Genomic DNA, 144,179 nt, shown 5'->3' on the forward strand with positions numbered 1-144,179 from the left:
TGGCTACTTTACCGGTATCCCTTTGGTCCTGGTAGGATGTTTGGTTTTTGGTTGGATTAGTTCATGATGATCTGGTATGTTTTGGCTTATCGAATTGGCTTAGATATGCTATTCATGCTACTTAGATTCATGTTCAGGCAGTTGGTTTTGATTTGGTGATCCGATGCTATCCTGCATGCTCGTAAGTTTGGTTTGTTGATCCGATGAGGGTTTCACCAACAAAGCTTTGAAGAAGATCTTTTGATATTATGCATAAGAGGTGTTGGTGTGGCTTCTATTAGAGATTCAGGATGCTGATGGTGATCATGTTCAAGACTTGGTTGATTCAGATCATTACACTTGGTACCAGATCCTTTCCGTATTATCTAGGTTATGGATTGGCTTAACGGAACATGTTGATTGGACTTCTCGATGTGTTTCCAGGATGTCTTATGGGTTGGATATTATTTTTTTGGTCTAAGGCTGACATGTTTTGTAATTATGTAATTGGTTTATTGTGAAGTGGCCAACCTTATTGTTTGTGGTTGAGGGTTTGTATATATATCATGTAAGATCTCATTGTAGATCATATGTAAGCGATGTAAGGATGTATATGAGTGAATAATGTAATAATCATTCATGCAGAGGATTTGGTCGATCATTAGTGAATGAATTGGTTTATGTAAGAGGATTTATTCCTTTGGTATTGACCTTAACCGAAATTGTACTCAGGCATAGGAGATGCTATCATTTTATTTCATCCTCTCTTTTGGATTATAGTTTGGATTTTTATGTAGTCAATGAGACTCCTTTTCTAATTAGTAATGCGCTCTAGCCAGTTCGCCTTCCTACAAGTGCAGGCCCCTCATTTGTAATCACATACTTAGTGTAGAAGTATTATTTGACTGTGGGTAGGCTTCCCACAATGGTTTTTCCCTTTACTGGGTTATCCACGTACAAATCTTGGTGTCATGTGGATAGTATTTATTCTCTAATTGATGTTTATGCTTAATTGGTATATCTACTCTTTCGATAATTGGTTTATGCATTCTGGTATTGATCTTTTGGGTTTCGGTATTAAATTTTTAATTGCTTAAGGTTCTGGTAATTTGGTGACAATTGATTCACCCTCCCCCTCCACTCTTTATTGTCTTCTGGTTATTTGAACTGACTAAGAGTTTGTGCAACAAATGACTTAATTGAATGGATGATAACTTAAAATCTAGTAAGTATTGACTTACAAGGACTCAATCATAACTAAAATGAAAGCCTTGAGTTGAAAAGATAATCAAATTTTAGCAGATTAGTCATACTATAGACAAATTATAATGATAGCCATATATGATAGATACAAACTATAAAAGAATATGAGAAAAGGGATAAGGACAGAGATATATAGATGAGATTATAAAAACCATTGAGAAATGATAAAATAAGGATGATTATATATGGAAGACAAGGATAATTTAAGTTTATAAGTCATAAAAGTATGCATTGAATGTTTATGGGATACAAAAATTATAGGAGAACATCCTAAAATCTAAATAGAAAGATCATATTACCATTTACATTAATAAGTCTCATCATAAAGATCGATTATCTATAATTGTAAGATCTATACATGATAAGAAGCATGCCTATAAAAACATGATATGCAATCATTGTGACTAATTAAAGATAATATAAGCTATATGCATGATATGATATATTTAAGAGCATGATAAGTCAGTTTAAGTAGAAAGGTGATCATAAAATGTATACAATAGTGTTGAATAAAATGATCAAAGATCACATAATTTAAAGGAACATACACATAAGGTGATCAATGTGACATCTAATAATGATATCATATAAAAAGGTGAAAAAATAAACCAAGAGATAAAACTTGCAATACAAATTCTATGTACTAGAAAATATTGAAGCTAAGCAACATATATAATATAACTAACAATAATAAAGATAAGAAATAAATGCTAAATAATAAATAACAAGTGCCACGTAGTGGTGAGTACTTGTCATCATAGTATTGTACTAAAAATATTTGTTTTAATTTTGAATCATTGTTAATTTAAAATTATATTAGAATAATTATATTTATGTAATATTAACTACAACTCTTATTTTAATAAAACAACATAAATTAGCAATTTCACTTTGGTGTGCAATGGGTATGGTGAAGAGGGCTGGAAGGTCAATTGGGGAAAAATTGGTCTATTTTTTGGATATATTTATGTAGTTCATGATGTCAATTTACGGCCATGATGTTGTTTGTACAACAAAGGACTTAATTGAAGGGTGATAGCTTAAAATCTACTACGTATCCACTTAGAAGGACTCAATCATAACCGAAATGAAACCTTTGAATTGAGAAGATAATCAAATTTTATTAGAAACAGTCTCATGTTATGTTTGAAATATGGTGAGCATGTGAGAGTGGAGATTAAAAGAGGAGGAGGGGAAAAGAGATGGAGAAAGGGAGAGGGGGATATAAAGATAGAAAGAGAGGAGATGGAGAGGAAGAGACAAAAGAGGAAGAGATAGAGAGATATATAAAGGAAGAGGCAGAGTATATATATATATATATATATATATATATATATGGTGATATAGATCTAGAGAGTTAGATATATAGAGAGAGGGGAAGAGGGAGAGAGATAGATAAATGAACAAATAAAGATTAATCTTTAAATAATTCTATTTTTAAATACTAAAAATATTTGTTTTAATTTTTAATCATTATAGTTTTGAATCATTGTTGATTTAAAATTATATTAGAATACTTATATTTATGTAATGTTAACTACAACTCTTATTTTAATAAAACAACGTAAATTAGCAATTGCACTTTGGTGTGCAATGGGTATACTGAAGAGGTGTGGAATGTCAATTGGGGAAAATTTGGTCTACTTTTTGGATATAATTATGTAGTTCATGAGGTCAATTTGTGGCCATGATATTGCTTGTGTTGGCCATTTAGAGGAATTGATTATGTGTTGCTTTAATGTTTTGTCATTGATGTCAACACTAGTTGTTTTGGCTACTTTACCGGTATCCCTCTTCTCCTTGTAGGATGTTTGGTTTTTGGTTGGATTAGATCATAATGATCTAGTATGATTGGGTATGTTTTGGTTTATGGAATTGGCTTAGATATGCTATTAATGCTACTCAGATTCATGTTCATGCAATTGGTTTTGATTTGGTGATCCGATGCTATCCTGCATGCTGGTAAGTTTGGTTTGTTGATCCGGTGAGGGTTTCACCGACAAAGCTTTGATGAAGATCTTTTGATATTATCCATAAGTGGTGTTGGTGCAGCTTCTATTAGAGATTCAAGATGCTGATGGTGATCATGTTCAAGACTTGGTTGATTTGAATAATTGCATTTGGTATCGGATCCTTTCTGTATTATCTAGGTTATGGACCGTCTTAATGTAACATGTTGATTGGACTTCTTGATGTGTTTCTAGGCTGTCTTATGGGTTGGATATTACTTTTTTGGTCTCAGGCAGACATGTTTTGTAATTATATAATTGGTTTATTGTCTAGTGGCCAACCTTATTGTTTGTGGTCGAGGGTTTGTATATATATCATGTAAGATCTCATTGTAGATCATATGTTAGTGATGTAAGGATGTATATGAGTGAATAATGTAATCATCATTCATGCAAAGGATTTGGTCGATCATTAGTGAATGAATTGGTTTATGTAAGAGGATTTATTCCTCTAGTATTGAGCTTAACCGAAATCATACTCAAGCATAGGAGATGCTATCATTTTAGTTCATCCTCTCTTTCAGATTGGAGTCTGGATTTTTATGTAGTCGATGAGACTCCTTTTGTAATGAGTAACGCACTCTAGCCAGTTCACCTTCCTGCAAGTGCAGGCCCCTCATTTGTAATCACATACTTAGTGTAGAAGTATTATTTAACTATGGGTAGGCTTCCCTCCATGGTTTTGCCCTTTACTGGGTTTTCCACATACAAATCTTTGTGTCATGTGGATTGTATTTATTTTCTAATTGATGTTTATGCTTAATTTGTATATCTCCTATTTTGGTAATTGGTTTATACATTTTGGTATTGATCTTTTGGGTTCTGATATTAAATTTTTAATTGCTTAAGGTTCTGGTAATTTGGTGACAACTAATTCACCCCCCCCTCTCTATTGTCTTCCAGTTATTTGAACTGACTAAGAGTTTTTGCAACAAATGAATTAATTGAAGGGATGATATCTTAAAATCTAGTAAGTATTGACTTACAAGGACTCAATCATAACTAAAATGAAAGCTTTGAGTTGAAAGGATAATCAAATTTTATTAGAAACATGCTCATGTTATGTTTGCAATATGGTGAACATGTGAGAGAGGAGATTAAAAGAGGAGGAGGGAAAAAAAGATGGAGCAAGGGAGAGGGGGAGATAAAGATAGAAAGAGGGGAGATGGAGAGGAAGAGTCAAAAGAGGAAGAGATAGAAAGATATATAAAGGAAGAGGGAGAGTGTATATATATATATATATATGGTGAGATAGAGCTAGATAGTTAGAGATATAGAGAGATGAGAAGAGGGAGAGAGATAGATAAATGAACAAATAAAGATTAATTTTTAAATCATTCTATTTTTTAATACTATTTTGAAAATCATATTTAATCATTTTAATATATATTAAAAAAATTTAATAAATTTTAATCATAAATTAATTTTTTCCTTATTTAGTAGATAAAACTTCACTCTAATATTTATATTATGAAATTTAATAATTATTAAATTGTTATTTTATTAAGTTAGAATTATACTTAATATTAGATAAGTATAAGTAAAATAATATAATTTCAAAATGCTTGAAGGCTTATGTAACATTTTTGGCATGTCTCAAGGTAATCTGTTTGAGCATTGGGGGCATGTGGCTTTTGCGGATCCACCTCCACCTGTGGATCCTTTTGGGTTGAAAGTTGATCATACTTTGCAATGGGTCTTTCACCATGGGAAATGGGTGGATATGGCAATTTTGGGTCAATACAATCTTTGACCGTATCATCTACAACATAGATTGAGGCTAAGTTCCAAGTACTTTCAAGGCTTTTTTTGTGACCAAAGAAGAAATATGCAGTATACAAGTTAGCTTAATAACAATGGTAACCGTTTGACTATGTGGAATAGACGGGAGCTAGGGAATGGGAGGAACGAAAAGAATATAGATAGATCTTGGAAGGATGTGGTACAAAACTCTAACCCTAAGAAGTTGATTGTGTCAGATATGGCTAATACATCATTTGTGGGTGTGGTTTCTTCACATGTGGGCCAACCTAGTTTGGGTTGTCTTTGTTCAAATAAGGATGTTCTGCCTTTAAAGAATGACAATCCTTTAAACCCTAGTATAAAGGGGGAAAAGGTATGGTTTCTAGTCCCATTAATTGACATTGTTGAGAGCCCTTTGGCTAAGAAAGCTCATGATTTACATTCACTTGCAATTATTATCCAAGTATGGGGTGATACTATTAATCTTTCGAAACTGCATCGTAAATTTCATAATAAATATCTTGGGGTCCTTTAATTTCAACTGATATCTACTAGATCTTTCATTATTGTATATGATTATGTTGATGCGAGAGCTAGGACTTTAGAGAATTCTTTTTTCTAGATTGGGAAGAACCTGATTTTTGTTGAAATATAGAAACCTTTATTTGTGCCCTCTTCACCTAACCCTAAAAAGATCCCAATGTGCTTTAAATTTCCCATACTACCTTTTGAGTTTGTGGAATCTAATGTTTTAAAATTAGTTGAGGATTCTTTTGGCACTTTTCTCCTTTCTTATTCATTCTATAAGGATGACAATTTTCTTGTTAAAATTTATGTTTTGGTTAACGCAAATGATAATTTTCCCAGGATTTGTAACATTAAATCTATTAATGGTATCTAGAATCGGGACATTGTTGAGGATTCCAATGGTTTTGAGAGAGCATCTGTTGTTATGGATTCTCCTTTATTTTCAAACCTCAAGAATATTTTTCTTCAAAAACACATTAGGGATCAACTAGCTGAACATAAGATCTCGGCCAAGGGAGGTGTGAATCTTGAATCCCTCTCTTGTCATGAGATGTAGGACATCCTTATACAAAATGGTCACAAAAAATAAATCAAGAGATAAAACTTGCAATACAAATTCTATGTACTAGAAAATATTGAATCTAAACAACATAGATAATATAACTAACAATAATAAAGATAATAAATAAATTCCTAACAATAAATAACAAGTGCCACATAGTGGTGAGTACTTCCCATTGCAGTATTGTACTAAAAATATTTATTTTAAGTTTTAACCATTATAGTTTTAAATCATTGTAGATTTAAAATTATATTAGAATAATTAAATTTATGTAATATTAACTACAACTCTTATTTTAAAAAAACAACATAAATTAGCAATTGCACTTTGGTGTGCAATGGGTATGTTGAAAAGGCATGGAAGATCAATTGGGGAAAATTTAGTCTATTTTTTGGATATATTTATGTAGTTCATGAGCTCAATTTGTGGCCATTTGTTTGTATAACAAAGGACTTAATTGAAGGGTGATAGCTTAAAATCTACTACACATCCATTTACAAGGACTCAATCATGACTGAAATGAAACCTTTGAATTGAGAAGATAATCAAATTTTATTAGAAACAGGTTCATGTTATGTTTTCAATATGGTGAGCATGCGAGAGAGGAGATTAAAAGAGGAGGAGGGGAAAAGAGATGGAGCAAGGGAGAGGGGGAGATAAAGATAGAAAGAGAGGAGATGGAGGGGAAGAGACCAAAGTGTAAAAGATAGAGAGATATATAAAGGAAGAGGGAGAATATATATATATGGTGATATAGAGCTAGAGAGATAGAGATATAGAGAGAGGGGAAGAGGGAGAGAGATATATAAATGAACAAATAAAGATTGATTTTTAAATCATTCTATTTTTTAATACGATTTTGAAAATCATAATTTTCTATTTAATCATTTTAATATATAAAAAAAAATTTACTAATTTTTTATCATAAATTAATTTTTTTATTATTTAATAGATAAAAATTTACTCTTATATTCTAGGTATAGAGCCAATGCTGATATTCCAGCCTTTTTTCTTGCAATATTAATTTACATGGGGACTAGTAAGCAACAAGCAATGCTGCTAACCTAGATGATGTTTAAGCACCGCTTGTTGGGAGAAATAGATGCTGTATTGGACAATATTGATGCCAATCTGAGAATTCCACTTCCCCAAAACCACTATATGTCACTTAGCAATGGAGTGGAGGTAAAAAAGCTCATGATTGTTAATTCTCTAGATTTTGTATCTGTCCAAGCAACTTGGCCCATCATCTCTAGGAACATTGAGCTCCTTTTGAAAGCGGTTGGTATACAAAGTGGTTTCACATCGAATTCGAGGGAAATTTTTCTCTATGGTGAAGATTTAGCAGTGACTGATGACCTTGGGATCCTTGAGAATGGTGATCTGGTGAATGGAAATGATTGGGGATTTGGGCTGGGTGAAGAGTGGTATCCAAACGACTATCGACTCCCTAAAGAGAACGCTGAATTAACAGCTCATTTGAATTGTGTCCTTGAATGTCCCATTGTCTTAGATACAACCAATGCACTCATGGAAGATGCTTCTGATGGCTCTCTGTGACTCCGGTTGAGTCTAAGAACTCCGATCTCTCTACCTTTTGAGATTGTTTATTTTTGTCTTATGACCTCTGCGACTTCAAGAGGTCTTTAAGATGTCGGCATTTTGTTGACCACATACAGTCCTGTGTCGATTTCTCTTTTTCATGGATTAGGGCTATGGTAGGGGGTTTTCTTCCTGATTCTTTCCCCCTACCGCACTTATTGAATCAGGCCTTGTATTCTCTTTCTTTTTTAATACAAGGGTGTTGCCCCTCTGTAGCTATTTACTTATTGAAAAAAACAAAAAAAATTTACTCTAATATTTATATTATAAAATTTTATAATTATTAAATTGTTATTTTATTAAGTTATAATTATAGTTAATATTACATAAGTATAGTTAAAGTAATATAATTTCAAAATAACATTAATTTAAAATTATAGTAATTAAGATTTTTTTAAATTATAATACTATAGTACTTGCCATAATCCCACTATTTGCACTTGTAGACACCTAAAAATGTCACATTTCTCATCATACTAATTATTCCTCTTGTTGATTAAATAGTTCTTTAATTATTGAATTGACTTAATTATCATTCTTCCCAATTAACCTAGTCCACATTTTCACATTCATTACTAATTATTCTTCCTTAATTATCCATCAATTAATTACTCCCCTTTAACATTAATTGAATAATCTTTATTATTTAATTAATTGTAATCTCCATGTTTTAATTAAATAATCTTTTATTATTTAATTAAATTGTTCAATTTCAACTTTCTGATAATTGAATATTTTATTCAATTGGCTAATTATGACTTTGAAATGTAAATGGATATCCTTTATTTAATTTTCTAATTCATTAATTCCTCCACACTTTAGAAAATGGCAACTTTCCAGTCATAAATATCTTTCACTTTTAAAATTTTTAATATATAAATAATCTTAATTATAAATTCAAAATTGAGATATTAATCCTCAAAATATTGCTTTTAATAATTTCCTCTTTCTTCTTCACTCTTCCCCGAATGTCAACTTTGTTGTGCATGTAATATCAACCGTCTTATCAGTCAAAAATATTTCGAATCTCGACCGTTCATACTCCTCTTCCTGAATATATAAATTGACCATCCAATCCTCACGAATTTAGAATCAATATTCTTCAAAATAATCATGTCACACTTATGCCAGATTCCCAACGTAATACTACGACGAATTCCCAATGTGATACTAAGGCCACACAACATGACTGTGCAAAAGAAGCAATGGAATTCATGAATGATATTAATGAATGATATTAATGATATTAATGATAGTAATGTATGTTATACAATTTGGAACTAGCATCAACTTCAACTTGATTGAGGAGGAACTGTTTTGAGAAAGTAAAATCAACTATAAAGAAACTAAGATAAGATTTTTTTCATTATGAAAAAATGATAGAAAGTCTCAATCATCATAAAATGTGGAAGGGTTCTATAAATATTTTTTAAGTGGGACTTACTATGTATCTATCATTGTAGAAGATAACTATTAAGAAATGTTCATTAGTGATACATATGACCCCTTTAAATACACTCTATATTAAGGACCCAAGGAGTCAAAGGAAAGGAAAATTTTGTAAGCATGATAACATATTCTATTATAGAAAAATACAATATGATAAGCTAGAGATAGTCATCAAATTATGTTAAAGGACTCACCCTACAATAGACATACAATAAGGATAGTCATATATTCTAGATATAAAATTAAGAATAATATGAAAAAAATATAAGAATAGAGGTATATGGATAAGATTACAAAAAACATGTAGAAAAAATAAACAAGGATGATTAAATAGGGAAGATAGGATAATTTAAGTTTATAAACCATAAATGTATGTATTGAATGTTGTTTATGGGGTACACAAATTATAGGAGAACCTTCCTAAAATGTAAAAGGAAAGATCATATTACCATGTACACAAATAAGTTTCATCATAAGGATCGTAATATGTAATCTTAAGATCTATACATAATGAGAAACTTGCCTATAAAACAAGGATATCTACTCACTATAGCCAGTTAAAGATCATGTAAGATATATACATGATGTGATATATTTAAGAGAATGATAAGTTAATTTAAGTAGAAAGGTGATCATAAAATGTAAATAATTTTGTTGAGGAAAATGATGAATCGAAACTATAATAAAATCACATAACATAGAGAAACATACACATAAGGTGTTAAATGTGACATATGATAATAGTATCATATAAAAAGGGGAAAAGTTAAACCAAGAGATAAAACACGCAATACAAATTTTATGTAGTAGAAAATATTGAAGCTAAAAAACACAAATAATATAACCATAAATAGTAAAAATAAAATAGATATATAATGTAATAAATAGTAAGATCTTCTATGTACGAAAAAAGGATAAAAAGACACAACAAGCATGATATGAGAAATATAATTTTGACATGTAGGAACAAATATAAGTGAAAAATCATATGAATAAACTATCCCATTCTTCAATCTATCATGGAAAATAATAGAGATCATAAATATCCAGAAAGGTAACATCATCCATTTCAATCACATTATTTTCATTTTCAATCACATTAGTTGCTTCTTGATTGAAATTTATTCTTTTTGAATAATTCATTCCATTAAGTAGAACTACAAGAATTTTCCTACAAACCCAAATTTTAATCTTTGGCAGTTGTTGGATATGTTGATTTCACATCTAATGAACCATCAAATTTTTCTTTGGAATCAACGATGGATGTCCTTAAACATGAAAGACTTGTTATTTAGAAAAATATCATTTTTTTTATTGGGTAGAAGAAATGATGATATTTAATAGCTTGATTGCTTCACATATTTAATTTTATAATTCCTTTTGTTCTTCTAGTATCCTTGATGAATTTAGTATGAATATATTTCTGACACTTGTATGGTAGATCCTTAAGATCTGGGCTATAAGAACCTAATGCATAGTGAATAAGTTACTCTATAATAGGATTATATGAATCTCATGAATTTTTTACAGAGTAAAAGTTGACTTTGAAATAATATTATGCTTATTTACAAAGAGTTATTCTCAAGTACAAAACATCAATTGTGGAAGAGCTACACCTATAATTTCTTCTTTACCCATGTATCTTGTACCCTTACTAGGCACATGACCTGATCAATTCTCAAAGCAAGATTACTAACATTTTTTAATTTCAACCAGTATATTATCTCACCAAAAAATAATTTTAAATTATAGAAAACCTTCTAAGAACTATACCATGAAGAAATTTTTCAAATAATTTAAAAAAAAGTCATACCAAGTGCAAATAATATTATAAGGATCAATTGATGCTTCAATATTTATGAATCATTTATTGTTATGATTTGACCTCATTTATTCATTAATTATATGTGGATAGTAAAATAAAATATATATAAGAACAAGGAATTATATGGCATAGATATGTAGTTCCTTAAATGTGTAACTTGCATATGTAACATAAAAAACCATTAAATTTGAATCAATAATCCATTAGTTATATGAGTCCTAATGTATAAAAATTTACCTTTAATTACTTAAGAGATAAGAGTTACCACTACCTCTATTGTATTTGATACATGGTACCTATAAAGATAAAATAAATAATATGATCATGATTTAACCCACAACATGAAATAGACCTTAATGATAATCTAATTCAAATATCTTCATCACAAAATATCATCATAAGGGTAGGAGATTAAGAAGATGAAACTCTTGATTAAATATTATGCACACAAGCCTCTATATTTTATGTGTATGAGAATCATAATATTAATAATCTATAATATATTCATCAACAACTATTTTATCAATAGGAATCTTGTTATAAGATGTGGAAGAATAATATGATGGTCTACATTTATGTGCATTAAAGATCAAAGAAACTTGACCTCAATATTCTTTAAGTGAATTCACATTCCTTTAATAGAAGATAAACTATTAATGTGAGTACTCATTATTTTAGATAAGATAGGTTGTTTGTAATATCTACTATGAATAGATTTATAAGTTTTTCTTTCATGCATGGGGTTGTATTCTTATATCCTAGATAGCAGTTTCTATTCTAGATGGCCCATCATCTTTCTATATGTTTTTGCACCTTTCAAATGTGTGGAAAAGTGGCCGTTATGCTAGAATAAATGTAAAATAAGGTAAGAATTCCAATCATAATATTCTAACACAAATAATCTTAGCTACTATTTGCAAAGGAGAGATAGGCACAATGATTTTACTCTTTTTCTATGAAATATTGTGATAGTTGGTAGGTTCCTTAGTCCTTAGGCTTTCATGAGTTTAAAATATTAGATTGTTTGTTGATTTCTACTTTTCTTTTCTATAAAATCATTTATTTGAATTGTATCCCTATACACACATAAAACATGAAAAAACATGATTGTTTTATATAGGGGATACCTAACTCAAACCTCATGTAGTTTTCACAAATTTGTGACTACAATAATGAGATAGGATGTGTGCCCTGACAGTGAAAGAGGTTTAACAAATGGAAAATACTAAAATACCAATATATTACCCTACATATGAAATCCTCTCATATAATCTCACATAAAGGCTTGATATCATAATAATGAAGTCCTACAACATGTTACTGCGTACACATAACTTGACATAATTGATTATAACTATTTTAGTAGATTTAAACTCTTGAATTCTTGAATCATGAACTTGGAATTTACTTGTTTATTTGTTTTTTGAATGTCTATATGCTTGTTCACCCTTTGAATATGCTAGATTATATTTCTAGAACATGGGAAAGGGAGTTGTATTTATATGTAACTTACAGCTTTTTCAAAATAACTTTTTGGTATGATGTAATAAAGAAAGGTTGTATCATGAAAATTGCACTTGGATTACAAGTTCATCCCACAAAATCTGAGTCCATATTGATGGGATGTGCCCTATTATAACAAAAAGGCCTAATAATAGAGGAAATAACATAGCTTTCCATTATGGTCATGAAATCGAGCACATACACATATAATCAGTCACACATAAATAATGATATGTAAACCTAGAGTGAAATTGTTACTCCTCCCCATCTCTATCTGAATTTATCTCTCACACTTTCACACAAACTCCTTGTTTCTCCCTCTATATCTCTATCTCTATCTCTCCTTCCTCTCTCTTCTTCTCTTTATTACATCCTTTATCTCTTTCTTGATCCCTTTAGCTCTATCTTACCATCTCTTCCTCTCCCTCTCTATCTCTATCTTATTATCTCTATCTTTTGTTTTTAACTCATGTTTGGATCCCTATAACTATATGTGTAGTTCATTTTAAGCTATCACTTCTTGATTGAGACCTTAGTTGCACAAACAACATCAATTTTTAAATGGCCTATCAATCGAACTTCACTAAACAAATGTTTGCAAAATGCACCAAATTTTTCCCTAATTGGCCTTTCACAACTTTTCGGCATACCTATTGCATACCAAAGTGCGATTGCTAGTAATTAATTATGATAAATATCCAAATCTCAAATTTGATCTATTATGACAAGTTTTTAATAGTGTTTTAGAGTTTGCTTTATAAATATTTTTCTCATAAGTTCATAGGTAGTATAGCATAACAAAAAAATACATGGCTAATGTTAGAGGATTTCTTTGAGGGTTTAAATCAAATATCCCCTATATTATTTTACACAATGCAACTTGTAGAAGGAAATTCTATAATCTTACCCCTCTTTCACTTATGAGATTTGTGATCTTGGCTACAATCATTCTTATCTACTTTTTTGTTACAACTCAACTTATTTGTAATTTTGAGATTGAGTGTAAGTATTATAATTAAAGTTATAGGTAATAAAAAAAGTGTATGTGGTTCAAGAAAATTGTAGGATAGTTATAATAAGTAAATAAATACAAACATTATAGCTAATTTTGTGTATCCACAAATTCAAAATGGTATATTTGATTTTGACAATATTTTTTTAGTTGTCGTTGTATGCAATTTATCTGATTTTGATTTTTTTTTTTTGTTGTTGTCCTTGTATGCGACTTAACTACTTATAGCTATTGTTCTAGCTCCTAGGTAGTAACGACACATGTTATGGGATCAATTATGTCCGCAAACATAAAAAAGGTGGTCATTTCAAAGTGTTGCTTGATACCTACTTAAATATGCCCCAATAACTAGGCACTATAAACACCTAAAAAATGCCAATACCTATGCACAAATCCCTAGTAGTTGTGCGTTATTGGTACAAATAAAGCTGCATGACTCTTCCAATTAAAGTCCAAAATTCTAACTATTGTGGGTAAAGTAGGCGGCTATTCGTACATACAAAAATTATTAATGGCTTTTTAGTTATCATTTTTTTGGTTTCATTAAAATTAGTAATTGGCCTGTTGGGTGAGCAAGGAGTGAACAATAATTGGAACGTTGGTGATAATTGGTGCTCTTCCCCTAAATATGTATGCCTTGTTTTTTAATAATTTAGTGATGGTAGAATATTATTTTAAAAGATATTAATTATTTTCCTTTATTTTTTTCTCTCTATGTTTTATTTTTATTTTATGGAGAGAGGGAGGGAGACGGAAATGGAGAGGGGCGGATAGAGGGATGGAAGGAGAGTGATAATTACTTGAAAAATAATGACTAATTGCACTCGACAAGTAAATTAGATTTTCAGTAACATATAATAACCTCTTAAGATAGATATTATAGGTAAAGAAATAAAGACACATAGAAGACTCGTTTCAAATTTAGAGTGTTCATTGTAGTCAAGCAAATTAGAGAATACTCCAAGAGTAATATTTACATTGCATAGTTGTAAAAATATACTAACAGCAAATTAGAGAATTTTATGCATGTAGAAAGCAATAAAAATAAAATCTGTTAAAAACCTCATGGTTAAGTTGTATATGGCCTATTGACAGCTATTTAGTGTGGAGTTTAATCATTTAAAAAAACTAGTAATTCTATAAATGTACAATTTAATGATTTAAAAAACTAATAGTTTAACTTCTAGCTCAACCTCACAATAAGATAGAAAAAACTATTATGGACTAGATGAATATAAAGAAAATTATGTTGAAGGATATCTCTAATGCCAATCAATTATTTTAGAATTGTATGTTTTTATCAACAAAGAAGTACACATCAAGCTATCTCTTTAGCATTCTTTTTCTTATTCAAGCATGGACTGTAAAGGAAAAGCAAAATAACAAAAAAAATTAAAAAACAATATTAAAAAACAGCGCATGAACTGGTTTTAGAATCTGTTTTATACAAAGACAGAATTAGAAAAAACAATCTACAGAGAAAACAATGCATGAACTGTTTTTGAACCAAACAGATCAACATGCTAATTATTGCTTAAAACAGAAAACTCAAGCAAAGGCTTATCATCTAATGTAATCTCCATCCCATAATTGATCATTCTACTCAAATCTCACATGCATGGATCATAGTTTTATTTAATATTCTCAAGGCCGTAACCTCTCGCATACAGTATGATGGTTTACTAGTCATTAGACACATTTCACAGAGGAGACTGCAATGGGATATTTATAAGTTTGTGCATAAACGAAGGATACGGAGCCTCCGGCTTTTATGGGACGCCCATTGTTGACAAGGCAGTCGTTGTAGCTCAAACGCTTGAATAATTTTGGATCTATCTCTACTGCAGAGCTGAACCATCCGCAGGTGACGTGTACTTGTGCTATCGAGCAGCCTGTGCTGCACAAATTCTGAATTTCTACACTGTATGATGGAACTCCGTTTGGCATGGGGGATTCGGGGCTCTGATTCACTACTATGTCTTCTTTTGTACAACCTTGCCCTATTCTCTCCGGAATACCTGCAAATATATAAATCATAACCATCATATTCCTAACCATGAAATTCTTGATAAGGCGTTCCAAAGATTCAACTTACGCAAACCCAACAGCCTAGGGGTTTTATAGCTTGAATTCACACTGTCATTCGTCAGATTGGATAGTGAATCTTCCATTGCTAACAACCCTGCAAATGCGTTATAATGTTAATATGCTTTCCTAGATACAACTGTTTTCTAATAATGTTAATATGAACTTGAAACTGCAAATTGATTCATAAAATGGATACCTGAAACACACATGAAGAGGACAAAGAAGGCGGAGGAACTCATTGTTGCTGCAAACGATTTGCAAGTACATAACACCTTGCCTTCAACTGGTATATATAGTTTTGAATATAATTAAGAGGATCAAATTAGTAAAGATCACTTTAAAAACTGTGCTGATTTGCTGATTTTGTGTTTTAAATCAGATACTGTTTTATATGGAAAAAACGGTCTGTCTATACCACTTTACACTTTAACATCATTATTTTCATTGTTAAAGTTGTGTCCTTTGCCAACTAATAACATAAAATTTATAGTAATTTATGTTATTCAATTTTGAACCTGCATTAGCTTCAACTTGATTGAGGAGGAGCTATTTTTTTCCGAAAGTAAAAGCAATATTATAAAGAAAATAAGATAAGATTTTCTTCATTATGAAAAAATTGTAGAAACTTTCAATTATATTAAAATGTGGAAGGGTTCTAGAACATTTTTTTGATAAATATTATTATGGGAGTGGGAATTATATATATGTATCATTTCACAACATAACTATTAATAAACATTAGTGATACATATGATCCCTTATACTAGGTTTTATATTAAGGACCTGAGGATTCAAAGAAAAGGAGAATTTTCTAAGCATGATGATGTATTGTATTATAGAAAAAAACAACATGATAAGTTAAAGATAGTTATCAAAGCATGTTAGCGGATTCATGCTACCATACACAAATGATAATGATAGCCATATATGCTAGATACGAACTATAAAAGAATATGTAAAAAGGGATAAGGACATAGATATATGGATGAGATTATAAAAAGCATTGAGAAATGATAAAATAAGGATGATTATATATGGAAGACAAGGATAATTTAAGTTTATAAGTCATAAAAGTGTGCATTGGATGTTCTTTATGGGATACAAAAATTATAGGAGAACATCCTTAAATCTAGAAAAAAGGATCATATTACCATTTACATGAATAAGTCTCATCATAAAGATCGATTATATGTAATCGTAAGATCTATACATGATAAGAAACATGCCTATAAAAAAAGGACATGCAATCACTGTGACTAATTAAAGATCATATAAGCTATATACATGATATGATATATTTAAGAGGATGATAAGTCAGTTTATGTAGAAAGGTGATCATAAAATGTATACAACGTTGTGAATAAAATGATCAAAGATCACACAATTTAAAGGAACATACACATAAGGTGATCAATGTGACATATGATAATGATATCATATAAAAAGGTGAAAAAATAAACCAAGAGATAAGACTTGCAATACAAATTCTATGTACTAGAAAATATTGAAGCTAAACAACTTAGATAATATAACTAACAATAATAAAGATAAGAAATAAAGGATTAACAAGAAATAACAAGTGCCACGTAGTGGCGAGTACTTGTCATCGTAGTATTGTACTAAATTTTTTTTTTTTAATTTTTAATCATTATAGTTTTTTATCATTGTTGATTTAAAATTATATTAGAATAATTATATTTATGTAATATTAACTACAACTGGTCTTTGGACATGTAGTGTCACGGTTAAAACATTTCATTGGTGAAGCAACCACCAAGGTTCAAATCCCTGCTGGGCCATTGTGCTCGCAAGGCCTTGTGACTTCACTGGGTCGTTGTGCTCATGGATTTGAACAAATGAAGTGTGAGAATGAATGAAGGAGAAAACATAACACAATATAGTACAAGGTTGAAAGAGATTGTCAATCAAATTAAAGGAGAAGGTGGAACTATTGAAGAAAAGGATGTAACAAGTAAGTTATTGAGAACCCTTCTACCAGCTTATGCCATTCGAGTCTCTGCAATCAATGAATTAAGGTCTATACCAAACATGCCAGTTTATTTGGATGCTACTATCGGTAAGATACATGCATTTGAGTTAAGTAATTTTGATAACAGTGGGTCTTTGGTAAACAAAGTTGAATCTTCATTCAGTTCCTTTCATCTTGGTGAATCTAATGATTATAATGATAGAACGAACAAGTACTCTGAAGGAAATCATAGTGGAGCAAGTGAAAGATTTCATAAAAATATGGAAGTACACAAACTATATGAGGAAATCAGAAAGCAAGAAGAGTTTGAAGCATTATTAGCCAGGAGGTTACCGAGAGGCAAAGGTAACTATAAAGGGAAGCTGCCTTTGAAATGCTTGAATTGTGATAAAATAGGACATATAGTTTTTGATAGAGAATCTAGTGAAAAGAGAGATTACCAAGAATACAAATAGAAAGACAATCACTATAGAGGACATCAAGACTTCAGAAGGAGAGATAGAAAGACATGCCTAGTTCCTGATGAGGAATCCAATGATGATAAATCTGATGAAACTGAAACAAAGAAAGTTGTTTATGTGGCTATTAAAGATGGATCAAATGAAGAAAGGTATGAAGAAAAATACCTAATATCTCACATAAATAATAATGATTCTTGGATCATAGACAATGGATGCTCTCATCACATGACAGGTGATAAACACAAGTTTGTTAAACTAGAAGATTATGATGGAGGTTATATAAGATTTGGTAATGATGCCCCATGTTTGTTGAAAGGCAAAGGTTCTATCACACTTCTTGACAATGCTAAATGTAATGATGTATATTGGGTTGAAGGATTGAAATACAATTTGTTGAGTGTAGCACAGCTAAACAATATAGGATACCAAATACAATTTTAGAAAGGAATTGTCAAAGTTCATGACAAACATGGAAAACTAGCTGCTACCGGGACTGAAACAAGAGGTAATACATTTCATCTTGACTCAACTCAGAACAAATGTCTTTATGCTAAAATAGAAGAAACCTAGCTATGGCATAAAAGGTTTTGTCATGTTAATTTTGATAATTTGATTAAAATAAGTAAGAAGCATCATATAAGAGGTCTACCGAGCTTGGAAAAACTTGAGAATGCTATGTTTTAAGGATGCTAGATGGGTAAGATGACAAGGTCAAGCCTTACAAGTAAGTCCTACACCTCTAAAGGAATTTTAGATCTTGTACACACTAATCTTTGTGGTCCCATGAAAGTTCAGAGTTATTATAGTGATAAATATTTCATATTAATTGTGGATGATTACTCAAGGATGATGTCAGTAATGTTTTTAAAAGAAAAATCAGAAGCTTTTCAAATGTTTAAATGGTACAAGACAAGAGTTGAAAATGAAATAGGAAGACAGTTGAAATGTCTTAGATCTGATAGAGGAGGAGAGTTCACATCTAATGAATTTAACTTATACTGCAATGATCATGGAATAAAAAGACAAGTATCTACACAGAGAACTCCACAACAAAATGGGATAGCTGAGAGAAGAAATAGATCTATTTTAGATTGTGCCAGAACCCTAATGATTGAAAAGAAGGTACCTCAAACATTTTGGAGAGAAGCAATAAGCATTGCAGTCTACACCCTGAACCAAGTACAACTGAAGAAAGGAACTATGAAGACACCATATGAAATCTTGTATGACAAGAAACCTAATGTAAGTTACTTTAAAATCTTTGGAAGTAGATGCTATGTTCATAAAGATGACAGAAATGGGAAGTTTGATCAAAAAAGCGAGGAAGGAACATTTCTTGGTTACTCTTCTAGAAGTAAAGTATTCAAATGTCCGATCAAATCATCTAACAAAATAGTGGAAAGTGCAAATGTGAAAATTGATGAATTTGCAGAAAGAAATGATGAAGGAAATTCCAAAGAACTACAAAATTATGAGGAATTTGTGTATGTTCAACTGAGAAGTCCTACCAAGAAAGTTGTTGAAGAACCTGAAGATTGTATTTAGTTACTAGGTGATAAAGAAGATCATACAGAGCCTACTGAGCCTATATTAGCCAAATATGTCAGAAGAAATCATGCATCAAGTCAAATTATAGGAGATAAGGATGATCTAGTAATGACAAGGAATAAACTAAGATAGAACACATGTCTGATATTTGAATTTGAATCGAGAATAGTAAAAGTGGCATTTAATAATGAAGATTGGGCAAATGCTATGACAGAAGAAATTGATCAAATCAAGAAGAATGAAACATGGACATTGGTTCCAAGACCAAACGACAAAAATATAATCAGTACAAAATGGATTTTCACAAACAAGCTAAATGAAAAAGGTGAGGTCATTCGGAACAAAGCAAGACTAGTATGCAAAGGTTATGCTCAAGAAGAAGGAATAGATTATGGTGAGACTTTTGCACCTATGGCTATACTTGAGGGAGTAAGAACATTGTTAGCATATGCTGCTTTCAGGAATTTCAAGGTATATCAAATGGATGTTAAATTTGCATTTTTGAATGGTATACTAGAAGAAGAAGTTTACATTGAACAACCTGAAGGATTTGTTGAAGACAAGAATAAAGATCAAGTATGTAAGGTAAACAAAGTTTTATATGGTCTAAAGCAAGCAACCAGAGCATGGTATGAAAGACTACACTCTTACTTAATCAAGATTGGTTTTATAAGAACAAGTGAGAACAACAACATGTATAAGAAGAATGATGAGAACAATGGTATATTGCTTTTAGCCATATTTATTGATGATATTATTTTTTGTGGAAATGATTCTCTATGCAAGAACTTTAGAAATGAAATGTGCAAAGAATTTGAGATGTCATTAATCGGTGAAATAAAATATTTCATAGGTCTACAAATACTGCAAATGAAAAATGAGATTTTCATTACTCAATCCAAGTATATAAAGGAAATCCTGAAGAAATTTGGAATGGAGGATTCTAAACCGGTAAGTACTCCTATGACTACTAACTGTAAGTTGTCAAAGAATGATGAATCCGCATCTATTGATGAGACACTTTACCAATCTATGATTGGAAAGTTGCAATATGTTGTTCATAGCAGACCGGATATAGCACATGCAGTAGGTATAGTTGCAAGATTTTCTGCAAATCCTAAAGAAACCCATATGATAGCAATCAAGATAATTTTTAGATACCTGAGAGGCATTGAAGATTATGGCTTAGTATATGAAAAGAGGAAAGATTTTGATCTAAAAATTTATACTGATGCTGATTGGGTAGGAAACATTGATGACCAGAAAATCACAAGTTGTGGAGCTTTCTTCTTAGGAAAGAGACTAGTGAGTTGGCTTAGCAAGAAACAAGGATGCATTTCTCAGTCAACAGTTGAAGCTGAATATGTCATTGCAGCATTGAATTGTACCAACATAGCATGGATCAAACAACTGTTGGAAGGTATAAATGAAAATTTTACCAAGCCAGTAACTATATCTTGTGACAACACCAGTGCCATTAACATTTCAAAGAATCCGGTAATGCACTCTAAGACAAAGCATATCTCTATAAAGTATCATTATCTCAAAGAAGAAGTTCAAGAGAAGAATGTTGTGCTGGACTATATCAGTTCAAAGGAGCAAATTGCAGGAATCTTCACCAAGCCACTACCAAAAGACACTTTTGAGTATCTTAGAAGCAAGTTAGGGGTCCTACCCCTATCTTCTACTCACTGACAGAGTTAGTTGACAACATCAATTAACTTACTCTATAGAATATTATTTGTTGATTGATGTTGATTTATGCACTTTAGGAGATTTTCTAAATGTGTGCAGGGAATTATGAATAAAGACAAGCTACTCTGATAGAGTCCTAAATGATACATGTGTAAAACAGTGAGCCAATCACTTCATAGGAGAAGGAACCCTGAATTAGTTTTCTTTTTGGCATTGTTGTCAAAGGGGGAGAAGACTAAAGGGAGAAAATGGAGAAGATAATAGAAGACTAATGACTAGGGGAGAAGATTTCAGAATGAAGAAGTTGACACAGTAATCCAAATCAATTGAATCAAATCAAGGTGGTTTTGCCATCAATGTCAAAGGGGGAGATTGTTGGCATTTCAATAAGGATATTGAGAAGGTTGGTGAAGACTATTGATATAACTGAAGAAGGATGATAACTATCTTAATCATATTATTTTGTCATTGATGTCAAGAAATTGATTTTCTGATCTAGTATGATGTTTACATATCTCAAGAAGTATGTTTTGATGAGTATTAAGAAGTTGGTAAGCGACACCGAAAGAATGTGATAATAAAGGGGAGAAATGAGTTATTCAATGGGCAACTATTACTGAGTTAGACAATGATGAGATCATGTTGTTTTGATTGTTTTGATATTCTAAATATGGTGTTTAAAACTGTACTATGTCATCGAGAAATGAAACTAGTCGGTAAACCCTAAGGAACCTAGTTGGTAAACCCTAAGGTTATCAATATCGGTTAATGAAGGCAGAATGTCTACCGAGTGAAGTTCAATGTTAACCTAGTAACAACCAAGTTATAGCAGAATGTACTGGATGAATACAAGCATTATTTAATGAAGGATACTGATGAGCTAGAGTTGATTAAATGATTGGTATGCCGCAGATGAAGTTTGTTAAGGATCTATGGCAATGGAAGATCAACAAGAAGATCTACAGCTTAGATTGAACCACAATAGCCTTGTGCAAGTTCCAAGAAAGGAATGCAAGTCCCTAGGAAAGGTAAAACATTTTCAAATTGAAGGATACATTGAACCTGGTCAAGTATGAAGATCTGATGGCTAAGATTGATCATGGGAAATGTGATCAAGGAGATTAAGCGGTTAGAATTGTTTATAAATAAGGAATTGTTGATAAATGATGTATGCGGGCAATTGTAAGCACAATGATGCTATAGTAATATTTACCAAGCACAAAAGCTTGGAGATCTGATTGAAGAACATATTGGGAAGCCTAGCAAGCCCTACAAGGGACAAGATAAGTCTTATGACAAGATTGTTTTGAGCAAATAAGAATCTACTTTAGCATTTAAGATGTGAAGTTGCAAATATGTTTTATTACCGATGTTTATTTTGTAAGTGACAGAAAATCTCTTTACCGAGTGGACTTAACAGTCTTATTTGTAAATCCTCGAGCAAGGTAACATTCTAAATGAGTGTTTGAAATCCTTTAACAAGGCCACTTCTAACAAAGTGCAAGATCCTAACAGATCTAACGGAAATCCCTTAATCGGGTCACATCTAGCAATGTATTTGTAATCTTTAATAGGATTTGCTTTTAACCGAGCATACTCTAGAAGAGTTTATTTCTTAGTGGGCCCAAAATCCCACAATGGTTTTTCCCTATTTGGGTTTCCATGTTAAATTTGGTGTTATATGTGTTGTGATGTTATATGTTCATGAGTTTCAATGTTTTACAGTTTTCTATAGTATATGCTACTGAGGTTGAATCTATTGGATATATTGAAGGTTATGTTTGTATGATTCACCCCCCCTCTCATCTTATTGTCTATTGACTTAGAGCTTTACTATTGGCATTTGTACTTAACAAATTGAAGGTATTGTCATTGATGACAACCTTACAATCATATGATAGCGGCAGGCACCAGCACCGACAGACTCTACACCGGCATATAGTTTACTGGCACCTAAAAGATTCATTACAAGCACCATGGCCGACAAAATTTTTGTTTAATTGTATATTGTATTTAATTGTAGAATCTTTTTGTAAGCTGACATGGGAGTTTGTAATAAGACTCATATAAGGATGAGATCTTGTAGATCATTTAGGTAGTGGATATGGAAGGATTATTGTAGACCTAATGTGTGAATTGTAAGGCAGATTTTGGATACAGGTTTATGATTATTGCAGAGCTTAAATCGGTATGAACCTAGCATAGTCGATGCTGATTTGAAGTGGTACATGACATTGGATTTATATAATCCATTTTTGTAAGTCAGTGAGACTTTATTTGTAACTGAGCAGTGAGCTCTAGGCACTTGGCCTTCCTGCATGTGCAAGCCCCTATTGTAACAGTAATATTCTCTTATTGGCCAGTAAGCGAATACTATGGGTTACAAATCCCACTGAGGTTTTTCCCACATCGGGTTTCCTCATTAAAAATACTGTGTTATGGTGTGTCGTTCATGTTATGCTTATTGTTCTTATTTACTACATTAATTTTAGTTTATCGACACACAGTTTTGGAATGCTTTTCATGTTATAAGTAAAGAAAATTCTTTAACTGGTCAGATACTAATTCACCCCCCCTCTCAGTATCTTTCGGAATCCTAACAATTGGTATCAGAGCCTAACAACCTAAGGAAGATTTTGACATTGGTAGAGATGGAAAATCTAAGAAAGCAATTGGAAATAACTCTTTCAGACTATGATGCATAAAAGGTGAAGAATATCAAACTTGAAGATGATCTGAAGGTTGCACATGATATCATTCAAGGACTTTAAGAGAATCTCACTATTGCAAGGAATAAGAGAAGAGAACTTTGTGAAAAGATACAAAATGATGATGATGAAAAGGAAACACTTAATGATCTGTTAAACAAACTGAGAAAAGAAAACAGTACAATGAAGAATGAGATGCAGGATATGACTATGAGATTTTGTAAAGAGACTAAAAATAGAAAGAAGAATGAAGATGACTTGGTTAGAAGACTAAATGATGCTGGAAATGAAAACACAGGACTAAGTCATGAAAATGATATGATGAAGACAGACTTGATGCATACACAAAATGACATAACTAAACTCATGAGACAGAAAGGAATCTTAGAAAATGAATTGGCTACTGCAAATCAACACAAGGAGAAATTCAAGAAAAGTTCAAAGGAACTTGATGACATGTTGAAGAATCAGAAAACTAATGGTGATACAAATGGCCTTGGCTTTGAAATTGGTGAAAGCTTCGGTACAACAAACAATCATTATCACAAGAAACCGGTAAGACAACCTAATGCTTACAAATTTAATAGGAAATGGTTTAACTGTAACAAGTATGGTCATAAAGCAAATCAGTGTAGATCTAGAAATTATCAGAACACTAATCCACCCACTGGTCAATGTTCTAAATGTAACAAAGTTGGTCATAATTTAGAAAGTTGCAGAATGAATGTAAGATTTTATATTTGTGGAAGATTTGGACACTTATCTAATCAATGCAGAACACATACCAGCATAGGATATGGAAAAGCTATTCAGAATAACAATGTGACTTGTTATGCTTGTAACAAGATTGGACATATTGCAAAATTTTGTAGAAGTAAGACATCACAAGCAAACAACTAAGGACCTACCCTGAAAGGTAAAGAAAAAGTTGAAGAGGTAAAGCAAGAATTCTCAAAGCAATGGATTAGAAAGTTAGATCAGAATGTTGATGGGAATACTCCTCCACTGGCAGGAGAGTCTTCTTCTAACTGAAGAAAAATCCTTTGGGGGTTTGGCAACAAATTGAAAACATGCTAATTTACCCTCGGTTGATGGTGAGAAGTTGAATTACTTCTTTACCGATAGATGAGTTAAGTTTTGACTTAATCAGTGTGTATTAAATGTGGTAGTTGAAGGAAATAACATTATAAAGCAAGTGTTTTGGCTCCTTTTTCATTCACTGAGCATTCAAATCTTTAGAGAAGTGCAAAAATTCTAAGCGAAGGCATCCTTAGCAAAAAGTGAAGCAGTTCATCCAAGCACTCATCCTAAAGGTAGATTGAGGTATTTATAACTATGGCTTCTTCATCTCCACCTGAATTTATTGCAAACCCTACTATGATTAATGTTATTAAGCACCCTAGGCTTGTGTTCAAAATTATTCCCGAAATTGTGAAGAAAGATGACACCCTAGGAGCATTTTCAAAAATACCTAAGGGAGTAGTTTATGTAGATGATAATAGAATCTACATTCATTGTCATATTGAGGAACTAGGAAATGATGAAATCAAGAACATGTATAGGACTATAATATGTGATGAAAATGGTAATATTAAACTAGAACACAAGGTAGTGGAAACCCTAGGTTTTGTGGACATTCTTAGTATCCCTAATTTTCCAAAAGATGTGCTAAGGATAGTCTTAAGCAGAGTCCATGGTGAATTCTTTTGGTTGGATTCCATCCATAAGATCACTAAAGAAGTAGTTAGGGCAGTAATAGGCTTACCTTCCACTAGTAGCAAGCCTGACAGAACTAAGAAAGTTTCAAATGACACTGTGATGACCTTAACTAATGCAACATTTGACAAAAGATATCTGAGAGTCAATGATGTGAAGGACATCAATGTTAGATTTGTCAGTATGATTCTTGGTTATAAGGCTACACATGCAAATAGATTAAACTGAGTATCCAGCTCATGTATTAAAAGTGCACATGACATGGTGAATAACAATGCAAGAATTGATGTGTGTGAATGGCTTAAAGATGAATTGATAGAAAACCTAAAGAAAATCAAAGGTGATAAGAAGAGAACTTTCAGATTTGGAAGTTTGCTTGTATGCTTAATGCTATACATTACCAAGGAAGCACCCAATATTGGTAGGAAAGACTTTTGTTTTGATATACCTAAAGGAACGCAACTGTTAGACATATTAAACAACATGGGAGAAGATAGAGAGAAAAATATAAATGAACTCTTTCAAGCACTGAAGGCTAGAATGAAGACAAGAATAAGGCTATCTCAAGCAATTATTGATAAATATCAAAAAGAGATATTCTTTATAATCAAGAAAGATGAAATCTGGATGGAGGCAGTTGTCCCTAGGACTATTTGGATCACTGAGATGGGATATGAGATAGATGATAACATAATTGAGACTTATGCAAAATCCCTCCTTGAAGCACCCAAGGAACCATCTGAGAAAGTGTTTGGCAATGCTGAAACAATTGAAAGTGGCATTCAATCTTAGAAAAGATTCAAGAAAACAGAACAGATAGTGAAGAAGGGTACTAGATAGGCTAAAGCAATAAAAGAAGATGTATTAAAGAAAACTGGTATTAAGGAAAGTGAATTGGAAGGACTTCAACTGGAAGCACTTCTTTCACTGGTTGCAACTTCTTCTGATAGTGAGATACTGTTTGTATTGAAAAGGGTAGAAAGGAAAAGAAAACCCTCACTGGCACCCTCTCTTACACCCAGAAAGACAAGGCAAAAACAACAGGCACTGAGGCGTCTAGCAAAAAAGATGATACATAGAAAGAAAAAGAAAAAACAGGTTATTCCTCCACTTGACAACCTATTGAATGAAATAACAGATGATGAAAACTTATCAAATGTAAGTAAATTGTACGATACTTTTACAAATAAGGAGAAAGAAAGCATAGAAAATAGTATCATCTTACACCTAGATATTTATAAGAAAGTTTTGATAGAGGTTGTAGATGATTTTCCTAGTGATCTATATAGGCAGCTTGATGCTAAAAGGTTAGCCAGTATGGAACTAGACAACAAAATCAAGATTGAGAAATTGTTAGTTGTTCATCTAGTGAAATCAGTTGAGGAAATTGATGAACTGATCAGTGAAGCAAATAGGACAGTCTTTTCTAGTGGTCACTGACATGTAAGTCTAATGGCAGTCAAAGTGAATGAAATCTCCGAAGAAACAACTGATAAATAGGATATCTTCTTTGTGGAGAAAGATAAACAAGAAGAACTAAAAAGACCAAAATCCTTTAAGGTATACCAAAAGGATAAGGACAAGGACAAGGGAAAAGGCAAAGTAGGTGGACCACCAAATATAAAAGTGATGGACAATTTTCCACCACCTTCAGTTACTCCACCAATACTAACTGATAATTCACTAGCTACTGAGAATGTGAAGACTCCACATGAGGATACAAATCTAGAGTCTGAAATTTTGTATACCATGAACATTGACACTCAAGAAGTCAATATTGTGGTAGATAAGGAATCAACTAAGAAGACAGATGTGGCAATAGAGCCACCAGCAAGAAATGTTGGAATTGAAAACACTGGAATTAGGGAACAACAAACTGAAGAATCAAATGATCCCCCTAACACTGAAAAGGCGGATGTGCATACTGATGCATCTACTGAGCCATTGACTACAAATCTTGAGATTGGGGTTAGTGATACTGTCTATGCAAGCACTAAAAAACCAACACAAGTAGAGAAACTGATAGTGGATACCACTGGTAAACCATCAGAAGCACCGGTAGATAACACTAAGAAACAATCAAAAAAACTGGCAGTAGACACTACAGTGAAATCATCTGAAGTGCACACAAAAAAACCATCTGAGCAATAGGCTCTTGCTGAGGAAAACACAGAGAAATAGGTAGAGCAAAGAGCTTCTTCTCAGGTACCTACTCAGTCTATACCACCGATTTCATCTGAAAAGCCCAAACCTTTGGTAGTGGAAATGCAAACTCAAACAGGTCCTTCAGAGAAAGAGGAAAGCAAAGCTATCACTACAATCGGTGGACTATAGATTGTAAGGACAGTTGGACAGTCATCTGGTACTTCAATGACTGAATTGAGGCCAACAAATGTAACAGAGGTACTCTTGGATTCAATAAAGAAAATAACGGAGTGTAATGCACAAGCTTAGAAGGCTATAGATGACACTTTACCAATTTTGAAAATGATAGCTCCAAAGTGTAACATAGATAATAAAGATTCTTTGAGCCAATTAGACACATTGTCTAAGTATATAAATGGCAACCTAATTACATTGGACCAGATAAATGAAGATACATTCAAAGAGAAAATGAATATGGAGAAAGAAAAATTCTTTGAGGAAATAGTGAAGAAGAATAAGGAACAAATGGAAACCTTATTACCAACATTAGAAGAAACAATTTTGGATTTCAAGAAACTGTACAAAGATACCTGCAAAAATGATATTTTGACAGAGGACATAGATTCAGAGATCATCAAAGCACAAAAAGAAATCAACAATATTGTTGACAACTTAATAGGAACATTAGATTCATGTTTGGAAGTTGAAAAGAATATTGCAATTCTTGAGGAGAAAATTGAAAAGTTAGAAAAAGATAAAGAAAAGATAAAGTTGAAGGTAAAGGATTTAAAATGTCAACTGGGACCTAAACTAGATTACCACATTTCCTCGAGAAAAGATATTTTTGAGGCTCTGGTTCTAGGACTTAAGACACTACAAGAGAAAATGCACATACTCACCGGTACAATTCAAATAATAGAAGTGGCATTAAAGGACAGTGAGAGGTTCAACGATAGTCAAAATTTTGCATTGGCAGACATCTGTCAGGTTGTAACCCACTGATTACAAGGATCTAGGTAGGAACCACACTCCACTAACAGTGAATGACAACCTTTGTCATTGATGCTGAAGGGGAGTATTGGAGATGAGAAAAATGATCAGAAGAAAGACATCATCAGCTCAGGGGGAGCGCACATTTTTGATAACATAGTTTTGGTAAGACATTTTGGCAGATACTTTTTGGACAACATTTTTGGACACTTTTTGGATTTTTCTCATGAGTGTTGACATCAATTCCAAAGGGGGAGATTGTTGGAAAATGCACACTCCAATGAGAAATTGTAGGTGATTGAAGGTATTGTCATTGATGGCAACCTTACAATCATATGATATCGGCAGGCACCAGCACAAGAAGACTCTACACTAGCATATAGTTTACAAGCACCTAAAAGATTGATTACCAGCACCATGGTCGACAAAACTTTTGTTTAATTGTATTTTGTATTTAATTGTAAAATATTTTTGTAACCCAACATGGTAGATTGTAATAAGACTCATATAAGTATGAGATCTTGTAGATCATTTAGGTAGTGGATATGGAAGGATTATTGCAGACCTAATGTGTGAATTGTAAGATAGATTTTGGATAAGGGTTTATGATTATTGCAAAGCTTAAACCGGTACTAAACCTGGCATAGCAGATGTTGATCTAAAGCAGTACATGACATTGGATTTGTATAATCCATTTTTGTAAGTCAGTGAGACTTGATTTGTAACCAAGCAGTGAGCTCTAGGCACTTGGCCTTCCTGCATGTGGAGTCCCCTATTGTAACAGTAATATTTTCTTATTGGTGAATAAGTGAATATTGTGGGTCACAAATCCCACTGAGGTTTTTCCCACACCGGGTTTCCTTGTTAAAAATATTGTGTTATGGTGTGTCTTTCATGTTCTGCTTATTGTTATTATTTACTGCATTAATTTTATTTTATTGGCACAAAGTTTTGGAATGCTTTTCATGTTATAAGTTAAGAAAATTCTTTAACCAGTTAGATACTGATTCACCCCCCTCTCAGTATCTTGGTCAATGAAATCACTCAAGATGGTAATCTTAGTAATGTTAATAAATTTATCATTCTTTCAAGGATTTAGATAAGGATACTATACAAGAAAGTATTATTTTGTATCTAGATATATAGAAAAAGGTCCTTATTGAGGTTTTAGATGTTCTACGTAATGATTTATACTTAAGACTTGAAGCAAAGAGAATGTTTGTTATGGAGTTAGACAAGAAATTGAAGGTAGAAGCTCTTTTAGCTATGCATCTTGTTAATTCCAAGCAGGAAATTGATGACCTTATATCTGAAGCCAATAGAACTGATTTTGTGAGTGGTCACCTACAAGTTAGTCTTATGGCCAATAGAGTGAAAGAAATTGTAGATGAAACAACTGATAAATGGGATATATTTTTTGTTGAGAAGGAGAAGAAAGAAAAGAAAGATAGATAGAAAATTGATAAATCATTAAATAAAGTGTATGAAAAGATAGATAAAGGTAAAGGTAAGATTGGTAGTGTACCTAATATCATGATAAGGACAACTTACCGCCACCAACACAAGACACCCCTCCAATAATTTTAGAGGCATCGACACAAATAGATAGTCAGCTTGATGAAGAGAAGGTAGAGGATGTAACCAAAGATGACATTAATCCGGAGTCAGATATTCTTTTTACCATGAATGTGGACACTCAAGATTTTAATATTCTATTGGATAAGGAAACTACAGAGGTAAAGAAAGATGAAGCTACAAATGTTGAGGGCTCTGAGTCACTAGTCAAGACTATTGACTCAGCTTAACATTGAAATATCGGCAGAAGCAGAAACTAGAAAAGAAATAGGGCATGAACAGAATATATCTGAACAGACAAAAAGTAAGACAGAAAGTAAGGTTGAAAATAAGAATAAGGATAAGAGTGAAGATAAGAAGGAAGAAAAAGTGGACAAGGAAGAAGTGGTTAAGGCAATTGTACAGGTATCTAGAGAAGAAAAAAAAGTTATTGCAAATCCTAGCACTTCTACTATGGATTATAGACCAATGAATGTTACAGATGTACTTTTAGATTCAATAAAGAGGATTACAGAATGCAATGCCTTGGCATTTATGGCCATTGATGATAATTTACCAATTTTGCAAATCAATGCATTGGTATGTAAAGTTGATCATATTGATGGATCTATAGGTAAATTGGACACTTTGTCCAAATTCATTGCTTCTAATATTCAAACTGTGGATAAAATAAGTGAAGAGATCGTTAAGGAAAGAGTGAATAAGGAGAAGATGAATTCTTTGATAGGACAATAAGAGACTGTACAAGATAGATTGATTCTTTGTTACCATCACCAAATTCCACCATTTTATAATACAAAGAGTTGTACAGGGAAGCATGTAAGCCTCACCATCTAACTGATGATATTGATAAGGAAATAAAGAAAACACAGGAGGAAATTTATGATATAGCTGATAATATGATTGGTTCTTTGGAACTTACTTTAGTTTTGGATCAGGAAATGGCAACCTATGAAGAAAAGATTGAGAAATTGGAAAGAGAGAAAGAAAGGCTAAGAATGAAAACCCAGGTGTTAAAGAACAAGCTTGGTCCTAGATTGGACAATGTATTAACACACCAGAATGAGTTGTCTAAAGCAACTATTCAAGGAGAATGATCACCAGAGAAACAAATGCATTATCTCACTAGCATGATCTAACAAACTGAGACCATAATTTCTAATAGTAATAAGTTTTTGCAAAGTCTTAACTCAGTTTTGGAAGACATTTTCCAGATTGTACATAATCAGCTACATGTTTCTAGGTAAATTTTGAGTATTTTGTATTCTTTTCACATCCTTTGTCATTGGTGTCAAAGGGGGAGTAGTGGTATATGAGAAAAATGTACAGAAAGAGATCATTTTCTTAGGGGGAGCACACTCAGTTTTATTTGGACTTCAAATTTTGGATATTAGTTTTTGGATTTTTTCTCATGTGTGGCCATCAATGCCAAAGGCAGAGATTGTTTGTATTATACACTCAGATGAGAATAGTTGATTTTTCATTGGTGGCAACCAACTAGTAGACAAGGTTCATAGGTTATACTGGTAGTAGACTTCACCTACCGACACCGACAGTTACTACAAAGGTTATTCATACTGGCAACAGATTATACTGGCATCCAAAGATGACATGAAATTAATATTATTTATATGAAATGTTTTGTAATGTAATATTATATTTGTATAGTCAACATGATGCATTGTAAGGACTCATATATGTATGAGATCTTGTAGGTTATTTTGGAATGTAAGAATGTAATTAGGTAATGAATGTAAATGGTATATATTAGCGAATAATTGTATATGCATTTTTATGTAATTATGTTATAAGATAATAAGCAGCAGAGAAGAGCGAAGCAAGGTTTATGGTAGAGGTATCTGACAGAACTTAAACCGGTACTGAATCCAACATTGCAGATGCTACTTTGAGTAGTACATTGTCATTGGATTTATCCATCCAATTGTAATCAATGGGACTCTATTTTTGTGTTGAGCAGTGAGCTCTAGTCTGATGGCCTTCCTGCATGTGCAAGCACCTATTGTACAAGTAATATTTATTCATATTGGCCAGTGAGTAAATATTGTGGATCACAAATCCTACTGAGGTTTTTCCCCTACCAGGTTTCCTCATTAAAATATATGTGTTATGGGGTGCATTGATTCTTATTCTTTTGTTTCTCTTTACTACATTATTATTTTTTTACCAATATATTAATTTGGGTTATAAAGTTGCAAACAAGTTTAAATCTTTCATCAACCAGTTAGACACTGATTCACCCCCCCCTCTTAGTGTCTTTGGGACTATCCTAGCTTCTAACACATCCAATCCTCATGAATTTAGAATCAATATTCTTCTAAATAATCATGTCACACTTTTGCAAGATTCGTAACGTGATACAAGGGCCAATTCCCAATGTGATACTAGGGCCACACAACATGACTATGCAAAAGAAGTAATGTAAGTCATGAATGATATTAATGAAGGGAGTTTAGATAAGATTGCTTATTCATTTTGTTGATTTGCTTCCTCTTTATTTCATTGTCATTACAAAATTACTTAGCTAGATTAGAGAATTTGGTGATTTAATCATTTTAAATCTAGCTAATATGTGTAACTTGCCTGTGAAACAACAAATGTTTATAATAACACATAACACATTCCCCCCTCACTTTTACATAACAAAATAGATGCAAACAAATATCAAATAATTAGCCTAAATTCTTATAAATTAAAAAAACAAAAAAAAAAAAAATAGTAATGTATTTTATACAATTTGGAACTAGCATTAACTTCAACTTGATTGAGGAGTAACTATTTTGAGAAAGTAAAATCAATTATAAAGAAACTAAGATAAGATTTTGTTCATTATGAAAATATCATAGAAAGTTTCAATCATAATAAAATGTGCAAGGGTTCTATAAATATTTTCTAAATGGGACTTACTATGTATCTATCATTGTACAAGATAGCTATTAAGAAATGTTCATTAGTGATACATATGACCCCTTTAAATACATTCTATATTAAGGACCCAAGGAGTCAAAGGAAAGGAAAATTTTGTAAGCATGATAACATATTGTATTATAGAAAAATACAATATGATAAGCTAGAGATAGTCATCAAATCATGATAAAGGACTCACCCTACAATAGACAAACAATAAGGATAATCATATATGTTAGATATAAAATATAGAAGAATATGAAAAAAGGATAAGAATAGAGGTATATGGATAAGATTACCAAAAACATTTAGAAAAAATAAACAAGGATGAGTATATAGGGAAGCTAGGATAATTTAAGTTTATAAACCATAAATGTATGTATTGAATGTTGTTTGTGGGGTACACAAATTATAGGAGAACATCCTAAAATGTAAAATGAAAGATCATATTACCATGTACATAGATAAGTTTCATCATAAATATTGTAATTTGTAATCTTAAGATCTATACATAATGAGAAACTTGCCTATAAAACAAGGATATCTAGTCACTATAACTAGTTAAAGATCATATAAGACATATACATGATGTGATATATTTAAGAGAATGATAAGCTAATTTAAGTAGAAATGTGATCATAAAATGTAAATAATTTTTTTGAGGAAAAAGATCAATCAAAATTATAATAAGATCACATAACCTAGAGAAACATACACATAAGGTGATCAATGTGACATTTGATAATAGTATCATATAAAAAGGTTAAAAGTTAAACGAAGATATGAAACACACAAAACAAATTTTATTTAGTAGAAAATATTGAATCTAAAAAACATAAATAATATAACCATAAAGAGTAAAAATAATAGAGATATATAATGTAATAAATAATAAGATCCTCTATGTACGAAAAAAGGATAAAAGGACACAACAAGCATGACATGAGAAATACAATTTTGACATGTAAGAACAAATATAAGTTAAAAAGCATATGAATAAATTATCCCATTCTTAAATCTATCATGGAAAATAATAGAGATCATATATATCCAGAAAGGTAACATCATCCTTTTCAATGACATTATTTTCATTTCCAATAACATTAGTTGCTTCTTGATTGAAATTTAATCTTTTTGAATAGTTAATTCCATTAAGTAGAACTACAAGAATTTTCCTACAAACCCAAATTTTAATGTTTGGTAGTTGTTGGATATGTTGATTTCACATCTTATGAACCATCAAATTTTTCTTTGGAATCAATGATGGATGTCCTTAAACATGAAAGACTTGTTTTTTAGAAAAATATCATTTTTTTTATTTGGTAGAAGAAATGATGATATTTAATAGCTTGATTGTTTCACATATTTCATTTTATAATTCCTTTTGTTCTTCTAATATCCTTGATGAATCTAGTATGAATATATTTCTCGCACTTTTATGGTAGATCCTTAAGAGTTGGGATATAAGAACCTAATGCATAGTGAATAAGTTACTCTATAATAGGATTATATGAATCTCATGAATTTTACAAAGTATAAGTTGACTTTGAAATAATATTATGTTTATTTATAAAGAGTTATTCTCAAGTGCAAAACATCAATTGTGGAAGAGCTACATCTATAATTTCTTCTTTACCCATGTATCTTGTACCCTTACTAGACACATGACCTGATCAATTCTCAAAGCAAGAACATTATCATTTTTTTATTCCAACCAATATATTATCTCACCAAAAAATAATTTTAAATTATTAAAAACCTTCTAAGAACTATACAGTGAAGAATTTATTCAAATAATTTTTAAAAAGGTCACACCAAGTGCAAATAATATTATAAGGAGCAATTGATGTTTCAATATTTAAGAATCATTTATTGTTATGATTTGACCTGATTTATTCATGAATTAAGTTTTTTACTTAACAATTCTTTTTTTATTTCATTATTTTTCTACATCTATATTGACATATATAAATCTCAAGTTAATGAACCAACATGTGGATAGTACAACGAAATATATATAAGAACAAGGAATTATATGACACATATATGTAGTTCCTTAAATGTGTAACTTGCATATGTAACATAGAAAACCATTATATTTGAATCAATCATCCATTAGTTATATGTGTCCTAATGTATAAAAGTTCACCTTTAATTACTTAAGAGCTAAGAGTTACCACTACCTATATTGTATTTGATACACGGTTCCTTTAAGGATAGAATAAATAATATGATCATGATTTATCCCACAACATGAAATAGACCTTAATGATAATTTAATTCAAATATATTCATCTCAAAATATCATCATAGGGGTAGGAGATTACAAAGATTAAACTCTTGATTAAATATTATGCACACAAGCCTCCATATTTTATGTGTATGAGAATCATAATATTAATAATTCATAATATATTCATCAACAACTATTTTATCAATAGGAATCTTGTTATAAGATGTAGAAGAATATTATGATGGTCTATATTTATGCGCATTAAAGGTCAAAGCAACTTGACCTAAATATTCTTTAAGTGAATTCAAATTATTTTAATAGAAGATAAACTATTAATGTGAATACTCATTATTTTAGATAAGATAGGTTGTTTGTAATATCTACTATGAAAAACATTTCTAAGTTTTTCTTTCATGCATGGGGTTGCATGCTTATATCCTAGATAGCAGTTTCTATTCTAGATGGCCAATCATCTTTCTATATGTTTGTGCATCTTTGAAATGTGGGGATAAGTGGCCATTATGATAGAATAAACGTAAAATAAGGGATCAATTCCTATCATAACATTTTAACACAAATAATCTTAGATACTATTTGCAAAGGAAAGATACGCACTCTGATTTTACTCCTTTCCTATGAAATATTGTGATAGTGAGGTGTGGGTAGGTAAAATACTTTACTATTGATAAAATGAACAAATTTAATATAATATATTAAAAGTAGAGCACAAGAAACATAAATAGCATGGCATATTTGGAATGAGGACATAGGGAAGAACCTAACAGTGAACTCTAAAACTGACTATACTAGACAAGAGTGTTGGGTGTGCATGTTTGGAGGTTATAAAGAATCAAAAGATAGACAAAAACAGAATGAATAATTTCTATAAATCTATCTCTTAAACAAAGGAGTCAAAATAGTATGATATAGTTGGTAGGTTCCTTAGTCCTAAGGTTTTCATTAGTCTAAAATGTGAGATTGTTTATTGATTTCTACTTTGCTTTTCTATAAAATTATTTCTTTGAATTATATCCCTATACGCACATAAAACATGAAAAATGATTGTTTTATATAGGGTCTTACCTAACTCAAACCTCATGTAGTTTTCACAATTCTGCGACTACAATAATGAGATAGGATGTGCGTCCTGACAACAATAGAGGTTTAACAAATGGAAAATGCTAAAATGCCAATATATTACCCTAGGTATGAAATCCTTTAATATAATCTCACATAAATTCTCGATATCATAATCATGAAGTCCTACAACATGTTACTACATACACATAACTTGACATAATTGATCATGATTGTTTTAGTAGATTTAAACTCTTGAATTCTTGAATCATGAACTTAAAATTTACTTGTTTATTTGTTGTTTGAATGTCTATATGCGTGTTAACCCTTTGAATATGATAGATTATATTTCTAGAACATGGGAAAAGGAGTTGTAATTATATCTAACTTACAGCTTTTTCAAAATAACTTTTTAGTATGATCTAACAAAGAAAGGTTGTATTGTGAAAATTGCACTTGGATTACAAGTTCATCCCTAAAAATTTGAGTCCATATTGATGGGATGTGCCCTATTCTAACAAAAAGGCCTAAGAATAGAGGAAATAACCTAGCTTTCCATTATGGTCATGAAATCGAGCACATACACATATAATCAATCACACATAGAAAATGAGAAGTAAAGCTAGAGTGAAATTGTTAAGTTTAACAAGCTATGATGCTACATTTCTCCCCCACAATAGAGAAGTTTAAAACTTACATACATACACATGATAAATTATAAAGAAGCTAAATATCATTTCATTTGAACATTGAAGATACAAGATGACTCTAAACTTAGAATAGAAATAGTACCCAAAAGATTAAAAAAAATGGACCACAACAAAAACATAATTATGAAAAAGGCCAATTTACAATAAATAGAAGAAGGAATCTATACATATTGAAGAATGTCATAACAAGGTTGGTCCCTTTACACATTGTTATGACAACAAAGTGCTGAAGTGTCATCCAAATAAAACTATATAAATAAAATACACACCAAGTAGAACACCGTAGGAGAAAACATTACATGCAAGCAAACACAAAAAGGCAAAAGGTATTGCAGATATGGGCTAGTCTATAGTAAATTGTCTACCTCCAATCTTACTCATCATGAACAGATGGAAAGAAATACTCTAAGGAGCTCCAATAACAAATATTCTAACGAAAGTAAACAATAACAAATGAATTGTGTACTTGACTAAGAAAACTTATTCCAAGAAATTAAGCAAACATTAATCCAATGATATTAACAGTTATTTTTGAAGAAACAAAAGGTGGACCTAGCCTTCCCGTCATGTCTGCAACGGCTTTTCCTTCCCATACGGTGGTTTCAAAAACTGATGATGGTGCCTCTCGAGATAAACCTCAGCCTCTGTCACTCCTATTGCGGATCTTGGTGGCAATGCCACTGGTGTGGGAAGCCTGTGTTTCTCCTCCCATGTGGGTGAAGCTGCGAATAATGTTTCATCCTGCCCCTGTGCCCTTATCGTTGGAAAACCACAAGGTGTGCGGCTTCTTGGAAAGTTGCCAAATGTCGTCGTTGGTACTGTTGTTGGGCTAAGACAGATTGGTGAGGCTCTGAGGTCACAATATATGAGTCGGTCGTTGGTGGTTGGCCCATTCCCGTTGCAAATGCCATTTCCATTAATCTTAAAGAAGACACGGAAGACGAAATTGATCAGAATGTTTATGTTTTGTCCAAACATGGTGTGACATGTCGGTTTAGGGTTTTTTGGCCCAACCTCACTCAACTACTTGTCTGCATCTCTGAACATTATGAGCCTCTTATTACTGGTAAATTTTCATATTTTCCCATGGCTGAGGGGTTCTTATTGCAAAGTTTGATTATGCTCAGGATAGAAATAAAGTCTTCTATGATCATTATTTTAGTTGGGAGGACAATTTTTTGTCGATAATTAAGCCTTGGCACTTCAATTTCAACCCTTCTTCTGAAATGTTTAATAAGATCCTGATTTGGGTTCAGATTCCTAATCTCCCCCTTCATTTCTGGGTTGAACCTCTTTTAGAAGAAGTGGGTGAAGCCCTTGGGGCTTTTTTGATGGTGGATGATGAATCATTTGGTATTTTTCACTCCACTTTTGCCCACATTATGGTTGAAATGGATGTTTCAAAGGGGCTACTTGCTGAGATTTTACTCAAATCTTCTAATTGTTGTTGGGTTCAATCTTTGGACTATGAAGGAATTCCCTTCCGGTATAAAAGATATTTTAAAATAAGTCATGTGGAAGCACAATGCCGATTTGAGAAAAAGGATATGCAAGCTACGTGGTAGAAAGGTGCTTTTCAACAACATTATATGGTTGAGAAGAAATCTAATCAACATAGAAGTTTTTCTTAGGTGGATGAAATGGACTCATAGGGTCTTGGGGAATCCTCTCTAAAGGTCACAATTAGTGGGGTTGCTAAAGTTGTGAAATATTATCATGTTGAAACCCCTAAAGAGAGAGAGATTGGGCATTAGGATAAAATTTCTAGTGACAGCATCTCGACCATAAAATGTTGTGGCTTTTCTTATAATGCTATGCCTATTTGGAGGAAAATAAATGAATCTATGATTGTAGAGAATCTTTTTGCAAGCAAGCATTCCCAATATAATGGTGGTCTTTTGCTAGCATGGCATGGTATGGCAGTGCAAGTGGATGAGGGTTGGTTTTAGGCTGGGTTTTGGCTATTCTTTTTGTAGCTTTTATTTTAGGTTGTGGGAGCCTCGTTTTAAAACCCATGTTTTTGGCTATGGGAGACATTTTTACCCATGTTTTTTTGGTGCTTTCAATTTATTTTTGTTAAGACAATGTTTTAGCTAAGGGTTCTAGATCTATTTAAAATCTAGTTGTAAAGGGTTTCAGGTCCCTTCAAAACCTATTTTTGTCTTAATCAAAAACTATAGCAGTGTTGCATGTCAAGTGAGTCCCCTTGGGTGCATAGTCAATCACAAATTCACAAAATTAAGTTCAACTCAGAAATGAATCATTCTTCATTGGTGATGATCTTCATAAAAGGAAACACAACTAACAACACGAGGATAAAAAAATCGCTAACCATCTTAGGTGAAACGGTTTCCTTATTTATATAAATTCCCTATGACTACTACATCTCGATCATAATATCTAAGGAGAGATTAATTAATAAAAAAAGGAGCACAAACTGACTAAGAGTCGTATTAGGAATGCAACTTCTAACACCTATCCTATCGCATAAATATCCATTACATGGGATTCAATAAACAATTTTGTTGGTGTAAATAATTATTAATCTTGGATATTATTACACTTTACTTAAGTTTACTTAGGTACATGCATTTCATTGTAGTTTGGGTATGAGACACTTGGGTGTTTGTGCCACATTAGGATAGTGTGTGTAGGAGAATTTCCACCTTTTGTGGACTTATCTTGTTGTTACACTCCACATTCAGTGGGTGATCCACCTCATGTGGAATATTATATTGTTTCTCCTACTTACCCAAACCTATTTCCTAACTACCCTTGTTTCTTATTGAGCCACATGTCATGTTTGTGTGCTCACATATCCCTAGTCTTTCCTATATAAGTAGGCTCATCTACATTGTTTGTATGGGCAATCAATCTATATCTTGTAATGATCCAGTTGATCATATTTTGCATCTTGATAGAATACAGTTTATTCCTATCATCTATTTTATCTCTCTTATTTGTGCTTTCCATTGCCTCTTGATCTTGGCAAAATCTCACAAATTTATTGATACATGTTTAGGTAGTTAAATTCACAATGAAAGAGTTCCATGTGTAAGTGCTTCCTCTGAATAGTGCAATTTATTTTAGCTACCATCTGACCAAATCAATACTTATTTTGTAATGGCTGCAAGAATTGGAACATTGAATGGTAACAAGAAAAATCAACTCAAGTCCGAAGGAAAGGCTACAAAATTTGTTAGCATATATAGCACCAAATGATCATAGCAACTAACCATGTTTATCACATCATGCAAATATATATTATATTAATTTTATCATCACCACACAAAATAATTCTTAAATAAAGTCTTAAGATAACAACATTTCGATATGTCTCGATTTGCAATGGGTGAAAATTCTTCTCAAGGAGGGGTTTTAAGACCTTAAAAAGTAAATGGATGCCTTGCTAAGAGTGATGACAGACCTATTCTTATGATCCAACTAAAAGTCGTTTAGGAAGACATCAACTACTCATATAATCATGCCTTAATATTTAAGTTCATGGGGCTCTGACTATCTCTTCCCTTTTTGGAATTATTGACTCGACATACTTGGAACCTAAAAGGAGAAATGGAGGTGTTGTTAGCAACTGATAGCTATTTTATGATGATCTTTTCATTAATGTTAGACAAAAATAGGGCATTTGAAGGGGGCCACTATCTCTATAATCAACTAGGTCTTTTTATTAAGCCATTGCATGCTAGATTTAATCCTTCCAAGGAGCTTCCATCAAAGCTTCTGGTGTGGGTAAGGCTTTCTTAGTTCCCCTGGAATTTTGGAGAAATGATATTTTTAATTTAGTCGCGACACAACTTGGCAAGCATGTTGGCCATTTGAGACAAACCATGGACAAAAAGGTAATCACCTATGCCCACGTATGTGTTGAACTTGATTTAAAAAAGCCTTTGTATAATTCTATGGAAATCCATCTAGGTTTCTACTCATGGATCCAACAATTAGATTATGAAACCCTTCCTTTCCATTGTCTAATTTGGCATGAATATGGGCATTTGTAGTGAATGTGTCCAAAAACTAACAATGTAGGGATTACAAACAATGAATCCTCATTACCATTACCTAAGTAGGATAAAAGTAAAATAATAGTTACAAAAGATAAAGAAGGTTTTATTTCAGCCAAAGCAAGAATTAGAGGAAGAGGTCAAAATAGAACCCTTAAGGATAGATAAAGTGATGAGGTTTTTAATAGATTTGATGCTTTAGAAGACCTAGAAAATTTTGATAATGCACTTGTAGGTATGCTGACTGATTCAAATATTTAGGTTATTGTAAAGCGGAAAAATCGTGATCGAACCCTAGTTGGTCTCCCCTCTTCCAACTCCGAGGAGAGAGAAGGGAGGTTCACTAGGATTCGATGGTTTTTCACTTAGGGGAGAGACTTTACATTCAAACGAGGGGTTGAAACTCATAAGATCCAATCCCACACAATGTAAGATTGGATGCTAAATGAATTTCAAGGGTTAGGAAAGCAAGGCTACCCTCTTTTGTAAAGAATGTTGTTAAGGAAATTAAGCTAGGAATGCATAGAAAGTCATAAAGATTCGCTTATAAACTGAGTTTGGGTTATAGGATGAAGCTGCGGACCTGGAATTAGCAGTAAAATATCGATACGGCGCTGTCCTTCAAATTTGAGCAAAAGTTGTCGGGACGATGGCGCCCGGCGCCATGGTCCTCTGAAAAATCTACGAAACGAAGTGGGATCTGTTCGTCTCTACACAAGGATTCCAGATCTTCAATTTCAGCCGCGTACCTGCAACCTACACACAGAAAAGTGAAGATGATTGGGGGGTTAGGGATTAGGGGTTTGCCTTTAGGTCAAACCCCAGTTTTGGAATTAACCAAGAAATGAGCAAGTGCTGTAAATGTAAATGACTGTAATGTAAAACAAGTACTAATACCTTGTTCTAAGGATGTTTGTATCCTTATGTGCGAAGGTTTAGATGTTGTTGTTTGTTGTATGTTGTAGTAGCATGTAATAAGTGATCTCCTCTTCAATGGTTGAATCCTTGACTTGAATGCAACACTTAGCCTTGAATGGAGACTTGAAATGATCAATTGCTTGAATGCTTGAATGCTTGAGTATAGTTTGCACGCTTTTTCTATCATGTATGTGTTCCCCAAATGAGAGAGGAAAATGTAGTTTATATACTTGTCAATTAGGGTTACAAGACTGATTTTCCCAACCTTAGGCCGACCAGGGAATGTAATCTCCAAATTGCAAACAAAAAGACCCGATACCCCTTAGGAGACCGGGCCCAAAATAGGACCCAGGGACCAGGGCACTGGGCGCCCTGGTCCTGAGGGACCAGGGCACTGGGCGCTCTGGTCCCACCTTCGGGACGGCAGGGTGCAAGGAGGTTCAGGCCAATGGTGCTTGAAAAATGCAGTTTTTGGTGTCGTGAGCAAGTTTCGGGGTCTCCATTCAGGTTGCGTGTTGCGTCGCCATCGTGAAGACCGAAATGCAGTCAAAATTGCAAGTGTCACAATTTTAGGACGCTACATTTAGCCCCCACTTTAGCGGGAGTATGTATACTCATACTTCCAGTAAAGTACAAGGAAACAATCATTGAAAGACTTTCATCACGTCAAGGAGGCAAGATACACCAAGCCCCCAGTGGACTAAGGATCTTACGACTTCGATTGACAAAGTAAAAGGGAAGATTACGAGGGAGAACCATGACTGTCAGTAGTAAGGTTCCCTCACTATGAGTCATGCAAGAGAAATACCAAAAATTTTCAAGGCAAAGCTAAGTTCGCCAAGAAATTTTCAAGTATCTTGAAGGGATAGATAGGGTGTATGCCCCCCTACGTTAAAGCGATCGTACACACCTCAACGGGGGTGATTGTTTTAACGTAGTGATACACATAAGAAATGAGAAGGGGAAGGAGCACGTTATCACAAAGATTTAGCCCCCAAGTGTGAGATAAACCCAAGGATAACAAAACACAAAGCACGAGGTGACTTCGCTTTCCTCGGGGTCAGTATGCTGTATGATAATTCATGTATATATCATATGTATGTATGCATAATTGTTCTTCATTCCCCAATCAAGGAAGGTCACCTAGAAGAAGGGAACACATGTGTCTTTTGAGTCAACATGAGAGAGACCAAAGAGATCTCAATGCTTTGCATCGTCCTCAAGTAGACAGCACTAAGGACGACAAATAGAAGAATGAGAATAACATATAGAAGAAGTAACAAAAGAGAGGGGGAAAGAATCTGCTATGCTAATGTAACTAGTCTAGCATGTCATCTACCCCCCGATCTTGCTGATCAATGTTTCGGGAAGGCAGGGAACATGCTAGAGGAGGAACATCCAACACAACAGATGGAGCTATCACAAGATCCAAACAAGGGCTATGTTCATGTTCTGAGCCACATTGTTCTTGTCTAGGAGCTAGGATAAGTGCTTTAGAAAATTCATTAGATAAATGGTTATCAACATCAACAAGTTCATATTCACTATCAAAAGCAAGAGGAGTAACATTTTCATCCTGAATAACATTTTCATCTATATCATCATCAAGATTTATAAAAATAGGATCTTTAACTCACACACGATCAAGACCATCATGCATCTTATGTTTAGGAGATTTAGGTTCAATATCCGACTGAGGAGAAAATGGAATGATGCTTGTTGAAGGTGTTTTTGGAGATTGTAAATTTTGAGAAGCAGCTGCTTGAGCCCTAAGACGACGCTTTCATCGGCATTCACGTGCAGAACGATTACGTCTAGCCTTAGTAGGAAGTGGAGAAGATTGAGGAGGAGGAATGTTCTCATCCTTATCACTTGGGTGTTTAGGTTGTGGTCTCTTAGGCTGGATAATAGGAGAATAAGAAGGTCTCTTCTCTCTATAAAAGGCAGGAGGAGGAACTACTCCATATAAAGGAGGAATTTTTGGTTTAGGAAGAAGACCAAGTCCATCATGATGAGGAGGTATAGGTCTACTTTTAGAAGGTTTATTAGGTATAGACATAGTCACATCCATGGGGATGGGTTGGGAATCTTCTTGAGGAAAGACATTAGTTTTATCTTTCAAAGGAAGAACTTCCTTCTCAAGAATGATAGGAATGTCAAGTTTAGGTGTTCTAGGTTCACTTAGAGATAGGATCATATATGTTTTCCACTTTTGATAAGATTTGAAAAGATGATCACTTCGCGGAGGAAGAGACTAGAATTGTTTAGGCCAAAAGTAATCAATAGGAACACTAGAGGTTCTTTCAGCTGGTTTAAAGAGACTATGATTGACAGTAACAACTTCGCCATTATGGGGAAATTTTAAACACTTGTGTATAGGAGAAGCAATAGCTTTCATGGAAGATAGCCAAGGATAGCCAAGCTTCACACGAAATTGTTCAGAAGATGGAATAATAGCAAAGTTCACATCAAGGGATTTGTTATGGACCTCAATAGGCAATGTGATAGAACCAATTGCAGGAGAAGAAAAGGCATCAAATAATTTCACAACCACATCTGTTTTGTCATAGATCACTTGATTCAATTGTAAAGTAAAAAGAAATTCCTCAGTAATAACATTAACCATGCACGAAGGGTCAATAAGCACTCCACGGCAAGGTGTATTCTTGACTTTTGCAACTATGTATAAAGGACCATCAGGTGCTCTAATGGTTTCACTAGAATCAAATGTGATGGAAGGTTCTTCAGGGTTTTCTTGCTACTCTACAAAGTTAATCACATTCAGAGTCATAGACACAAGACCATCAAATGAGAGAGAGGAATCATTAGCCTCAATCACATTAGAGGTATGAGAAGTATGAGAAGGTAATGGATCAGTAAAAATCTGAAGATTTTGTTTAGGAGGAGCTACAGATGTGTTGCCTTTATCATTCACTCCAGAAACAGAAATAGTATTATTATCAATCAAATCTTGAATTTTACCCTTTAAAGAAAAACATTTTTCAGTATCATGACCAGGCTGACGATGAAAATGACAAAAAGCTTTATGATCAAAATAAGGTGAAGTAATCTTTGCAGGATCAATTTGTCGTACAGGAGGAAGAGTAAGCACATTTTGTTCCAATAACTTATTCATAATACTATGCAATGATTCATTCAAAGGAGTATACTTTCTTTCTTTCTTGAAAAATTTAGAAATAGGAGGCACATCTGATGCTGCATTCACATTGTTGTTGATGATGTTTTCATTGAATTTGATGGAATCTCTGTTCGGTTTAAACTTTCCAAATGGTTTTTGACTGCTATCACCCTTATCACTCGGAGCCATAGGATGTGATTGTTCCATTTGACTCACAGTCAGTTGATAATTGTGAAGAGTGGCACACAACTGTTGGAAAGAAGTAAACTCAGAAAACAGAAGTTTGTCTCGAATATCTTTTTGTAAATTAGAAATAAAAATTCTTTGAATATCATTGTCAGGCACTGGAAAAGAAATTTGAGCATACAAATGCTTATATCTACCAATGAAATCAATCACTTTTTCTTTAACACCTTGTTTACAATGCATTAAATCAATCAAAGTAACTTTAGGACTTATATTGTTTTGAAATTGTTGAATGAAAGCATTTGCAAGTTGTTCGAAAGAAGTAATAGAATAGGAAGGCAATGAGCAATACCATTGTAGGGCTTTATCTCTTAATGTTCTAGTAAACAGTTTTGCAAGCAACCTTGGGTCATAAGCAAAATCAGTACAAATTGTTTGAAAAGTCTTAACATGTGTTAGAGGATCTCCTTTACCATTATAAAGCTCCAAATGCAGGATTTCAACATGTTTAGGAGGGATAGCTCGAACAATGTCAAGAGAAAGTGGGCTCGCAACATCAAATGTGGGCACACTAAACTTAGATTGATTCATAGAGGCAATTTGCTGCTGTAAAGAAGAGACAGTTTGTGCAAGATTATTAATGGTCGCTTCAGTCGAAGAGTTCATATTAGGTGTGTTAGATTGAGATGGAGGTGTTATGTTATTGAAAGAAGGTAAAGAGTAAGGTGGTGGGACCCTATGATAGTCAACCATAGGGGATGATTAGATAGGAGGAACACTACAAGGAGGAATGGAATGGTTAAATGAATTGCCCCCTTGTGTGATGTTCATTTGTGAAGATGTAATAGGAACACTCATTGAAGGAATGTATGAAGAAGTCGGATTAAATGAAGGAATAGGGTTACTTGAAGAAGAGGGATTGCCCCCATGACTAGTGATCATAGGAGGAATATCTTGTATAGAAGTAGCCATGATGTTTGATGTAAAGGTAGGTATACTAGCAATAGGAGTGGTCAAAGGAATAGAATGATTGTCTTGAGTAGGAGGTTGTGTATAACCTAAAGATTCGGCACAACTCTTCATAGGCATCACGTTCGAATTCACAATGTGTGAAATACCACGCAAAATATCAATTCCATTCTTATCACTTTGAAGCATGTGTTTTAGACCCTCAATTAAAGGAAGAGCTTGACTATCGAGATACTCATGAGACATCCATTGGTGAAAATCATCAAATTGGTTATCCAATTTCGAAAGTTGTTCAGCAGAAACCTCATGGGGAGCTTCTTCATCATTAGGAGGATTAGAGGAATTACCCATGTCCTCGTTAAAAAGGCTATTCAAATTAGGTTCCATCTCCTCGGTAGTTAAACCTTGGAAAGACTTAATTCTACGGCTTCGTCTAACGGGAATAGTGTAAGTAGGGCTTGTTGTTGTAAAACTCATGCACTAGAGAGAGAGAAAAGATTTTGATTTTAGAGGTAGCAATTTTCAGTAAAACCAGCCAATCTTCCAGATTTAAGCTGTTAAATGCAATCACGACAGTCTCCCAAAATTTTGAAAAAAATGTTCGGGACCGGGGCGCTCGGAGTGCAACATGGTCCTTGCAACTTTTTTTGAAATTTGCAGGGATGAAAGGTATGATGATTTTAGAGCTGATCTGAAAAAATTGAGGGATTTTACGATCTGTAGATAGGCGAAATTAAAGTTGCAATCTCAAAATTGAACCCTATCAAGATTGTCGAAAAATGCAAAATTTGAATTTTGAAAAAGAGAGGGAAACTAAAATTTTGAATTTTATGATTTTAGAGGGAATGTCAAAAGCAATGCAAGTTTTGAAATTTAAAAATTGACTCAATTTCACACAAAATTCAGTTTTGAAAGTGGAAATCAAAGTTGTTGTAATTAAGCACTTAATTTCAAAAGTCACAAATTGCAAGAATTTGAATAAAGCACTGAAATTTTGAATGAATGCAAACACACTTTTCAGATTTATGATAATAAAAACACAATTTTGACACAAAATTTTAATTTCAATGATTTTTGAATGATTAGGAGCCCTAGACCAAGCAATCATAGGACCAGCTTTGACTGTAATTTTGAAGGTGTTAGATTTGATAAAATCAGCCAAAATTCTGGATTTTAGCAGGAAAATACAGTAAGATCTAGCTCCCGAAATTTTGGAAAAAATGTCGGGGACGATGGTGCTCGGAGTGCACACGGTCCTCGCAACTTTTTTCCAAATTTTCAAGGATGAAAGATATTGTGATTTTATTGCGGAATCCAAAGTTACAGCTGATTTGGAGATGTTTTGATCGGTCAAATTGTCAGAGAAAGATTGAATTAAGAGGGTTTCAAAAATTAGGGTTTTGACATTTAACGACTTAATTTTCAAAATTAAAGCACAGATATGAATTGATAATTTATAATAGAAAAGCAGATCTGAAACAAGCATTAACAATTAAACATTTCGCAAGTTCAATGTTCAAAAAGAAAATTTAGGGTTTTTATGCAATTACCTCTAAAATTTGTAAAAGATCAAACATGGAAATGTAATCAAGGAATCAATTTTTAGATCTAAGTATGAAAAATCAGAAAGGATGTTCATGTCGGGTTCACCAAAATGTAAAGCGGAAAAATCACGATCGAACCCTAGTTGGTTTCCCCTCTTCCAACTCCGAGGAGAGAGAAGGGAGGTTCGCTAGGATTCGATGGTTTTTCACTTAGGGGAGAGACTTTACATTCAAAAGAGGGGTTGAAACTCATAAGATCCAATCCCACACAATGTAAGATTGGATGCTAAATGAATTTCAAGGGTTAGGAAAGCAAGGCCACCCTCTTTTGTAAAGAATGTTGATAGAGGAAATTAAGCTAGGAATGCATAGAAAGTCATAAAGATTCGCTTATAAACTGAGTTTGGGTTATAGGATGAAGCTGCGGACCTGGAATTAGCAGTAAAATGTCGATACGGCGCTGTCCTGCAAATTTGAGCAAAAGTTGTCAGGACGATGGCGCCTGGCGCCACGGTCCTCCGAAAAATCCGCGAAACGAAGTGGGATCTGTTCATCTCTGCACAAGGATTCCAGATCTTCAATTTCAGCCGTGTACCTGCAACCTACACACAGAAAAGTGAAGACGATTGGGGGGTTAGGGATTAGGGGTTTGCCTTTAGGTCAAACCCCGGTTTTGGAATTAACCAAGAAATGAGCAAGTGCTGTAAATGTAAATGACTGTAATGTAAAACAAGTACTAATACCTTGTTCTAAGGATGTTTGTATCCTTATGTGTGAAGGTTTAGATGTTGTTGTTTGTTGTATGTTGTAGTAGCATGTAATAAGTGATCTCCTCTTCAATGGTTGAATCCTTGACTTGAATGCAACACTTAGCCTTGAATGGAGACTTGAAATGATCAATTGCTTGAATGCTTGAATGCTTGAGTATAGTTTCCATGCTTTTTCTGTCATGTATGTGTTCCCCAAATGAGAGAGGAAAATGTAGTTTATATACTTGTCAATTAGGGTTACAAGACTAATTTTCCCGACCTTAGGCCGACCAGGGAATGTAATTTCCAAATTGCAAACAAAAAGACCCGATACCCCTTAGGAGACTGGGCCCAAAATAGGACCCAAGGACCAGGGCACTGGGCGCCCTGGTCCTGAGGGACCAGGGCGCTGGGCGGTCTGGTCCCACCTCCGGGACGGCGGGGTGCAAGGAGGTTCAGGCCAATGGTGCTTGAAAAATGCAGTTTTTGGTGTCGTGAGCAAGTTTCGGGGTCTCCATTCAGGTTGCGTGTTGCGTCGCCATCATGAAGACCGAAATGCAGTCAAAATTGCAAGTGTCGCAATTTTAGGACGCTACAGTTATGTATCAAATTAATAATGAGAAGGTTATTACTCCTGATGGAGGCACCCAAGATGCAAGTCATGATGTCCAAATGGATTCAGACACCCTTTTGTCGAATTTAGGTGAGCTAGACGTTAATGGTAGTAAAGTTGCTTCTACTTCATCAAGCGTTATTAGCCTAGCAATTAATACAAATAAAGATTCTATAGAGATCATTAAAGGAAGAGGAACCTCAGCTGCTGGGGATCCAATAAAAGACTAGGAAAAAGGTCCTATTGATAAGCCCCCCCTCACTACAAAGGGGAGGAAGAATGATCAGGAAAAGGGTAAGCTTATAGGATAGACTTTGGTGGAGTCTAATACTGTGAAGACCTTAGACTCCCATTTCTTGCCTTCTAATAAATGATTGTCCTCTGATGGAATGTTAAGGGGTTAAATGTAGACAAAAGGCTATTTGAGATTTGATGAGATTTGATTCTCTTGATGTGGTGTTCATACAAGAAACGAATTTATCAGTTGATGGTATGCTTAATAAGGTTCCTAGAATTTGGGCTTGAATTCAATATCAATACATCATAGGTATGGATAATTCAAGTGTTATGGCTTTCCTCTTGGATCCATAGATGTTAAGGCCTCTTTAGTGGATTTCTTGCAGGTAATCTATGTCCATGCTTGCTGTGAATTAAGAATCTATTGAAAATTTACTCTTCACTAATGTTTATGCCCAACTGATTTGGTTGGAAAATCGGTGCTTTGGTCTCATATTAGATATGTCAAATCTCTTGCCCACATTTTCCTTGGATTTTGGCACGGGATTTCAATGCAATCTCCAGTCTGGAGGAAGAAGGGGTGGTAATGCTCAGCTTGATTGTTCTGCAAGTCACCTAAGGGATTATATTGAGCTTCTAAGGGTTTTGGACATTAAACCGGCTGATGGGATCTTCACTTGGAATAATAGGAGATGTGGTGAGGAGGAAATAGTTTAGAGGTTAGACATATTCTTGGTCTCTTTCTCTTGGATAGGTGGTAACAAAATTATTAATTTTGAGATTTGAGACTAGAAAGGGTCGGATCACTAGCCAATTAAATTTACTAGTTGGGTCTTTTAGGCTTCTAAAAATTATTCTTTGAAGTTTTAGCTTATGTGTCTTTGTGATTCTTTGCTTCAGGACCTTATAGTTGTGTGGTGGTAGGAGGGAAGGACTTCCTATAGTACTATGATGTACTCTTTTGTAAAGCAACTTCAATATCTCAAGCATAGGATTAAAAGGTGGAATAAGTCTTGTTTTGAAAATATTTTCATGGATAGTATTCAAGCTCAATCTCAAGTGGATGGTATAAATTGGAAAATTAGAGATCAAGGCCTTTTAGAGGATTTTTATAAAGAAGAGTTAGTTATTGTAAAAGAGTTGGAGGAGTGGGAGCTACGGGAGTAAATTTGTTGCAAACAAAAGTCTTGTATTGATTGGCTCCAAGAAGGTGATAGGAATTTGTAGATTTTTTATAGTTCTATGAATGATAAGAGGTGTGGTAATTATATTTCTTCTCTCATTTCCTTTGAGGGCTACCTTCCCTCTTCCTATAAAGACTATTTTCTAGAAGCCATTAGATTCTTTCAAGCCCTATTTAGTGAAAATTCTCCACCTGCTGTTAGGGAAGATGAATTAGTGGTAAGTTGCATTCCCTCTATTATTAGTGTTGAGATGAACATGAAATTTATAGGCCCATCACTCTAAAATAAGTTGAAGGAGTGGTATTTGGAATGAAGAAAGGAAAAGCACCTGGTCTAGATGTCTTTCCTATTGAATTTTATCAATAATTTTGGGAGGTGGTCAAACATGATCTGTTCGAGGTGGTACAAGAATCTTATACAAATAAGAAGATGTTAAGGGCTTTGAATGCTACATTTATTGCTCTCATTCCTAAAAAGGAAGGGGCCCATTCTCTTTATTCCTTTCGTCTCATTTCTCTTTGTAATGTGATATATTAAATTGTCATAAAGTTGATTCTTGAAAGGCTTAAGCCATGGCTTGCTAACCCGATTTTAAAAGAGAAGGGTGGTTTAGTGGCTGGGAGGCAAATTCCACATGGAGTTATTATAGAAACAAAATTTATACTAGATGGAGTGCGAGAAGTGGGAGAAGTGGGAGAATAGAGAGGCAGGACATTTGAATCCAAGGTAGGGTAGGAAACCATGCAATGGATAGGCAAACCAAGGGGAGAAGGGTAAGGATGACTCTCGGGACAGCCTAGATTCCTCTAAGCCAAGTGCAAAGGACCCTGTGGATGGGGAACCATAAGAAGGCAACAAGCCCATCGATCCTGATGGAAAAAAGGATGATTCATGTGCTGAAGACACTCCTAGGCAAGAATTGGTGCAAAGGGATAGCGGTCGATCTTGGACTTCTCTATTTGGTGTCAAACTGAGTGGAAATTCCTCGCTTTCCCAAGTTCGTAATATTTCAGACCAAAAAAAGGGTAGATTTTCTATTGAAATTCTAGACCCTGTTATTGATCATAACATCAACCTTATGGCAATGACACTGGTTGGAAAAATTTTGGGTTCTAGCCCAAATATTGATATTGTTAGGGCTTTTGCTAAATGCAAATGGTCGCTTAAAGGTCAAGTGGAGATCATAGCTATGTCAAAAGGGGTGTTATCTTTTGCCTTCTCTTGCAAAGAAGATATGTAAAGAGTGCTTTGTGATGGTCCTTGGCTGATCGGTAAAGCAATGCTAGCTTTGCAAAAATGTGTGCCTAAGATGGAACTTAATGAACCATTTTTTGTCTAGGCTCCTATCTGGGTTAGACTAGTGGGCCTTCCCTTAGAATTGTAGGTGGAAGATGTGTTTAAAGGTGTTTCTAGCTCTTTTTGTGAATTCCTATCAATGGACCCCGTGAAGCCTTACTTTTGCCAGGATCTACGTCGGGTTTATGCAAGGCATAGATATGCCTTTATCCATTGAAATCAAATCTAGATTGGCAAAATGGAACCAACCTCTAGAATATTAAAGTATCCCTTTCACTTGCTTTCATTTCAAAAAGTGGGACATATAGCAAGGAAATGCCATTTGCGGGTGGCCAAAGAGAAAGAAAAGAAAGAAAGGACATTACAATGGAAAGCAAAAAACCCTGTTAAGCAACCAAAGATCTCTAAAAAAGAGAACAAAATTGAAGAGGCCCAAAGTGTCATTATCCCTGACACAATAGAGCAATGAATAAATGTTAATGGGGAAAACCCAGAAATACCTTTGAATAATAAAGGTAAAATGGATCCAACAGGTAAAGGTAGTAGAGATCAACAAGATATCAATCAGAAGGATCAAAAGAGTGATAACCTGGAAGAAGGAGAGATACAGGTGGTGCTACATAACAATGAGGAAGTAGATTCAAACCACATTACAGAAAAAACTAGCAGAGTAGGCCTCAATAATGATTTTGAAGAAGCCCAGAGGTCCTTGATCCTTGGAGGTATCTCATTGTCAGGATCACAACAATCTGTAGAAATGGCACAAGCCACCATTTAGCAATCACCTATGACCTCATTGCTTAATGGTAAGTGGATAGAGGTCGACAATGTTGAACATATGACAACCACTCAAGAGGAAGATTACAATACAAATGAAGTTGTAGATTGAAAGAGGTGGCAAAAAAGGGCCTTAATCTACCCCTCAGGATAACTCAGTCAAGAGAAGAAATTGGAGCAAAGCTGACATGGATTTCAACCCACCTCCTTCTGGAAGGAAAAAAGCAAGCCAGATTAGAGGTCAAGAGGCCAACAAGAACATGGCAGATGGTACTCAAATGACCATCCATGAGGTATGTTCCCTAGTTAGAAAATGAAAATAATCTCATGGAATATACGTGGACTAAATAGTCCACATAAACAAGATGTTCTTATAAATTTAGTTAGAGAACATAAATCAGACATTGCTATTATTCAAGAAACTAAAATGATTAAAGAGAAAGTTGAAAAGATTAGGATTTTTAAGAATGGGGAAGTTTGTGGTGGAAGCTCTGATGGGGCTTCTGTGGGCACAGCTATTTTTTCGAACCTAAAGTGGGCTTCTAGGGAGCTGGTCATGCAGGATAGCAATTTGGCTTTTATCAGGTTTTATCACATTGGGGATGGTATCTCTTTACTTCTTACCAATATTTATGCCCCTAATAATAGATATGGTAGAGGCAAACTTTGGAAAAAGATGGAGGCTATTAGGGCTCTCTAGAAGGATGATATGTGGATTGTTATGGGGGATTTCAACACCCCCCTCCAGGATAATGAGAAGTTCGGAGGTGTCCTCTCTTAGTTGGATAGCAGAATGGATCTTTTGAACTTTATCAATAATCATGGCCTGCATGATATTGAGCTCCAAGGAGCCAAGTTTACTTGGTCAAAGAGAAGTACAAGAGATGATCTCATTCAAGTTAGACTTGATAGGGCCATTATTTCTAATGAGTGGTTTAATCATTATCAATGCTCCCTCTCAGCTATCTCTAGAATAGGTTCTAATCATTTCCCTGTGATTTTTACTACTGAAAACACCATTGTTAAAAGACATTTACTATTTAGATTTGAAACGATGTGGCTAGATCACCCTAAACTAGTACAGATCATTGAGATGTGGTAGTCCATTGATGTCAAAGGTACTTCTATATATAGAGTTGCCAAAAAATTGAAAAATGTGAAGGACAATATTAAAAAATGGAATAAGGAGGTTTTTGGAGATCTATTCTCAATTTGAATTCAAGGAAATACAGTATAAAATCCAAATTAGTGGATATAATGAAGTTTCAATCTATGAGGAAAATGATGTGCTGGTGAAGTACCACAATATTATCAAAAGAGAGGAAGAATTTTGGAAACAAAGGTCTAGATTCCTATGGCTTAAAGTAGGGGATAGAAAAATTGTATTCTTCCATATGACTACGATGAAACACAAGGCAGCTAACAGAATCTTGAAGTTGAATATTGGGGGAACTGAATTGAGGAAGGATGATGAGATTGGGAAGGAAGCCAAGAACTTCTTTACTTCTCTTGTTTTAGCGGACTCTAGTCTAGACAGTGAATCTCATAATGGCATCCTTGACAATATCCCTCCTACTATTATCAAGGATTAGAACAAGGCCTTGGTAGCCATTCCTTCTGAGGAGGAAGTTAAAAAATATTTCTTTTCTTTTGACGGGAACAAAGCCGCCAGCCTGGATGGTTTTTCATTATTCTTCTTCCAAACCTTCTAGGACATCCTCAAAGCTGATGTGGTTAAAGGTGTGCAGGAGTTCTTTGGGGCTAGAATGATCTTAAAGGAACTAAATGCTACCTTCCTAGTTCTGATACCCAAATGCCTAGAAGAAGATTCTATGGATAAATTTAAACCGATAAGCTTATGCAACTCTTTTTATAAAATAATCTCTAAGGTGGTTACTAGCTGGTTGTTAAGGATTCTAACTTTGATCATTTTTCCCCAATAGAGTGGATTTGTCCTTGGCAGACAAATCCTTGAATCCACCATTGCTATCCATGAAAACATTCATTCACTGGTGGATTTGAAAAAACAAGGATTTCTGATGAAGTTGGGTTTGTCTAAAGCTTGTGACCATGTGGACTAGATTTTCTTGGGTAAGGTGCTGGATGCTTTTGGATTTGGAGTGAGATTCATTAAAATGATTAACCAACTCATCTCGACCCCTGCTTTTTCTTTGATTGTCAATTGGGTGCCTTCTGCTTTCTTCAAAACTTCTAGGGCTATCAGGTAGGAGGATCCTATATCCCCCAAACTCTTCATCATCTTGGCTGAATGTTGGGGTAGATTTATCAGCAACACTATTTATGTGGGGCTCCTCTATGGTCTTTCACCTTCTTTTGGTTTTAGAGCTTACACTCATCAATAATTTTTTGATGATACCATTCTAATGGGATCATCCACTATCAAAGAAGCTTCCAATTTGAAGAACCTTCTCAACACTTATAGTAAGGTAATGGGTCAAACCATCAATTGGGAGAAAATATTTGTTTTCTTCTTCAATACCCTGGAAGTCAGACAAAATAGAATGGCTCAGATCCTTTGTTGCCAAATTGGTAAGCCTCTTATTGTCTACCTTGGCCTCCCCTTGGGATTGAAACCCTTGGAGTTGTTCTGGAATAGTCTTGTTGATAAATTTAGCAGAAAGATGGCTGGTTGGAAAGGGACCCTTCTTGGTTAAGCTAAAAAGGTCCAATTCTTAAAATCTACCCTCTAGAGCCTTCCAGTGTATGCTCTAAGCCTCTTTAAAATTACTGGCAAATTTGCTAATGCCATTGAGAAAATCCAGAAAGACTTCCTATGGTCAGGGGTGGAGGAGAAGAAGAATATGGCTCTGATACCTTGGAAAAATGTTTGTAAACCTAAAAAGAAGGGGGGCTTGGGTCTTAGGAATATCAGGAATTTGAACAAAACTCTCTTCGCTAAACAAATTTGCAAAACATATCAGGGAAAAGGAGAATGGAATGATATTTGGAAGGCTAAGTACTTAAGTAAAGCTCCCACCATTGAGGATTTCCTGGTCTCAGATTAGATACCAAGTGATTCTTTCACTTGGAATAGTGTTATCTAGGCTAAAGGTATTGCTAGTCTCGGCAATGTCTATGCCATTGGTGATGGCAAGAAGGTGGACTTTTGGGATGATGCTTGGATTGGAAGAGCCCCTCTTAAGAAGCTAACTTCTCATACACTCATCCAGAATTGCAAGGAGAAGATAGGTATCAGAGTGGTTGATTATTGGAAAGATCAAATATGGGTGGACCTCAGACGTATTGATCCCAAACTCAGGAAGGTAATCTTAATGATCAACCATGAGGTCTTAAATTCTAGAAGGGAAGACCATATGGTGTGGTGTGGGACTTCATCAAAAACTTATTTAGTCTCTTCTGTTGTCTTTTTACTGGCACACTCCCAAGACCCTATTCCATGTTGGTCCAAGGCTTGGTACCCAGGGTTGACTTCCAAAATCAACATAGTTTTGTGGATCCTCTTGCAAATAAAGATTCTTACTACTGACAATTTAAGAAAGAGTGGCTTTTGTTTCCCTAACTTTTGCTACCTTTTTCTTAATAATGAGGAATCTGTGAACCACATATTTTTATACTGTCCTTATACCACTCATATTTGGGGGATGTTTTTTCAAAAGTGGGGGCTGAATTGGGTTTTCTAGGAGGAGATGTAGGATTGTATTAGAAGCTATCATTATTCACCAATAACATCACCATAAGAAATATTTGGAAGTTCTCTTCTACCCATATCCTATGGGGGATATGCAAAGAGAGAAATATTAGAATATTCAAAAATGATATTAACACCTTTAAGCTCGAAGCAGACAAAGAAGACTTCTAAAAGTAAGGAGGCAGTCACCAAGGACCAGTCACCTCTCAGGACTGATTTAAAGGAGAAGGGCTTGATGGGGGAGGACACGGAAATGAAAGAACGTCAAAGCTCTGAGGATAGGGAAGTTGGCCTAGAAGTTAATCTCAATAGTACTAGTGAGAAGAACCAGGAAGAGCATCACTTGGATATTGATCTCTGCATCAATAATGATATGGAAAGACTTGAACAAGTGCTTAGCTAGATGCATAAGGAAATTGAAGGCATCAAAACCAAGCAATCCCACAAAGCAAGGAAAATTGAGACATTAGAAGCTTTAGGCTCAAGAAAGTTCAATTCCTTCCTGGAATGTCTCAATGAGCTCACCAAAGTGATTGGTAATGCAGAGGAGATTATCAACATAAACTGCAATAACTTTCTTGACTTGGAAAATATAGCAGGTGCAACCAAAAAGAGACTTGATGGAATTGAGCACACACTCAAAAAAATAGTTGAGCAAAGTCACAAGATTTTGAAGGCTGCCTCAGCAAGCATGAAAGCCATTATCTACAAGCTAGAGAACTACCAAGGGGATAAGGTAGCGGTGGGCATTATTGATGTTAAGGATGACACCCTAGATGATAAGGACACAGGGCTTGGGAGAAGAACGAGAGAAAGCACTAAAAGGATTCAAAGCCACAGTAAGGAAATCAAGGATATTAAGCGGGTAGTGGAAAATATAAAATTTATGGAGCTAGAAGCGGCAAAAATGCTTCAGAAATTAACCTAAGCTTGTCTTCTGTCGGTCTTTTTTGGTCTATAATCTGTGCTCTCTTGTTTGTTGGCATTTGGTTCGCTAATTGTCTTTTCTTTGTTTGTTGTCTTTTTGTTTAGCTGCGCTGTAATGTTTATCTTTTAATCTTTTGAATGTACTGGGTTTCAGGGCCCCATCAAAACCTGTTTTCCCATATTAAAAACCATAAGTTATACATTCTATGGCTAATTCCAAGGAGAAGGAAATGTTTAGTAAGATGGATATGGCTAAGGCCCATGATAGGGCCAATTGAGATTTTATTCATAAAGTTCTTGCAACTTTTTAAATTGATAGTCAGTTGATTAAATGGGTTATGAGTTGCATCAACATCCTTTCTTTTCTATTCATATAAATGGCGAACCTATAGACCTCTTCAGAGCTTCTCGAAGTTTAAGGCAGGGTGACTCTCTTTCACCATACGTATTCATTTTGATGATTGAATGAACAGGAATATTTATTAAATCTCAAGTTAGGGGAGGATTGATTTAGTGTTGGAATTGGGGCTATGGTCTTCCTCCCTTCACTCATCTATTGTTTGTGGATGATACAACTTTTAATGGTGTTGCTAGAATTTTAGAGGCAACAAATCTTAAGAAGGCCTTACATATTTATTTGGCAGCCTCAGGACAAGAAATTAATGAAAATAAGTCTTTTATCTTCTTTTTAAAAAAATCTTGTCTCTATTCAGTTAAGTATTGTGAGGATTTGACGGTTTCAATTTTGTACAATTCTTGTTGTTTATCTGGGATCCCTCTTTCTACTTCGCCTTTGCCTAAAATATTTTGGCAGTATATCTTGGATAAGGTTTGTAAGAAGGTTTGTCATTGGTCTCACAGATGGATCTCAACTTTTGAGCATGTGACTCTCTTAAAAACTATTATTCAAGCTCTTCCCATTGATAGATTGTTTATTCAAAGTGCACCAAATAGCTTCATTAAGGAATTTGATGTTCTTTGTACATAGTTTTTTGTGGATCAGTAATCTTCTATCATTGTTGGAAGTGGAGTTTGGTTAAATGGGATTCTTCTTGGAGACCTATTCAACCTTTGACCTTTCGATTACGCAAAACAGAAATGAATAGTCGGGTCTTGGTTGGTAGGCTCTTTTGGAGATGGTGTATGCAATAGGATCAATTTTGGGCTAAGCTTCTCAACTGAAAGTATTTGGGGGGAGTGGATAGTAGGGATGTGCCATGGTATAGCTTGTCAGGAAATGGATCCATGATATAGAATATGCTAAAAAGAGGGGCACAAGTTGTTAAGCAATGATTGTTTTGGATTTGTAAGAAAGGAGTCGATTCTTTATTTTGGTATGACTCTTGAGGTGGATTCCCCTGAATTCTAACTCTATTTTTGCATTTGCAGTCTATATGGGATAGTTTTTGCAAAGTTTGTTGGAGTAAAGTGAAATACTTTAAAGCCACTCAAATCTTAGGACGTGGGGTAGTGGGTAGATGGAAAGATCCTCAGGAATGGCCCCTTGGTGGGCCAGTTAAAGATCATGAGGAACTTGCTAGGATTTTGAATGCAGGACTTTGTAGCTCACTAAAGGATCAAGATGTCCTTGCTTGGGGTCCTAATCCATGGGGTAAACTTTTAGTGGCCTTGGGCTACAAGGAGCTTGATAAATTGACTTTTTGGAAGGAAGTTGTTCCTTGGTGGGAAAAGGTTTGGAATCAGTTCTCTTGGCCCAAGTGTAATTTCTTCTTGTGGTTGGTAAGAATAGATGTTTAACTTGGGAGAACCTTTGTAAAAGAGGACTTGAGGAGCCTTGAGTGTGTTTCTTGTAACATTAATGAGGATATTTCTCCTCATTTGTTCTTCTATTGCACCTTTTCTAAGGATATTTAGCATTTTTGGTGAGGAGCTTGGAAGAATGCTTTTGTTCATGTCAATTATCTATTGGAGTTCCAAAATAGTCTTGGTAGGCCCTCAGCTAAAACATCCTTTCTTTAGGTTTCCTAGGATCTTGGGCCTTCCTTTATCATCTATAAGTTATGGCTAGAATGAAATCATAGGATTTTCCAATATAAGAGGATGTTTGTGCAACAAGTATGGCAGAAAGTAATTAATATGCTGGAGGAAACTTTGTGGGAAAAATGTGATCTTTCTATTAATGTGGAGCTAGAATATTTGTCTATTATAAGGAATTTGAATCTTTTGGGAGGGAGTAATAAGGATTCAGTAGTTGGAAGTAGTCTTCAAGTAAGGAGTTGACAAGTCAAAAAGAAGTTTTAGTGCAATGGTAAGTGGTCTCCTCCTCCCTTGGGAGTTTTGAAGATTAATATTGATGGCTCTTAGAGAGGAAACCTAGGACATGCACGTATTGGAGGTATTGGTAAGGATAGTTTTGGGAATGTGATATTCCTATTCTCTATTTATAAGGGATATCAAACTAATAATTTATGGAGGCTTTGGAAATTATTTTTTCTCTCAAGCAAGGTTGTGCTCTTGGGTGGAGAAAGATTATTTATAAATCTAATTCCTAGATTGTTGTGGACATGCTGAATAAGAAGAATCTAGATAGTGTGGATTGGCATCTGGTAGTGGTGGGCAGAAAAAAATTGAGTTTTAGGGACCCTTTGGAGTTTGTAGTCTTTTGTTACATTCCTAGAGAATGGAATAAGGGAACTCATGGTTTTGCAAAGTGGGCTTCTAAGACAATGGATGACTGAAACTTTGGGAGTCGAGGTGAGCTATCGTAGGATTGTGTGATTTCTTTAGATAAAATTGTTGATGATGATATGATGTGCTATTTGAGACTCTTTTGGGTCCCCTTTGCTCTTCATTCTGTATCGTTCTTTTTTATTCAATATATTTTTACCCCTTTTTCAAAAAAGAAAAAAAAACCTATGTTGAAGCATATTAAATAAAATCTATTCAATCGAGCCCTAAGTTGGTTTGAAAATTTTATAAACAGCCTACCTCTAAATGGGCATCCATTTTATCTGCTAAATACTTGCCTAATTGTTCTAAGGAGGCTATCTTCACTACTTCTGCTCTTCCCAAAGGCTCTGTGATCTAGAATTTTATGTCTAAATGCAGATTTGTTATTTTTCTAGGTTTGTCTTGGCTTATTCATAATGGTCGTAAGGCTAGGTTTTGGGATGAGGTTTGGAATGGCTTCCCTATTATGTCTAGTCTTAGGGATTGGTCGTCTCTTATGCCCATCCTTAAATCCTCTTGGGGCATTTTTGTGGCGGATTATTTCTTTGTCGACTCCTCAGGTTCCCTGCCAATGGCAAAGTGGAAATCAATTGCTTCTCTTCTAGTAGGTCAGGATATTAAATTTGCATTTGAAGATAAGCTTAAGAAACATCCATTACTCTTCTCGGGGAAGGATGATGAGCTCATCTAGACTTTTTTAAAATCTCGGGAATATTCGGTTAAAGAAGGTTATAATATTTTATCCTTAGATGTTAAGAGGGATGTTTTGCCATTTAAACTATTCTGGCATGCTACTTGCTTTCGCAAAGTAGGGGCTTTTGCTTGGCTGGCTGTTCAAGATAGAATTCTTACTGGTATGAGATTAGATAGGTTGGGTATTACTGTGGTTTTTCCTTGTGTTATGTGTGGAGGGTCTCTTGAATCAGTGGATCATCGATTCCTACATTGTCCCTTTGATACTCATCGCTGGAATTGGCTGTTTAGCAAGTTAAATTGGAAGTTTGCTCTAAGTAAGGACCTTAGCTCTCTTTTTATGAGTTGGCCTCTTTTATATCCATCTGCATTTTATGCTTCTCTCTAGATTATTGCTCCATCTATTCTAATCTGGAAAATATGGTTACAAAGGAACAATAGGATTTTTAAGAAACTATCCTCCCCTCTACATGAGGTGCTTTGCGGTATTGAAAAGTTGATTTTCAAAACTGTTTTGGCTTTCATCTATAGAGGCTTTGGGTCGCATAATACTTATACTCCTTGGGATAATTGGGTGTCTAATAATTGTGTAGCCTTGAAAACACTTCCTCAAAGTGGTGCATTTTTTCAGTCATGACCTCCAATTAATAGAAAGGAAGTTGTTTGGTTGCCTCCTCTGATTTCAAAAGTTAAATTGAATTTTGACAGTGCCTCTCGTGGCAACCCTAGTAAATATGCTATTGGAATTATGGTCTTTGATGATAGGGCAGCTATCATTTCAGCTCAATGTAAATGTATTGCTTATGGTACTAACAATGTGGCTGAACTACATGCTCTTTCATTAGGCCTGGATTTGCTTCTTTCATTACATTTGTTGGATGTTGTTATTGAGGGTGACTCTAAGGTAGTTTTCTACATGGTTACAAATCGTTCTTCCCACTCTTGGCATTTAAAGTATTGGTTGAATAAGATTCTTGATCAGCTTGAGTTGTTTAATTCTTTCACTATGTCTCATTGTTTTAGAGAAGCTAATAAGGTGGCTGACTTCTTGGCTAATAAAGCTTTGGATGAGGATATCCAAGAAGTTTTTAGGGTAGCCTTTGATTCTCTTCCTCCTCATCTGGTTTAACTGATACCAATTCGATTAGAGAAGTATGACCTTGTGCCTTATCTATGGTTTTTCATTTACCCATGCAATTTAAAGTAGTGGTATCCATTTGGGATATTACTTCATTATATCTGCATGTTTGTGTGTAACCTCAGATAGGGCTTGGGCCTCTCTTTCTCTATAGGGTTGGTTTTTGTAGTCCGTGGATGCTTTCTTATCATATCTTGTTGCCACTCTAAAGAATATTTACTCATGTACTCTTGTTGATGATTATAGTTTCAGAATGCAATGACTACATTTCTATTTAATCACTATTCCCGTACATGTTGCTTTTATTGCAAGTATTCGTTGCGGTATTTTGGTCTGCGGGGGAGGTTTTTCTTGTACGTTTGTAATCTCCTCTGAGTTTTTCATTATTGTCCTCCCTTGATGTTTGCATGGTTTTTCATATGCTTTCCTAATATTCATTTTGTGGTAGTTTTTTTAGGGCTGTTGTAAGATTTTTCTCATGTGGATATCTTGGTTTATTAATGATCATGATCGGCTATTTGTTTTGTATGGATTGTCATCATTTTACATTAGGGTGGCGGCATGCTTTAGTTTGCATTCACTTTTTGTTTATGCTGAGTAATTTATTGTGTTGACCTTTCATGGTTACGCTACTCCCTTATGATGACTTTGTGTTCTTTTATTCGCCTCTACTCGCTCGGCTTTGCATTGTCTTTTTTGATGGCATCCATGGGCTATCGCATTCTGATGCCTCATAAACATTATGATTTCCAAGATTCTTTTGTTTTGGATGATGAAAAGCTTGTGCATATGTTTCACATTCATTCAGTGGATTTTTCTTTGGCTTTTTGCAATGTTTTGGGAAAGCAATGGATTGCGGATAACTCAGGTTGTTTTCTTGTGGTTATTTCTTCTCGATTTCTCACTGTATGTATGGATGTGCTTCTGGATTCTGATATGGTTAGGGAAATCTTTGATACATACTTCAGCCCCCATTTCTACACTTTTGTTTATTTGGACAGTGCTCTCTCTAGTTACCGTTTTGAATTTGGTGATTTTGATTATGCTGGTTTTATCTCTCATTCTAAGTTATTATCTTTAGGTTGGCATGGGGAACTCCTTTCAATCTTAAGGAATGGTTTGATATCTAACTTATATGATGATACATTATTTTCTTTGGTTTCTCTATTAGACCATGTATCACCAGACTATTTGGCTGCAGCTATCAATAAATTTGCAGGAATTCATTTTCTCTTAGAATCAATGTCCATTGTTCGCTCTTTGCCAGTTTGCATCTCTCCTATTTAGATGGTGCCTCCTTCTTCTCCACCATTGGAAGGGTCTAGTTCTTGGCCTTCTATTCCTTGATATCATGCTCCTGGGCTTGTGCACTTTGTTCATTCCTCTTAGAGCATTTGAGTAGGTGGTTCTAGTCGGTGGGTTCTTGAGCAGGGCTCTAGTTTAATCTGTCTTCTTCCTTCTTTTGGCAAGCAAAATTATTACTTTGTGGGAAATCTCCAGTGGATTTGTATGTGCCATAAGATATTATGTAAATTCTCTTTCACATGTGAACACTTTTTTAAGTGGTTGATTGTATATGTGATCGCATTTTTTAAGCGGTTGGTTTTATAAACTCTTAGTATAGGTTTATTTTATGAGCTATCTAAATTGATATCAAAAGGTCAAATATAGAAACATATATATTACATATTAATGTTAAATAAGTTTATTAAGGCTAATAATTCAAGTTTTAAGGTGACCTTAATCTCCACATTTTTATTAAATTTTATTTTGTCTTATTTAAATCGCCAAAGAATTTATTTTATTAAATTTTTTAGCTCAAAGATTCGCCAAAATATTCGATACATGATTTGATCAAATTCACCAAACATTAATAATTTATTGTAAAAAATTAAATTAATTCGCCAATAATACATCATAATTATTAGTTACTTTGGGGTTTTATCAGCAATCTTTAGTTGCCACCATTGATTTAAAATATAATCTAATGACCATCATTGCATTCCATGAACCTACAAGCTATAATGCACTCAATTGTTGACCTCAATGGAAGTTAATGGTATAAAAACAATTTCAGGCCCATGAGTATTACAAATTTAAGTACATTTTATCTAACAAAATACAAAGAAGAGTATTAGATTAATTTAAATTAATCGTAGTAACTAAATAAGGTAATGTCTACCCTTTAAACTTATTAATATTTTCCACCTTAGACCTCTACTTTTGTATGATAATTTAATTTTTTTAGTGAAATTATTCACAATATTAATTAATCCATACGTATTATTTTTTAAGATTTGCCAAGATTTTCTACCAAAAATTTTGATGTAAAAAATTCCCCAATACAAATTATTATTTTTATCCAAAATAAATAAATATTCGCGAAGATTTTATATCTTTTTTTGAGGGCGGTTTCTTATAGTTATCACTATTTTCCACTATCATAAACCTAACTCTTATGGTTAATGAAATCTATTCAAACAAAATGTAGCTCTCATCAACCTTTCATTTTTTTTCACATAGATTTTTACCCCAAACCTAGACACAAATAGGAACACAATCATTTTTCAGCTCATGCTGTTTTGTAGATTACCACTAACCTTTTCAACATCCATGAACTACATTACACTAGTGTTTTTGTTTACTACGATATCTTATACTACAAAGTTATTCGAGAAAATGACAAAAGTAAGAATATTAATGGCTACCGCTTTTTATTATTTTGACTTGATCTCTAACTAAAATGAACAATTCCATTGATAATAGATATACAATATTTATGTCATATTCAATCTTATTAAAAATATAGAATGTAGAAACATACACCACAATAGAAAATAAAACATCACCGAAGTTGATAATTGGCTTTGTCATTGGTAATTGGTAATTGATAGTTATGAGAAGGTAGGTCATCACCGTTGGCATAGCCTTTTCAATGTATTTCTTCTATCGACAAAGAAGTACACATCAAGCTATCTATTGAGCATTATTTTTCTTATTCAAGCATGGACTGTAAAGGAAAAACAAAAAAACAGAAAACACTTAAAAAACAATATTAAAAAGCAGCGCATGAACTGTTTTTAGAATCTGTTTCATACAAAGACAGAATTAGAAAAAACAATCTACAGAGAAAACAATGCATGAAGTGTTTTTGAAACAAACAGATCAACATGCTAATTATTGCTTAAAACAGAAAACTCAAGCAAAGGCTTATCATCTAATGTAATCTACATCCCTTAATTGATCATTCTAATCAAATCTCACATGCACGGATCATAGTTTTATTTAATATTCTCAAGGCCATAACCTCTCGCATACAGTATGATGGTTTGCTAGTCATTAGACACATTTCACAGAGGAGACTGCAATGGGATATTTATAAGTTTGTGCATAAACGAAGGATACGGAGCCTCCGGCTTTTATGGGACGCCCATTGTTGACAAGGCAGTCGTTGTAGCTCAAACGCTTGAATAATTTTGGATCTATCTCTACTGCAGAGCTGAACCATCCACAGGTGACGTGTACTTGTGCTATCGAGCAGCCTGTGCTGCCCAAATTCTGAATTTCTACACTGTATGATGGAACTCCGTTTCGCATGGGGGATTCGGGGCTCTGATTCACTACTATGTCTTCTTTTGCACAACCTTGCCCTATTCTCTCCGGAATACCTGCAAATATATAAATCATAACCATCATATTCCTAACCATGAAATTCTTGATAAGGCGTTCCAAAGATTCAACTTACGCACACCCAACAGGCAAGTACATAACACCTTGCCTTCAACTGGTATATATATTTTTGAATATAGTTAACAGGATCAAATTAGTAAAGATCACTTTAAAAACTGTGCTGATTTGCAGATTTTGTGTTTTAAATCAGATACTGTTTTATATGGAAAATGTGGTCTGTCTATACCATTTTACACTTTAACATCATTATTTTCATTGCTAAAGTTGTGTCTTTTGCCAACTAATAACATAAAATTTATAGTAATTTATGTTATTCAATTTTGAACCTGCATTAGCTTCAACTTGATTGAGGAGGAGCTATTTTTTTGAAAGTAAAACCAATATTATAAAGAAATATTATAAAGAAATTAAGATAAGATTTTCTTCATTATGAAAAAATCATAGAAACTTTCAATTATATTAAAATGTGGAAGGTTCTAGAACATTTTTTTGATAAATATTATTATGGGAGTGGGAATTATATATATGTATCATTGTACAACATAACAATTAATGAACATTAGTGATACATACGATCCCTTAGTTTTATATTAAGGACCTGAGGATTCAAAGAAAAGGAGAATTTTATAAGCATGATGACGTATTGTATCATAGAAAAAAACAACATGATAAGTTAAAGACAGTCATCAAAGCATGTTAGCGGATTCATCCTACTATACACAAATAATAATGATAGCCATATATGCTAGATACAAACTATAAAAGAATATGAAAAAAGGGATAAGGACAGAGATATATGGATGAGATTATAAAAAGCATTGAGAAATGATAAATTAAGGATGATTATATATGGAAGACAAGGATAATTTAAGTTTATAAGTCATAAAAGTGTGCATTGGATGTTGTTTATGGGATACAAAAATTATAGAACATCCTAAAATCTAGAAAAAAAGATCATATTACCATTTACATGATTAAGTCTCATCATAAAGATCGATTATATGTAATCATAAGATCTATACATGATAAGAAACATGCCTATAAAAAAAGGATATGCAATCACTATGACTAATTAAAGATCATATAAGTTATATACATGATATGATATATTTAAGAGGATGATAAATCAGTTTAACTAGAAAGGTGATCATAAAATGTATACAATGTTGTTGAAGAAAATGATCAAAGATCACACAATTTAAAGGAACATACACATAAGGTGATCAATGTGACATATGATAATGATATCATATAAAAAGGTGAAAAAATAAACCAAGAGATAAAACTTGCAATGCAAATTCTATGTACTAGAAAATATTGAAGCTAAACAACATAGATAATATAACTAACAATAATAAAGATAAGAAATAAATAATTAACAATAAATAACTAAAAATATTTGTTTTAATTTTTAATCATTATAGTTTTGAATCATTGTTGATTTAAAATTATATTAGAATAATTATATTTCTATAATATTAACTACAACTCTTATTTTAATAAAACAACATAAATTAGTACTTGCACTTTGGTGTGCAATGGGTATGCTGAAGAGGTGTGGAAGGTCAATTGGGGAAAATATGGTCTATTTTTTGGATATATTTATGTAGTTCATGAGGTCAATTTGTGGTCATGATGTTGCTTGTACAACCAAGGACTTAATTGAAGGGTGATAGCTTAAAATCTACTACGCATCCACTTAAAAGGATTCAATCATGAATGAAATGAAACCTTTGAATTGAGAAGATAATCAAATTTTAGTAGAAACACGCTCATGTTATGTTCGCAATATGGTGACCATGTGAGAGAGGAGATTAAAAGAGGAGGGGAAAAGAGATGGAGCAAGGGAGAGGGGGAGATAAAGATAGAAAGAGAGGAGATGCAGAGAAAGATATAAAAGAGGAAGAGATAGAGAGATATATAAAGGAAGAGGGAGAGTATATATATGATGATATAGACTTAGAGAGTTAGAGATATAGAGAGAGGGGAAGAGGGAGAGAGATAGATAAATGAAAAAATAAAGATTAATTTTTAAATCATTCTATTTTTAATACCATTTTGAAAATCATTCTTTTTCTTATTCAAGCATGGACTGTAAAGGAAAAACAAAAAATACAAAAAAACAAAAAACACTTAAAAAACAATATTAAAAAACAGCCCATGAACTGTTTTTAGAATCTGTTTCATACAAAGACAGAATAAGAAAAAGCAATCTACAGAGAAAACAATGCATGAAGTGTTTTTGAAACAAACACATCAACATGCTAGTTATTGCTTAAAACAGAAAACTCAAGCAAAGGCTTATCATCTAATGTAATCTCCATCCCTTAATTGATCATTCTAATCAAATCTCACATGCATGGATCATAGTTTTATTTAATATTCTCAAGGCCGTAACCTCTCGCATACAGTGTGATGGTTTGCTAGTCATTAGACACATTTCACAGAGGACACTGCAATGGGATATTTATAAGTTTGTGCATAAACGAAGGATACGGAGCCTCCGGCTTTTATGGGACGCCCATTGTTGACAAGGCAGTCGTTGTAGCTCAAACGCTTGAATAATTTTGGATCTATCTCTACTGCAGAGCTGAACCATCCGCAGGTGACGTGTACTTGTGCTATCGAGCAGCCTGTGCTGCACAAATTCTGAATTTCTACACTGTATGATGGAACTCCGTTTGGCATGGGGGATTCGGGGCTCTGATTCACTACTATGTCTTCTTTTGTACAACCTTGCCCTATTCTCTCCGGAATACCTGCAAATATATAAATCATAACCATCATATTCCTAACCATGAAATTCTTGATAAGGCGTTCCAAAGATTCAACTTACGCAAACCCAACAGCCTAGGGGTTTTATAGCTTGAATTCACACTGTCGTTCGTCAGATTGGATAGTGAATCTTCCATTGCTAACAACCCTGCAAATGCGTTATAATGTTAATATGCTTTCCTAGATACAACTGTTTTCTAATAATGTTAATATGAACTTGAAACTGCAAATTGATTCATAAAATGGATACCTGAAACACAAATGAAGAGGACAAAGAAGGCGGAGGAACTCATTGTTGCTGCAAACGATTTGCAAGTACATAACACCTTGCCTTCAACTGGTATATATAGTTTTGAATATAATTAAGAGGATCAAATTAGTAAAGATCACTTTAAAAACTGTGCTGATTTGCAGATTTTGTGTTTTAAATCAGATACTGTTTTATATGGAAAAAGCAACCTGTCTATACCACTTTACACTTTAACATCATCATTTTCATTGTTAAAGTTGTGTCCTTTGCCAACTAATAACAAAAAATTTATAGTAATTTATGTTATTCAATTTTGAACCTGCATTAGCTTCAACTTGATTGAGGAGGAGCTATTTTTTTAAAGTAAAAGCAATATTATAAAGAAATTAAGATAAGATTTTCTTCATTATGAAAAAATCATAGAAACTTTCAATTATAAAGAAATTAAGATAAGATTTTCTTCATTATGAAAAAATCATAGAAACTTTCAATTATATTAAAATGTGGAAGGGTTCTAGAACATTTTTTTGATAAATATTATTATGGGAGTGGGAATTATATATATGTATCATTGTACAACATAACTACTAGCAATCCCACTTTAGTTTGCAATGGGTACGCCAATGATATCTTTGATATTGCATTTAAGTTAGTTTTGGACCTTGAACAATGTATGCAATTAACACAGTAATGTTCCTTTTTTTGTACAAATTGTTTTTGCAAACTCTTTTGAATTGGAAGTAACTAATGATACAATGGTGTTATGAATAAGGGAAATTATCGTATTGCAAAATTTGCACCTGTAGAGTATGAAAACGAAATATAATTAGAAAGTCAAAAATTGTACAATTTTCTGTTACATGCTTGAATGTTTAAAGGAACTATTTGTTGAATTGTTTGGAAGTTGAAAAAGTCTAGATTTAATGTATACATTATAAAGATACAAAAACAAGTGATTTATTGAACAAACCTAGAGATCTTTTCACTTGTAGTAATAATAGAATAGTATTATGAATAAGTGTTCAATTATCCTTTTATAGAATTTGTACCTATAGAGTATGGAAAAGAGATATAATTAGAATTTGAATATTGTACAACTTTTGTTACATGCTTGTTTGTTTAACATTGATTACCAAATATTTATTGATTTAGTAATTCAAACAAAATTAAAGGAAGTATTTGTTGAATAGTTTGCAAGTTTAAAAATTATGGTTTTAATTTATACATTTTAAAGTTACGGAAACAAGTGCTTGAGTGAACAAACCTGGAGATCTTTTAACTTGTGTTTGAAGAACTAGTATTTGATAATGCTTGCAATCACTCCTCCTCTTGTTTTCGACAAGAAACATATGGGTTGGTTTGCATTTGCGTGAATATCTTTCGAATGTGAAGGTAGTGTGTATGCAGAGACTTGTGAGTTCACAAACTCTTGGGATAGTTGTGAATGTCAATCCTTGATGATCAATGTTGTTGGTGTCGATTGTTGCTCATTGGAGTGTGAGCCCCTGTGATTTGTGTATATTTAATGCCCATGCCATTTTTACTGGTATTTGACAGCGAACACCTCGACTCAGAGGGGTTATAGGAACACTTTTTAGTTGATTGTGATCCCACATTGGTGCTCTATAATTTTTTAAGTGGACAACAACAAATAATGGAAGTTGAGGTGGTCTTTGTCCATGTCTATATAAAACTACTTTGACTTTTCCAAGTGCACCATTTACAAGCCCTATTTCCACCCCCAAATTTGAACATAATAGGACCTTTTTGCTAATACATAGGAGTATGTTAGATTCAAGTTTTTCTTCTTCTAGATTTGAGCATGTTGATCCCCTAAGTTGCTCTACTATGGATAATGCTACTGGCCTTGTTTTAGAAAACAACATATGTTTATTATGTGAAAACACCTTTTCATTCATTGCAAATAGATGTATGGAGGATGAGAAATGAGATTTCTCTTTAGTTGTGAGTGAGGAGCTTGATCGTGACATTGGAAGTTTCCAATCTGCAATTGTAGGCTTTGCATTTCGTAAATTTGAGAGAAGGGCACGAAAAGTAATTTGTGCTGGATCATCACCAATTTGATGAAATATTTTGTTCAAAGTTATAACTATTGTGAAAGAACACCACAGTATTCCCCCATAAGAATTTTAAGCATACATAGGGATATCTTTGACTAGTGGTAGCTGCCCTAAGTCACCGAATAGCATGATTGATCGTCCTCCAAATGAGATATGATTTTGGCTTGGGAATGCTTCACGCAATCTGCTGTCAATTTTTTGTAGTAGCTTTGGGCCAATGAAACTCATTTCATCTATTAGAATGTATTGAATGAAGTACATGCTCTCTTGGAATGTTTCTAGCATTTGTCCTTGTAAGGGGACCATTACTTTTATTGGTATTCTCAAGGCAGAATGAATTGTTGATGCTTGTATGTTGAATGCTGCAATACCTGTTGGTGCAAGAAGTAGTAGTGGTGATTCGCCAATTGGTGATGAACTCATCAATGTGATCTTGATGCTTTTAATCAAGTGAGACTTTCCAATTCCAGTTGTTCCTTGAACAATTATCTTAAGTGGCAGCTATGAATTAGTGGCTTGTAGGTGTGAAACAACTATATCATATGCTTTTTTTTGTTCAATAGACAAGTGAAGTTGGGTGTTTTGATTGATACCATAGGGAGCTATTATTTCTTCTTGCGTATTTACATAAGCCTCTCCCCAATCATGGTTGAGGTCAAGTCCACGTTTTCCATTCATCAGGTATATCTTCTTGCATGTAGTCCTCCTTAATAGGTGGACTTCCAATATTAGTTTCTTCATCTAGTTGCAGAGGTGTGCGCCACACATGCCATGGTTGGTTGTAGCAAGAGAATGTTGCCCAGTTTTCCATAACTTGGTCATCTGATGTAACAATATCATTGTGAATGTTGCCAAATGAATGATATAGTAGTAGTTCAGTCCAACAGAATGCTTGGAAAGATTTGTCATCTTTTGTTGGGATGCTTGTGAATCATGGAGATACTCGAGAAATGGCTGGTGTGGATTGTTCTTTCCATTGGTTGTGCTTGTGACATACTTTGAAGGTCCACTTTTGAGTGACTTGAATAAGTGACAATGTTTCTAGATGTGTAGGTCATTCTATGTAAGCATCTGTATAACCTAGGGACGTGGTTGTGGATGTGGGTGAGATTGAAATACATTGAAAGTTTTTTCAGTTTACATTTAAAGAAACAAATGTCCTACTATATATGGAGAGTGGTAATTTTAATAGAAGGTGGCAAGTCTCTTGAGCACCAATGTATCAATCTACAAGAGTATCAGTAAGCATTTTTTGACACATAATTGGGGCAAGTTTTTTAGGCTCAAAATTGGTTGAAATGCAAGATAGCATAGCATGGTATTTTTCAGATTTTTGTTTGGCTTTTGCTACATATTTTGTGATATATTTTAGAACTGCATTTATTGAGAGAACAGGTTGGGAATCTAAATTGGCCCTCCAAATAGAGAGTATAGATGGGTTGTGAAGATTCAAGCGATCATCATTTCTTGCAGAGTATGTTTAGGTTGGCCATTATCATCATTGGACAGGATTGATTTCTCTTGCATGTTCCAAGGGGCTTTATAACGACAAATAAGAGATGTCCATTTTTTCCTTATACAATTTTGTAGGGTGCACTTTGTTTGGAGTTCTACACGGTTTGCCAATTCATTGTAGTTAGTGGAAGTGTCTATTGTCATTATCATCTTGTGTCCATCAAGCAAGGATCATCAATAGGAGATCTACGAATCATTATGTTTCTTAATTTAATGGTTTTTTGGTTCCATGCAGAGACATATCTATCAATGTAGTCAAGTGCATTTTGTACTGATTGAATGTTATTCCATTGTAATTTTTCAAAGATAGGTGCTTCATGGAGCCAAATGAAACCATGGATATGTGCAGATCCTTTGTGTTGTCACTCATACCTGCGAAAGGAATTTTTAGTGAGTAATATAAGTAACAAGTGTTGTAATACAAGAGTACAATAGTTTAAGAATTATACCTATACCAATAGTCTTTTGCACCAAGGAGTTTTTCCAAGACCTCTTCACGTGTTGTAAATCTGTGGTGCATGTATACTACAGTAAGGTGTGGGTTTTGAGCTATATTTTATATCCTCCATCTAGAAACTACATATAGATTTGTGGGTGCATTGGATGGCATGGTACTATGCAAGTCTGACCATTTTGTATTTTCTGCACTAAGGGTGAAGAATAGTGTTGGGAAACCAATCTAAATAACCATGTCTGAGAGGTCTCCTCTACATTGGTTCCAGAATGGGTGTCTACCACAAATTGATGAGGTAAATCGCATGAGTTGGTCAACAAGCTTTTCATCAGGCAAGTCCTTTAGTCTCTGGTGTAGATCATAAATTGTTGTTGTTAGAGAATCATCTAGTTGTCTTTGCACAAAAATAGAGGATGTGGCTTGACTTTGATGACACATCAGTATGCTTAGTATGAAGTATCTAAATCATGGGTGTTGCCAAAATCTATTATCATGGTATCATAGAAGATGCATAGCATATTCATGTAACTTAACTTCTTTGATGTCTTGTTGTTTGAACATGGCACTTCCTTTTAGAAACAAAGTGGAAAATTCCATTCCAAACAATCCTTCAGTGGTGTATTTATTTATGGGGGATGGAGAAATCGGTAGCCAATTTAGAGTAGGAGTTGGTCTTCCTTTCCCTAGTTGTAGTAAAGAGTGCACCTCTTCAACCTCTCTAAGTGCAAGTGGAATATTTGCCACAAATGAAGATTGTGATTCCATGCTCTTTTGTACATTTATAAGTAGGCATGATTTCTCTTTAATGTCAATTTTTTTTAAAAATAACAATAAGTACATACTTAGAAAACTAGAATTTGGAGTGCATGAAATTTTGCTCAACTGTTAATATTTTGCACACCTTGGTTTTTATCTAGAAGTTTGAGATGTTTCTTGGATTGTATAAAGTCACAGCTAGGTACAGGTGTATGGGTACTTGGATAGTTCGAACTTGATACTGAAGAGGTAAGAATCACAAGAATATTCAAACTATGTTATGATTTTATGCTTATGGTGATTTGTAAGAGTAGATAGTTGGTATTCTAATCTCTTTCAATTGAACCTATTGTAGGAGCAAGCATAAAGATTTTGTGTAGGGTTTTTTTCAAAGACAATCTCTTTTTTGAATAAATTTTGGGTAATCTTCATCCAATGAGAAAATGGCGTGGAGGGGAACAGTGTATAGGCTTTGCTAGGTATGCAAACTCAAGAGTGTAAATTACAATATAATCTAAAAAAGGGATATTACAGTTTCCAGTAAAATATTAAGGATGAACATTTACAACAATCACTAGCAATCAATGAATGATATACATCTATATCTTTTAACATTTATTAAAATTCAATTAGTTGAAAAATGAAGAAGATTAGAGTGAGTGATCAAAATTATTGGAAATAAGAAAAATGCAGGAAAAGAAATCGTAACCAATGCAAAGAAGCAAAAATAGTGAAGAATTAAATAAAATAGGGTAAAAACCTATTTCAGAAAGATGCTCTAAGCTCTCTCCTACACCTCTTCTAATGCTTGTTGAAAATCAAACAAATTATAGTTACATGCAAAAGTGCACAACACAAAACTAATTTCTGTAATGAAACATATTATCCAAAGCAAAGAAATAATTATCTAAATGGTTCAATGTGGATAATATTGTCTCTTATTTATATAAGAGAATTACATTTTAAGCAGCCAAAAAGCCAGTAGTGTCTAGCACAAAAAAATGACAAATTGTCATGCAAATTGAAAATATCAATATACAGGAAAAAAACATGGAATGAAAGCAGTCTAAATTATAAAATAGTTTTTAATCGTGTTTTTACTATTTTATTCTTGAGATCTAGATTGTTGTTATCCATTGGTAGAACTTTTATTTATTTATTTTATTTTATTTTATAAAATACTCTCACAAAATTATAAAATAGTTTTTAATCTTATTTTCACTGTTTCATTTTTGAGATCAAGATTGTTGTTAACCATAAGTAGAACTTTTATTTATTTATTTTATTTTATTTTATAAAATTTTCTCACAAAATTATAAAATAGTTTTTAATCTTGTTTTATAAAATGACAAATTGTGATAGATTGAAAATAACAATATACAAGGAAAAAAACATGGAATGAAAGCTCGAACTATTATAATTTACTCAAATTTATTTCTATTTTTCACTTAAATCTCTATCCACTAGTAAAACTTTTATTTATTTATTTATTTATTTTTTGATAAAATACTCACACAAAATTATAATATTATTTTTAAAATGGACCAAAAATCTTTCTCAATCCCAATTGGGCAATGAGCAAAAAAGAATGTTGAGTGACGAGGAAAATAGGATTAATTAAAAAAATTGAATTCAATATCCATCCACTAGTAAAAATTTTATTTATTTATTTATAAAATTCTCTCACAAAATTATAATAGTATTTTAAAAATGGATACTTTTCTTTACTTACAAATAAAATCTTTCTCAATCCCAACTGGCCAATGAGGAAAAAAGAATGTTGAGTGACGAGGAAAATAGGATTAATTTAAATTTTTGAATTTAATATCGATGGTCATGACAAGTTCAATCGTCTTGCATCATTTTTTAGAAGATGTAAACCATTGATCTTCAAAGTTAACTCAATTACTTCAAATACAGTACGCCTTTGACGTAATTAAGGAACATTAGTGATACATATGATCCCTTATACTAGGTTTTATATTAAGGACCTGAGGATTCTAAGAAAAGGAGAATTTTCTAAGCATGATGACGTATTGTAATATAGAAAAAAACAACATGATAAGTTAGAAAAAACCATCAAAGCATGTTAGCAGATTAGTCCTCCTATAGACAAATGATAATGATAGCCATATATGCTACATACAAATTGTAAAAGAATATGAAAAAATGGATAAGGATAGAGATATATGGATGAGATTATAAAAACCATTGAGAAATGATAAAATAAGAATGATTATATATGGAAGATAAGGATAATTTAAGTTTATAAGTCATAAAAGTGTGCATTGGATGTTGTTTATGGGATACAAAAATTACTGGAAAACATCCTAAAATCTAAAATGAAATATCATATTACCATTTACATGGATAAGTCTCATCATAAAAATTGATTATCTGTAACCATAAGATCTATACATGATAAGAAACATGCCTATAAAAAAATGATATGCAATCACTGTGACTAATTAAAGATCATATAAGCTATATACATGATATGATATATTTAAGAGCATGATAAGTCAGTTTAAGTAGAAAGGTGATCATAAAATGTATACAATGTTGTTGAAGAAAATGATCAAAGATCACACAATTTAAAGGAACATACACATACGGTGATCAATGTGACATATGATAATGATATCATATAAAAAGGTGAAAAAATAAACCAAGAGATAAAACTTGCAACACAAATTCTATGTACTAGAAAATATTGAAGCTAAGCAACATAGATAATATAACTAACAATACTAAACAATAATAAAGATAAGAAATAAATGCTTAATAACAATTAACAAGTGCCACGTAGTGGCGAGTACTTGTCATCGTAGTATTTTACTAAAAATATTTGTTTTAATTTTTAATCATTATAGTTTTGAATCATTGTTAATTTAAAATTATATTAGAATAATTATATTTATGTAATATTAACTGCAACTCTTATTTTAATAAAACAACATAAATTAGAAATTGCACTTTGGTGTGCAATGGGCATGCTTAAGAGGTGTGGAAGGTCAATTGGGAAAAAATTGGTCTATTTTTTGGATATATTTATGTAGTTCATGATGTCAATTTATAGCCATGATGTTGTTTGTACAACAAAGGACTTAATTGAAGGGTGATAGCTTAAAATCTACTACGTATCCACTTAGAAGGACTCAATCATGACTGAAATGAAACCTTTGAATTGAGAAGATACTCAAATTTTATTAGAAACATGCTCATGTTATGTTTGAAATATAGTGAGCATGTGAGAGTGGAGATTAAAAGAGGAGGGGAAAAGAGATGGAGAAAGGGAGAGGGGGAGATAAAGATAGAAAGAGAGGAGATGCAGAGGAAGAGACAAAAGAGGAAGAGATAGAGAGATATATAATGGAAGATGGAGAGTGTATATATATGGTGATATAGAGCTAGAGTGTTAGAGATATAGAGAGAGGGGAAGAGGGAGGGAGATAGATAAATGAACAAATAAAAATCAATCTTTAAATCTTTCTATTTTTAAATACAAAAAATATTTGTTTTAATTTTTAATCATTATAGTTTTGAATCATTGTTGATTTAAAATTATATTAGAATAATTATATTTATGTAATATTAACTAGAACTCTTATTTTAATTGTAGACACCCAAAAATGGTCAACGCTTGCGAAGTCATACTTCAACGTTTGCGCATTGCCTCATTTTAGGTTTTTGCGTTGCATTAACATTTCTCCTATGTCACGCACTTGATTTTTATCATTTTGCGAACATCGAGTCATTCTTCTATATTCTTCAATCATCTCGTCCTCAAATTTGGTCTTGTCAACAACACTATCCAATCATAATTTTGATCGATTTTATCTTGTTGCATCAATGTGCGTGTTAATTTGTCATCATTTTGGACATTGTCAATCCTAATTAGGGTTTTGTCCTCTTTTCAATCTTGTTATCATGCGATCGATTTGTCATCGGTCATGGTCATTGTTCGATCTTGTCATTTTGCGATCGATTTGTCATCGATCGTGGTCATTATCAATCTTGTCGTTGTGCAATCCATATTGTCATCGATCCTTGTCCTCTTGTCAATCTTGTCATTTTGCGATCATATTGTCATCAATCGATTATTGTCTGTCTCAATTATGTCAATTTGGATCAATTTGTCATTGTTCCTCATCACTTGGCGCATTTATCAAATCATTTATCACATTGGTCATTTATCAATCCAAAATCAAATCAAATCGAGTCAATTGTCTTTCAAGACCTAATTCATCTTTCAGGGTTTTGTGATTTAATCATTTAACCTTGTGCGTCATTTCTTCCTCTAGGATTAAATAATTTATTTATTTATCCTAGGTCTTTGTGTCGCAATTAAATGTTTCATTTGATTGGCTAATTAATTATTCCTCTCTTTATGAATTAATTAATAAATGAAAAATTATTAATTAATTTCCTAATCTTTCATCAATTATTCCTCTTATTATAAATTAATTAATAAATGAAAAATTATTAATTAATTTATCTGATTTTCCTAATTTTTCATTCCCTCTTTGTGAATTAATTGATAAATGAGAAATTATTAATTAATTCACTAAGTTCCTATTTTCCTCATTTCTAATTTTTCTAATTTTCATTAATTTTCTAAATTTCCTAATTCTTAATTTCCACCTATTTTCTAATTTTCCTAATTGCAATTTCCACCTAATTATCTTGTCTCTAGTTCTCCCTATTTGTGGCTTCATGCGTCATACTCTTGACATAGAAATTTGTCATAGAACTTGTCTTGACATAGCAATTTGTCATAGAATTTCTCTTGACATGGCAATTTGTCATAGAATTTGTCATAAAATCTGTCATAAGCCTCTTTGCATAGCAACATGTCATAACTTTGCTATTCTTGATTTGAATTTCTATTCAAATCTCTTTCATGCTAATTTGTCCATTTCTCCAATTTCTCTATAAATTGGATGATTTTCAATCAAACCTGATCCAAATTTCTATCAAACTACCGAACTTTCGTTTCTAGTACTCTTGAGCTTTTTGCTTTCAATTGTGTGAGCACTTGTAGGAGAGATCCACAAACCCATTGAAGAGGAAAGAACAACAATGGAGCCACATGGAAGAAGCATATGGTTTGCATGATATTTTCTTTTAAATGCTTTGTTTTTGTGCCTCTATTGAATGTGCTTTGGAATTAGGGTCATTTCAATGAGTGTTCTTTTGATTATGTTGTCATGTCTTGTGTTTTGATTGATCTACTTATTTTGATGATTCCTAATTTCTACGCTACATTAATTGGTGAACCCGACGTGAACATGCTTGGATCTAATATCTTTTGGAATGTTTTGTGAAGTTGCAGATTTTTTTGTGGAGAAATTGCAGATTTTTCTTCGAAGAAAAAAATTGTCATAATCAATTGAAAACGTAAAAAAATGCGTGCAGAATTAAAATAAACGATTTCTGGGTTTATTATATCACGTTGTTATCTTTCCAGATCATTTTACGATTTGTAATTTGGATAAATATTGAGAAAGTTATGACGTTTTTAATTATGCTACTGTAAATGGTCAAAATTTTGAAAAAAACAAAATCATGCAACCTTCATCTAGATTAATTTAGCTTGGCAAATTAATCATGCATTCATGTAAATAATTTTCGGTGTTTTTTCTTTCTATTTTCTATGCTTTGGATTTTGGTACTAATTATTTATGTAGGATCTTGGCATACGCATGGCAAAGACTACAAATCAAACTACTAACATGTTTTGTGCAGATTCGATGGTCAAAGACAACAAATCAAACCTCTAACTTGGGTTTTGCAGGTTGCCTTGGAGAAACAACCAAATTGTGTGTTTGAGATTTTTAATTAGGCACTTAGTGATTTATAAATAGGTTGGAATGAACATTTGTTTGCTTTGATTGTTGAGTATGACATTGGAGTAGGAGAGTATGCTCTCATCCTTTTAGGGTGATTAGAAATCCAGATCTTCAATACCATGCTCATTTCTTTGATTGTTTGTCACCCTTAGAGGGCCTGCCTTCCCGACCACTTTGCTTTTGCAAGCAAGTGATAATCGTGAGAAGGGGACGACCCAAAGTGAGTATGGCTAGAATTCCTTGGCATTCTAACTCACTATAAACAAATACCTGATGAGCGAAAGCTTTGAAGGAAGTGTTACGTGGGAATTGTAGTTACTTGGGAAGTGATGCCCCTTGAAACTCTTTCTCATATCAACATCTAAGTAGGGCCTCTTGGTCTAAATCGCGCTTGCGTGACTACATTTGTTGGTATCTTGATGGGCTTAATGTCTCAATCATGCTTGCATGACATCAAGGAGTAATGCTTAATAGAAATCCTTACTACATACCTTGTTTTTAGAGGCCAGAAACCCTTCTAGTTGCTTGAGAAGGACAAATTAGGATACTTGGAAGAGATACTAAGTTCGCCATGGGGAGATTCCATGGGGACTGATGCTTGGCTGCCCTGAGAAGTGAGTGTCGTGGAGGGGAGCCCGTGGGGTCAAGCATCTATGTATTCTCCTTGAATCTCATAATGAGTCTACCTCTCAAGTACCTAATGTCTTTGCCTACCCTAAGGAATGTGGAAATGAGCATGATTGTCTTGAGTCTAAGTTGTGACATCTTGTATTCTTTGATTGTCAAAAGTTGAATAGCATTTCACGAACAAATACATTGATATAACAGAAGATTAAACCCAAGAGACATTCATCCAACAAAAGTTCAACAAGGTTCAAAGCACATCTTCTAGCATGATGATCCAACATTGTTCCAAATCTTGTCTTAACATTCATGTCACTTGCATTTAGGTTCATCCTAGGTTGCATTTTTCAAAGTCATTGTCAATTATCAAAGATAAGTTTCACCTAAGTCATACTCCTTTGCATATCAATAAGAGTCATCCACTTGCATATGTCCTCTTGCATTAAAGTCATATCATTGTCATACATTTGCATTAGCATATCCCAAGTCTCTTCATTAAGCCTAAGTCATTGTCATATCATATTAAGATCATTTGCATCTTAATTTTCCTTTTGCATATATTATCAAACCTAGGTTTTGTCATACTTGAGTATTCCAAATCTTTGATAAACCCTAAGTCATTGTTAGGAGGTCTAGACCTTATCAAAGTCCTTTGTCCTTTTGTCATCAATATCATTTCGTCAAACCTAGCTTCGTATCCAAGCATATAGGGGAGACATTGTCATTTTGTCCTTTGTCCATTAAGTCCTTTTGTCCTTTGAGGTCTAGACATCATTTCAATTTCCTAAGGGTCCATCTCTTAGATTTGCATTTCAAAAGTTTGTCAAAATCTTCAAAAACAACCAAAAACATAGATTGCATTTTCATCTATTTAGTTTGCATTTCGTTACATATCATATATTGTCTTTGAAAAATTCCAAAAAAAATTGCATTTGCATACGTGACATGCCTGTTGAGACAAGATCAAGATCTAAGAAGATGAGTGAACCAATGTATCAATCCATGGACAACACAGCAAATTCGCAGTTTCAAACTAGTCAGACAGTGCAAGTTGAAGGTTCATCAAACACATCTCTACCACCATATGGAATGGTTCAACTTGGACCACCTCCATTATATGAACCAGCGTTTGTACCCATGAAACTAGGACATGGGAGTGTTCCACCAACTCCAAGAGGAAATGCACCTTTCGATTGGAATCAACCAAACTTGCAACATGAAATACAAACATTGTATGAAGAACAAACTCTCCGACAAGGATTTGGTTCAGATCAAGGCATTCAGCAAGAAACAAATCCAAATATTTTACCAGATTCTTCATCAGATTTCGATGTCTCTGATGATGTTGTTATGTTCCTTAAGGATCCAAAGTTGACAAAAAAGATGGATAAATTCTTGAATAAGGTCTTTAAGAGGTTCCCACAAAAATATCTTGACATGATGAGTAATGTGACCTCCTCAAGTAAGCAAATTAATGTGCAAAAACAACAAGGCGGTGAGTTGTTAGGTTTCTCTCCGCATCCAAATGAAGAACATGTGCAACAAGAAACCCAACCCACCTTGATGAGTAAACGTGCTTCAAAGGCATTGACAGTGACTATTCCTCAAAAGTCCACATTCAAAATAATAAACAATCCATTGTTTAATGCAACACCTTTAACACCATATCAAATGAAGGCCACACAATTGTTGATGACAGGTGTCCCTCAACAAGAAGTGATTCCTCGAATACCAAAAAGTGGACCCAAATCTAAGATGCAAGAAAGCTTTACGATTGGAATGTCTGATCTTACAAATGTTCAAATTGCCTTTCCTTCATGCCAAAGCATTAATCCCTTGCCAAAATCCCCCATGCATATTCAAAGTCCAACTCCATGTCAAGAGGATAGTTTAGAGCATGAAGAAATGTGTCTTGAAATAGATCAAGATCAAGATCCCAAAACCTTATCATCCCATCCAATTGTTGACCAGGGCCCCATCTTCCCACACATTCATAATGATCCTCCTATCACTATCCATTCTATCCAAGAGAACAACACCTTTTCAAGTCCTATTGACACTCCACTCCTCAAGCAAGATCAAAATATCCTAGTCCATCCAATCCCAAATGATCCCCTTCCATTTCATGAACAAAATGTCCTTTCAAATCCCATTGACATTCCACTTCCTCAGAAAGATCAAGATATTCCTTCCATCCTTTTCGATGATCCCATTGAAAGTCAAGAGCAAAGCACCTTTAAAAAGGATTCCAATGATCTTCCTCCTTGTCAAGATCAAATTATTCCTTCAGATCCTCCACAAGATCCACTTGTTCCTCCATCTCCACGTCCTAATCCCGCATATACACTCCACGATTGTATTTCTTTTGATGATCCCATTATTTCTCCCATTCCATCTCTTGAAGAGCCTATCATTGAACCATGTCTACTACACAATCCTAGTCCCCCTCATGATCCTAATCCCCCTCATGATTCTAACATGGCAGTGCAAGATGTTCATGAACCCCTGACATTAACAATGGGTTCTTCCACTTTGGTGAAATCCAATCCACTTCAAGATCTCATTATTTCTCTCATATCACATCCACCTCATAATGAACTCGCGTCTTCTTCCCAAAGAAAAGAGTATCCTATTAGTCAAAATATTGATAAAGGCAAAGGGGTAGACCTTCACAAGCAAGAACCCTTCCATATCAAAGAGTATACTAATGGTCATGGCTATAGAGCTCACACTCAAGGCATTGGTATCCCTTCAAAGTCAAAATCCAAATGTCCATCTTCCCCATCATCGCTTCCATCCATTCTAGGTCCCTATATCCCTCCATCTCCTATGCAACATCAGCAAAGGCACACATCTTGGAGAACCTTCCATCCATCCCACATGCCTCCATTTCATTCATATCCATCCATGCATTCCTTTCCCCCTCCAAGCAATTTGGATTGCAAGCATAAAAGTCATAAGTCTAAAAATCCACATGTATTCAAGGATCAACATGTCCAATCTAATCGACATGTCAAAACAAAGAACAATATGATCTATAAAGAAAAAGAAAAATCCAAAAGGCCACAAAGGCCCACTGAGCAAAATAAATCAAAGTCAAAATCTATATGGGTTCCTAAATCCCTTGTGTAAGCAATGCACTCCAAGGAACCACAAAAGCATGAAAAATAAAAAACCATGTGGATCCCTAAGCGGCTCCTTGAAGCACAAAAGCCTAAAGAAACATCCAAATTGGCATCTACAATTGCTATTCCTCCATCCAAACCTTCCAAGTCTATTCCTCCATCACCTTCTTCATCTGTTTTGGGCCCTTATGTCCCAAAATCCCAAGTTATTCCTCCATCAAAATCTCAATATCCAAAATACGTCTTTCCTCCATCAGTCCATTACCCCTCAAGGTGTGTGCCAATGTCAATATTGCCTTCATTTCTGTCCACTCAAGCCCAATTGTTCCGATACCCTATCCATTATCCAATGCATATTTTCCATCCTTCGATCCCTTTGATCCAATCCTTTGCATAAATCCTCACCTTAGTTTCATCTCATTTTCCATGTCCTTACCCTACCAACGTCTTTGAGCATGCTTTTAAAGGTCATGGTCCATTTATTTCAAGGCTACTATCCAAATAAAAAGATGCTTGAGTCCTTCTTCCATCGCCTATCATGTGTCTGTCTTCTATTGAAAAAGTCAAAATACAAAAAAAAAATTGAAAAGACAAAAGAAAAAAAAAAGCAAAGAAAAATAATTCATCCATTGGTGAAAACCTGGCAAACAGGCGCTTTGGGCAAGTACCGTGATGAAAACCTGGCAAACAGGCGTCATGCGTAATCTATGAACTTCTTGCACACCACACTTGGGGGCAGGTTTCGTCCTTCATGTCATATTCCTCCATTGTCCTATCATCCCTTATGTCCATTTTCCCTTTCCACCTTTGATCTTGACAAGGCTGAGGATCTTCATGAGCATCGCACATCTTGTTTGCAGCTTTTAGTCCATCATAGCTTTTGGTCTTTATCCATTTGCTTATTTCAACCTTTCATCCATATTCCCTAGCTTATTGCAACTTTCTGCCACTGTCCCTTAGCCAATCCCGACCTTCAGTCCATGTCCCTTATCCATTCTTGGTCTTTCTTATCCTATCCATATCTTATCACTATCCATACACTCTTTTTCATTCCTTGATTTTGATCTGAGATAAGGACGCAAAATTTCAACATGGTTTCAAAAACCTCTTGACATGTCCCTAATGCCATGTTCCTGCTTTACATTGTCATATCCAGTCTCTTGTCCCATCACGCCATAGCCCTTGGAAATTGCATCTGTATTGTCTCCATGATAAAAGGCCTTTGTCTTCCCTCTATCCACCATCATTTCAGCAAGCCTATTTATTCACCTGTCATATTCCTTGCCTTGCTAGACACTGGGGGCAAAAAAAAAAAATCCTAAAAATTGAAAAATGTCTTGAAAAAATTCCAAAAAATTTGATTAATGTCCTGAAAAAATTTCAAAAAAAAATTGAATAATGTCCTGAAAAAATTTCAAAAAAAAATTGAATAATGTCCTGAAAAAATTTCAAAAAAAAAAATTAAATAATGTCCTGAAAAAATTCCAAAAAAATTGAATAATGTCCTGAAAAAATTCCAAAAAAATTGAATAATGTCCTGAAAAAATTCCAAAAAAATTGAATAATGTCCTGAAAAAATTCCAAAAACATTGAATAATGTCCTGAAAAAAGATCAAAAAAATTGAATAAGGTCCTGAAAAAAGAATACACAAAGTATAAAACTCCCAAAAACAAACATTTTGCAATAAAGTATTCCCTTTGTGCATAGATAGATCACTGAGTATACATCCAACGACAATCAATCCAACATTGTGCTTTAATGAAATCATGCGTTAATAGATGAACCTTTTCAGTCAACTCAAACATTCAAACTGATCACAATTGTCTTATCACTCGAATATCAGCATCAAAATCATTTGTCCTTGTCACATTATCATGGGTCTTATATAGGGTGTGGTATACTCGAAACCAGACTGTGTCCTGTCTTAGACGGGGTACCTCATTTCCTGAAACCAGACAGCATGATCATCCTATCAGCACGTTCAACTTTTGACAATGAAGATCAAGATGTTCATTTGATTTGCTTGAATTTGTGAGTCTTATCTTTTTATTGATTTATTTTTGGCTTCGATCATGTCCCTATGTTGCTCGATGATGTCACTGAGTGATTTAGAGTGATCGGGATGGCTCATGGTCTCTTTCTTTGATTGTGATTGTCGTTTGTCTATGCTATGTCTGTCTTATGCAAAAAGGGATTGCATTTCAGCTCTGGCCTTCAATGCCACGATGCTACGCATCCGTTTTGCTAAATAAAAATAAAGGTTCTCACCTACAAAGTGCATTACTAAAAGCAAGTTTTCATCATCTCTAACTGTCCTCTATCTCATTTCCTACTAACATTTCTTCCGTCCTGTCGGATAGTCAGTTCGGTCTAGTGCTCCGATATCCACACACATATTGCGTCCTGCATCCATTTGGTTAGTACATTTGCATTCCATCACATATTACATCAAGCATTTTATCCATTTCATTTCATAAATACATCAAAAATCAATAAAAATGCATCCATACATGTTCATAAACCAGTGCATAAGTCATCCATTCATGAAAGAAAAACACATAAGTCATAACATATTGCATCCATCATATCGATGCATATCATATCACATATCATAATAATGTCAGAGTACAAAATCGGACTGTCTATCCTAAGTATCGCCCGCAGGCTGACTACAAAATGTCAAACTACATAATGTCCACTGTCTGTCATACGGAGCACGTCCTCTGTCACTGGGTGCTCCCTCTGTCCTCCTCATCCCTGCCATGTCTCATAGATGATGTCCCTCCTGGTCCTGGCTGCGGTGGTCTCATCGGTCCACTCCCTCCTATGCTGCTCAATGATCTCCGAGAGCGTGACCTGCTCTCTGTCCTCGATCGTGCCCGATATGAAGGTGCTCTCTGCCCCGGTGGAATTGCACCCTCATATAGTGTCCTCCAGTACAGTCTCTCCTCGTCGGTTTCTACCAGCATCTGTGCCATCTCCCGTGCACTGGCATCCCTGATCGACTCAATGAACTCGGTGACTCTCTGTCCCTCTCGCTGTGCCTGAGCTAGTGTTGTATCTCGTTCTGTCCTCAAAATGGCATTCTGTCTCTCCAATGTCGCAATATAATCCTGCTGGCTCGCTATGGTAGCCCTGTACATGTCTATCTCCTCTGTCCTAGCTGTCTTTGGCTCTATGGGAATATCCTGCAAAGTCTCCTGAGCCGCTGCGTCTGGCTCCTCATCATCCTCCCCACCATCATCTCCCTCATCCTCCTCATCACCTCCATCAGCTCCATCCTCACCTCCATCACCTTCATCCTCATCTCCATCACCCTCATCCTCCTCGTCCTCATCATCTCCCTCCTCTCCTATGAGTGGGAAGTCCTCCTGTCTCCTCGGTACTGGAATGTCAGGATCGGTCAAAGGCACTGGTCATCGCTGTGCAAACCATGTCTCATACTCCTCTGTAGTCCCAGCATCCACCACATCTGACATCCAATCCCACTGTCTCTGCTGTAACTGTGCAAAGTCGGCATATGCTATACGTGGCTGAATCATACTACCCCACTGACTCGTCTCTCGGTGAGATCGGGCAAAGCATACAGTCCTCCCAGGAACATCCTGTGTTTCTCCAAACTGTCGCCGGACTCTCTCTGGAAGTTATAACTCAATCACTCTCTAGCGATTTACTGGTCGCCCAATCAGGTACCTCTCCTGTCTGCAGTATGGTAACTCCTCATGATCATCTGACCATCTGGGACAATCTTGATATGGCCTCCATATGAACTCTCTCAGTCTGTCTAGCTCATGTCACCAGTATAATATATATCCAAAAGGACCCTGTCTCAATGCTCCACCATAGCTATACACATATGGTCGGTGTGGTACAACCTGTCTATCTGTAATCGGCCGACATATGGCAATATGCTCGAATGCCCATACCTGAAGCAATGTGACTCCACAACTTAGTGTCTGCACTCCCTGATATGCTATCTGATGTAGCTAGAAATACAACATAGCAAGTACACATGGTCCCCACGCGTACACTGTCCCCTCTGTCACCATCTGCTCTAATACTCTTCCCCAGCCAATAGGGAATCCATGTCCTCGTCTATCACCTGCCAGAAGACATGCTATCACCACTGCTATCACCACACATCGCTGCTCATACTCGGCCGCCATAGTCTCCCAGCGAATCTCCCTCTCGACAATGTCCAGATCCTCTACGTCACACTCAAACAGTCTGCATAACGCGTCTCTCCCTGTCACTGGGTCATACTCTATCATCTCCCCACGTATCGGAATGCGGAGAATGCGCCATACATCCTCTAGAGTCACTGTCGCCTCGCCAGTCGCCAAATGGAATGAGGAGGTCTCCGAGTGCCATCGCTCTGCCAATGCGGTAAGCAGTCCTGTGTTTGCCCTAATTTCGGGCATATATGTGATGTAATACAATCCCAGTCCAGCTAATGTGTCTCTCTCTGTTCTCCTGAGTCTATGTCGTAGCATGAAACAGTCGGGTTGATTCTCCCGCGTGATCAATGGATATTGTCGACTCTGCATCACAATCGGGGCATCATTTTGTCAGTTTTAGGGTTTGCTCCTACGGGTTGCATTTCCTCATTTTCATGTCCAAATCGGGGTGTTTTTCATCTACATTACCCTATCCTACCCTTCCCCCCCCTTGTCAGGTCATTTGCATGCAATTTCAAGTGAAAACTAGGGTTTTTATGAACACTTGCGCCTGTGTTTGAGAAGCTATGCCTGTGTTAGATGAATTGCGCTTGTGTCTTCCTACACAAGTGCAGAACTGCTTACACAAGCGCAGGTTTAGACTACACAAGCGCAAGAGACCATTTTGGTATCCTCTGTGGGCCCCGCAATGTCTCGTAAGCCATCAAAATTCATGAAATCAAAAACATGGGTTTTCGAGATACATACCGCTGCTCCTGCATCCTCCGGTTGTCTGAATGTACGTACATGTTCCCCAAGGTGATCCGCTATTGGAAGGTTCGCCATCTGTCTGCAAGTGTCCTTGTCCAGAGCAACAAATCCTCCTCTTTAGCTAGTGCAAATGAGTCATTTTCACCTTCTTGGTCTCATTTATAGCTCTTTGTCATTGCATAGATGGACGTACGTCTTCTCCATCTTATGTTGGTCGCAGTCTTGTGCACCTTAAATTGCTTGTCCTTCATGTATCCGATCTCCGATTGTTAGTCTGTTCGATCCTATCATTCTTATCGATCAATTGGCCTCTTTTCTGGTTGTTTCTGGCCAATTCCTCGAGGGGGCATGCATATGTCATTATTATTGTCTGGGGCATTTTCATTATTGTTCTTTGAAACAACGCTTAAAATCGCATTGTCTCAAAGAGGGGCAAAATGTAGACACCCAAAAATGGTCAACGCTTGCGAAGTCATACTTCAACGTTTGCGCATTGCCTCATTTTAGGTTTTTGCGTCGCATTAACATTTCTCCTATGTCACGCACTTGATTTTTATCATTTTGCGAACATCGAGTCATTCTTCTATATTCTTCAATCATCTCGTCCTCGAATTTGGTCTTGTCAACAACACTATCCAGTCATAATTTTGATCGATTTTATCTTGTTGCATCAATGTGCATGTTAATTTGTCATCATTTTGGACATTGTCAATCCTAATTAGGGTTTTGTCCTCTTTTCAATCTTGTTATCATGCGATCGATTTGTCATCGGTCGTGGTCATTGTTCGATCTTGTCATTTTGCGATCGATTTGTCATCGATCGTGGTCATTATCAATCTTGTCGTTGTGCAATCCATATTGTCATCGATCCTTGTCCTCTTGTCAATCTTGTCATTTTACGATCATATTGTCATCAATCGATTATTGTCTGTCTCAATTATGTCAATTTGGATCAATTTGTCATTGTTCCTCGTCAATTGGCGCATTTATCAAATCATTTATCACATTGGTCATTTATCAATCCAAAATCAAATCAAATCGAGTCAATTGTCTTTCAAGACCTAATTCATCTTTCAAGGTTTTGTGATTTAATCATTTAACCTTGTGCGTCATTTCTTCCTCTAGGATTAAATAATTTATTTATTTATCCTAGGTCTTTGTGTCGCAATTAAATGTTTCATTTGATTGGCTAATTAATTATTCCTCTCTTTATGAATTAATTAATAAATGAAAAATTATTAATTAATTTCCTAATCTTTCATCAATTATTCCTCTTATTATAAATTAATTAATAAATGAAAAATTATTAATTAATTTATCTGATTTTCCTAATTTTTCATTCCCTCTTTGTGAATTAATTGATAAATGAGAAATTATTAATTAATTCACTAAGTTCCTATTTTCCTCATTTCTAATTTTTCTAATTTTCATTAATTTTCCTAATTTTCTAAATTTCCTAATTCTTAATTTCCACCTATTTTCTAATTTTCCTAATTGCAATTTCCACCTAATTATCTTGTCTCTAGTTCTCCCTATTTGTGTGCTTCATGCGTCATACTCTTGACATAGAAATTTGTCATAGAACTTGTCTTGACATAGCAATTTGTCATAGAATTTCTCTTGACATGGCAATTTGTCATAGAATTTGTCATAAAATCTATCATAAGCCTCTTTGCATAGCAACATGTCATAACTTTGCTATTCTTGATTTGAATTTCTATTCAAATCTCTTTCATGCTAATTTGTCCATTTCTCCAATTTCTCTATAAATTGGATGATTTTCAATCAAACCTGGTCCAAATTTCTATCAAATTACCGAACTTTCGTTTCTAGTACTCTTGAGCTTTTTGCTTTCAATTGTGTTAGGACTTGTAGGAGAGATCCACAAACCCATTGAAGAGGAAAGAACAACAATGGAGCCGCATGGAAGAAGCATATGGTTTGCATGATATTTTCTTTTAAATGCTTTGTTTGTGTGCCTCTATTGAATGTGCTTTGGAATTAGGGTCATTTCAATGAGTGTTCTTTTGATTATGTTGTCATGTCTTGTGTTTTGATTGATCTACTTATTTTGATGATTCCTAATTTCTACGCTACATTAATAAAACAACATAAATTAGCAATTGCACTTTGGTGTGCAATGGGTATGCTGAGGAGGTGTGGAATGTCAATTGGGGAAAATTTGGTCTATTTTTTGGATATATTTGTGTAGTTCATGAGGTCAATTTGTGGCCATGATATTGCTTGTGTTGGCCATTTAAAGGAATTGATTATGTGTTACATTAATGTTTTGTCATTGATGTCAACACTAGTTGTTTTGGCTACTTTACCGGTATCCCTTTGGTCCTGGTAGGATGTTTGGGTTTTGGTTGGATTAGATCATGATGATATGGTATGTTTTGGCTTATGGAATTGGCTTAGATATGCTATTCATGCTACTCAGATTCATGTTTAGGCAGTTGGTTTTGATTTGGTGATTTGATGCTATCCTGCATGGTGGTAAGTTTGGTTTGTTGATCTCGTGAGGGTTTCACCGGCAAAGCTTTGATGAAGATCTTTTGATATTATGCATAAGTGGTGTTGGTGTGGCTTCTATTAGAGATTTAGGATGCTGATGGTGATCATGTTCAAGACTTGGTTGATTCAGATCATTGTATTTGGTATCGGATCCTTTCTGTATTATCTAGGTTATGGACCGACTTAATGTAACATGTTGATTGGACTTCTCAATGTGTTTCCAGGATGTCTTATGGGTTGGATATTATTTTTTTGGTCTCAGGCCAATATGTTTTGTAATTATGTAATTGGTTTATTGTCTAGTGGCCAACGTTATTGTTTGTGGTCGAGGGTTTGTATATATATCATGTAAGATCTCATTGTAGATGATATGTAAGTGATGTAAGGATGTATATGAGTGAATAATGTAATAATCATTCATGCAAAGGATTTGGTTGATCATTGGTGATTGATTTGGTTTATGTAAGAGGATTTATTCCTCTGGTATTGAGCTTAATCGAAATTGTACTCAGGCATAGGAGATGCTATCATTTTAGTTCATCCTCTCTTTTGGATTGTAGTCTAGATTTTTATGTAGTCAATGAGACTCCTTTTGTAATGAGTAATGCGCTCTAGCTAGTTCACCTTCCTGCAAGTGCAGGCCCCTCATTTGTAACTACATACTTAGTGTAAAAGTATTATTTGACTATGGGTAGGCTTCCCACCATGGTTTTTCCCTTTACTGGGTTATCCACATACAAATCTTGGTGTCATGTGGATAGTATTTATTCTCTAATTGATGTTTATGCTTAATTGGTTTATGCATTCTAGTATTGATCTTTTGGGTTCTGGTATTAAATTTTTAATTGCTTAAGGTTCTGCTAATTTGGTGACAACTGATTCACCCCCCCCCCCTCTCTATTGTCTTTTGGTTATTTGAACTGACTAAGAGTTTGTGCAACAAATGACTTAATTGAAGGGATGATAACTTAAAATCTAGTAAGTATTGACTTACAAGGACTCAATCATAAGTAAAATGAAAGGTTTGAGTTGAAAACATAATCAAATTTTAGTGGATTAGTCCTACTATAGACAAATTATAATGATAGCCATATATGCTAGATACAAACTATAAAAGAATATGAAAAAAGGGATAAGGATAGAGATAAATAGATGAGATTATAAAAACCATTGAGAAATGATAAAATAAGGATGATTATATATGGAAGACAAGGATAGTTTAAGTTTATAAGTCATAAAAGTATGCATTGAATGTTGTTTATGGGATACAAAAATTATAGGAGAACATCCTAAAATCTAAAAAGAAATATCATTTTAACATTTACATGACTAAGTCTCATCATAAAGATCGATTATCTGTAATCGAAAGATCTATACATGATAAGAAACATGCCTATAAAAAAATGATATGCAATCACTGTGACTAATTAAAGATAATATAAGCTATATACATGATATGATATATTTAAGAGCATGATAAGTCAGTTTAAGTAGAAAGGTGATCATAAAATGTATACAATGTTGTTGAAGAAAATGATCAAAGATCACACAATTTAAAGGAACATACACATAAGGTGATCAATGTGACATATGATAATGATATCATATAAAAATTTGAAAAAATAAACCAAGAGATAAAACTTGCAATACAAATTCTATGTACTAGAAAATATTAAAGCTAAGCAACATATATAATATAACTAACAATAATAAAGATAAGAAATAAATGCTTAATAATAAATAACAAGTGCCACGTAGTGGCGAGTACTTGTCATCATAGTATTGTACTAAAAATATTTGTTTTAATTTTTAATCATTATAATTTTGAATCATTGTTAATTTAAAATTATATTAGAATAATTATATTTATGTAATATTAACTACAACTCTTATTTTAATAAAACAACATAAATTAGCAATTGCACTTTGGTGTACAATGGGTATACTGAAGAGGTCTGGAAGGTCAATTGGGGAAAAATTGGTCTATTTTTTGGATATATTTATGTAGTTCATGATGTCAATTTATGGCCATGATGTTGTTTGTACAACAAAGGACTTAATTGAAGGGTGATAGCTTAAAATCTACTACATATCCACTTAGAAGGACTAAATCATGACTGAAATGAAACCTTTGAATTGAGAAGATAATCAAATTTTATTACAAACATTCTCATGTTATGTTTGAAATATGGTGAGCATGTGAGAGTAGAGATTAAAAGAGGAGGGGAAAAGAGATGGAGAAAGGGAGAGGGGGGTATAAAGATAGAAAGAGAGGAGATGGAGAGGAAGAGATAGAGAGATATATAAAGGAAGAGGGAGAGTATATATATATATATATATATATATATATATATATATATATATATATATATATATATATATATATATATATATATACATATATATATATATATATATATATATATATATATATGGTGATATAGAGCTAGAGAGTTAGATATATAGAGAGGGGAAGAGGGAGATAGATAGATAAATGAACAAATAAAGATTAATCTTTAAATAATTCTATTTTGAAATACTAAAAATATTTGTTTTAATTTTTAATCATTATAGTTTTGAATCATTGTTGATTTAAAATTATATTAGAATAATTATATTTATGTAATATTATCTACAACTCTTATTTTAATAAAGCAACATAAATTAGCAATTGCACTTTGGTGTGCAATGGGTATGCTGAAGAGGTGTGGAATGTCAATTGGGGAAAATTTGGTCTATTTTTTGGATATATTTGTGTAGTTCATGAGGTCAATTTGTGGCCATGATATTGCTTGTGTTGGCCATTTAGAGGAATTGATTATGTGTTGCATTAATGTTTTGCCATTGATGTCAACACTAGTTGTTTTGGCTACTTTACCGATATCCCTCTTGTCCTGGTAGGATGCTTGGTTATTGGTTGGATTAGATCATGATGATCTGGTATGATCCAGTATGTTTTGGCTTCTGGAATTGGCTTAGATATGCTAGTAATGCTACTTAGATTCACGTTCATGCAGTTGGTTTTGATTTGGTGATCCGAGACTATCCTGCATGCTAGTAAGTTTGGTTTGTTGATCCAGTGAGGGTTTCACCGGCAAAGCTTTGATGAAGATCTTGTGATATTATGCATAAGTGGTGTTGGTGCAACTTCTATTAGAGATTCAAGATGCTGATGGTGATCATGTTCAAGACTTGGTTGATTCAGATCCTTGCATTTGGTATCAGATCCTTTTCGTATTATCTAGGTTATGGACCATCTTAATGTAACATGTTGATTGGACTTCTTGATGTGTTTTCGGGATGTCTTATGGGTTGGGTATTATTTTTTTGGTCTCAGGCCGACATGTTTTGTAATTATGTAATTGGTTTATTGTCTAGTGGCCAACCTTATTGTTTGTGGTCAAGGGTTTGTATATATATCTTGTAAGATCTCATTGTATATCATATGTAAGCGATGTAAGGATGTATATGAGTGAATAATGTAATAATCATTAATGTAGAGGATTTGGTCGATCATTGGTGATTGATTTGGTTTATGTAAGAGGATTTATTCCTCTGGTATTGAGCTTAACGAAAATTGTAGTCAAGCATAGGAGATGCTATCATTTTAGTTCATCCTCTCTTTCGGATTGTAGTCTGGATTTTTATGTAGTCAATAAGACTCCTTTTGTAATGAGTAATGTGCTCTAGCCAGTTCGCCTTCCTGCAAGTGTAGGCCCCTCATTTGTAATCACATACTTAGTGTAGAAGTATTATTTGACTGTGGGTACGCTTCCCAGCATGGTTTTCCCCTTTACACTAGATTTTCCACGTACAAATCTTGGTGTCATGTGGATAGTATTTATTCTCTAATTGATGTTTATGCTTAATTGGTATATCTTCTATTTTAGTAACTGGTTTATGCATTTTGGTATTGATCTTTTGGGTTACAGTATTAAATTTTAATTGCTTAAGGTTTTGGTAATTTGGTGACAATTGATTAACCCCCCCTCTCTATTGTCTTCCCGTTATTTGAACTGACTAAGAGTTTGTGCAACAAATGACTTAATTGAAGGGATGATATCTTAAAATCTAGTAAGTATCAACTTACAAGGACTCAATCATAACTAAAATGAAAGCTTTGAGTTGAAAGGATAATCAAATTTTATTAGAAACATGCTCATGTTATGTTTGCAATATGGTGAACATGCAAGAGAGGAGATTAAAAGAGGAGGAGGGAACAAAAGATGGAGCAAGGGAGAGGGGGAGATAAAGATAGAAAGAGGGGAGATGGAGAGGAAGAGATAGAAAGATATATAAAGGAAGAGAGAGAGTATATATATATATATGGTGAGATAGAGCTAGATAGTTAGAGATATAGAGAGAGGGGAAGAGGGAGAGAGATAGATAAATGAACAAATAAAGATTAATTTTTAAATAATTCTATTTTTTAGTACTATTTTGAAAATCATATTTAATCATTTTAATATATATTAAAAAAATTTAATAAATTTTACATAAATTAATTTTTTCCTTATTTAGCAGATAAAACTTCACTCTAATATTTATATTATGAAATTTAATAATTATTAAATTGTTATTTTATTAAGTTAGAATTATACTTAATATTACATAAGTATAAGTAAAATAATATAATTTCAAAATGCCTGAAGGTTTATGTAACATTTTTCGCATGTCTCAAGGTAATCTGTTTGAGCATTGGGGGGATGTGGCTTTTGTGGATCCACCTCCACCTGTGGATCCTTTTGGGTTGAAGGTTGATCATACTCTACAATGGGTCTTTCATCATGGGAAATGGGTGGATATGGCAATTTCAGATCAATACAATCTTTGACTGTATCATCTACAACATAGATTGAGGCTGGTTTCCAAGTACTTTCAGGGCTTTTTTTGCGACCAAAGGAGAAATATGCAGTATACAAGTTAGCTTAATAGAAATGGTAATCGTTCAACTATGTGGAATAGACAGGAGCTAGGGAATGGGAGGAAAAACAAGAATACAGACAGATCTTGGAAGGATGTGGTACAAAACTCTAACCCTAAGAAGTCGATTGTGTCAGATATGGCTAATACATCATTTGTGGGTGTGGTTTCTTCACATGTGGGCCAAACCAGTTTGGGTTCTCTTCATTCAAACAAGGATGTTCTGCCTTTAAAGAATGACAATCCTTTAAACCCTAGTATAAAGGGGAAAAAGGTATGGTTTCTAGTCCCGTTAATTCACATAGTTGAGAACCCTTTGGCTAAGAAAGCTCATGATTTACATTCACTTGCAATTATTATCCAAGTATGGGGTGATACTATTAATCTTTCGAAACTGCATCACAAATTTCATAATAAATATCTTGGGGTCCTTTACTTTCAACTGATATCTACTAGATCTTTCATTATTGTATTTGATTATGTTGATGTGAGAGCTAGGGCTTTAGAGAATTCTTTTTTATGGATTGGGAAGAACTTGATTTTTGTTGAAATATGGAAACCCTTATTTGTGCCCTCTTCACCTAACCCTAAAAAGATCCCAATGTGGTTTAAATTGCCCATACTACCTTTTGAGTTTGTGGAATTTGATGTTTTAAAATTAGTGGAGGATTCTTTTGGCACTTTTCTCCTTTCTTATTTGGTCTATGAGGATGATAATTTTCTTGTTAAAATTTATGTTTTCGTTAATGCAAATGATAATTTTCCCAGGATTTGTAACATTAAATCTATTAATGGTATCTACAATCAAGACATTGTTGAGGATTCCAATGGTTTTGGGAGTGCATTTGTTGTTATGGATTCTCCTTTATTTTCACACCTCAAGAACATTTTTCTTCATAAACCCATTAGGGATCAACTAGCTGAACATAAGATCTTAGCCAAGGGAGGTGTGAATCTTGAATCCCTCTCATGTCATGAGATGTAGGACATCCTTATACAGAATGGTAATAAAAAATAAATCAAGAGATAAAACTTGCAATACAAATTCTATGTACTAGAAATTACTAAAGCTAAACAACATAGATAATATAACTAACAATAATAAAGATAATAAATAAATTCCTAACAATAAATAACAAGTGCCACATAGTGGTGAGTACTTCCCATTGTAGTATTGTACTAAAAATATTTATTTTAAGTTTTAACCTTTTTAGTTTTGAATCATTGTCAATTTAAAATTATATTAGAATAATTAAATTTATGTAATATTAACTACAACTCTTATTTTAATAAAACAACATAAATTAGCAATTGGACTTTGGTGTGCAATGGGTAGGTTGAAAAGGCATGGAAGATCAATTGGGGAAAATTTGGTCTATTTTTTGGATATATTTATGTAGTTCATGAGGTCAATTTGTGGCCATTTGTTTGTATAACAAAGGACTTAATTGAAGGGTTATAGCTTAAAATCTACTACACATCCATTTACAAGGACTCAATCATGACTAAAATGAAACCTTTGAATTGAGAAGATAATCAAATTTTATTAGAAACAGGCTCGTGTTATGTTTGCAATATGGTGAGCATGCGAGAGAGGATATTAAAAGAGGAGGAGGGGAAAAGAGATGGAGCAAGGGAGAGGGGGAGATAAAGATAGAAAGAGAGGACATGGAGGGGAAGAGACAAAAGAGTAAAAGATAGAGAGATATATAAAGGAAGAGGGAGAGTATATATATATGGTGATATAGAACTAGAGAGTTAGATATTCCAGCCTTTTTTCTTGCAATATTAATCTGCATGGGGACTAGTAAGCAGCAAGCAATACTGCTAACCCAAATTATGTTTAAGCACCGCCTGTTGAGAGAAATAGATGCTGTATTAGACAATATTGATGCCAATCTCAGAATTCTGCATCCCCAAAACTACTACATGTCACTTAGCAATAGAGTGGAGGTAAAAAAGCTCATGATTGTTAATTCTCTAGCTTTTGCATCCATCCAAGCAACTTGGCCCATCATCTCGAGGAATATTGAGCTCCCTTTGAAAGCAGTTGGTATACAAAGTGGTTTCACATCGAATTCAACGAAAATTTTTCTTTGTGGTGAAGATTTAGAAGTGACTGATGACCTTGGGATCCTTGAGAATGGTGATCTAGTGAATGGAAATGACTGGGTATTTGGGCTAGGTGAAGAGTGGTATCCAAATGACTATTGACTCCCTAAAGAGAAGGCTGAATTGACAGCTCATTTGAATTGTGGCCCTGAATGTCCCATTGTCTTAGATACAACCAATGTGCTCGTGGAAGATGCTTTCGATGACTCTTTGTGACTCTGGTTGAGTCTAAGAACTCCAGTCTCTCTCTGCCTTTTGAGATTGTTTATTTTTGTCTTATGACCTCTGCATCTTCAAGAGGTCTTTAAGATGTCGGCATTTTGTTGACCTCATCTAGTCCTGTGCCGATTTCTCTTTCTCATGGATTAGGGCTATGGTAGGGGGTTTTCTCCCCGATTCTTTCCCCCTATCATACTTATTGAATCAGGCCTTGTATTCTCTTTCTTTTTTAATACAAGGGTGCTACCCCTCTGTAGCTATTTACTTATTGAAAAAAAAAAAAAACTTTACTCTAATATCTATATTATAAAATTTAATAATTATTAAATTGTTATTTTATTAAGTTATAATTATAGTTAATATTACATAATTATAATTAAAATAATATAATTTCAAAATAACAACAATTTAAAATTATAGTAATTAAGATTTTTTTTAATTATAATACTATAGTACTTGCCATACTCCCACTATTGGCACTTGTAGACACCTAAAAATGTCACATTTCTCATCATACTAATTATTCCTCTTGTTGATTAAATAGTTCTTTAATTATTTAATTGACTTAATTATCATTCTTCCCAATTAACCTAGTCCACATTTTCACATTCATTACTAATTATTCTTCCTTAATTATTCATCAATTAATTATTCCCCTTTAAAATTAATTGGATAATCTTTATTATTTAATTAATTGTAATCTCCATGTTTTAATTAAATAATCTTTTATTATTTAATTAAATTATTCAATTTCAATTTTCTGATAATTGAATATTTTATTCAATTGGCTAATTATGACTTCGAAATGTAAATGGATATCCTTTATTTAATTTTCCAATTCATTAATTCCTCCACACTTTAGAAAATGGCAACTTTCCAGTCATAAATATCTTTCACTTTAAAAATTTTTAATATCTAAATAATCTTAATTATAAATTCAAAATTGAGATATTAATCCTCAAAATATTGCTTTTCATAGTTTCCTCTTTCTTCTTCACTCTTCCCCGAATGTCAACTTTGTTGTGCATGTAATATCAACCGTCTTATTAGTCAAAAATATTTTGAATCTCGACCATTCATACTCCTCTTCCTGAATATATAAATTGACCATCCAATCCTCACGAATTTAGAATCAATATTCTTCAAAATAATCATGTCACACTTATGCCAGATTCCCAACATAATACTAGGACCAATTCCCAACGTGATACTAAGGCCACACAACATGACCAATTCCTTTTGTTGATTTGTTTGTTGTTTATTTCATTGTCTTTACAAAATTGCTTAGCTAGATTGGAGTATTTGGTGATTTGCTCATTTTAAATCTAGCTAATATGTGTAACTTGCCTATGAAATAATGATTGTTTATAATAACACATAGCACATTCCCCCCTCACTTTCACACAATAAAATAGATGCAAACAAATATCAAATGATTAACCTAAATTCTTATAAATTAAAAAACAAAAGGAACAAAAAATAGTAATGTATGTTATACAATTTGGAACTAGCATCAACTTCAACTTGATTGAGGAGGAACTATTTTGAGAAAGTAAAATGAATTATAAAGAAACTAAGATAAGATTTTTTTCATTATGAAAAAATGATAGAAAGTCTCAATCATCATAAAATGTGGAAGGGTTCTATAAATATTTTTTGAGTGGGACTTACTATGTATCTATCATTGTACAAGATAACTATTAAGAAATGTTCATTAGTGATACATATGACCCATTTAAATACATTCTATATTAAGGACACAAGGAGTCAAAGGAAAGGAAAATTTTGTAAGCATGATAACGTGTTCTATTATAGAAAACTACAATATGATAAGCTAGAGATAGTCATCAAATCATGTTAAAGGACTCACCCTACAATAGACAAACAATAAGGATAGTCATATATTCTAGATATAAAATATAGAATAATATGAAAAAATATAAGAATACAGGTATATGGATAAGATTACAAAAATCATTTAGAAAAAATAAACATGGATGATTAAATAGGGAAGATAGGATAATTTAAGTTTATAAACCATTAATGTATGTATTGAATGTTGTTTATGGGGTACACAAATTATAGGAGAACATCCTAAAATGTAAAAGGAAAGATCATATTACCATGTACACAAATAAGTTTCATCATAAGGATCATAATTTCTAATCTTAAGATCTATACATAATGAGAAACTTGCCTATAAAACAAGGATATCTAATCACTATAACTAGTTAAAGATCATGTAAGATATATACATGATGTGATATATTTAAGAGAATGATAAGTTAATTTAAGTAGAAAGGTCATCATAAAATGTAAATAATTTTTTTTGGGAAAATGATCAATTGAAACTATAATAAGATCACATAACATAGAGAAACATACACATAAGGTTGTCACAACCCTCCTTTATCACTTTTTTTGATCTAAATACAAAACTCTATTTATATTCTTTGGATGAATTATTGAATGAATATTGTAAGGGAATAAAAATAATAAACCACACACACATAGAAAATGCATATATATTTTAATTTGTTATTTAATTTCCCTCACCCAAATTAAGGCACATGTTGTAGGAGGAATAAGAAGCTTCTAGAGGCTTCCCCACCTCCTTGCATGTAACTCCTCCCACTAAGCCTAATTAATTTGCATGGAGGCCAAATTGGGAGAGAAACTCTTTTTTTCCAATTAATAATTAGGTAGTGGGAATTTGAAATTTCTTTTATAAAATAGGTACAAGTTTCAAAAGCAGAGTTAGCTATTCCATAAGAAATTTCTGCAAGTTGAATTCTCCTTTGTAGTCCACTTTCATTGGCAGCTAAGATTTTTGTTGTGAGGATTTCTCTTCAATTGGAGGATCAAGGAAGACTCTACACCATCTTCAAGCATTCAGGTTCCTTCAACTTAGTTTATGCATCTCATTTTTATTGTAAATTAGATTTGATTAGATTAATTATGAGTATGAAATTCATTTGTGTTTTGTTAAAGAAGTAGTTTTAGATTTTATAGAAAATAAGAGTCATGGTTAAATAAGATTCATTGTTAAAACTCTTGATATGGAATTAATTTTAGATTTTGTAAAGAATGAGATTTATGGCTTAAATGAGATTCATTGTTTAAAATTTTGATAAGAAATTAGTTCATATTTTGTAGAGAATGAAATTCATTGTTTAAATTTTTTGTTAAGAAATTAGTTTCAGATTTGTAGAGAATGAAATTCATTGTTTAAAAAAAAATTTTGATAGGAAAATTGTTTCAGATTTTGTAGAATGAAATTCATTGTCTAAATTCTTAGTTTCTGATTTTGTAGAAAATAAGATTCATTGTTTTAATTCTGATAAGAAATTAGTTTCAGATTGAAAGAAGTTAGATTCATTATCTTCAGCTTATTTTGATAAGAATTAAGATCTCCCTGTGTGTATAAATAAATCTCCTCTCTCTGTGAATGAATTTTTCCTGTGTAAAGAAATGAATTCCTCTCTCTGTGAATGAATTTTCCCTATGTAAAGAAATAAATCTCCTCTCTCTGTGAATGAATTTTCCCTGTGTAAAGAAATAAATCCCCTCTCTCTGTGAATGAATTTTCCCTGTGTAAAGAGATGAATTCCTTTCTCTATGAATGAGTTTTCCCTATGTAGGAAACAACAGAAATAAGAAAAGAAATAAACTCTCTTTATCTGTGAATGTATTTCCCTGTAGAAAACAAAGGAATGGAAAAATAAAATAAAATCCCTCTGTAACATTATTAATTTTCTATTGTTACCCTTCTCTGAGTAATCTTCAAATGTATTTAATGGTTATAATACTCCTGTATAAAAATGATAATGACAATACTGTAACAAATATATATCTATACATATATATATATATATATATATATATATATATATATATATATATATATATATATATATATATAAATATAAATAAGTAACCAAAAAAATGAGAGAGCTTTTCGAACTTCAAATCTTCCCCCGAGCCCGTAACGCATGGCGTTTTCGCTGTTTGGACGTCGGCAACAGTGCATGGACGGTTACGTAGTAACCGTCGCAGAGTACGGGGCCGCGGGTTCCCTCACCTCTGCAGTCCTGCGCATGCAGGGCCGCAGGGGTGATGGGACCCGTGGTCCCCACCCCGCAACCCCTTTATTACCATAACATATGCAAGCCTTTCTCCATTAAGTTTTAAAATCATTTTTTTTGTATTTCAAAATTTGAAGTTTTAAAATTTGTTTTTTAAAAAAAAATAATAATCTAAGTTAATTTCATTTTAAGTTGATAATAATGGCATTTAATGATGATTTTTTTTTCCTTAGTGTAAATTTAAGGATATTGGCTTTCAATTAAAATGGGATTAATGTGTAGCAAGATTGTAATTAAACTATCCTTAATAAACTTTAAATTTGTAGACTATATTCTTCAAAAAAATGAATCGTTGGGACACTTGATTGGTCCTTAGAGATTAACTTACCTTATTACAAATATTTAGACTTAATCGTCATTTTGGACTCGCTAAGTCATCTTACATCATGGATTAATTGCTTTCGTTCATAGCATGCGAATTATTATATCTTTCATGCAATTACTATTATGCAAGTTTCATCTGTTATGCAAATTACACTTCAAGTAGTTACTTCAATTATTTACGCTTTGTTATTCGTAGTTAGAAAACTAAATAAAGGAAGTTGGAAAATCAAAACTAGCAGTGTTCGGTATATATGGTGCCTCTGGGTCACACTTACGGGTAATGCCGTCGTGTTGAACTACTGCACTTAACGCCTAATAAAGCTGCATTAACGACGTCTGTGGCATCGTCCCTATAAATCGTCGGGGAGTAATAAGGGACATTTGGAAGTTAAAAATCCAAGGGGCGGGTAATCCCTCTTGGATCGATAATTTAATAAGATAACTTTTAAATGAATTTCACATCCGTTGAGATAAACCATAGTAAACCCCTCTTAGGGATGGTCAAGTTAAAAGCTCTCGTGAAATTTACTTTATTTATTTATTTATTTATTCACCTCGAAGGGATATTGGTGATTTGCAATTGGGTGACGTTCATGATAAGTATTAGGTTCTATTTATTTTGTTTAGGGCACAAGCAATAGGCCATCTTGAGCCTTCGCTTAAGTGCTACCTTCGTGGGTAGCAACCGCAGAGAAACTGTCTGGGACACTGACCCTAGAAAGGGTTGCGTAACCACAAATCAGTTTACATCAAACCATAGATTAGAAAACAGAACTACATACTTTACGCCTTGATCCTGTGCCGAAGCGGGTATGTAGGCAGTCTTGGGACGGAGTTGTCCCTCGTACTCAGGCATTCATGGGTGGGGTTTAGGCTTGGTTGAGTAAGAATCCTAATTGAAAGATAAGATAATCAAACTTAATTCGATGCATACTCGGAAGGAATCCCGTATGGATTCGCTTGACTTCCCGAGGCTTTAAGCCAAATTCTGAGGCAAAATTCAAGCTTGTATTATTTTCTTATGACTCCTAAGGACGGCGACCTCGGTGCATTCTTGTTAGAAGAATGTAGTACTTAGTGAGTGGTTTAGGACCCGAATGGTCCTGATGAGTCTAAGTCTCTGGCCAGAGCATCTCCTATCCCGTTTGGATGGATGCCTACCCCGTATGGGTAGATGCCTATCCCGTATTGGATAGATGGAATTTACGTCCCATATGGACAATTGCCTAACCCGTATGGTTAGAAGGTCATCCCGAATGGATGAATGCCCAATCCTATTCGGATGGATGCCCAGAGTATGCAATTGAAATAAACATAATAAAGGGAAAAAAAAAATATACTCAATTTTTGTTGGATTAATCTAGGGTGGGTTATTACAAAGGTGTTCAATGTGACATATGATAATAGTATCATATAAAAAGGTGAAAAGTTAAACCAAGAGATAAAACACACAATACAAATTTTATGTAGTAGAAAATATTGAAGCTAATAAACATAAATAATATAACCATAAATAGTAAAAATAAAAGAGATATATAATGTAATAAATAATAAGATCCTCTATGTCCAAAAAAAGGATAAAAAGACACAACAAGCATGATATGAGAAATATAATTTTGACATGTAGGAAAAAATATAAGTGAAAAATCATATGAATAAACTATCCCATTCTTCAATCTATCATGGAAAATAATAGAGATCATAAATATCTAGAAAGGTAACATCATCCTTTTCAATGACATTATTTTTGTTTTCAATCACATTAGTTGCTTCTTGATTGAAATTTATTCCTTTTGAATAATTAATTCCATTAAGTAGAACTACAAGAATTTTCCTACAAACCCAAATTTTAATCTTTGGTAGTTGTTGGATATGTTGATTTCACATCTAATGAACCATCAAATTTTTCTTTGGAATCAATGATGGATGTCCTTAAACATGAAAGACTTGTTATTTAGAAAAATATCATTTTTTTTATTTGGTAGAAGAAATGATGATATTTAATACCTTGATTGCTTCACATGTTTAATTTTATAATTCCTTTTGTTCTTCTAATATCCTTGATGAATTTAGTATGAATATATTTCTCACACTTGTATGGTAGATCCTTAAGAGTTGGGCTATAAGAACCTAATGCATAGTGAATAAGTTACTCTATAATAGGATTATATGAATCTCATGAATTTTTTACAAAGTAGAAGTTGACTTTGAAATAATATTATGTTTATCTACAAAGAGTTATTCTCAAGTACAAAACATAAATTGTGGAAGAGCTACAGGTATAATTTCTTCTTTACCAATGTATCTTGTACCCTTACTAGGCACATAACCTGATCAATTCTCAAAGCAAGATTATTAACATTTTTTTATTTCAACCAATATATTATCTCACCAAAAAATAGTTTTAAATTATAGAAAACCTTCTAAGAACTATACCATGAAGAAATTTTTCAAATAACTTAAAAAAAAGGTCATACCAAGTGCAAATAATATTATAAGGATCAATTGATGTTTCAATATTTATGAATCATTTATTGTTATGATTTGACCTCATTTATTCATGAATTAACTTTTTTACTTAAGAATTCTTTCTTTATTTCATAATCTTGCTACATCTATACTGACATATATAATCTCAAGTTATCAAACCAACATGTGGATAGTAAAATAAAATATACATAAGAACAAGGAATTATATGGCATACATATGTAGTTCCTTAAATGTGTAACTTGCATATGTAACATTAAAAACCATTAAATTTGAATCAATAATCCATTAGTTATATGTGTCCTAATGTATAAAAATTTACCTTTAATTACTTAAGAGATAAGAGTTACCACTACCTCTATTGTATTTGATACATGGTACCTATAAAGATAAAATAAATAATATGATCATGATTTATCCCGCAACATGAAATAGACCTTAATGATAATTTAATTCAAATATCTTCATCACAAAATATCATCATAAGGGTAGGAGATTAAGAAGATGAAACTCTTGATTAAATATTATGCACACAAGCCTCTATATTTTATGTGTATGAGAATCATAATATTAATAATCTATAATATATTCATCAACAACTATTTTATCAATAGGAATCTTGTTATAAGATGTAGAAGAATAATATGATAGTCTATATTTATGTGCATTAAAGATCAAAGAAACTTGACCTCAATATTCTTTAAGTGAATTCACATTCCTTTAATAGAAGATAAGCTATTAATGTGAGTATTCATTATTTTAGATAAGATAGGTTGTTTGTAATATCTACTATGAATAGATTTATAAGTTTTTCTTTCATGCATGGGGTTGTATTCTTATATCCTAGATAGCAGTTTCTATTCTAGATGGCCCATCATCTTTCTATATGTTTTTACATCTTTCAAATGTGCGGAAAAGTGGCCGTTATGCTAGAATAAATGTAAAATAAGGTAAGAATTCCTATCATAAGATTCTAACATAAATAATCTTAGCTACTATTTGCAAAGGAGAGATAGGCACTATGATTTTACTCCTTTTCTATGAAATATTGTGATAGTTGGTAGGTTCCTTAGTCCTTAGGCTTTCATGAGTTTAAAATATTAGATTGTTTGTTGATTTCTACTTTTCTTTTCTATAAAATCATTTATTTGAATTGTATCCCTATACACAGATAAAACATGAAAAAACATGATTGTTTTATATAAGTGCTACCTAACTCAAACCTCATGTAGTTTTCACAATTTTGTGACTACAATAATGAGATAGGATGTGTGCCCTAACAACGAAAGAGGTTTAACAAATGGAAAATGCTAAAATGCCAGTATATTACCCTACATATGAAATCCTCTCATATAATCTCACATAAAGGCTTGATATCATAATAATGAAGTCCTACAACATGTTACTACGTACACATAACTTGACATAATTGATTATAACTGTTTTAGTAGATTTAAACTCTTGAATTCTTGAATCATGAACTTGAAATTTACTTGTTTATTTGTTTTTTGAATGTCTATATGCTTGTTCACCCTTTGAATATGCAAAATTATATTTCTAGAACATGGGAAAGGGAGTTGTATTTATATGTAACTTATAGCTTTTTCAAATTAACTTTTTGGTATGATGTAATAAAGAAAGGTTATATTGTGAAAATTGCACTTGGATTACAAGTTCATCCCACAAAATCTGAGTCCATATTGATGGGATGTGCCCTATTATAACAAAAAGGCCTAATAATAGAGGAAATAACATAGCTTTCCATTATGGTCATGAAATTGAGCACAAACACATATAATCAATCACAGATAAATAATGATATGTAAACCTAGAGTGAAATCGTTAAGGATAACAAGTTATGATGCTACATTTCTCCCCCACAATAGAGAAGTTTAAAACTTACTTCCATAACATGATAAATTAAAGAAAAGCTAGATATCATTTCATCTAAACATTGGAGATACAAGATGACACCAAACTTAGAATAGAAATAGTACCCAAAAGATAAAAAAAAATGTACCACAACAAAAGCATAGTTATGAAAAAGGCCAATTTACAAAAAATAGAAGGAATCTATACATATTGAAGAATGTCATAACAAGGTTGACCCCTTTACATCGTTATACCAATAAAGTGTTTAAGTGTCATCCACATAAAAATAAATAAATAAAATACACACCAAATAGAACACTGTAGGAGAAAACATTACATGCAAGCAAACACAAAAAGGCAAAAGGTATTGCAGATATGAGCTAGTATATAGTAAATTATCTACCTCCAATGTTCCTCATCATGAACAGATGGAAATAAATATTATAAGGAGCTACAATAACAAATATCCTAAGGAAAGTAAACAATAACAAATGAATTGTGTAGTCGACTAAGAAAACTTATTTCAAGAAATGAAGCAAACTTTAATCTAATTATATTAACAACTATTTTTGAAGAAACAAAAGGTGGACCTAGCCTTCCCCTCATGTCTACAATGGCTCTTCCTTCCCATACATTGATTTCAAAAATTGATGATGGTGCTTCTTGAGATAAACCCTCAGCCTTTATCACTCCTATTGCGGATCTTGGTGGCAATGCCACTAGTGTGGGAAGCTTGCATGTCTCCTTCCATGTGGGTGAAGCTATAAATAATGTTTCATCCCACCCCTGTGTCCTTATCATTGAAAATCCACAAGGTGTGCATCTTCCTAGAAAGTTGCCAAATGTCATCGTTGGTACAATTGTTGGGCTAAGATAGATTGGTGAGGCTTCGAGGTCACGACATGGGAGTTGGTCATTTGGTCATGGGTTCATTCCCATTGCAAATGTAATTTCCATTAATCTGACAAAAGAGATGGAAGATGAAATTGATCAGAATGTTTATGTTTTGTCCAAACATGGCATGACATGTCAGTTTAGGGTTTTTTTCGCCCAACCTCCCTCAGCTACTTGTCTAGATCTCTGAACATTATGAGTCTCTTCTTATTCGTAAAGTTCATATTTTCCCCATGGCTAAGGGGTTCTTTATTGCAAAGTTTGATTATGCTCAGGATAGAAATAAAATCTCCCATGATCATTATTTTAGTGGGGAGGACAGATTTTTGTTGATGATTAAGCCTTGTCACTTCAATTTCAACCCTTCTTCTGAAATGTTTATTAAGATGCCAATTTGGGTTTGGATTCCTACTCTCCCCCTTTAGTTATGGATTGAACCTATTTTAGAAGAATTGGGTGAAGCCCTTGGAGATTTTTTGATGGTGAATGATGAATCATCTGGTATTTTTCACTCCACCCTTGCTTGAATTATGATTGAAATGGGTGTTTCAAAGGGGTTAGTTGCTGATATTTTAGTCAAATCTTCTAAGGGTTGTTGGTTTCAATCTTTGGACTATGAAGGAATTCCCTTCGGGTGTAGAAGATATTTTAAAACAAGTCATGTAGTAGCACAATGTCAATTTGAGAAAAATGATATGCATGCTACGTGATGGAAAGGATTTTTTCAACAACATTATGTGGTTGAGAAGAAATATAAGAAACATAGAAGTTTTTCTCAGGTGGATGAGATGGACTCATAGGGTCTTGGGGCATCCTCTCTAAAGGTCACAATTGGTGGGGTTGTTGAAGTTGTGAAAGATTGTCATGTTGAAACCCCTAAAGAGAGAGATTGGGCATTAGGATAAAATTTCTAGTGATAGTATCTTGACCATCAAATCTGGTGGCTTTTCTGATAATTCTATTCCTAGTGGGAGGAAAACAAATGACTCTATAATTGTAGAGAATCTTTTTGTGGGTAATCGTTCCGAATATAATGGTGGTCTTTTGCTAGCATGGCATGGTATGGAAGTGCAAGTGGATGAGGGTTGGATTTCTGTTAAGGGTAAGAAAGCTAAGTCCTCCAAGCCTTCTTTTGACATGACTCTCTCCCACAAGAGTAGCTCTAAGTGTAAATCTTGATGGTTCTTGGTTGGGGGTTGGTTTTAGGCTGGCTTTTGGCTATTCTTTTTGTAGCTTTTGTTTTAGGTTGTGGGAGCCTATTTTTAAAACCCATGTTTTTGGCTATGGGAGACATTTTTACCCATGTTTGTCTGGTGCTTTCAATTTATTTTTGTTAAGACAACATTCTAGTTGAGGGTTCCAGACCCATTTAAAATCAGGTTGTAAAGGGTTTTAGGTCCCTTCAAAACCTAGTTTTGTCTTAATCAAAAATTATAGTAGTGTTGCACATCAAGTGAGTCCCCTTGGGTACATACTCAATCACAAATTAACAAAATTAACTTCAACTCAAAAATCAATCATTCTTCATTGATGATGATCTTCATAAAAGGAAACACAACTAACAACATGAGCATAACAAAATCACTAACCTTCTTAGGTGAAATGGTTTCCTTATTTATATAAATTCCCTATGACTAGTACATCTCGATCACAATATCTAAGGAGAGATTGATTAAAATTAAAATAGGAGCACAAACTAATTAAGAGTCCTATTAGGAATACAACTTCTAACACCTATCCTATCGCATAAATATCCATTGCATGGGATCAAACAAACAATTTATTGATACATGTTTAGGTAGTTAAATTCACAACGAAAGAGTTCCATGTGTAAGTGCTTCTTCTAAATATTTCAATTTGTTTTAGCTACAATTTGACCAAATCAATACATATTTTGTAATGGCTACAAGAACTGGAACATTGAATGGTAACAAGAAAAATCAAGTCAAGTCCAAAGGAAAGGCTGCAAAATTTGTTAGCATATATAAAATCAAATAATCATAGTAACTAACAATTTTGATCACATCATGCACATATATATTATATTAATGTTATCATTACAACACATAAAAGAATTCTTTAACAGCCTTAACATAACCACTTTTTGGTATGTCTCGATTTGCAATGGGCGAATCTTCTTCTCAAGGAGGGGTTTTAAAACCTTCAAAAGTAAATGGATGCCTTGATAAGAGCGATGAAAGACCTATTCTTATGATCGAAGCAAAAGTCATTAAGGAAGACATCAACTACTCATATAATCATGCCTTAATATGTAAGTTCATGGGGCTTCAACTGTCTCTACCCTTTTTGGAATTGTGGGCTCAACATACTTGGAACCTAAAAGAAGAAATGGAGGTGTTATTAGCAGCTAGTAGCTATTTTATGATCATCTTTTCATGCATGTTAGACAAAAATAGGGCATTTGAAGGGGGCCCCTATCTTTATAATCAAGTGGGTCTTTTTATTAAGCCATTACATACTAGATTTAATGTTTCTGAGGAGCTTCCATCAAAGCTTCTAGTGTAGGTAAGGATATCTTAGTTCCCCTAGAAATTTGGAAAAATGATATTTTCAATTTAGTTGTGACACAACTTGGCAAGCATGTTGGCCATTTGAGACAAACCATGGACAAAATGGTAATCACTTATGCCCACATATGTGTTGAACTTTGTTTAAGTAAGCCTTTTCATGATTCTATGAAAATCTATATAGGATTCTACTCTTGGATACAACCATTAGATTATGAAACCCTTCCTTTCCATTGTCAAATTTCACATGAATATGGGCATTTGTAGTGAATGTGTCCAAAAACCAACCATATAGGGATTAGAAACAATGGATCCTCATGACCATTCCCTAAGTAGGATAAAGATAAAACGTAGGTTACAAAAGATAAAGAAGGTTTTATTTCAGCCAAAGAAAGAATTAGGGGAAGAGCTGAGAAGAGAACCCTTAAGGATAGACATAGTGATGAGGTTTTTTATAGATTTGATGCTTTAGAAGACTTGGAAAATTTTGATAATGCACTTGTAGTTATGCCTACTGATTCAAATATTCAGGTTATGATTCAAATTAATAATGAGAAGGTCATTAATCCTGATGGAGGCACCCAGGATGCAAGTCAGGATGTCTAAATGGATTCAGACACCCTTTTGTCAAATTCAGGTGAGATGGATGTTAATGGTAGTAAAGTTGCTCCGATTTCTTCAAGTGTTATTAGCCTAGAAATTAATATGAATAAAGACTCTATAGAGGTCATTAAAGGAAGATAAACCTCAGCTGTTGGGGATCCAACAAAAGACTAGGAAAACGGTCCTACTGATAAGTCCCCGCTCACTACAAAGGGGAGGAAGAATGATCAGGAAAAGGTTAAGCTTATAGGGTAGAATTTGGTGGAGTACAGTATTGTGAAGACCTTAGACTCCAATTTCTCTCCTTCTAAAAAATGATTGTCCTCTAATAGAATGTTAAGGGGTTAAATGTAGACAAAAGGCTATTCAAGATTTGATCAAATCTGATTCTTCTGATGTGGTGCTCATACAAGAAACTAATTTATCAGTTGATGGTATGTGGTGTAGGAGAAAATCTTCAACAAGAAAATCATGGATCTGATGATGAAGATTAATATCTTAGGATCATTGTGAATGTCTTTTATTTGTGAACTTTTCATGTATTCATTAAAGACCCCACCATGTAAACCATTGTAACAAATTAGGCAACTTGATAAGCCAATTTGGACAATTTGGTGTATAAGGGGTAGATTGATGTTTGTTTTGATGTTTGATAGGATTTTAGGGTGTGTAGGTGATTTTTGGTTGATCCAAGTTCTGTGGATCCCAAATTGTTGTGAATTGACAAGTTTCTCAAAAAGTGCAACTTTGGCAAGCAAAAGGGCAACATTTCCACTTTTGGTTGTTATAAGCCTCTCAACGGCTTGCACCTATTCAAAATTAAATTGGTAACCATTGGAGAAGGCTATATACCTTGCGGACATGATTCCCAAGGTTAGAGTTACTATGGATTGAAATTTGAATGCAATAAAACACAAAAAAACTAAGGTTTTTCAAGAAATTCTAAGTCTGCAAGGTTGTACGTCCTTGTACAGTCTGAGGATTTGATCTTTTGTGAGTAGGGAGAACCCTTCAATTTTCTTATTGCAACCCGGAAAGCAAGGGTTTGGCTAGGTTTTACCTAAAGATGGCCATATCCTGCACTTCCTTTCTCTAGAAGTTCTTTCCTTTGGTGGAATGCAATATTGTCTAGTGTACATTAAATTTTACATGGTTTTTTCAAGGGAAGGCATAGTTCTAGAGAGTATGATACAAAACTATGTAGGCATCTCTATGTGACTACCTTAGACAAAATTAGGACACTCACCCTAAAATATTATAGCGGTGGATTCTAGGTGTGTAACCTTGGAATTATAGGTTATTTACCATCCCCCACATGCTCATGAAGTTGGTTTTGTAGTTGGGAATCTAGAAAGGGGTGTTTCTTTGTAAATTAGGCCTAATCGCCCTAATTAGGCTGCTAGGCTTCTAAGGGATTCAGATATTTAGGTTACAAATCTTACCAATCCATTTTGGGGGTGAGTGTAACTCCATAAAGGGTATTTGTAATGGTAAATATTTTTCCAGGTTGTGTTGCGTATTTTGGAGTTAAAGGCTAAATACCGGTCTAGGAGGGCTACTAGCCTAGGGGGTAGGTTTCCAAAGGAGATATAGGGAATTGATGTCTAAGTCCAAAATCAATGTTTTAAATAGGTCCCAGATGTAATTAAATTGACCAAATCCAAGGCCCCAAAGAGAAAGAGTCATGGTGAGGCATTTTGGGAATGTTGAAGCTATTTACTCATCTTGAGTAGGTGCAAATTTAGAGGGGTGTGAGTAGTTCCAACCTTAAGGTGTGGAGTCCTTCTTGTAGGATCCTTGTTACCATTTGGGAAGGGATCAAATTGAACCTTTTAGACATGTCCTTAGGTGTAATAAGGTCTCTACATCAAATGGTATCAGATCTTTAGAGTGTACTTTGGACTAGAGAAGAAGACAAGATGTTAGAGGAAGAGGGATCCCAAGATCTCCCATCAAGGATGACCAATGTTGAGTTGGTTGTCTTGGTGAAGAAGAAGATGGCAGAGAGAAGAGCAGTCAGGGCTAAGAATCAATCCTTGAGAGATGAAATGGACAAGTTGAAGGACAAAGTGTAGAGGGGAGAGAGAGACTCTGGAGGAGATGAAGAAGGGGATGAAGAGGAGATCCCTACATAGGAAGAACTAGAGGTTCTTGTAGACTAGAGACCCCTGATGAGTGTCCTGAAGTCCATGGAGAGAACAACAATGGATTTGAAGTTGAATTTGCCAATGTTTGCAGGCAAGATGGAGCCTGATACAGTGATGGAGTGGATAGACTCGTTAGACAATTTCTTTTAGAGTGAAGACATACCAGAGCACCGAAGGGTGAATATGGCCCAATCCAAAATGAAATGGGCTGCACTGACTTGGTGGAATTTATTCCAAGATGACAGGGTGAAAGAGGGAAAGAGAAAAGTGGCTACTTGGAAGAAGATGATGGCTTTAGTGAAGGAAGCCTATGTTCCAGTGGACTATAATGTTCAATTGCATAAGAGAAGACAAAACTTGAAGCAGAAGGAGATAGACATGAGTTCCTATACAAAGAAGTTCATGAAGTTGTGTGTGAAGACTAAGGTAAAGGAAAGTGAAGATGATAAGGTGGTGAGATATCTCAATAGACTAAGATTTGCCATCCAAGAAGATTTGAATCTCCACACCCTAGAGATAGTCCAAAAATGTCTTCAGTTGACACTTAAGGTGGAGGAGAAGATAAAGAGAAGTAAGGAACAAAATAGTAGAGGCAAAGGGTGACAACAAATAGGGGGAAGAATCCCTTTCAGGGGCAAAGGAAGTGGTTTTGGATACCAAGGTGGGTCTAGTCAAGAAGGCACCAAAGGAGAGAGCAGTTACAACCAAGGAGGAGGCTACAATCAAAGAGGAAAGTTTAGGGGCATAAGACCATTCTCTAGAGGAAGATCCCAAGGTAGAGGACCTTCTAGATATTACAATTGCAACCAAGAAGTGCATGTGGCCAATAGTTGTCTGAAAAAGGCTACAAGCTCCATGGGAGAAAGGAGGAGAAATTTGATGGAGGAATCTAATTGCCAAAGTGTGGCAAGTGAAAACACCTATCAAAGTGTTAATTCTCTTGATAGCTATGGCTACCCTGAAAGAGGAGAGGCTCTGATGATGAGGATAGTAGTGGCCACCATGAAGGTACCTAACAAGGAACCCTCACAAAGAAAGTCTCTTTTCAAGACCACCTACAAGGTGGGAGGAAAAGTATGCAAGGTCATGATATACTCTGGATCTACTGAAAATTTTGTGTCAATTGAAATGATAGAGAAGCTCAAATTGATAAGGTTGCCACATCCTTACCCCTACAAGGTCTCATGGCTCACCCAAGGTCAGCAAGCAGTGGTAGAAGAGAAGGCTTGGGTAGAGTTTTAGATTGGATTTGATATAGCCAAGATGGATGCATGCCATCTCCTATTTGGGAGGCCCTGGCAATTTGATTTGAAGGCTTATCATGATAGGGTTAGAAACACCTATTCAATCATCGAGGATGGTAAGGTGATATAACTTTTACCCTTGATGGAGAATGAGATGGAACCAAAGGGGAAAGATGCTAAAGTATTATTGGTATAAGGAAAGCAGTTCATTAAGGAGATTGTTGAGAAGGATGCAGTTTGCTATGCCCTCATTCCCAAGTTCAAGGTGACAAAGAAGGAGTAGTTTGCAGAAAGGAAAGAAGAAGGACAGAGGCACATAGACTCTACAGTTAGACAATTACTTGACAAGTACAAAGGCATCATCTTAGATGGAATGCCAAGATCCCTACCATTGTTGAGAGACATAAGTTATTACCTAGATCTAATCCTTGGATCTACCCTACCAAATAAAGTAGCATACAAGCTTACTCCAGACCAAAATGCAAAGATGGCAAGACAAATTGAGGAGTTACTATAATCAGGACTAATTGGCAAAAGTCTAAGCCCATGTGCATTATCTATAGTCCTTGCACCCAAGAAGGAAGACACTTGGAGGATATGCATAGACTCAAGGGCCATCAACAAGATAACTATAAGGTATAGGTTCCCAATCCCTAGGATAGAGGATTTACTTGATTTCTTGGGGAGTGCAAAATATTTCAACAAAATGGATCTAAAAATTGGATACCATCATATTAGAATAAGGCTAGGGGATGAATGTAAAATAACTTTTAAAAACAATGAGGGGTTACATGAGTGGAAAGTAATGACATTTGGGTTTTCCAACACCCCTAGTACCTTTATAAGGTTGATGAATGAGGTCTTGGTAGAGTTCATAGGAAAATTGGTAATAGTATACCTTGATGATATCTTGATCTTTAGCCACACAAGGGAAGATAACCTCAAACATATAGATATGTTCCTCAAAAGGCTACATGAAGAGAAGGTAATAATAAATTTGGATAAGTGTTTGTTCATGTAGGAGGAGATCATCTACTTGGGCTTTGTAATATCCCAAGGCGAGTTGAAAATGGATCAGGAGAAGGTAAGCGCTATACTATCTTTGCCAACACCTAAAACTATAAATGACATTTGGAGTTTCCATGGCTTAGCAACTTTTTATAGGAATTTTATAAGCAAATTTAGTCATGTTTGGGCACCAATGCTTGAAACCATAAAGGGAGGACAAAAGTGTAGGTTCAGTTGGACCAAGGAGGGAGATGACTCATTTGAGACTTTGAAGAAGAAATTTTTAGAACAGCTAGTCCTTTCCCTACCAGAATTCAACAAGATATTTCAGGTGGAATGTGATGTTAGCCACATGGCTATTGGGGTAGTACTTAGTTAGGAAGGAAGGTCAATTGCCTTTTTTAGTGAAAAACTAAATGATGCCAAGAGGAGATACTCATCCTATGATTTGGAGATGTATGGTTTACTCCAGTCATTGAAGAAGTGGAGGTACTATTTACTACCAAAGGAGTTCATAGTGTTTACTGATAATTAGGTTGTAAGTTTCATACATAGTCAAGAGAAGTTAAACCACAGGCACATGAAGAAGGAGAGACTCCCAAAAGGCAAATACACCAAGCTCATGCAAAGGAAGATTGGACCATGTCATATTTTGATGAAATGTGGGCCGAATGCTTATGAAATACAATTTCCTCCTGATCTTTAATTGTTACCCATTTTCAAAGTGTGTGATCTTAAACCTAACAAAGGCAATGGTAATGAAGAAGAGGAACCAATGCAGGTTGTAGCAGATGATGATATTCCAAAGCATGATCCGCCAAAGTTGAGAAAGGTTCTAGACACTAGAGTCACAAAGAGGACAAGGAACATGGAGTACAAAGTATTTGGTGGCTTGGTAGGGCAAACCAGGCTTTGAAGCAGTTTGGATGACAAACAAACAAATTTCTAACCATGGTATAGACCTTCAAACTCTAATCTCAAGTGGGCTTGAGATCTCTTCTCCCAGGGAGTATGGTGTAGGAGCACCTCTTTAAAAAAAAATCATGGATTTGATGATGAAGATTAGGATCTTAGGATAATTGTGAATGTCTTTTGTTTGTGAACTTTTCATGTATCCAATAAAGGCCCCATAATGTAAGCCATTGTCACAAATTAGGCAACTTGATAAGCAATTTTGGACAATTTGGTGTATAAGGGGTAGATTGATGTTTGTTCTAATGTTTGATATAATTTTAGGGTGTGTAGGTGATGTTTGGTTGATCTAAGTTGTGTGGATCCCAAATTGGTGTGAATTGACAACTTCATCAAAAAGTGCAACTTTTCCACTTTTGGTTGTTGTAAGCCTCTCAACTACTCCAACCTATTCAAAATTAAGTTTGTAACCATTGGACAAGGCTATGTACCTTGTGGACATGATTCCCAAGGTTAGAGTTACTGTGGATTGAAATTTGAATGCAATAAAATACTAAAAACTGTGTTTTTCCTAGAAATTTTGAGTTTGCAGGGGTTGTACATCCTTGTGTGGATTGAATTTATCAAAATAACTCATGGAGAAGATGGAGGGTTGAATTAAATTTTCTTTTCTAGTGGTCTAAGGATTTTATCTTTTGTGAGTAGCGAGAACCCTTCAATTTGCTAACTGTTACCCAAAAAATAAGGGTTGGACTAGGGTTACCTAAAGATGGCCATATCTTACACTTCCTTCCTCTAGAAGTTCTTTCCTTTGGTGGAATGGACTATTGTCTAGTGTACATTAATTTTTTCATGGGTTTTTGTAGGGAAGGCTTAGTTGTGGAGAGTATGATGCAAAACTAGGTAGGCATCTCTATGTGACTACCTTAGACAAAATTAGGATAGTCACCCTAAAATCTTATAGTGGTGGATTCCAGGAATGTAACCTTGTAATTAGAGGTTATTTACCATCCTGAGCATACTCATGAAGTTTCTTTTGCAATTAGGAATCTAGAAAGGGGTGTTGCTTTGTAAATTAGGCCTAATCACCTTAATTAGGCCTCTAGGTTTCTAAGGGATTCAAACCTTTAGGTTACAGATATTACCAATCCATTTTGGGGATGAGTGTAACTCCATAAAGGGTATCTAGAGTGGTAAATATTTTTCCAGGTTGTGTTCAAGTATTTTTGAGTTAAAGGCAAAATACTGGTCTAGGAGGGCTACTAACCTAGGGGGTAGGTTTCCAAAGAAGTTATAGGGTATTGATGCCTAAGTCCAAACTAAATGTTTGGAATAGGTCCTAGATGTAATTAAATTGACCAAATCCAAGGCCCCAAAGTGGAAGAGTCATGGTGAGGCATTTTGGGAATGTTGAAGCTATTTACTCATCTTGAGTAGGTGCCAGTCTAGAGGAGTGTGAGTAATTACAACCTTAAGGTGTGGAGTTCTTCTTGTAGGATCCTTGTTACCATTTGGGAAGGGATCAAATTGAAACTTTTGGACCTATCCTTAGGTGTAAGAAGGCCCTAGAATTTGGGCTTGAATTCAATGTCAGTACATCAGAGGTATGGATAGTTTAGGTGGTATGGCTTTCCTCCATGATCCATAGATGTTGTTGGTATTTTGGATGTGTTGCACTTATTTTTTCATTGATGTCAACACTTTTCAACACCTATCAGCACTTGGAGATATTTGGTTATGTTCACCGACATGCTCAGTGACTTATGCATAGTCACCAGTATCTGGTTCACCGGAAGATTATATTGTTCACTGACACTAAGGATGATCTGTTATCATTTGGAGATTACTTGGTTATTATGAAGACATTGTTTGGACACTTTGGTTTGGTGATTTGGTAATTGGTCTAATCAGGTTTGCATATTTGTTGTTACCGGCAAATAGGTCTAGGTTATGGACCGACAAACATTATCTATTCCAGATTAGCATGACACGTTATGAAGATGATTTGTTATTATTGTAAATGCATTGAGCTAACATCATTCATCACATATTGATTCATTTGTAATTGATTTAATTGTAATATTCTTTGTAAGCTGACCTACACATTTGGTTTTAGGTTTTGGTATATATGTAAGATCTCATTTGTGAGATTGAATGAGGAAGAAGAAGAAGTGGTAGAGGATTGTAATCAGGTATATGCGAATATAAGCAGAGCTATACATGCATACATCATTTGAAGATTCAAGGAAGGTTTGGAGAAGGCAATCAGAGCTTGAATGGTATTGAATCCCTAATATGAAGATGCTATTCTGAGCAATACATTATCATTGGATTTAACCATCCAATTGTAGTCAGTGTGACTCCCATTTTGTATTTGAGCAGCAAGCTCTAGGCAGTTGGCCTTTCTGCATGTGCAGACCCCATTTGTACACACATATTATCTGTAGTAGTATCATCTAATTGTGGTTAAGGTTTCCCACCATGGTTATTCCCCTTATAGGGTTTCCATGTACAAATCTGTGTGTTATGTGTTGTGGATATTATTTGTCTTTCTGTTTCATGCATTAAATTTTACAGGTATTGTAATCAATTGTTAAACTATCAATCGACATAAAGTTTGGTTTACCGATATTATGCATTAAGTTTGGTTAAGCTATATTAGGGTTGAAATTAATAGACAACTAATTCACACCCCCCCTCAGTTGCCTCCGGGTCCTAACAATTGGTATTAGAGCCTAGTCCTCTTTTTGCATAAGTGTAACAACTTGAGGAGATTCTATGGCAACTAACTATTTCAGAAAGGACAGTCCGAAGCTTGATGGAACTAACTATGGTATATGAAAGATCAGAATGGAGACACATCTGAATTGAATTAGAAAAGACATATGGGATGTTACAAAGAATGGCTATGTTGGTCCTACTTGTAATACCCTAAAAATGGTCATCTAAACCATGGGCCCCTAATTTCGACAACATCACCAAGGTCCTAATCAAAGTCAATTAAATCAATCTTGAGCACATTATTAATTCTTTAGTCATCAAATATCACATGGCACATCAATTACTCAATATTAATTAAATATTTATTTAATTAATTGAATCATTCCAAGAATATCATTTTGATCAATTATCCTATTTTAATTTATTAAATATCCTTGCATATTTAATTAATTAATAAATTTGCCATTTAATCATGCAAAAGGAATTAATTTATTACAAAAGATGAATTAATTACAAAGAAAGAGTTGAATTGAAAATAAAACAAAAAGAATTGAATTGAGAGAGAAATCAAACTTGAGATATTATTTCTTTTTCTAAATTTAGAACTTGAAATCAGAAAAGCAATTAATTGAATTATTGAATTATTCTCTAAAATTGGAACTCAAAGCTTTTCAAAAAAAGAAGTTCAGTTGTATTGAAAAGACCCTTTTCTTGAATAAATCCAATATATGCATGGAATTAAGTTATTGTTATTTTCCAATGCAACTTGAACTTCCTATCTAAATGCATTTCAATTAAGCTATAATTGGAATCTATCTCAACGTTAATTGAACCTGATTTCTCAATTATTTTCAATTAATCCTAAATTAAGATTTTTCATCAGCTCTCTTGTAATTCCTTATAAATTCAGTCTTTAGCTCTCATTCCAATTTACCCCAAAGATTTTTGAGAACACGCCTGGAGATTATTATCATGCTAATTTTGCTCTAGAGTCATTGAAGATCATTGTGCTTTTTAGATTACTTGGATCCATTATTACTTCAATTGATTATTACTTGAATTATTCATCCATCCTGCATCCATATAGTTAATATCATATAGATTAAATCCTTCATCTTGGTGTAGTCTAGTCACTGATATTGCTTATAAAAATCTGAGAGCAATTTTATACTCGCATCTTTTAGAAGGCAATTAGTCGCTTTGTTATGGTTTTTTACTTATTGATTATTGATTACTAACCATGCATATAATGACTTAATTGAAGTGTTGTACTTGTAGCTACAGACCACTTTTTCACACACACATATCTGGTGCCCACCGTGGGGTAGAAAACTACATTTTTCAGCCTCCAAGACTGACTGCTTTGTTTTTTGTTATTTTACAGATTTCATATTTTTTTATTTTCATCCATACATCTTGTATGAAATTTCCCATAGGTTGAAATGACAAATTTGAGGTGTCGTACGAACTAGAATCTTGTCTCATACAAGCTAGGATCTTGTATCATATGAGTTTTTTATATTATCATATGACTCTGTGTTTTCTAATTTTGGTTTTCTGACGACTGACCCTAACTATTTATCTCTGTATCTCTGAATTTTTCATAGCCTAATCAAATTTTGTAGAATGCTTGTCGAAGAATATACTTTTTGCACAAAGACAATATGACAACAGATTCATTGTCTTTGCAGGCTGCCTAAGGAGAATTGACTAAACATCGTGTATTCTTTAAATTCATTTTTTAGGAACCTAAATTGCTATCTGGTTAAAAAACAAATCTATATTTTGTGTTTTTAGAAGATTCTAAGAGGTAGGAGAATATGCTCTTGTCTTTTTCTAGACAATCAGAAATCCAGACCCTTCAAGCTTTTTCTTGTTTGAGATTTGTACATCTTTAGTAGGCCAGCCCTCTTGAGGGGTTGAAAATCCTTAAAGTCATTACAGCCAGTGAGAGGGGAATGACCTAAGTGGAAATGGCTAAATGCCAAGTACTCCAACCCACTATAAAATAAACATGATTTGATGAAAATCAAGTCAACAATAGTGCTCGGGAATAGCTCTCCTCTATACCTTTGGGTATATTAAACCTTGGTTTTCAAGGCTGGGAGACCTCTTAATTGAGTTTATACCCTGACGCACCAAATGGATCCCTTACTAGTTCCAATTGAAAATTAGAAGCTACCTGATTCATCTCCGAAAGGGGGATAATCTTTATACAAGAGAGATAGTAACTCTCCCAAGATACTTGTCATTTCGTGCCCCCATTAGCGTTTGGAGTCAGATAATACAGCGTTGAGAATCCATTGCATGAGACTTAGCAGCCATATTCTGATTAGCTATTGGGTGTGTACCTGAGTCTACAAACAAAGGTTTTCTTTCCTCACCAAATTCCTGAAGGTTTTCATACTGTGATTGGAGTCACTATAACATACTACTTGTTTTATGTGTTTTCATCTGTGAAACAAAAAAAAAATGAAATACCAAAAATTGGAGAAGATAAGAAACAACTCAATGAGTCGAAACTCTATCCATGTCAGAAACTAGTTCATCCTAAGTCAAAACTCTGTTCATGTCACAAACTAGTCCATCCTAAGTCAAAACTCTGTCTATGTCAGAAATTAGTCCATCCTAAGTTGAAACTCTGTCCATGTCAGAAACTAGTCCATCCTAAGTTGAAACTTTGTCCATGTCAGAAAATAGTCCATCCTAAGTCAAAACTCTATCCATGTCAAGATTAGTCCATCCTAAGTTGAAATTATGTCCAAAACTAGTCTATCCTAGTCAAAAATCAGTCCATCTCAGAATTGGTCATACACGGTTATCATACTTAGCAATTGAAAAAACTCAAAATTTCTAGGCTCTGTCTTGTGAAAAGTCATACGAGTTTTATAATTTATCATGTTTTACCTGATCTTGTGTCTTACGAGTCATCTAGTTTTTCATCCTAAACCTAGTCCTATGTCGTATGATTCTTTTCATCTGTTGTCCCAAGTTAAATCATGTGTCATATGAAATAGAACTTTTCATAGAACTGCTCTGAGTATTTTGTCATCCTGCACATACCCATTTGTCATACGGTACAAGGCAGCAACTCATAGGAAACATAACTATTGTCATCGTGTAACTGCTAAGTTGTTGTCTTGTTTAGAAAATCCTATCCTACGAGTCTCTGGTTTTGTCAGAATAGAATAGTCAAACTTGCCTAAAAATAGTCTACAATGAACATAATACTGGTTATCAATTTTCCTAAGCATAAATAGATCAAGATAGTGTACCTCTGCCATTTGCATTGCACGATTTGGTCAATCACCTTTCAGCTAGTTCAATCAACTACCTATCAAACTTAAGTCACTGAGATAACGTCTTACACGGGATAGGTCATTCCTAAAACTAGGTTGAATCTTACACTACTCTTAGAATCAACTTAGATATACGTCTTATACAGGATAGATCTTTTGTGAAACCAAACTGAATCTTAGTTGTTTCTTCCAAACAATACTCTAAAGAAAACAACTAACTCTGAAATTGATCTTGACCTCTGCATCACAACCAACTTTAGGACACACTAATTAGGCCAAGAGTGCTCGTAAGAAAGAGGCTAAAGGCAAATAACGACCCTTCAAATATCAAGATAATCCATTCTATGTGAAGGATCCACTCACTAACATGGCATCTTCATCAAGCGGACCAATTTTTGATGAGCTTGAATCTCCCACTATACATGAGACAGAATATAATGACAAAAATGACCATAATGTTCCCAAGAATGATAATGATTCCTCATCATCAAGTGAGACTAACGAAGACACTGAACCTCCAGAAAAAGAAATCCTTGGCTGTCAAAAGGATAAAGGCTTTAGAAAAATGATGAAAGCTATCATGACCTGAGAGAAGGAAGACTATTTCTTAGAACTAGCAAAACAAGGTGCCAAACTTCCTATTGGATATGATGTTCAGACACTCATTACTAAAAAGGAAGACTCACCTATACTCATGGTACACAAACAATTACTAGCCTTATGGATGGAGGTCATAGAATTGAAAAATAAGGACAAGTCCTCAAAACAATATTCTTTGGAAACAATATGTCCCTTTCCATTTGACAAGAATCTATACATGCCTCCATTTCCTTGATGAGTGGAGATCCCAAAATTTGAAAAATATGATGGTACCTCAAATCCTCAAGATCATGTCAGAGAGTTTTGTGCCACCTATATGGAGTTCATGCATGATCAAACATACCTCATGCACCTTTTCCCGAGGAGTTTAGGGGGTCAAGCAATGGAATGGTTCTCAAGTCTACCCAAAGGAATAAAAACATTTGAAGAACTAATCCAGCTATTTTTACAACAATATTCATACAACATTTGACATCCTGTGACTATGATCGATCTTTGTGATACTAAATAGAAAACAGGAGAACCTCTTCTTACTTTCCTCCAACGCTGGAGGAAGATGTTCTCTAGGTATCCACGACCTATCCCACACTCTGAGAAAATGGATATATTTGTCAATAACATGGTCCCTGAACTAAAATATAGTATACAAATACTAGTACACCCATCATTTAACAAAATGGTAGATAATTCCATTCAAATGGAAGATGTGCTCATAAAGAAGGGGGATATAACGCATTGGAAAGAAACACAAATAGGATTTAGCTCTAAAGAGAAGAACAAGTATTGGAAATTTGGTAAAGACAACAACAAGAATGTTGTTAATGATGGAGTAGTAGATACTATTAAAACCAACTAAAACCCACAATATTCAACTTGGCTAGTGGTACACAAGCACTTAAAGTTGTTAAGGTTGCAGTAGAAAATCCACCAGAGAATACAAAAAGAATGGTTCAAAGAAAAGCCTTGGCTTTTGAAACCTAATCATGATTTTACTCCTCTCGAAGAATCATATGAATCCGCTTTCAAAACTCTGTTGGCAAATAACTTGATAACGCTACTAGATAACTCCAGACCATATGATCTAGTAGTGAAACCAAGATGGTGAAGGGAAAATGAATACTATGACTTCCATCGGAATAAAGGTCATAACATAAACAATTGCATGAAGCTAAAACATGAGATTCAAGATCTCATAGATGCTAGTAAATTTGTTGTTGGGAATCATCCTACCAATGCTGATCATAAACAATTTAAGGACCCTTGGCCTGTTTATGAACAAGGTGATTCTTCAAAGACCAAAGGAGGTGCCAAGGTAAATTATACTTATGCTAGTAAGGACAACATTATCAACATGATTGAGCCTTCCCACTTAGAATATTGCAATGTGATTATAGTTCAAGATAAACCAAATGAATCATGATATGCAAGAGCTCTCACCCATTCTCAAAAGAAAGTCACCTTCCAAGGAGCTAGCTCTTCCTACTTAGCTCAAGCAACATCAAACCCACTAGCCCAATCAAACAAACAAAAAGAATCAACCTTGGACAAATTTAAAAGGTTAACTTCATCATCATCCTCTGGATACAGTGTAGTTAAACAGTTGAAAAGGACAAATTTTGAAATCTCAATATTTGAATTGCTAAAACTCCTATCTGCTCACAAAGAAATCCTAGACAAAGCATTTCTCACTACCAACATTCCAAAAGATTTAGACATTGATTGGTTTTAGTCTATGGTGGGTCATCTGACTTCACCTCACTATCTGACCTTCTCCAAAGAAGATGACAACTCACTAAATCATCCACATAACCAGCCATTTCATATTGAAGCCATGATCTACAAACACAGAGTCAAATGTGGTTTGATAGATGGAGGCGTGGGGTTGAATATATGTACTTATAGTCTACTTACACAACTAGGATTCTCTGAAAATGTCATTGATCTCGGCAAGAAAATAACAATAAAAGCCTATGATGAGGAAGAGAGGACTTCTAAAGGTCTGGTATCATTACCAATCAGAGTGGGACTAGTCGAGAGAGATGTCCTTTTCTAGGTACTTGATATTCCATTGTCATACAATATTTTACTAGGTAGGCCGTGGATTCATGAAATGAAGGCAGTACCGTCAACATACCATCAATGCTTAAAGTTTCCTTATAACAGAGTTGCAGTCAGTATTCCTATTGATACAAATGTCATCTGTAATGCATTGACAAAAGGTGTAGATACTTTTGTGCCTCATAATAGGGTAGCCTCTCCAAATGAAGATCCAAAAACACTGATGAAAGACTTAGAAAAGAGATTGAAGATTACAAATACCAGCATGGATGGCTACAAGATAGAACTGGTACTTTCATTAGTTTCTCTCCCTCCATCACCAAAACAGTTGGGCAAGCTATCAAAGGCTATGAGAACACAAACGTCAGCTCCAAATACCATATATGATGGTCTCTTTGTACACTCTTCTACCTCCTTGGTGGATGAAATAGAAGAGGATGCTATTCTTAACTGGCTCTTTAAGGAGCATAGTCAAAAGGAGGAGGTATGACATTGTGAGATTTCCTCAAACCAATATGGTCCTAGATACAAAATGATTCAACACATGGGATACTTAGGTACTGGTCCTCTAGGCAAACAAAAGGAAGGTATTATTGAACCAATTCAGCTACAAACCAAATCCACAAATGATAAGGCTAGACTGGGATATGATCCGAAAAAGACATCAGACCAAAAACATGTTTCTAAGTCTAAGTGGTAGAAAAGAATATCGACTTCAACATTACAAGAAGTAGACACTCAACAAACTAAAGTAGAGTGTAGAAAAGAGAAAGAGGAATCAATAGTCAAGAAAGAAGAAACAACCAATGCTCAAGCTTCGATGGTATCAGCTACAATAATATAGGAAGTTGAGGTCCTAGAAGATATAAGAGATGAAGTAGTAAGGATCAGAGAATTGTTTGCATTACTAAAAGTTCTAGTCATATATACTGGCAAGCAGCAAGTAGATGATTCAGAGACTGATTCAAACAAGTATGAATGGGGTCCTGACCACCTCATAGACACATCCACTACAGAAACTCTAGAAGAGTCTAGTGGTGTCATAGATGATACTCAAGAGTTGATGTGCATAAAAATAGAGAAGGAAATACAAGAAATTAGACAAAAGAGACAAGCAAATTATGAACAAGGACTAAAAGAAGGAAGAATACCAGAAAGCTTCTCATCTATGTACCCCTATGCTAAAACAAAACAAATCAAGTATAACACTACACATGAAGACTTGGAAGCAACAAAACAAGAACCAGTTATTAGTCCATAAGACGCCGAATAGAGTAGATGACAACAAATCATAGAAACAACAAGATCATGTCAACAGGTGTGTAAGATACAAATAACAAATGAACCACAACATGAAGGAACTTGCAACATTTAAGATATTGGTGTTGATACCATACATATGATTACTAAATCACTTGAAGAAGACTCAGAAACTTCATCTGATGACTTTGACGACTGTGATGACAGTCTTATTCAAGACGATATCTACTCAGCCTCAAATTTTGAATCATCTGTTACAAACAATGAAAATTTGTCTACTAATCTTACCACTGCCAAACCATGATATGAAGTCCAGTTTGGCATAGTGAATGATGTTATAAGTATGTCTATTGGATTAGATCAATTAAATATTAACATGAACTTTAATAATCATGATCTGGCTCTTCCAGGTCTCGAGACACTTACGCAAGGTATCATTCTGGAACTCAACTTTTCAATCCGCAACTGTGATAACAATACCGTGAACACTCATGAACCTATCCAAAATTTATCCTTAGTACATCCCGAATTGATTGACTGCACACTACAAAACCAGCCGATGAATATACTTACTTTTGCCAATGATTATACGTTAGCCTATTATCTCAATGTAGTTGAACCTATAGACTCTTCCACCAGTGAATAGAGTGAAAATATGACTGAAGTAGATATCAATTATCTTAGTCACAAAGAAAAGAAAAATAAAAATAAAAGATCTGATGGTGAAAGCCACATTATGGTGGTGTCAGAATCTAAAAAAGAGAAAATAAAGGACATACATAAAGGCGAAAACCTCTCTGAGGTGCCTGAAGGTGAGATACTTGATGTACTTCCTAGTCATTTCTATGAAAGGTCCTCCATATTGATCGAGCCAACTCAGCCAGTGAACATTGGGAGTCAAGAGACACCCCACATCATTCATGTAGCTCAATCACTATCAACAAAAGAATTGAAGGATTTCACTCATCTATTTAGAGAAAAGAAAATAAACTTTGCATGGACATACTCTAATATGCTAGGCTTGGATCTTGATCTCATCATGCATCATATTTCTATCACACCAAGACTTAAACCAATCAAGCAAAAACTCTATAAGATGCACCCACATGTGGCACCGTTGGTCAAGGCTGAGCTAGAAAAACTATTAAAAGCTGGATTCATTAGAGCTATAGATTATGCCGAATGGATTTCAAACATAGTACCTATGTCAAAGGTAGATAAATCTATCAGAGTTTGCATTGACTTCAGAGATCTTAACAAAGCATGTCCGAAAGATGACTTTCCATTACCAAATATTGATATGATAGTCAATATGACTATTGGGTATGAGATGTACTAACTAATGGATGGATTCTCTGGATATAATCAAATTAAAATAGCTCCTGGAGATCAAGAAAAGAAAGCTTTCACCTGTGCATGGGGAACCTTTTGATAGAATGTCATGCCATTTGGGCTAAAGAACATAGGGGTGACCTATCAAAGAGCAGTTACAACTATTTTTCATGACATGATGCATAAGAATATGGAAGATTATGTTGATGACACCTTAGTGAAGACTATGAAGAGATCAATGCATATTCAAGAGCTAGGTCCTATACTAGATAAAATGGAAAAGTTCAAACTCAGGTTAAATCCAAAGAAGTGTGCATTTGGAGTGACATCTAGTAAACTACTTTGCTATATCATTTCAAAGAAGGGAATCGAGGTTGATCTTGAGAAAGTCCAAGCCATAATGTAAATGTTGCCTTTGAAGAACATTAGTCAAATGAGAAGTCTACAGGAATGTCTCCAATCCATCAGATGCTTCATTTCTTAGCTAGTAGACAAAGCTCAACCTTTCACAAAAGTATCAAGGAAAGGAATAATATACAACTATGATCAGCAGTGTGAACAACATCTTCAACAGATAAAATAGTACCTATCAAATCCACCGATATTGATGCCACCGATTCAGGGTAAACCACTAATTTTATATATATCAACAACTGATTCATCACTAGGAGCACTTCTGGCACAACAGGATGACAATAAAAAAGAACGAGCTATTTATTACATCAGTAGGACATTGGTGTCTTATGAAATGAACTACACCATAATAGAAAAAGCATGCTTGGTGTTAGTCTTTGCATCACAAAAATTGAGACACTACATGCTAGCATATTTAGTCAAGCTGGTGGCCAAAATTTATCCACTCAAGTACCTTCTCAATAAGGCAACACTCACCGGAAGATTAGCCAAATGGGTCATGATCCTTACCAAGTTTAACATTGACTATGCGGAGCGCAAAGCCATAAAAGGACAGGTAATTGCTGATCAACTTGCTGAAGCTTCACTTGAAGACTCTCAACCACTACATATAGAGTTTCTAGATGAATCAATAATGCATCTTAAGCAACAACCTTGGAAAATGTTCTTTGATGGTTCCTTTACTCAAAATGGTTCAGGTGCTGGCATATTATTCATTACTCCTTAGAAGTATTCAATCCCAAAGTCTTATAAGATTATATTCCCTTGCAAAAACCACATTGTAGAATATGAAGCTTTGGTGAACGGGATCAAGCTAGCTATTGAATGGAAGCTTGCAGAATTGTATATCTATGGAGATTCTCAACTAGTGGTTAATCAAATCAATGATACATATTAGACTCAAGATGAGAAACTGATGCCTTACAAGAGGATGGTGGATGATCTCAAGAAGTACTTTTCTTTTGTGTCATTCCAACAGATTCCTAGATCCGTAAATAGAGTAGTAGATGCTATGGCCACCTTGGCATCTATACCTGAGTTACAGGAGTCCAATTTTCGCTTTGATTTCCTGGTGGAAGAGTTATATTGCCCACCCTATGATTCTCCTAAGACCCAAATAGTTTATTCTATTATTAGACATGACTCATCCTGATACAACCACATATATTCCTATCTATGCAACCAAATTATCATTGAAAACCTTACTCATAATGAGAAAAGAAACCTAACTCAAAATGCTTTGTAGTATGCTATCATAGCTAACAATTTATTTAGATGAGGTTTGGACAGTACATTGTTTAGATGTATAGAAATTGAAGAATCTAAATGTACATTATCGAAAGTCCATGAAGGTATTTGTGGAGCTCATTTGAATGGTCTTACTTTAGCTCAGAAACTATTACGGGCTGGCTACTACTAGCCAGACATGGAAAAATACACTATCAAATTTGCTAAGACTTGTGACAAATGTTAGCTTCATGGAAATCTCATACATTCCCTAGCAAGGGACCTCATACCATTCATTACACACTGGCCTTTTCAACAATGGGCCTTTGATCTCATTAGTCAGATATATCCAGCTTTGTTTAACAGACATAAATTCATCATAACTGCAATTGAGTATTTCACCAAGTGGGTAGAGGTGGTTCCACTCATCAAAGCAACTGATAAACAAGTTGCCTTGTTCATCCTAAATTATATCATTTGTAGGTATGGTATACCTTCATGCATCGTGACTGATAATGGACAATAGTTTAAAAATAAAGATTTGGACGAGCTTTGTGAGAAATTCAAAATAAAACAACATTGGTCATTAGTATATTACCCTCAAGGTAATGGACAAGCCGAGGCATCTAACAAAAACCTACTAACTATCTTTCACAGAACAGTGAAAAAATCTAGGAAGGATTGACATCTGCAGCTCAATCCTACACTATGGGCTTACAGAACAAGTATCAGAACACCTATTGGGGCTACACCTTTTTCTTTGGTGTATGGGTCCGAAGCAGTATTACCTAGTGAAGTAGAAATGCCATCTCTAAGAGTTTCCTTGCAAGGTCTTGTTACTGATGAAGATCATAGAATATTTAGATTGCAAGAACTTGAATTGCTGGATGAGTGTCGGTAAGTGGCATTGGATCATCTCAGAGTATATCAGAAGAGAATGTGCAAAGGATATAACAAGAAAGTTAGACAAAGAGAATTTCAAGTTGGTGACTTAGTCCTGGGAGAAAATCCTAAAAATCAATAGTTTTGAGACAACAAAGGGAAGTTTGAACCCAACTCATTGGGTCCCTACATCATTACTGCACTATTTGGCTATGGTGCTTATCAACTCTCAAACATGGAAAAAGAACAGCTCCCTGAACCGATTAACAACATCCACTTGAAGAAATTCTTCGTTTAGTATTCTCTGCTCTAGGAAACTTATACAACTGAAAAAGTCCTAAAGAAGTCCTAAAAATTGAAAAAAGTCCTAAAAAAAAAAGAGAAAAAAAAGAGAAAAAGAAAAGAAAAAAAAAATATAAAGAGACAAAATGCCTTGGTGAAAACTTGGTAAACAGGCACCTTGGTAAAAAAAATGAATCTCTACCAAGTAGGTGAAAACCTGGCAAACAGGTGCCTCTTGTACTCAAGTGCTCCATCTGTTGGTATTTTGGTATGGTTTTGTCATTGATGTCAATACCTACTAAAACTCTAGCACTTTGGGGATCCAACAACATTCACTGGCAAGCAAGTAACTATTGCACAGTTACTAGTATATGGTACACTAGCAGGATATAATGATCATGAGCTTTTGGAATGGCATGGAAGACACTTGGTAATATCAAAGACTTGTGGACATCTTGTCCTAGAGAATTGGTTATTGGTATATTCATATTTGCATATTTGCTTTTATCAGCAAATAGGTCTAGGTTTATCTAGGGTTACACTGGTAGGTTTATCTTTTCCAGATCAGCATGGCAAGCTATGGAGATGATTAATTATTGTTGTAAATGTATTAAGCCAACATGTTCAATCGATTATTGCATCAGATATTCTATTGTTTGCAAAATGATTTTATTGTAATATCTTGTAGAAGCCGACCTACTAAAAATGGTCTTAGGTTATGGTATAAATGTAAGATCGAATGTGGAATGCGAAGAAGGTTTTTGTGAAGGTATATGCGAAATTAAGCAGAGCTATACATGTTGATATCATTTGAAGGTGAAGCTAAGTTTTTGTGAAAGCATATCAACATTACACCAGTACTGAATCTAGCATATGAAGATGCTATTTTGAGTAGTACATTCTTATTGGATTTAACCATCCAATTGTAGTCAGTGTGACTCCCATTTGTGTTTGAGTAGTGAGCTCTAGGCACTTGGCCTTTTTGCATGTGCAAACCCCATTTATCTACACTTACTATCTATAGTAGTATCATCTGATTGTGGGTAAGGTTTCCCACCATGGTTTTTCCCCTTACAGGGTTTCCACATACAAATATTGGTGTTATGTGTTGTGGATGACTTTGTCTTTTATTTTCATGCACTAATCTTTACTAGTATTGCATTTATCTATTAAATCTTACCACTAGTATAACAGACTGCCTCACTGGTATTTAGCATTAAATTGTTTAAGTTGTTTTTGGTTTATAATTATCAGACAACTAATTCAGCCCCCCCCCCCTCTGAGTTGTCCCTGGGACCTAACAATTGGTATCAGAGCTAAGTCCCCTTTTGTAGAAGTTTAACAACTTGAGGAGATCCAATGTCTACTAACTATTTCAGGAAGGACAGTCCTAAACTTGATGGAACCAACTATGGGATTGTTGGCATTTCAATAAGGATATTGAGAAGGTTGTTGGAGATTATTGATATAACTAAAGAAGGATGATAACTATCTTAATAATATTATTTTGTCATTGATGTCAAGAAATTGATTTCTGATTCAGTATGATGTTGCCATATCTTAAGAAGTATGTTTTGATGAGTATTAAGAAGTCAGTAAGAGAAACTGAAAGAATATGATAATAAAGGGGAGAAATAAGTTATTCAATGGGCAACTATTACCAAGCTAGACAATAATGAGATCATGTTGTTTTCATTGTTTTGATATCCTATATATGTTGTTTAATACTGCACTAAGTCACTGAGCAAAGGAACCTAGTTGGTAAACCCTAAAGTTATTGATGTCGGTAAATGAAGACAGAATGTCTACCAAGTGAAGTTCAGTGTTAACCAAGTAACAACTGAGTTATAACAGATCGTATTGGATGAATACAAGCATTATTTAATGAAGGACAATGATGAGCTAGAGTTGATTAAATGATTGGTATGCTGTGCATGAAGTTTGTTAAGGATCTATGGCAATAGAAGATCAGTAGGAAGATCTACAACTCAGATTGAACCGCAATAACCTTGTGCAAGTTCCAAGAAAGGAATACAAGTCCCAAGGCAAGCTAAAACATTTTCAGATCGAAGGATACATTGAACCTAGTCAAGTGTGAAGATCTGATGGATTGATCATGGGAAATGTGATCAAAGGAGATTAAGTGGTGAGAATTGTTTATAAATAAGGAATTATTGATAAATAATGTATGCGGGAAAATTGTAAGCACAGTGATGCTACAGTAATATTTACTGAGCACAAAAGCTTGGAGATCTGATTGAAGAATAGATTGGGAAGCCCAGCAAGCCCTACAAGGGACAAGATAAGTCTTATGACAAGATTGTTTTGAGTAAATAAGAATCTGCTTTAGCATTTCAGATGCAAAGCTATAGATATATTTTATTACTGTTGTTTATTTTGTAAGTGATAGAAATCTCTTAACTGAGTGGACTTAACAATCTTATTTGTAAATCCTCTAACAAGGTGACATTCTAAATGAGTGTTTGAAATCCTTTGACAAGGTCACTTTTAACAAAGTGTAAGATCCTAACAGATCTGAGGGAAATCCCTTAACCGGGTCACATCTAGCAATGTGTTTGTAATCTTTAATAGGATTTGCTTGTTACCGAGCATACTCTAGAAGAGTACATTTCTTAGTGGGTCCAAAATCCCATAGTGGTTTTTCCCTATTTGGGTTTCCACATTAAATCTAGTGTTATATGTGTTGTGATGATATATGTTCATGAGTTTAAATGTTTTTACAGTTTTCTGTAGTATATGCTACCGAGGTTGAATCTATTGGATATATTGAAGATTAAGTTTGTATGATTCACCCCCCCCACTCTCATCCTATTATCTATTGACTTAGAGAATTACTATTGGCATCTATACTTAACAATTGGTATTAGAGCTTTGGACTCTAAAAGAAAAGTTTAAAGGAACTTGAGATGAAGATCTGAAGATGTATAAAAGGGATGCACCAAAGCTGAACAAGTCAAGTTTCTCTACATGGTAGAAAAAGATGAAGCTGCACTTATCAGGAATTGGAGAATATGCTACATACTATTTGGAAAATGATTACATTGCACCGAGCACCTACCCAATGACAATGGAAGAGATAAAGGCAAAGAAAGAGAATACTCAAGCTATGATTGAAATAACATCAACATTGACTGACTTAGAGTTTAATGATCTAGAAGGCTGTAATGATGCAAAGGCAATGTTGACTAAGATTATATCTATGTATGGTGGTGATGAACATGTCCAAAGAGAAAAGTTAGATAGTCTAAGAGGACAACTTGAATCCATGAGAATGAATGAAGGAGAAAACATAACACAATACAGTACAAGGTTGAAAGAGATTGTCAATCAAATTAAAGGAGTGGGTGGAACTATTGAAGAAAAGGATGTAACAAGTAAGTTATTTAGAACCCTATTACCTTCTTATGCTATTTGAGTATCTACAATCAATGAATTAAGGTCTATGCCAAACATGCTAGTTTCCTTGGATGCTACTATCGGTAAGCTACATGCATTTGAGTTAAGTAATTTTGATAACAGTGGGTCTTCAATAAACAAAGTTGAATCTGCATTCAGTTCTTTTCATCTTGGTGAATCTAATGATTATAATGATAGAACAAATAAGTACTCTATAAGAGAAATCATAGTGGAGCAAGTGAAAGATTTCATAAAAACATAGAAGAAGTACACAAATTATATGAGGAAATTAGAAAGCAAGAAGAGTTTGAAGCACTATTGGCCAAGAGGTTACTGAGAGGCAAAGGTAAGTATAAAGGGAAGTTACCTTTGAAATGTTTCAATTGTGATAAAATAGGACACATGGCTTCTAACTATCCTGATAGAGAATCTAGTGAAAAGAGAGATTACCAAGAAGACAGATAGAAAGATAATCACTACAAAGGACACCAAGACTTCAGAAGGAGAGATAGAAAGACATGCCTAGTTGTTGATGAGGAATCCTATGATGATAAATCTGATGAAACTGAAATAGAGGAAGTTGTTTATGTGGCTATTAAAGATGGATTAGATGAAGAAAGGTATGAAGAAAAATCCCTAGTATCTCACATAAATGCCAATGATTCTTGGATTATAGATAGTGGATGCTCTCATCACATGACAAGTGATAAACACAAGTTTCTAAGACTTGAAAATTATGATGGAGGTTATGTAAGATTTGGTAATGATGCCCCATGTCTGGTGAAAGGTAAAGGATCTATCATACTTCTTCACAATGCTAAATGTAATGATGTATATTGGGTTGAAGGATTGAAATACAATTTGTTAAGTGTAGCACAACTAAACAATACAGGATACCAAATAGAATTTTAGAAAGGAATTGTCAAAGTTCATGACAAACATGGAAAGTTAGCTGCTACCGGGACTCAAACAAGAGGTAATACATTTCATCTTGAATCAACTTGGAACAAATGTCTTTATGCTAAAATAGAAGAAACTTGGTTATGGCATAAAAGATTTTGTCATGTAAATTTTGATAATCCGATCAAAATAAGTAAGAAGTATCATGTAAGAAGTCTACCAAGCTTGGAAAACCTGAGAATGCTATGTGCCGAGGATCTCAAATAGGAAAGATGACAAGATCAAGCTTTACAAGTAAGTCCTACACCTCTAAAGGAATTTTAGATCTTGTACACACTGATCTTTGTGGTCCCATGAAAGTTCAGAGTTATTATGGTGATAAATATTTCATATTATTTGAGGATGATTACTCAAGGATGATATCAGTAATGTTTTTAAAAGAAAAATCAGAAGCTTTTCAAATGTTTAAATGGTACAAGGCAAGAGTTGAAAATGAAACAGGAAGATATTTGAAATGTCTCAGATCTGATGAATTTAACTTATACTGCAATGATCATGGAATAAAAAGGCAAGTTTCTGCACTGAGAACTCCACAACAAAATGGGATAGCTAAGAGAAGAAATAGATCTATTTAAAAACATTACTGATATTAAGGATGATATCAGTAATGTTTTTAAAAGAAAAATCATAAGCTTTTCAAATGTTTAAATGGTACAAGGCAAGAGTTGAAAATGAAATAGGAAGATAGTTGAAATGTCTCAGATCTAATGAATTTAACTTATACTACAATGATCATGGAATAAAAAGGCAAGTATTTGCACCGAGAACTCCACAAAAAAATGGGATAGCCGAGAGAAGAAATAGATCTATTGTAGATTGTACCAGAACCTTGATGATTAAAAAGAAGGTACCACAAACATTCTGGAGAGAAGCAATAAGCATTGCAGTCTACACCCTGAACTGAGTACAACTAAAGAAAGGAACTATGAAGACACCATATGAAATTTGGTATGACAAGAAACCTAATGTAAGTTACTTTAAAATCTTTGGAAGTAGATGCTATGTTCATAAAGATGATAGAAATGGGAAGTTTGATCAAAAAAGTGACAAAGGAACATTCCTTGGTTAGTCTTCTAGAATGAAAGCATTCAAATGTCTAATCAAATCATTTAACAAAATAGTGGAAAGTGCAAATGTGAAAATTGATGAATTTGCAGAAAGAAATGATGAAGGAAATTCCAAAGAACCAGAGAATTAAGAAGAATTTGTATATGTTCAACCGAGAAGTCCTATCGAGAAAATTGCTGAAGAACCTGAAGATTGTATTCAGTTACCGAGTGATGAAGAAGATCATATAGAGCCTACCGAGCCTATATTAGACAAATATGTCAGAAGAAATCATGAATCAAGTCAAATTATAGGAGATAAGGATGATCCAGTAATGACAAGGAACAAACTGAGACAGAACACATGTTTGATATTTGAATTTGAACCGAGAATAGTAAAAGAGGCATTTAACAATGAAGATTGGGTAAATGCTATGATAGAAGAGATTGATCAAATTAAGAAGAATGAAACATGGACATTGGTTCCAAGACCATAGGATAAAAATGTAATCGGTACCAAATGGATTTTCAGAAACAAGCTAAATGAAAAAGGTGAGGTCATTCGGAACAAAGCAAGACTAGTATGCAAAGGTTATGCTCAAGAAGAAGGAATAGATTATGGTGAGACTTTTGCACCTATGGCTAGACTTGAGGGAGTTAGAACATTGTTGGCATATGCTGCTTTCAAGAATTTCAAGTTATATCAAATGGATGTCAAATCTGCATTTTTGAATGGTATATTAGAAGAAGAAGTTTACATTAAACAACCTAAAGGATTTGTTGAAGACAAGAATAAAGATTAGGTATGTAAGCTGAACAAAGCTTTATATGGTCTAAAGCAAGCACCCAGAGCATGGTATGAAAGATTGCACTCTTACTTAATCAAGATTGGTTTAATAAGAACAAGTGAGAACAACAACATGTATATGAAGAATGATGAAAACAATGGTATATTGCTTTTAGCCATATTTGTTGATGATATTATTTTTTGTGGAAATGATTTTCAATGCAAGAACTTTGGAAATGAAATGTGCAAAGAATTTGAGATGTCATTAATTGGTGAAATAAATTATTTCATAGGTTTACAAATACTGCGAATGAAGAATGAGATTTTCATTACTCAATCCAAGTATATAAAGGAAATCCTGAAGAAATTTGGAATGGAGGATTCTAAACTGGTAAGTACTTCTATGACTACCAACTGTAAACTGTCAAAGAATGATGAATCTGCATCTATTGATGAGACACTTTATTGATCTATGATTGGAAAGTTGCAATATGTTGTTCACCGCAGACCGGATATGGCACATGTAGTAGGTATAGTTGCAAGATTTTCTACAGATCCTAAAGAAACCCATATGACAGCAATCAAGAGAATATTTAGATATTTGAGAGGCACTGAAGATTATAGCCTAGTATATGAAAAGAGGAATGATTTTGATTTGAAAGTTTATACTAATGCTGATCGGGAAGGAAATAGTGATGACTAGAAAAGCACAAGTAATGGAGCTTTCTTCTTAGGAAGCAGACTTGTAAGTTGGCTTAGCAAGAAACAAGGATGCATTTCACAGTCAACAGCTGAAGCTAAATATGTCACTACAGCTAAATATGTCACTACAGCATTGAATTGTACCAACATAGCATGGATCAAACAACTGTTGGAAAGTATAAATGAAAAGGTTATCGAGCCAATAACTATATTTTGTGACAACACTAGTGCCATTAACATTTCAAAGAATCCAGTAACGCACTCTAAGACAAAACATATCTCTATAATATATCATTATCTAAGAGAAGAAGTTCAAGAAAAGAATGTTATACTGGATTATATCAGTTCAAAGGAGAAAATTGTAGACATCTTCACCAAGCCACTACCTAAAGACACTTTTGAGTATCTCAGAAGCAAGTTAGGGGTCCTACCCCTATCTTCTATTCATTGACAGAGTTCGGGGACAACCTCAATTAAGTGAATCTATGGAATATTATTTGTTGATTGATGCTAATTTATGCACTTTAGGCAATTTTCTAAAGGTGTGTAGGAAATTTTAAATAGAGACCAGTTGCTCTCACCAAATTCTAAAAGCTATAGTGAGGCACTAACTTCACAGGAGAAGGAACCCTGAATTAGTTTCCTTTTTGGCATTTTTGTCAAAGGGGGAGAAGGCTAAATGATGAGTAAATGAAGTAAAGGGACAAGACTACACAGACTAAATGGAAAAGGTAATAGAAGTCTACTCAATGGGGGAGAAGACTTCAAAGAAGATTTCAGAATGAAGAAGTTGATACAACAATCTGAATCAATTGAATCAAATCAAGTTGGTTTTATCTAGTTGGTTTTTCCATCAATTCCAAAGGGGGAGATTGTTGGCATTTCAGTAGAACAAAAGATTGTTGGCTTTTCAATAAGGATATTGAGAATGTTGTTGGAGATTATTGATATAACTGAAGAAGGATGATAACTATTTTAATAATATTATTTTATCATTGATGTCAAGAAATTGATTTTCTAATTCAGTATGATGTTTCCATATCTTAAGAAGTATGTTTTGATGAGTATTAAGAAGTCGGTAAGAGACACCGAAAGAATATCATAATAAAGGGGAGAAATAAGTTATTTAATGGGAAACTATTACCGAGTTAGACAATGATGAGATCATGTTGTTTTGATTGTTTTGATATCCTATATATGTTGTTTAATACTACACCAAGTCATCGAGCAAAGGAACCTAGTCGGTAAACCCTAAGGAACCTAGTTAGTAAACCCTAAGGTTATCGATGTTGGTAATTGAAGATAGAATGTCTACCAAGTGAAGTTTAGTGTTAACCAAGTAACAACTAAGTTATAATAGATCATATTGTATGAATACGAGCATTATTTAATGAAGGACAATGATAAGCTAGAGTTGATTAAATGATTGGTATGTCGTGCATGAATTTTGTTAAGGATCTATGGCAATAGAAGATCGACAGGAAGATCTACAACTCAGATTGAACTGCAATAACCTTGTGCAAGTTCCAAGAAAGGAATACAAGTCCAAAGGCAAGGTAAAACATTTTCAAATCGAAGGATACATTGAACCTGGTCAAGTGTGAAGATCTGATGGCTAAGATTTCTCATGGGAAATGTGATCAAATGAGATTAAGTGGTGAGAATTGTTTATAAATAAGGAATTATTGATAAACAATGTATGCAGGCAAATTGTAAGCACAACGATGCTACAGTAATATTTACCGAGCACAAAAGCTTGAAGATCTGATTGAAGAATAGATTGGAAAGCCTAGCAAGCCCTACAAGGGACAAGATAAGTCATATGACAAGATTGTTTTGAGCAAATAAGAATCTGCTTTAGCATTTCAGATGCAAAGTTGCAGATATATTTTATTACTATTGTTTATTTTGTAAGGGATAGAAATCTCTTAACTAAGTGGACTTAACAATCTTATTTGTAAATCCTCTAACAAGGTGACATTCTAAATGAGTGTTTGAAATCCTTTGACAAGGTCACTTCTAACAAAGTGTAAGATCCTAACAGATCTAAGGGAAATCCCTGAACTGGGTCACATCTAGCAATGTGCTTGTAATCTTTAACAGGATTTTCTTTTAACTGAGCATACTCTAGAAGAGTACATTTCTTAGTGGGTCTGAAATCCCACAGTGGTTTTTCCCTATTTGGGTTTCCATGTTAAATTTGGTGTTATATGTGTTGTGATGATATATGTTCATGAGTTTAAATGTTTTACAGTTTTTTGTAGTATATGCTACCGAGGTTGAATCTGTTGGATATATTGAAGATTAAATTTGTATGATTCACCCCTCCCCTCTCATGGAAGATCAGAATGGAGACTCATTTGAATTGCTTTGGAAAGGACATCAGGGAAGTTACAAAGAATGGCTATACTACTGCAACTACCACTCAACCTAATCCACCTAGCTTGACTAAAGATGAGAAAAATGATTGTAAAGCAAGAGAAGCACTTTTGAGCCCATTAATAGATCAGTAAATCATGGGATTGTCAGATAGATCAACTACTAAAGCTATTTGGGATCATTTGGAAACATTGAATGAAGGAGATTCCAGAGTCAAAATTGCAAAAGTTGAAAGCTTCCGGGTTAGGTATGAAAATCTGAAAATGGAAGAAGATGAAAGAATTTCTACTTTTATGGAAAGAGTAAAGGAAATTGTTTTGGGTATTAAATGTTGTGGAGGAACCTTAAGTGAAGATCAAATTGTTTCAAAAGTTTTAAGAGGATTTACACCAACATTATAAATGAATTAAGAACAATGTCTAATACATCAGTAACTAGGGATACATTGATTGGAAAACTTTCAGCTTTTGAAATTAAGGAATTTGGTCCTGTTGCTACTATAAAGACAGATTTAGCTTTCAAAGAATCAACATCATCTGCATCATCATTTGACAGATCTAATTGGAAATCCTTTTATGCAAGAGTACTCAATGAAAGTAGGAAAAAAATTGAAGAACTTGAAGAACTTGAAGAACTTGAAGCACTATTCGCAAGAAAAATGCCTAAAGGTCTAGTTGGAAGTAAGTATGAAGGTAAAGCACCCTTTAAATGTTTTAACTACAATAAGATTGGTCATATGGCTTCAAGATGCCCTGATAGACATGCTAGACTAAGAGAAGAAGCTAAAAGGACATACAAGCCTAATCCTGAATATCAAAGATATAGATTTAAGAAGAATAAGGACAAATCTTGTTATGTTGCTGATGAAGGAGTGACTGATGATTTTGATGAAGATCCGACAGACAATGGATGGGTTTTTGTTGCTATAGCTGAAGATCAACCAGCACCTGCAATGCAACCAGTAGAACAGGCCCTAGCAGCTAAAATTGAAGTAAAGGATGAATGGATCATTGATTCTAGATGCTCACATCATATGACAGGAGACAAAGGTAAATTCTTGATCTTTCAAGAATATAATAGAGGCTTAGTAAGATTTGGAGATAAGAAAGCTTGTCAGATTAAAGGTAAGGGTTTAATATCTCTAAATGGTAAGCATAACACTGACAATGTCTACTATGTTGAAGGTTTAAAGCATAATCTTTTGAGTGTTGGTCAATTAGTTGAGAAAGGATTTTAGTTACAATATAAGAATGGAAAATGCACAATCATGAACAGAACTGGTTAAGAAATTGTAACAAGTAATCAGACTAGAGGTAATATCCTTCATTTGAATAACAGTGAAAAGACATGCTTAATTGCACATATAGATGAAAGTTGGCTATGACATAAGAGACTCTATCATGTAAACTTTGATTGCATGGTAAAAATCAGTACAACTAAGGCAGTTAGAGATTTACCTAAAATTGTCAAAGCTCACAATACAGTATGTAAGGAATGTCAATTTGGAAAATAGGTTAGAGCTAGTTTCAAAAGTATTCCAGAGAAATCTAATAATGTTCTTGATTTAATTCATATTGATTTATGTGGTCCAACTAGAACTAAAATCTTACAAGGTGATAGATATTTCATGCTAATCATTGATGGCTATTCTAGAATGTGTTGGGTTACTTTTCTCAGAGAAAAATCAGAAGCACTTGGAAAGTTTAAACTATTCAAAGCAATGGTTGAAAATGAAACCAGTAAGAAAATCAAATGTTTAAGATCAGATCAAGGAGAAGAATTCACAACCAGGGAATTTAATGCATTCTGTGAAGTGAATGGAATTAAAAGATAGCTATCAATACCTCGGACACCTCAACAAAGTGGAGTTGTTGAAAGGAAAAACAAAACTATCTTGGAAGCAGCTAGAAGTATGTTATCTAAAGCAAATCTACCACATTTGTATTGGAGAGAAGTAGTAAGTACAATAGTCTATACATTCAACAAAGTTCACATCAAAGGTGAAACCAATAAGACCCCTCATGAACTATGGTTTGGTGTTACTCCTATTCTTAAATATTTCAAAATATTTGGAAGCAAATGTTACATTAGAGGAGATGAGTATATCGGAAAATTTGATCCTAGAAGTGATGAAGGAATATTTCTTGGTTATTCATCTAAGAGTAAAGCATATAGATGTTTTAGCAAGAGATTGCAGAAAATTGTTGAGAGTACAAATGTAAAGATTGATGAACAATTCAAAGGAACTTCAAGGTATATAGACTCAGAACTGGTAATAGAAATTCTAACAAATGAACCTACACTGAATCCATCAGTACAGATTGAAGATCTAGTTACATTGGTATCATCTAAAAATTCCACCGTGACTGAAGAACAATAGCAAATAAAGATACCCTGCTATGTAAGATCAAATCATTCTGAAGATCAGATAATTGGAAACAAGTAAAAAAGGAGTTATGACAAGAGGAAGATTGGAAAATGAAGAGGCATGTCTTATTTTTCAAATTTAACCATCATCAATTAATGAGGCATGTGAAGATAAATATTGGACTAAAGCTATGGAAGAAGAATTAGAGCAAATTGAGAAAAATAACAGTTGGACATTAGTTCTTTGGCCTAAAGATAAAAATGTAATTGGAACAAAATGGGTATTTAGAAACAAACTTAATGAAGATGGTAAGGTTATTAGAAATAAAGCAAGACTAGTATGTAAGGGATACTCTCAAAAGGAAGGAGTTGACTATAATGAAACCTTTGCGCTGGTAGCTAGAATTGAGGTAGTTAGATTGTTTTTGGCCTTTTCAGCACATAAGAACTACAAAGTATATCAAATGGATATTAAATGTGAATTTCTGAATGGAGATCTTGAGGAGGAAGTTTACATTGAGCAACCTGATGGATTTTCTTTAACAGATGACAAAGATATGGTTTGTAGGTTAAAGAAAGCTTTGTATGGATTGAAGCAAGCTCCAAGAGCTTGGTATGCAAGATTGGATAAGTATCTTTTGAAAATTGGTTTTTCTAAAGGTAATGCTGACAGTAACTAATGATGACATCTTGGCTATAGAAGTTTTTTTTGATGATATAGTATTTGGAGGAGAAGATGGATTGTGTAAAGACTTTTCTATCAAAATGCAACAAGAATTTGAAATGTCTATGATTGGTGAAACAAGATTCTTTTTAGGATAGAAAATTTCATAGAATGAAAAAGGTATATTCTTGAGTCAATCAAAATACTTAAAAGAGTTACTTAAGAAATTTGTGATGGAGAACTCTAAACTAGTAAGCACACCTATGACTACAAATGACAAACTATCTTTAAGAGATGAATCTACTCCTATTAATCCAACAAGGTACAAATCTATGATAGGAGGTTTACTATATGTAACACAAAAAAGATGTGATATTATGAATGCAATACATATTGTTTCAAGAGTTCAGAGTAATCCTAAAGAAAATCATGAATTAGTAGTAACAAGGATTTTTTGGTACTTACAAGGCACTACAAATCTTGGATTATGGTATCCTAGAGATGAAAACTTTGACCTATGTGCATACATAGATGCTAATTGGGCAGGAGATGTGGATGACAGAAAAAGCACCACCAATAGAGCATTCTTTCTTGGAAATAGATTAGTTTCTTGGTTGAGTAAGAAACAAAGTTGTACATCTTTGTCAATAGCAGAATCAAAATATGTTGCAACAGCAACTAACTCTACACAGGTACTTTGGCTTAAACAAATGTTGAAAGATTTAAAGATAAAATGCAAGGAAACTATAACTATCTATTGTGATAACACAACAACAATTGATATATCTAAGAATCCAATACTACATTCTAAAACAAAACATGTTTCTATCAAATTGAATTTTCTAAGGGAAAAAGTTGAAGCAAAAGAAATAAAACTAGTTTATGTAAATACTAAAGAACAACTTGCAGATATTTTCACTAAACCTTTGCCTAAGGAGACATTTGAATATCTTAGAGAATAGCTTGGGATCATATCGCCACTGGTAGATACTTAGAGAGTTGATGTCTATCATCAACTAACAAAATTAACAGAGATATATTTTTACTCCAGCTTTGATGAGGAAGCTACTTCTCAGGGGGAGTAGTTGGTATATTGAAATTGGTTGGTATTTTGTATGTGAATCTAACAATTGGCATATTTTTGTTGTAACTTTGGCATTTGATGTCAAAGGGGGAGAGATATCTATGGAAAAAAACATGGATTGGTACATAAAAACATAAGGTAACTCATATTACTCTCAGGAGGAGAGATTGTTACTTTGAGGAGATTATTGGTTTTTATACTTGGCATTTTTGTTTTGACACTTCGATGGTTTTTCCATCTTGTGTTGCCATCAATGCCAAAGGGGGAGATTGTTGGTATTTTGGTATGGTTTTGTCATTGATGTCAACACCTACTAAAACTCTAGCACTTTGGAGATCCAACAACATTCACTGGCAAGCAAGTAACTATTGCACAGTTACTGGTATATGGTATACCAACAGAATATAATGATCACCGACACTTGGAATGGCATGGAAGACACTTGGTAATATCGAAGACATCATGTGGACATATTGTCCTGGAGAATTGGTTATTGGTATATTCATATTTGCATATTTGCTTTTACCGACAAATAGGTCCAAGGTTATCTAGGGTTACACTAGTAGGTATATCTTTTCTAGATCAGCATGGCAAGCTATGGAGATGATTAATTATTGTCGTA

At 34.1% G+C, this 144,179-nt stretch overlaps 1 protein-coding gene across 1 annotated transcript; it reads right to left on the minus strand.

Annotated features, from left to right (window-relative positions):
• Window positions 1-15,164: 15,164 nt before the first annotated feature.
• LOC131858840 (protein TAPETUM DETERMINANT 1-like) lies at window positions 15,165-15,646 on the minus strand. The gene is made up of 2 exons (XM_059212297.1): window positions 15,577-15,646; window positions 15,165-15,493 (listed from the first exon to the last, which is right to left on the minus strand). Exons 1-2 carry the CDS (start codon window positions 15,644-15,646, stop codon window positions 15,165-15,167), a joined length of 399 nt encoding a protein of 132 aa, XP_059068280.1.
• Between the last annotated feature and the right edge of the window lie 128,533 nt (window positions 15,647-144,179).

Source organism: Cryptomeria japonica, chromosome 10, assembly GCF_030272615.1.
Source record: "Cryptomeria japonica chromosome 10, Sugi_1.0, whole genome shotgun sequence".
Lineage (NCBI taxonomy): Eukaryota > Viridiplantae > Streptophyta > Pinopsida > Cupressales > Cupressaceae > Cryptomeria > Cryptomeria japonica.

What these genes read in the sequence shown, in the direction of transcription:
- LOC131858840 (XM_059212297.1), bottom strand. Translation starts at nt 15,646, where the DNA reads ATGGAAGATTCACTATCCAATCTGACGAATGACAGTGTGAATTCAAGC. An exon ending in TAAAACCCCTAGGCTGTTGG is followed by an intron (nt 15,494 to 15,576) that starts GTTTGCGTAAGT and finishes ATATATTTGCAG; the next exon opens with GTATTCCGGAGAGAATAGGG.